We start from the raw sequence: 110703 nt of genomic DNA on the forward strand, positions 1-110703 counted from the left end.
AGATCTCTGATACCTCCTGCCCTTGCAGGACAAAGTCTGAACACCCTGGCATTATTTAAAAGACCTTTCACAATCTCCCTCAGTTTTTTTTTTAAACTGTCTCTCCTCTCTTCTCCCTTTCCAGGATGTGGCCACAATGACAGAAACTGTTCTTTCACCCAGCAAGCTTTTCCGTCCTCCTTGCATTTTTTCCTCTCCACTTAGTGATCTCCTTGAAAAGTCATTACTTCATCCATTCAGTGAGTGCCTACTAAATGTTAGGCAGCCTGCGGGCATCCGGCCCAACTCGAAGAAGTACAAAGAAACTTCTTTGATGAACTCTTGGTCCTCCCCTCATCCCAAGCTCCACCTCGCTCTAGGTTTAGCCCTATCACCCAGCTGGGTGGTTTGTTCACGTGTCCTTCCACATCCTCTCCGAAGCTGCCGAACGAGTACTCTTGGCCATTTCTTTAACACCTGCCACGTCACGAATGCACAATAAACCCAACGAGGGGTGAATGAACGGTCAATCGCCACTTTCTCATCTGAGGAACTAAAGCACGGCACAAGGGGGGGTCAAGGGGGAATATCCGGCCTGATGTTCTAATGCAGGCTTTCCCAGAGTGGCCGGGTCCGCTAGGACTCCCGGGAAGACAAGCCCCCGACCCAGACCTGGCCCCCACCCCCAGGCCCCGACACACACACACACACACACACACACACACACACGCACACCACCCCCCCCCCCGTCACTGCCAGCGTGCCCCGGAGGAATCGGGGCGCGAAAGGGGACGGCAAAAGGAGAACGGCGCTGGCACCCACGCGCCAGAGACTGTCGGTAGAGGGCCTTCCATCCAGGGATGCGGAAGGTCCCACGTGCAGGCAGCCACGCGGAGCCGGTGGGGCGGTGGTACGGCTGGAACTACAAATCCCAGGGGGTGTCTAGAGGAAGAGGCGGAAGGGATGGTCTTGGGCGGGGCCGGCCGGAGCGAGGCGGAGCGAGGCTGGAGGGGCGGGAGGATCACGCTCCAGCTGCCTGTGCTGCGCGCGAGATACCATGTCGGGCGGCAGCAGCTGCAGCCAGACCCCAAGCCAGGCCATCCCCGCCACTCGCCGGGTGGTCCTAAGCGACGGCGTGCAGCTGCCGCCCGGGGACTACAGTACCACCCCCGGCGGCACGCTCTTCAGCACCACCCCAGGAGGTAGGCATTGGCTTTGGGGCTCCGAGTGCGGGCGGTGGAAGGACAACTAGGCAGAGGAAGGGGTTCGGCAACTGCCCATTGGACGCGGCGACCAGGCGCAGGGGTGCGGTGACTGGGAAGAAGGGGTAATGGCCATCAGAAAAGCAGCGAGGGACACGACTACCGAGCTGGTGACCGCCCTGCCGTCCGGGTGCGTCCTCCAGCGCCCGGGTTGCAAACTGCCCCATTAGTTTTCTCCATCTGGGAGAGACAGCTGAATGCCCCACTACCACCCAAACAGACAACGCTTCCAGGACTGCCACATGCCGAGACATGCTGCCCCTTGTGGGTGTTGGGCAGTTCTGAGGCGTAATACGGTGGGTATGGGTGGCCCACGGATCAAGGCCTGGCCTGTGCTTTTTGAGGGGATGGGGCGGGCATTCTCTGTGGAATAAATAACTCTTGCCGAGTTCTTTTTCCTTCCCGAAGTACCCCCAGTTTGGCGTCGGTCAGGCACCCTCTGACGGAGGTTTTGGACTAAGGGTGCTCCCCTGCTCCAGCAGCGCCTCGCCGGCACCTGTGGCAGATTGCCCATTTACGCATGTGGGATCTCCGCGGATGGACCGGGGGCGGCGGGCAGAGCTATGCAGAAAAACACGTTCTTCTGTCCGGGGGGAGGGAGGACCGTGTGACCTCCCTGAAAGTGAATGAGGAAGAGGAAGCTGAGCTGGCACGGGTGGGGGTCAGCCTGGGGCTACCCTCGGGAACCAGGCATTCCCTCCCAGCCCGGGAGCCCTGGAGTACAGGCGCTGATGAAACCTGCCCGCCTGTTTGCATAATGAAATCCTCCTCGTGGCGCACCATTTCCCTCCCGTCGTCGCACTGCTCTCACCGCATTTTGCCCTTCTTCCCTCCCCGACACCCTCCACTGCTCCGGTCCAACCTACTGGAAACGGGCCGCAAATCCTGGCGCTACACTGAGACACGGGTGCGGGCGGGGCGCAGCCTCATCTCCTGCCAGCGTCGGGGGCCACGTGCTTATTTTCTTAGGCAGCTGTCTCACCCCTGGCGAGCACAGCCAGATCCGAGGACTTCGGGTATTTATTCCAAAACATACAAAGTTAGAATTATTAGGGATCCTAAATGTTCTTATCCAGCCATGCAGCCTTATCCTACAGAACGTGGTGCTGAGGCTCCAAAGCTTAAACACACGTGTCCATTGTCCAATGGCACATCGTTTTTCCAAACTGAACAAGAAATAGCAGCAAAGCATAGAGAGAACTGCCCTCTCTTCTTTTAAAAATGACCTGAGGAAAAGTTCCCAGTGACTCTTCTTGCCATTCTTGACTCAAATTCTCTTTTCTGACTGGCCTTTATGTAGTCCATGCTGTTCTGTTTTTTCTGTGTCGTGATGTGTCCACCAGGACCTTTCCTGACAATTTGGGGGTTCCTTCAAGTGAAGGTGTGAATCTCTGCTTGATCTGTTCAGAGTGGGCACTGAAAGCTCAGGAAGCCCTCATTTACACATTTCATTGCTAGATGGGGACACATCAAATTGGAAGCAATACCCAGTGAGACTATTTATTTATAGGGAACTCCACTTCTCACTTTGGACTGGGAAGGGAGTGATTTTTGGCAGACCATAGCAAATGCTCCTCTCTTTGAAGGTCTTTAATTGGGAGAAAAGGGAAGGAACTCCTGCATCAGAGTGTAACTTAGTTTCTGAGGCCACCTGGAAGAAAACTAGCAGCGCCCAGAGTCTAAAGCCAAGTCTTTCTTGTCTGGCGTGTCCAGTGGGGCACGCATAGCTCACAGTCCATAACCAGAGAATCCTGGTTTGCCTCTACCTCAGTTAGCAAACCTGGCCTGCCTTAGCCAAAGTGTGAAATCTTCCTCCAAAATCCAATTTACCGTACCCCTTTGCCAGGGCAAAATAGCTTGACCTAATGAGAAAAGGTCATTCTGGCCCCTTTTTGCTTCGTTCTAGAATGCTGTTTCACAGTCTAAAATGTGCATATGAATTACCTGGGGACCTCATTTAAATGTAGATTCTGATTCTGTAGGTTATGGCATAGAGCCTGAGATGTTACCGTTTCTAACTAGCTCCAGCGATTGGTCTAAATACCACACTTTGAGCACAGTAGTCCCCCGCTTATCTATGTATGGTTTTGTGTTCCTTGGTTTCAGTTACCTACGGTCTGAAAATATTAAATGGAAAATTCCAGAAATAAACAATTCGTAAATTTTAAATTGCACACTGTTCTGTGCTATCCTACTCTGTCCTACCTGGGCAGTGAATCATTCCTGTGTCTGGCATATCCACACCATACACCTCTTAGTCACTTAGAGTTTGATACTATCCAAGGTTTCAGGTGTCTACCGAGGGTCTTAGAATATGTCCCCTGTGGATAAGAGCGGACTCAGAATTAGTGGAATGTGACTTCCCTCACCTTTTCAGATCTTTGGGGTCTGGCAAAAAAATGATGCTTCTCTTGAAGCTAGGTTTGGCATCAGTCTTTAAACCAGGTCTAGACAGAGAGTCTGCACTGGTACCTGCACTCATGTATTTGCAGGTGTCAGAAGCTATCGAAGTAAGTATCCATCAGTCGCTCTTGCTGGGAATGGCCTTGCAGTGTTTATCTTCAGAGGAAAAAGAGCAGCAGTTGATTTGAGCCATCTCTATTTATGACTCCAGTTTACTTTCCATGGTCTTTACCTCCCCACAGACTGAGCCACTGATTTGAAGTTAGATATTTGGAGACCTTAAGAGAAATTTGCTGAAGAGTGTCATTTATTAATATTTGAATTCATAGAGTCTTGAAAATCTCTAGTGTAACCATAAACCAGCAAAACCTTTGAATGGGTCAGAAACCTTCTGCTTCACACCACTCCCACCCACCTCCATGCTAGATGTTTGACCCCAAAGCCTACAAGGCTTGTTTGGGTGGGAGTCATACCTAAGCTCTGTACCTGGATAAGGTTAATCAGAGGTAAGCAGGTAAGGCTACAGGTGTTAATGGCACCTTGTTTGGTTAGACAAACAAAGTCTGTGCCCAGGAAGCTTACCTTGGAGCAGATTCCAAGTGTTTGGTTATGGAACAGACAGTGCTGGGAAGGGGGGAGGTCACTGGGCACTGAAGCTAGAGAACAGCTAGTGTCCCGAGGCCTTAGTCACAGAGGGAAGACTACATCTTATGATTAAAAGCAGGTTAAAAGGATTTGGACATTAAGGCAGTTGAGTGAAATATAATGGGCTTCTTTTCATACTGACCTGATCTTCCTTTTAAAGCAGTTAGAACACTCCATGCTATGGAGATCCTCATTAAAGACTTTGACGGGAGCCTAGATATAGAGCACCCCGAACTTCTCCCAATGCCCCCGAGCCTCCCTGTTTTTAGACCATTCACCACATCCAGAACTGGAAGTCAGTCTAACCCCAATAGCTTGGATTGCTAGTTGAGGAAGATGAAGACACGCCTGAAATAGAATTATAAGCATCAAAGTTATATCTATAGAGTGAAGCAATTAAACAGACCTCCCCAACCCCCATAAATAGTAGAACTTGTGTGAAACAAATGAAAATTGCCAATTCTGAATAGTGACCCTAGTAGGCCTCACATTCTAACAATGCAGACATAACTGTTAGATTTTAATTGCATTCAGAGGCTTAAACATTTTTTTCAATATCCTCAAAGGCGGCAGGGCCTTATTAATTGAAAGAGAAGTTTGCTTTTTTTCCTAACAACCCAAAAGAGTTTTTCATTACCAAATTTGGTGAAAGGGAAAACAGGGTGGTACAGTATTTATCTGTGGGTAGTGAGGCATTTTCTTATATTGGACTTTATTTCATGCCATTCCACAAAAGGAGTTAGGATAGGGTAGCAATTTTGAAGAAAGGATTGCTTCTCAAGGTAAAACTTTTTAATGAAAATTGTTCATTTGTACACAGAGTCTTGTGTTCAAACAAATGAAAAACCTGTTACTTTCTGGTCTTACCTAGATCCTTGCCAGCGTTCTTCCTCCATTATGATTCATAACAAACGAATCATGTGTATCTGTTTACATGTTTGTTCCCTTGGTTAGCCAGGAAGTTCTTTCAGAGCAGTCTTACTCATCTTTATTATCATCATGCACTTGAGTGCCGTGTATGATGTTTAGAAGATGAAGCGTTGAAAAGAATCCTGGAATGAAAGCATTCACAGGGTATTCTTTTTCTCCTCCTCCTCCTCTTCCTCCTCCTCCTCCTCCTCCTCCTCCTCCTCCTCCTCCTCCAAAACGACCTTACCCACATGTCTATGGCACTGCTAGGGACACCTGGAAGGCTCAACGCTCTCTCTATCCTTTTGGTCTCATGCCATTTAGGAGTCTAACCTGAGCTTATGACACAGCAGTATTCAAGGCCTCTTAAGGCCCGAGCTCAGAAATCATATAACATCACTTTCACTATATCCTGTTGGTCAAAGCAAGACACAGAGCCAGCCCAGATTCAAAGGGGGATGGAGAATAACTGCCTTTGAATGAGAGAAGTCTCCTGTGCGAACAGGGATTGGAAGAATTCTGGGGGCCGCATTTTCAGATCATTTTCCACAAGGGCCAAGGCTCAAAGAATGGTCCTTTGAGGGAACTTAACTGGCCAGCAGAGCCAAGGCCAGATGTAGAAGCAGACCAGAATCACAAGCCTGTGAATCGGCCGTTGGTTTAAGAACAGAGGACATTTTCCTGAAAACACTGAGTCATAGATCTCATGCCCATTTTCAAGGCCTATGGCCAGCTCCACCAAGCAAATCATACAGAAGGCCATGATGCCAGGCCACCGGACAACACATTCCACTTTTTGACATGCCACCCCTTACTGACTGCCACCCAGCCTACTTTCTCTTTCCCCCTCAAGTGGCCAGACTTTGGGAACACCCTTCAGAGGAGCCCATGCTTGCCCTGCCCTCCTATTTGAACATCCTTGATTTTCTGGAGTAGTACAGTAGGATGGAGTCACGTCTTTGAGCCTAGTAGTCCAAAAGTGGTAGGAGTGAGAATATCAAGAGGTACAAGTGTGTTCAGAACTCTCTTTGGTTTCCTGGTGATGCGTATAGTGTGAAGGTTAAGAACTAGGTCTGTTGCCTTAAAGAGAGAGTGTGTGCGAAAATAGATTTCCCTCTTCAGAGTGAAAGAGGAGAGCAAGCCTATATTAATTTGTTAGAGCTGTCATAATAAAATACCACAGATGGGTGGCTTAACAGAAATTTATTTTCTCACAGTTTTTGGAGACTTGAAGTCCAAGATCAAAGTGCCAGCAGAACTGGTTTCTCCTGAGGCCCCTGTCCTTGGCTTGCAGATGGCCACCTTCTTGCTGGCTCTTCATACGACCGTGGTTGTGATTGTGGTCATGGTTTGTTCCTCTGTGATGTCTCTCTTTTAGGGACACAGGCATGTTGGATTAGGGCCCCTCCCCAATGACTTTATTTTAACTTAATGGCCTCTTTAAAGACTTATCTCCAAATACATTGGGGTAATAGGGGATGGGACTTCTAAATATGAATTTAGGGGGGATGCAATTCACACAAACAGGGCCCCTCCTACTACCCAGAGCACCATTTGTTGCTGTGTAACAGGAGGCATTTCAGAAGGGCACCACCTGTTGGTAATGAATTTCAGGGGTCACACACCCTGCTCTGCACAGGTGCATTTTGAAGTGTTTGGGGGAAATGAAGGAAGGGGAAGGAGCTTGACCAGCCCTTAGATTCATTATTTCAGCTATTTTGTTCTGAATGTCTCTGTAAAAGCCTTGTTCCTCCTGTTTGATTTTCAAGTAAACTGGCCATATTACCTTCAAGGGAATTCCCTTGAGGAGAGGGACTAGCCAGAAGGACCTTTTGCCACTCACTAATTGCCCCTATTTGGTATTCAGGGAGCTTCATAAGATTCTTGGCACCTGAGAAACATCCGGATCTTGGTTCTCTTTGCAGTGCTGGTAGGGCCAGAGGTGAAGAAAGATTTTGGACCGAGCATGCTCCGCATCTCTCACCAGGATTTTTTTCCTGACAAGTCAACTCAGCTTACTAAACAGACAACCCAACAAGAAAAGCCACCCAAGCACACATGGTTCCTGCCTGGTGTGTGTCTGTGTGTTGGGGAAGGGGGTGGGGAGGGAGGTGGACCCCTGGTAGACCCTGGCACGTCTATTTATTTGCCTCCAGGTTGATACAGCTAGTGAGAACTGATATTAAAGTTGACCAGAGTACATTGTCCACAGGCTACTGGCTTGTGTCTGAGCACAGGCATTCAAACCTCCCCCTGCTGTGAAATGCTCTCCCTTTCCCTGGAATGGAAACAGCAGTTCTAGGAATTCCGTTCTTGTACTCTTGCTGGGCCTCACGTTTCTGCCAGGGGAGGCCCAAGGGGAAGTGAGGGATGAGTTCGTCTCAACTTACAGGAGTTACATCCAGAAGCATTTTGAGCCCAAGTGTGGTTACTGTGGGGAGATGGAGAAGAAATCAAAACAGGCCTCTCTTAGGGAACATCCTGTTCTGGCCAAATACTCGGAAGGAGTAAACGTCTGAAGACCCCTGTAATTTTTCCAGTTGCCAGTGCTGGCTGAGACACAGTAGCCTGTCTGCCTTGCTAATTTTAAACAGAGGTTGGTGTTTAGGATTGCCGGCAAGACAGGGTAGGTATGGCTCTGGATGGCTGTTGGGGGACAGCCTTTCTGAGCCTCAGTTTCCTATCTGCAAGTTGAGGATAATGTATCTCCCTTCCTGAGGGGTTATAGAGGGACACTGATATCCAGCATGTCAGGCTATGAGTGTAGTGTCTGGTCCGTAGGCAGACAGTGATGACAGATGGTGTTTTCTGTAGCCATCCGACCTGAAGATCTTAGCATTCATTCAAGCAATACATGTTTGTTTGTTTGTTTCATTTAAAAAAGTTAGACATTTATATAATCCATGAGCAATGCATGTTTTTTGAGCACTTGCAGTCCAGTACTGTACTGGCTGCAGAAGGCATAAATAAATGCTCCTCGGCCTACAAGGAGCTTCCTGTTCCTGGCTAGTGACTTTTTTCTCTATTGTGTATGCTCTTCTGAGTGACTTTCTTTTAAGAACAGTTATACAGATGTCATGGTTTATTCCTGTACAAGGATACTCCTGTGAGGTGTGCATTTTATTAGTACCCTCCTCTTAGAGCTGAGGAATGAAACTGGGCCTCCGGGTCAAGGGGCTGGTGCATGGCATGCCCAGATTTGAGTTCAGACATCTGCCTCCAGGGCCAGTGCTATTTGCACCACTTTAAGCGCCTGCCAACAAGGAGATCCTAAAAATAAATGGTAGTACATCAGAGCTGGAACAGACCCAGAGAGATTACCTATAGAGCTTGGCACAGGGTTGGTGCTTTAAAAATAGATTGAATAAGCCTAGTCCACTTCCCTTGTTTACAGGTGAGGAAACCAGATCCTAGGAGAATGTGTCCCTTTATACTTTCAAGTAAACTATCCTCACCACAGAGCATGCCTTGAGAAAAACCTATCATTCTTGTATTTGAGGCACATCTGTTTCAAGTTCCAATGACACCGTTGTTTCCACCCCCTCTCTTTGCAGGACAGGGAACTCTTGCAGCCCACCAAACTTACATCTTCCCCACACGTGTTTATATGCTGATACATTTAGAAAGGCTTTCAGTTAGAGAATAGCCTCAGTTTTTCTATACAGGTAGTTCAAGACTTAAACTCTACCCCCTGTACCCAAGAGGATCCCAACTACACAGATGCTTTGAAAGGAAGAGGGGTTCCACCTCTGTTCTTCCCCAGGACAAGGTTCTGATTCCCCTGCTATGTACCTTCAGTTTCTCCAGTCTGGGTCATCCCCTGCCCACCTCCCCCACGAGTCCCCTCCTTTTGGGGCAGTGAAGAACTGGAGTAGCATGGATATTTCTCTGGCTCAGGGGTTTAGGATCAGACTGCCTGGAAGCTGGAAGACAGGGCTGGTGGGAGCTTGGTATCTCTCTCCCTTGGCACACACATGGTAGGTCTCTCCTCTGTTTCTCTGTGGTCCCCAAATATACCGCTGTTTTTAGATTTCACACACTTCACTGTAATCATTTTTTGTACGTGTCTTTCTGCAACTAAATTGTGTCTGAGATGAGGGAGCCGTTACTCTGTCTACTGTTGCTTATATCCCTAGCATCTAGCATGGTGCTGCTATAAAGAGGTTCCATGAGTGAGTACCTGAGACCAGCACACCTGCTTTCGGGGTATAGAACTGAGCAAAGGTTGGCAAATGTACAGTCGAGCATCCTCAGCCTTGAATAGCATCAGCAGGAGGTCAGGTCTAGCACGGGCAGGGCCTAGTGCACACCTGCCTGGAGAAGCACTGGAGGACTCAGTGCACTACCTCACCTCCGACCCAGCAAAGGCCCTGGACTTTTGGAGTGGCAGTAGTCTACCTAATTCTAGCTAACGCAATTTTAACTTGAATTACTAGAAAAGGAGATTCTGAGCCTGTATTCTCATTTGTTTGCTTAGTGTCCCTGTATCCATATTAGAGTTTTGTGGGGTTTTTTTAAAGCTTAGTTTAAAAGTTGTTTGTTTGTTTTTGCTTTAATCTTTATCTCTCCCTACCCACAGGTAACCAAATACAAAGTACACACAGTTCTGTGACTCTTTTTCATACATTATATTGTGGACAATGTACACTTTTCTTTTTCCAAATAGTAACCGCACAGCATTGAATTGTAGGTCTGACCCAAAATTTATTTTCTTTTTTTTAGTTTTATCTTTTTAAAAAAATTTTGATCTATAATTTATTTAACCTATCCTTTAGTTTAAAAAAAAAAGTCAGTTATATATGTGTGTGTGTATAATTATTTCATCTACTTTCATATGTGCTCGATTTTTTTCATAATGAAAATATTTTAAAGTTACTATATATAGTTTTTATATAAATAGTTAAAAATGAAAAGTACCTAAAGACGTCTAACAAAACAACAACTTCTTGCCTCTCCCACCCCCATCTGACTTTTCAGAAGCAAATAACATTTTCCAGCTCTTCCTTTGGGGATTTATCTCCATATTTCTAACTTCTTGATTTCATCTGGCGACTTGCTTTTTTGATAGATGATGACTTATTTGTATGTGTACACCCTCTTTCTTTCCTTCCATTCTTTCAATATAATTATATCAGAATTTGTTAGGACAGTTTTCTTTAAATATTTCTTTGGGAGAGTGAACAGCTAGCTAATCAATTAGAGGACTTTTTTTTTTTTTTTTTTTTTTAATACCTATCATGCCATGAATTCATAGGGAATGGGCTCCAGCAGCTCAGGCTCCTTTCCGTTGGTTCTCACACAGCGTGGTGCTTCAGTTCAACGCAGGTACCTCTCTCTTTGGCTTCCTTCTTTTTTTGATCATTTTCCTTCACACGTTTCGGGAAGCTACATCAGCTCTTAGAGTGCTTAAATATGCTCCATACCTAGAACACTATAAGCTCTTCCAGTTTTGCCGCGGTTACGTTTGTGGTAACATTCCTTTTTGAACAGTGCCAATTCCCTTGACGTCCACAATATCACCTTTCCTGTAGATTTGCATGTATGTGGCCAAAGGAACAATTCCATGTTTTCTAAAAGGCCTAGAGAACATATTGCTGGTGCCTTTTCCTCCTTCCCTTTGTGTTGGTCATTTTGGCGAATTACTACTGGAAGATGGCAGTTCTGGCCAAAAGGGCTATATCACAAGTTTTTAAAACTACATATTTATAATTTTTATTTCTATAACTCTTGATGAACCAAGTAGTTTACAGTAATAGCGTTTCCATTTTTTACAACTTTTTAAAAAATTACCCCATTTAAAAATGTGCTTAGTGTTCATTCAAGTACATCTTCCCACACTCTCCAGCACCTCTTATTAAGGCTTTACACAAAGTAGACTTCCTATCAATCCACTTTTTCCTTTTTCTTGAACTAGCACAGTTTGACTGCTCTGGACCTGCCACACAGTTGCCAACATGAGATTCCCTGAGACCTCTTGCCTTTCTCTAATTCTGGTAGAATACATCCTCCTGTAGCTTTCTGAAAATTATCTCTAGTCTACTTTTACTTGAATAGTATTTGGCTGGGTATAAAACTAAGTCAAAATGAATTTTCCCTCAGGATTGACCCATCATCTTCAGACTTACGACATTTCCCTTGAGAAATTTTGTGCCATTCTTCTTCCCAATCCTTGTGTGCACCTATTCTTCCCCCCGCCCCTTTCTGGAAGATCTTACGATTTTCTCTTTATCCTTTGTATTGTGAAATTTCGCAATGAATGTTCAGTTGGTCTTTTTAATTTAATGCACTGGATACTCAAAGGGGTAGTTCAAGACTTGTCTCTTTCAATTCAGGAAAATTGTCTTTACTATTTAAGTAAATTCCTTTTACCGATTTCTTTTCTCTCTCTTTTTTGACTTTTAATTGTCCAATATCAGATCTCTAATTTATCTTTTGCCTGTTCATCTTTCTGTCTTTCTGTCCTTTGAAGTCTTCTGCTTCCTTTATTATCCGTGTCTTCCTGTTGGTTCGTATGGATCTCTCCTTAAATGATGTAAGCTTTTCTCAGAATTTTATGGAGATATTTGGTGGTTTAGATTTTCTATAGGTCTTTATCTTTACTCTTTATTCTGAAGCAGTGGGGAGGGGAGGAGGTCTGAAGCTCATCATTCAGGAGGTCAACTCTAACTTAATTTCTCTGTCTCCATTCCCTCATGGGATGTGAGACATATAGTACCTCTCCCTGTTGTGAGGCCCCATCCCCATTTTCTATGATGCCTCTAATTCCTGAACCTTCCTGGAGTTCTCTGGGGCAGCCTTGCTTGCTTCCTGCTGTAACCTCCACACCCTCACCCCTGCATTTAGGTGTCACGTTTTCTCTCTCTGTTAGAGCCATCTCTCCATTCACTTTCTGTCTTCATATATTGTGATTTGGGGAACAGTCTGAGCCTCGCATGTATCTAAGTTGGAGTATGTGCTCCTATTTCTTGTTCTTGATGTTTTGCATGACTTTTGAGAGAAGCAGCTGGGAAAAAATGTCTTTACTCAGTCATCTTGAAGCTGCTTGGATTCTCAAGAGCTTGTCATGCTCTCATTTGTAGAAACCTAGTGGAGTTGGGTCATTTTCCCTAATGTGGAGAGAGAACGTAGGCCCTCAGCTAAAGAGTGTTGTGTGGAGACCACTCCGTATGATAGAAGACCACACCTGACTAGCACCCTCCAGCTGCTGCTACTCCATGCCTTACAGAGACCTTGGCATCCCCTTCTGGTTTCCGTTTCCTGTCCCTGTATGCAGGTCCGGTGCCCAGCTCCAGGACATCACAGCATTTTCAGCCAAAGGTTCCTATTTTTGACAATATGGGACTGCGTATGTTTTATTAAGTTTGCTTCATCTGTGGGAGACTTAGGGAATTTCCGGAAAATCACTGTTAACTGAAGCTGTGTAGTGGTGGATCACATTAATGGATGGGGAAAAAAAGGCTTAACAAGACAAAGCAGCTTCCGTAGAAAACATTCCCACTACGTTCTCTAGCTTCTGTCCTTCACTGGCCCCAACTGAGTCAGAAGTGGCTTTTGGTCCCCTCCCCACCCCCCCACAGGCTTGATGCCTTGTCATCTGACTTTCTAAACACCACCCTTTGCCCTCTGCAGCTGAAACACCCTGGTGGTGTTTCACTTGGGTGCCACTTCTGCCGTCACTTAGTTTATGAATTTTATTAGCATAAATGAGGATTTAAATTTCTCATTAAGAGCTCTAGCTGTAGGACAAAGGGCAGAGAGGCTGTTTCTTTTTCTCTTTTAAGTGTAATTAATGATTTAAAAATTGCCAGGGGCCCTTCTGTTATATACCCCAAAGAATTTAAAGCAGGGTCTCAGAGAAATATTTGCACACTCATGTTCACAGCAGCATTGTTCACAATAGCCAAAAGGTAAAAGCAACCCAGACGTCCATGGATAAACAAAATGTGGTATATCCAGTCAATGGAATATCATTCAGCCTTAAAAGTAGGAAATTCTGACAGATGGTACAACAACATAGATGAACTTTGAGGACTTTGCGCTAAGTGAAATAAACCAGTCAGAAAGAGACAAATACTGTATGATTGCACTTATACACAGTACCTAGAGCAGTCCAGTTCATAGAGACAGAAAGTAGAATGGTGGTTGCCAGGGTTTGGAGGAGGGGAAATGAGAAGTTATTCCATGGGTGCAGAGTTTCACTTTTGTAAGATGAGAAGCATTCTGGAGATTGGTTGCACAACGATGTGAATGTACTTAACACTATTGACTGTACACTTGGTATATGTTATGCTATTTGCATTTTATCACAATTTTTTAAAAAATCGCTGGGGGCTAGAGACCTTTAAAGAACCTCCCCAGAAGCTATTGAATCTCCAGCTCTTAGGTTCCACTCTGATGGGGTCAGTTCCCTACTCTGTAGTGAACAAGCCAACAAAAAAGCCAATGTGGAGGAAAGCAAGGAGATAAGAGGGAAGGTGCCAAGCCTCAAAAATGAAGAAACAGGGAAAATGGTCCCGTCTCTGAAGTCAGCACATCCCCCCTCAGGGATGTTCTCTATTTGTAACCCACTGGGCTCATAGGCACACAGCCCTTCATGTTACAAGTGAGGAAGCTGAAACCTAAGCAGGGTCACAAAGCTGGCTGGTACCAGAGCCTAAAGTGCAGCCCTGGTTCTGTGTTCTTTGCTTTAGACGCCCTTCTCCTAAGAAATGTGAGCGGTGAACTTTAACCTGCTTGGTGATGATGAGCAGGGCTGTCAGCTTCAGCTTTATTGCTTCTCAATAGGTAGCAGACTGGGTGACTGACTACTCTCAGACTGGGACAACATGGCAAGCAGATGTCTCTCAGCATTCCTCTGCTCTTTAGTATCCCAGACCCTCCTCAGCACTGGAGTCCAACCTCATGAACTTATTATATTCAGAGCTCTGAGATGCAGACTGGTTCCCCTGCAGGAGTTAACGGAGAGGCCCATGCTTAACTTTGAGAAATAAGTTCCAGCTGTTGGAATGTCACTCCTCATAGTCCTTCAGTGAGAGAGACATTTCATGGTTATTGATAAGGAAAGGCATTCCCGAAGTCCTAAAATCATGATCTCTAAATGTGGGTCATTCATACTCCAGCTGCAGTTTTTATTGTACCTTGCATTTGACTCGTACATATATTTAATATTTTTTATATCACCTTACCTTTTTAATTTCACTTTTATTATGATTTTATTTTATGTGTAATATGTATCTATCATCATATTAAATTATATCATATTATGTATTAAAAGGAAACTTGATATTACAACTATATATGGAAAACCAGATTTACTTGCCATAAATAGAAGATAACTATAAAAGGAAATACAATGACAGGACAGTTTTAAATTCTAGCTAGATTCCACTGCCTGCTTTGAGCCTGAAGCCTGCTCTTTGTCAAAAAGGGAGCAATCAGCAAATGTTAGTGAGGTGTTACTAGTATCATACTGGTGCTTCAGAGGTAATCAGGATTAAACCAGGACCACACGTGAATACCTTTCTTGCTGTTCACTGTTATTTGAGTAATCAGCTGGGTCTCTAACTAGGACCCTGAGTTAGTTAGGCCCCTGCCCTCATGGGATGGGTCCTGGGTATGGTTTTGGAATAATGAACAGTTCCACAAGACATGGTCCTCACCCTAGGGTGACACTTGTGAAAGGAGAGTGGGAAGAAAATGAATGGAATGCAGACAGTGTACCAGCCCTGAAGTGCAGTCACAATCAGTGCAATGGGTACACTGGTGCAAGGGGCGGCAAAGGGGAAGTGGGCTTAGCAGGAGACCCTTTTGTGGGGCAGGTAGAGCTAGTATGTCACTCCTCTCCACAAACGACAGGTGGGGACGTTCTCATTTTTACTAGCTGAGGAATCACTTAATTTTCTTTCTCTTCATTTATAAAATGGCATTAAGGATACTAGATATTCCATGGGGGTACTGTAAGGACGGAATAGAAAAATGAGTAAAAATCATACTTCCTCTACTATAGGATGTGATTATCACAAATAGTAAGACTGAGCACGAAGTTGGTAAGTGAGTTGGCGGGCTTTAAGGAGAGAGCACAAGTTGAGCTCTGAGGGAGGAAAGGACACGGTGTGGAGGCCAGTGGGCCCCTTCATCTGAGTGCTCCTTGTAATGGGGAGTCAGGGCAGTTTGGTGGCAGCAGAGTCCTGAGCTGTAGCAAGGCACCTGAGTAAGTCTCAGTCCTCCTTTGTCCAGCTCTTCCAGGAAAGTCTGCTGCCTCTGCCACAGCCACACCTCAGAGAAGTGAAAAAATGAGCAGGCAGGGGGTTCAACATGGCTTTACCCATGTCCCTATTCCCTCCCAGGTACCAGGATCATCTATGACCGAAAGTTCCTAATGGAGTGTCGGAACTCACCTGTGACCAAAACACCCCCACGGGACCTGCCCGTCATTCCTGGGGTCACTAGCCCTGCCAGCGATGAGCCCCCCACAGAAGCCTGCCAGAACCACCTGCGCAACAGCCCAGAAGATAAGCCTGCAGGTGGTGAGTGACAGGGGCTTGGCCAGGCTCTCTCCCCTGGGATGGGAATGTTTGCAGACCAGTCCCGTCTACTTAGGGGCATTACAGGGAGGGAATTATGGTGACCACCTCATCTTCTGTGGAGCAGCTCAGAGTCCAGAGAATAGCAGGGGGGTCAGGATGGGGGATGGGGGAGAACTTTTATCAGTACCGATTTTCTTGTGAAAGTGGCCCAAGAACCCCAGAAAAGGTGATTGGGCTTCATCAGATAATCTAATTAGTGGGGAGCTTGTTTGAAGTGAGAGGGGCTCCATGTAGCAACTTTCAGTGTACTCCTCTTTGTACCTGTCCCTGAAGTGTTACCACACATCTACAATACTTGGAAATACAATGTGCATGTGCGGGAGACAACTTATCAAAGACATGGTATACTTGTCCTCTAGTATACCATGAAACTACATGTCTGCAGGCTCATAAAGGCATCCAGGATGCCTTCTATCAGTGTGTTGGTCTACTAGTGGATTCTTGATAAAGATAGGTAGAAACAGTGCAGCCAGTTGTTTCTACAGGTTTGCCGTGGGGTACCTAGGTCCTTTCTGGTTCCTCCCATCTTATCCCTCCCCAAGTAATCAGAGCAGCCCCCTGGACAGAGGTGTGTGTGAATGCGCTCTGTGTGGCACAGTGACTGGCTCGCCAGAGTGTCTGAGCTCTCTCACCGTGGGAAGATCCAGTAAGCACTTGCCGACAAACTGAGTCAGCCTGGAACCCACTGACCCTTCACCCAGAAGGCAGTACACCAGTCCAGACAGGAAGCAGCTGGGACCTTGGGCTGGGCTGGCTCTGCTGACAGTAGTAGAATCCATTGACCAGGGGCCTACAGGACGTGTGATTCATCATTATGCTGGGAACCCCACAGTCTAAGACTCATGACAGTTGCCTTGCCTTTCAAACTTGGAAAGCAGTGGGAGGGAGAGAAATAGATTCAGACACACACAGAGAACAATAAGGATGGCACCAGGCAGCGGGGTTACCTGCTGTGTGTTAAAGGCTGGAGAAAAGGGTGACTAGATTCACATGACTGGTGGCATGGTACTTCCCACTCCCACTTTTTTCCTCAAACCAAAGACTGTAAGTTGAAGATAGAGGTACAACTCCTGAACTTAAGTTACCACTACCTGAAGACTGTCCCCCACCCCCACTTGCATACACTCTTCCCTCCCAGTTTCTAGAGCCGCTCTGGCCCATAACAAATGCTGGGTTGGCCCAGTGGTGCCCCAGGCAGGCAGCTTTACCCATAATAATGGCCTAGTCATTCAGCACCACTGTTACGGGGAGTGGTAGTGAGGGAGGGATATCAGTTTTCGTTTGGCTTAACTGGATATAGGAAGCCAAGGCCTCTGGCCTTGGACCTACATATTTGTGTAAATATAACCAGAAGAAGATCTGGGTATCTTGCTGTGGGGCCAGAGCAGGCGTCTTGCTGTACAGAACCTTGGGCAGCCATGTCTAAGAAATTGTGAGTGAGGCAATTTCATTAAAAAGCAAAACAACCCGCTGCAGCATGGTGACTTGGAAATTTTAGTGGAAAGGCAGGGCAGGGTAAGGGCAGTAAGTGGCTGAATTACCCAAATAACTGCTTTACCACAGGCTCAGGCTATTCCATGAGCAATCGGGTATATCCCATTAGGTTATAGTATCATTTTCTTAACCAAAAGTTAGGACATGCACTCAAAAAGGTTTTATGTTTAAGGAATATTTTTCCGTGAAGTTATGTTTATGACATTTCACAAGTGTCCATCCACTCATTAAAAATAATAAAAATTTTACAAAATTCAGGACTGTCCCTCTCCCATGGGAGACCTAGTCTCTGCTCTTCCTTTGGGTTTTGGCAAGAGAGCACAGCCGGACACGGCACCTTCAGGCCTGCATTTCCAGGAATACCGCCTGTTCTCCTTAGCAGCATAAACCTACCTAGCCCCTGCTCTTCTTGAAGGAACAACAGAATGAAAAGATACCTCTCCTTGCCTCTAAAATGACAGCCTTACCATTCGCCCATGCTTACCTGCTTGCCCTCTGTCCTTTTTTCCTACAGGTGAAGAGTCACAGTTTGAGATGGACATTTAAAGGACCTGCCAAAGGATCAAGCCATGCCTTTGGGCACCTCTGGCCCTCCTCAAGAGGAGTCACACCAGCCAGGCCTTATAAAAGTTATCATCAGTGCTCGCTTTGGAAGCACATATACTAAAATTGGAAAGAAAGTTATCAACTTGGGCAGGCATTGGGTATGGGGTGAGCCACCCCGGTCCTCTGCTCCTTCACTCAGGGCACCTGCTCCTCTTCCTTCGTCTTCGTGAATACCAGCAGATACCTCCACGTGCCTCCACTCATGCCGGAGCTGATGCCCCAGTGGGAGTGAATCCCAAGAGCATACCTTGCAGCCCTGTAGCCCAGGGCCAGGAAGTGGACATAAGGACCCCTTCTGAATGATCATCTGGCTCTTTCAGTACCATCCTCTGGGGGCGCACCCACCCCTTCCTTAGCTTGGTGTGCGTGAGAAAACTCCCCTCCCTCTTTTTCCCCAAGAGAGGAAATAAAAGCCACCTTCAACCCAGGGCCAGGAGTTGGCCCCTGTCTGAGCTCTTTTAAATTCCATATGGATAACTAACATAAACTGCTATCATTTGGTGTTATAAAGCACTTTCCTATACATTGTCTCATTCGATTCTCATGCTGATCCTGTGAAGTAAGTAGAGCAAGTATCATTTTCATTTTACAGCCCAGAAGACTGGCTCAGAAGTTAAAATCACACACTGGTAACTGAGAGATGGGACTGGGTTTGAGCTGTGCTGCTCTCTCTATCTCTTGTTTATCAGTGGTGGGTGTTACCTCTCTTCTGGGCTTTGTCTCCCGGAGCTGGTCTACTCCCTATGAAAGTCAAAGGGGAGAAGAGTCTGAGTCTTGGCCAACGTAGAGTCTCTTTGATTCACGTGCCCCTGACGTTTGTCGAGTGATCCCTTTGTGTGAGCTGTCATGGGGGATAAAACACGAGACAAGCTCTCTGTGTTGATGATTTTATTGAAAACGTAAGACCCATAAGAAATGGTAGTGTAAAAGATTCTATAGGAGGGGTTACCAGTGAGAGGTCCATACGAGTGGAGACTTCACGGAGGTAACACCACTCCTGGGTCCTGAGAATGAGTGGACTGAGGGAGGCAGGGGCCCGGTATTGCCGAGGTCAAGTGGTCTTGTGGAACAAGGGTGTGCAAGGACGAGAGCAAGTTGCCTGCTTTAGCCAGTGCGGGCAGTCTGTGTGGGTGGGGATGGCTTTTATAAAAGGCCTAAAAAGGGCAAAGCTATAAGGGCCTTGAATGCCAGGCAGAGGTCTTTGCTGAGAAGTAGTAGGTGTTTCTCATAAGACATGCAGGGGGTTGGATGGTGCCTTTGACCAGGAGATGGTGGCTGATGTAGACTTTATAAACTATAGGTTCATAGCACTTATCAGTCTGCTCTTTGGGGAGCAGCAGGCCTTAGTGCTCAAATCCTGTCCTTTTCTATAGCTGAGTTGGAGTCTTCTCCCCTCCTAAGGACTTGGGAAGGCGGTTGGAACCAATGTGCCTGGTGATGGTGCCAACCAGCCACGGTGGCATGTTGACTCCAGGCATACAGCACACAGCATCACCTCTTTGTGGAAAGTGAGATTATGGAGGGCCTACCACAAGAGCAAAGACAACAACTAACACTCTAATCAAATTAAAGATCGGATCAGCCTTCTCAATCCCTTAGCTTTCCAGTAAAAGAATAAAATCTTACTCTCCCCTCCTGACATCCAACCAGAAAGATGTCTTACAAGTCTGACATGATCATATCATTCCCTTTCTTGGTCCTACATCTCGGGGGCCAAGAGATGGGGGAAAAATTGGCTTCTCTGACAATAAGAAAATTGCTCACAAGTTGTGTGCCTTTCCACTGGACAAAAGTATCCTCCAAAAAACCAGGTGTTTCTTGAATGCCATTCTGGCTGGTGGAGGCAAAGATCTATGACATAGTCCTTATCCTTGAGGAGGTTAAAATCTTGTTGGGGAAGAGATAAGACACCTGTGGTCCAATTTAACACCCCAGACTACCAGTCTTCAAGCTTTTGTACTGATACTCTGGAAACCATCACAGTTTGGCGTGCCCATCCTGTGGCATCACCAAAAGCACTGTTTTTGCAGTTGGGGACCCAGTGATAACTGGGACAGAGCCAAATACGCTATGAACCAGGAAATACAAAGCAGTATTTTAAGCTATGGTGTGTATTCCCAAGGAGCTTACAATCTGATCTGGAGATGAGTTACTATGAATAGTAAAAGGACACAGAAATGTCATAAAACAATATTTACGTGATTGCCCAATGCATGGAGGCCATGTCAATGCCACAAGTTAAGAAAATCAGAATCCTTCACAGAGGAGCAAGAACTTGATAGAACCAACAGGATTTTAACTTACAGACGGCCTTCCTCGATCATGAGTGGTCTGAGGTACAGAGGCCAGGAGAGCAGTTTAGCTGGAGAAATGTTACATATGTTTTCCATACATGAATGAACAGGCTGAACCTTCAAAGCAGTGGAGATGGGAATAAGCTACACTGGGAAAGGAGGCTTGACAGCACTTGGCGCAGTAGAAGAGAAGTGGTCATGGAAGTTTCTGGTCTGAGGGACCCAGAAAAGGTTAAAGAAATGACAGTATAGAAATGGCACAGAATAAACAGTGAGAAGACCTAAAACAGAACCTTGGGGAGTGTTTCCAGTGAACATGAGTAGAGTCCAGGGACCTGAACTACCTGTGATTTTCCAACCATGCTGCTGTTGGCACAGCTGTGGGCATCCCTCCGGCTGCCAGGTGGCCAGGCTACGGTTCCAGTGGAGGCCATTGTTCTACTGCTACCTTTTAGTATGACAGTCATCGTCATTGAAATGGCTCAAGAAAAGGCCCAAAGACACATGGCCAATCAAGAAATCCTATGGTCTGAAAACCAGTACTTCAGAAAAAGCTAGGTTTTTAACAGACCCAGCAGATGGTCTTTTCCAGCCAAATCCAAACTTATTCTGATTTAACAAGCTTTTGCTAAGCCTCCTATCCACACACAACATGATGCTAGATACAAGAGAATTTCAAGACAAACACCTGAGGAAAAAATAATCCCGGGAGGCACGATTAAGTGCAAATAAGTGGAGTGAGAGTGAGAGCTCAAGGGGACTGGAGCAGTTGAAGAGAGCCAAGGATATGGAAGCTGCGGAGGAAACAGCAAAGGCTTAGTGTCTGCAATGAACATAGTGTGTGTAGAGATATTATGTGAGGATGAAGTGTTTTGGGCAGCACAAGGTAAATTTAGATAGCATTGGATTAGATCATTGAAACTAACAAAAAAAAAAAAGCATTGACTGAATGCCTTCTGTATGTCTGGAGCTTTACTACAGTCTTATTTATGGTCCCATAACTTAAAAGTAGGTATTTTTATTCCCATTTTACATATGTCCATAGCTAGTATGTGTCGGAATTGGGATTCCAGCTTCCATCCGTCCAGCTCCAAAGCCCATGCTCTTTATACCACATTGGTTGGAAATAAGGTCTGGGCTATTTAGAGTGTGAGCTGTAGGCAACTAGCATGTTAGTTGGAGGTGTAAGAGGCAGTAAGAGATTGGTGTTAAGGTAAAGGTGAAGGGAACTAGAGCCAGGGAGTCATTCAGATGAGTTACTTAGAATTAGTGGGGGTGAGGGGAGAGGCAGGGTACAAAGGCATGAAAGAAGATTGATAGGATTTTCTCATTTATGGAAAGGCTATTTATTGAGTGCCTACTGTATACCTGTGTCCAGGCACTGTTCTAGGCACTGGAGATAGAGCAGTGGGCAAAACAAAGCCAGAAGCTGACCTAGCAGATGTAACAGAACTTTGGGGTTTGAGGCCATGTGAGATTCCTGTTTTGTACATTCAGCTTTCATTGCTGAAATCAGAGACCTGGCCTGCACAAAATCAGGTTCATACTTTAGCATGAACAACCCTCCCTGCCCCCCTTAGCAGAGGCCATTTGTTCCTTGCTTTGGGAAAATTAATTTTTTGAGGAAGAGCCAGCACTCCAGTGAGAGGCAGCAGACACCTTGGTTTCTAGAAATAACTAGAACAAAGCCTCTCTCCTTATCTGCAGCAGATTAAATGAGCATGAGAAGGTAAAGAAACTACAGATTAATTGGGGGAAAGTACGACTCCTAAAGATTAGGTTTTCGTGAATGAGTGTGACTTGCATGTATCCTGCAGGGAGAGTGGGAGAGGAGGCCCCATGGCCAAAATGGAGAGGAATCTGTCCTTCCTCCAACTGTTCAGAGGCTAACGCACAGGAAGCAGATTTTTAAAGGGAGCCCTTTCATCCCTCATTTGTTCTTTACTCATAGGTTCTCAAGACAAATGAGAAGTATTTAGTTTCTATTTACAATACTCAACTTAGTGCTGCCCCCTGCTGAAAGAGTTTGTTAAAACAAGAAAGGAACCATACTCAGAAACAGTTATTCCATTTCATTCAATTAGGGAAGGGTAGGGTGCCACGTGTATTCTAGACTGAAGAACACTTCTCCACATTATTTCAAGATTATACAACTGTACCCTCATTCTCTGAGAGGAGTACAGAGGGAAAAGTTTTCCAGACAAGGTGACCAGAGGTGTACTACAGGCAGAATCAGGATAGAGAACATTCCCGCGCTGCTTCTTTGTTTGGGACCAGCTAGTTAGAACCCTGCCTCTTCCCACCAGCCAAACAGCCATGCATGCAGTCATATTAACCTCTGACCCTCAACTTACCACTTGCCAGCAGTTTCTTGGCTCTTTCTACCAAGAAACTCCATCTAACATCAAAGTTTATCCTTGCATGTAACTCAAACTTCTGCCTTTAGGTTGTACTTAAACCTTTTCCTAGTCATTCCACCCTAAAATGGGAGATGTAAAACTGCCTGTCAAAAGGACAGCCAGGACTCTGAACTGTTAAAAACTCCTTTCTTAGCATCTATAAGATAGATTCAGATTTACTTTGGAATCGTGGCTGTAAATGTAGTTGTTACTCAAGTAATCCCCCAATTCCTGGAATGATTTCAGCTTCTGAGTCCTTTAAGAACCACCTAGAAATCTATCTACAGCTGTGTTTCCTAGTTTCTGATCCCCTTAACTCAGCCAAAGGACATTTACAGTGAACTAGAAAGCTCTGATGTTCTACATAGTGGCATTGACACCCAAATATTCTGTAAGCCTGATGAACTTTGCTATGCGCTTATTCAATTCACTGACAAATTATGCTAGTGGTCCTAGTTCGATTTGGGAGGAAAGGTTGCATGACTTCATCTCCCCTTTCCTGTATACATGGCATCTAAGCCTCTTTTGCACTGCCCAGAGGTAAAGAGATTTTTGTGTATGTGGGCATCGTGCAATGTGTGTGTCCTCTACCTATTCAACCCTAGTGTTGGGTCATCTCAAACCACTGAGGAACAAGATAGCACTGCCATTCTTCTCTGTAGTCAAGATACGATTGGAAATGCCATTCGATCTTGCATACCACTGTTTCCAAGGTGTCCTATTTAACATCTCCAACCAGAACCTTTAGCCACTGCCTCCCCTCTCTCTCCTGGAGATTCCAGTTCTTTCTTCCTTAAATAAGACTCGACAACTTCATGTTCCTCCAGGGTTAAAGATGGCCCATCACAAACAGAAGGCTATTATCAGCCTATGGCAGAGCTATTGATCCTGACCTGTGAGACAGCTGGCCTGCCATGTGTAGCACTCACATAGGTACTATACCAGGGGTCCCCAAACCTCAGGCCATGGACTAGGTACCAGTCGGTGGCCTGTTAGAACTAGGTTGCACAGCAGGAATTGAATGGCAGGCCAGTGAAAGTTTATCAATATTTGCAGCCACTCCCCAGCACTAGCATCACTGCCTCAGCTCCACCTCAGATCATCAGGCATTAGATTCTCATAGGAGCACTGACCCCTGGTGCCAAAAAGGTTGGGAACAGCTGTGCTACACAAAGTATATGTGACCAGATGAGTATTTGGGCCCAGTGTAGGATGGGGAGCAGAGGACTGCAGCTTTTGGGTTTATATTGCAAAACCTTAAATATCTGAATGAGTAGCTGCATTAAAGTTTATAGATCAGTCAGAACTTTCCTTTTGTCAAGAAAGTGAAAGGCAATGACACTGTGTCCTCCCAGGAGTCCATCTATCCCTCAGTGAGGCAATCTCACTCTCAGATTTGCCCTCCTTCAAGTATCCTCTGATAACCGCTGTTCTCTTGACCTTTCCCAGATATTTAGGTTTCTTGTACTACACAGCTTCATTAATGCTGAGCTCCATCACTATACCTCGTCTGCTACAGATGATTCAAACAGAACAATCACCTACCACATCTTGGTCAGAACTTAATGTGACTGGAACAAGGGAAAAAATGTAACCTTGTCCTTTCCTGCCCATCTTTCTGCCCTCCAGCACTTCATGGGGCTGTCATCAGAGAAACCAAAGCACTGCATTTTAAAAAGTCTTCACCACAGCTCCCTGAGCTGCCTGCCAGAAGGCAGGATGTATCTCCCTACTTGGATGTATATCTCCTTAGCACTCAAAATGGGCCCTGAGCATGTGTCCCTCCTCTAGTTCATCATCCTGTTGTATCGGACAATTCTTAACTTTAGATAGCATCAGAATAACATGGGAGGCTAGGCCACACAGATGCTGGGCCAGAAACCTGAGTTTCTGTCAGTCGGTCTGGAATGGAGCCTGAGAATTTGCATTTCTAGTTATTTCCAGATGATTCTGATGTTGCTTGTCCTATAACCACACTTTGAGAACTGCTTAAGTATATATATGAGGATATCAGCTCTATTAGTCCAAGCCTATCAGAGCAAGCCCACATCTACTACAAGGGCCTAAGTAGAGAACCAGCAAGTTAGTACCACGGTGTCCTTGGGGCAGTAAAAACAACTTGTTTCCAAACTCCTAGACTTCAGAGAAGCCCCTTGCTGAGCCCTCTGTACTGCTTTTCCAAGTGGGGTTGGTGGTCCCTTTAGCCTTACAGTGGGACAAGCCTCATTCACAGGGGAGATTGCACGTCTTCATTCAACAAATATTTCTTGAGTGCTTTTTATGTACCAGATACTGTTCTAGAAATCTGGGATATGTCAGCGAGCAAAATAGACAAAAATCTTTACATACACGGAGATTACTTTTCTATTAAAAGGAAGAAAAGGACTCTTTTTTTAAATGTGTTTAGTAAGACTCAAATATTTAGTTACCAGAAATAATCAGAAGTGTTCAGTCAACTCAGTTTACAAGTGTTAGAGGTTAAGGAACAAGAGCTTAGGCAGAGACTAAATGAATGAATGCTCCATTGAGAGGAGCCATCACGATAATTATCTTCGTCTCTATGACAGCTATTATGAACACAAACACTTTGTTTTGCTTTATAGTTCATTTTTAAACAGGAGGCTTGGGATGGCGTCAGGGTGGGGGGTAGGGGAGTCCTATAAGTCTAGAGTCCTGGGCATCTGACCCACTGGTCTCTTTTAGTAAAAGGCCCGGAAGCTTTGGGCAAAAGCTGGTACAGGGATGGGACATACTTGTTTCCATATAAGTTCTCCCCCCTGGGTATCGAAAGCCTCCACTAGTGAAGAATACTCTATTTAAAGTACAAATACAATACTTTTGAAAGGCTAACACTTTAATCTTTGCCAGTGTAATGAATGTGAATCTTTGCCCACAACTCAAGCTGGCAAGGAATATAACTATATTTTTATAATCCAACATAATTTTTTATATTCTCTTTACACTTCTTTTTATATCCAACATCAAGTTCTCTTGAAATTTGTTCTGTTGGGGATGGTGTACCTTAATTTGAGGCTCCTCTCTCTTCTTGGGAGTTTGTGTTTAAGTCTTTGAGAACAAGGATTCAGGCGTCGGGGCGGGGGCAGCTGGTTCTTGATGCTATCTGTCCACTTAGGCATCTATGGAGCCTTCTCTTGTATTCAGTTGGGGTCAGTGAAGCCCTTCAGGTCCAACAGCTCCTTCTGCTACTTCTGGGCAAAAGGAGAGGACATACGAGTCATCCTGCCTTGACCGTGCCATGCCAGGGCTCTAAAATCTCTGTAAGGCTAAGTCCCAGTCTATCCAGTATTACTACACAGCTATGCCCCATCCCTTTCTCATCTCTGGGTAATCTTTTTGTGTGGAGGTAAAAGCGTTTACCCCCAAATATTTTAGTTATGTTAAGAGTCCTTTCTGTTCCTTTAAGAAATGTAGATCTTTACTCCGTCCTATTTCTTCTTGAAGCAATAAAGCAACAATGCAACTCTGGTCACATACTAGAACCTAGTGGGAAGCTTTTTTTTTTCATGTTATCAATATCTGGATCCCTCCTTTATGGAATCTGATTGTATTGGCCAAGGGGCATTGTCTTTTTATCATTATCATTATTATTATTATTAATTATTAATTATTTATTTTTTGTAAAGCTCTCTAGGTGCTTTTAATGTATAGCCAGGGTTTGGCACTACGTGGAGAGAGGGAATAGTGTGGCAAATAGACTAAAGAGGGAAAAGAATGAGGAGAAATCCATTACTATTCAGAATTATTCTGCTACATTAGCTAATAGCTAAGCAAGGATACATTAGCTAATAGCTAAGCAGTTACTGCCGGCTATACTCAAAGCCCTGTTGAAAGGGACCACATCAGAGAAGCTAGTAGGGAGGTGAAAGAGTTAAAAATACTCCTACCCTGCTTTTCAAAGTGTGATTCTCAGACTAGTGGCCTCTGCATCACCTGGGAGCTTGTTAGGAAACATAAGAATCTCAGGCCTCAGCTCAGACCTTAGGCATCTGTGAAGTACTGCTCTGGCTGCTATTTTGCTAAAGCAGGCTCCTGGAAAGAGAAGAAGGTCTGCAACTGGGTTTTTAAGTTGTAAAGCTGTCTGGAAGCATCATTCGACTTTGAGGAAACAGCAAAAAAATATACTTGCAAGAAATGAGTGTGGTTGGGGTAGAGAGACAAATGGACACAGCTTTGGGTAAGTTTTTGGAGCCAGAAATAATTGAGCAACAATTAGAATCCAGCTCATATATGTCTCCATTTTCCTTTTAAATGAAAAGAAAATCTTCAGTTCCTTAAGGATATAGAATACCTTTTCCCCTGATCAAAAGATAGAAGTAGGTTAATTTACTTCGACACTTATCCTGGGAAAATTACTTTGTGTGGCTTAGTCCATGTATGTGTAAAGCTTTTAAAAATGTGTTCGCTTTTTTTTCTGATTATATATCTAATTCATAGAAAAATCTAAAATACTACAGAAGTATATTACAGAAAGAGTAGGAAGTCTCTGTAATTAGAGATAAACACTGATAAAAGTCTAATGAGCACACTCCAGATTTCTTTTTCTTTGTGTATACTAACAAATGTATAGAAGTAGGATCATAATATACTATTGGCTTTTTACATTCCTTCTTCATTCTCAAGTCCAGAAAAATCTATCAGTCAAAATAATCGCTTCTTACATGTATTAACTTTATCCAAACTAACTAAATCCTATGGGATGAAACAATAGTCATAATGCTGTTTTGAAACTTGTTTTTTAACATTTGCCATTCAAGGCAGAGAGAATAACTCAAGCAAAGAAAATGAGACCAAAGTGCACCGAGTGTGGAGTGGGGAGCTGAACATTTTGAACGTTTTAGAAAAGTATATTATAAATAAGACATTATAATTTGTTAATGAAATGATTACCTGCATTTGACCTTATACAGCTGAGCCAAATGGGATGATGGACCCTTTGGGGCCACAATAAAATGTTCTAATTTATAGCTGAGTACTACTGAATCATATACACTGACATAAAAACTGCATGAAGCCAGGTTTCTGGAGGAAATAACTAATGTGGGTCTTGATGTAATGGATTGGGATACAAGGAGCGAGGCATAATCCAGATGGGGAAAAGCTATGAAACAGGGCCAAACCTAGAGGGCTGAGGATGAGGCAGGGAATGCTGAGAATGGAGGTTCCAACAGGACTAGGAGGTCATTTTCCGGGTGCTCTCGAACACTGAGCTGAGTCTCAGTTTCCTCTGAAAGGCAGTAAGTTGCTTCCTAAGGTAAAATGAAGTGATATGGAGGTGCCAAAGGATTGGGCAGGATGGACTGGAGTAGAAACGCCTGAAACAGGAAGATTCAGTTATAATCCTCCTGAGGAGAAAAAGCTACAAATAGTGGGCTGCTGAGAGGCAGTAGAACCTAGAAGGGACAAAATTGAGACATGGTGAAGAAAAGTGAGGAAGGAGACAAAGAACATTTTTTTAGAGCCTTTATTTACTTCTGATTTGAGCAACACATGTACACTGTCCAAAACTCGGAAAATATAGCGAAAAGAATAAGAAGCTATCTATATAAACCCACCACTCAAGAATAACAATTGTGAACATTCTGAATACTATACTTGAGGATGAGAGGAGAATGGGCTCTGTATTTTCGCCACAGCAAGGTGAATAATTTACCCTCCAGTTGGCAGTTGGATCCAATCCAGTCAACTTTCTGGCAAGCTGGGTGAATTCTCTGCTGGGGAGCTTCTAAGAATGTTTCTCCTGTTTGTCCATCCTAAATTTCCCACCCAGTGCTCTGTTAGCCATTTTAATTAACCTTATCTGGAGAAGATTTCCCATTTGTCTGGTAGATGCCTTGCTTTCCAATCCCAGAAATTAGGTCTGGTTCCACCTTAGCCACACCCTCTTTTACCCACATAGTAAATTGGCTGTGGGAAAAAGGAAGGGAATTCTCCTAAAACCTTGAAACTTATTCTCTTCTCTTACCTCGATCTCTCACCTCTGAGTTATCCAGTTTTTCTTGTCCTTTTGCTTTTTCATGTGCCGTGGTTAGTCATATGAACTGCTTTCTCACTATGATCTTTGATTATCTTTTAACCTGACCCTTCCTTTTACCTGCCTGATAAAACTGAAAACTCAGATGAATGTTTCCATTCATCATTGCTATTATACTTTTGTAGCTTAGTGCTGCTAGAGGGAAGTATGGAAGATATAAATTAGAGCCACAACAGATGTGCAGTCTAAGAGCTCAGGCAGGCCTTCGATGCTGGCCAGCAATGTTTTCCCTTGGTCTCCTGTTCCCTTTAATAATTACAAATGACTTCCTTATTCCAACCTCCTTCTTTCCCCCAGCTTCAGGAGATCAATATATTCCCTCCTTGCCATCAAGTCTGAATTCTCTATCTCTGCCAGTTGACTCAGCCCCTTGATCCACTTTCTTTAGAAAACTGCTGCATTAACCATCATCTCTCCTGTATTTTCAGGCTTTGGCTCCCGATTGATGAGTAAAACTGTTTCATCAGACTAGTCCCCAATCCTTCAATTCCCTTCCAGTTACAATCCAATTATTCTCTTTCCTTCAGAGCCAAACATTTGTTAAGGGACTGTTTCAAATACACTGAAACAGTGCAGAGAATCATGCAACAAACAAGCAAATGTAACAAATGCTGACATTTTGCCATGTTGATTCAAGTTTTTTCTTTATAGCAATAAAATGCTTCAGGAAAAAAATAGAAAGATTTGTCTATACAACTAGATCTACTTCCATCCCTCCACTCACTTCTCAATCCATTGCAATGTGAATTCTGTCCTTACCACTCTACTACTATGCTGAAACCATTCGTGATTTTCATTTAAAATGTACGTGCCACCCAGGGTTCAATTCCCAGATCACTGCCCTTTGAAAACAATGCTACAACATTGTTTTTCAAATTGCTGAGGTCATCTAATCAATTTAGTGTGTCACTACTGGTATTAAAAAAAAAGTTATACAAAGTACAGACTGTTTCATGAATCTCTTATTTCAATTGTAAATAATATAATGTGTATACTCAGTCACATTGCAAAATGTATTTCTTATGTAAGTTCTGGTCAAAACATTTGAAAGACATTGTTCTAAATCAGTGGTCTTCGAAATTTTGTTTGCATTAAATTTGTCACCGTAAGTTTAATTAGCTGCAAGGATTTCAGGTAGATTGTAAACATTAGCATTATTAAATAAAACTAAAAAAAATATTTCCACTGTAGTGATTTGATACCTGCCATCATCCATTCAAAAAATACATGAAATAGTTGGAAATTTTATATCATCTCATTTTCTCTTTAAAATTGGAATTCCATTCTTCTTCCTTCAGAAGATAAAATGTTATGTACATACCTATATAACATATAGGCAATACATATGTGTATATATATTTTTTATACTAGAAAGTCTATACTTCTCTGCAATAAAAATATGTATAGAAGCTGAAATTACATTTTTAAAAACTTCCTGTAACCATAAGGCTCTAGTTTAAAATAGTTCTTCTTGATTACACTAATTTAGTATACAATTGATAAAATAAATATACTATACATTTTGATAATTAAACAAAGATTTTAATTTTATTGAAGATGCAATTCTAACGAGACTATTTTTTTCATTAATCCCTATGTCCATAAATGAACATCCTATTTTTTATTTCTATAGATGGAAGAGCTGACAATCTTTGTTTACGCAAACAAGCAGATTCCCACCTAGGATTTATTCAATCAGTTGAGCTCAATTCTCTGAACTCTTTCAAAGTTCTATGCCAAATCACATGTTGATCTACCACCAAAATTTATTTTTTTTAACTTTAAATTTTCAATTTTAGGTTTACGGAAGACTCACAAAATAGATTAGAGTTCCCCTATATATCCTTAATCCAGCTTCCCTAATGTTAACATCTTAAGGCCTAGTACATTGATCAAAATTAAGAAATTAACATTGCCATGATATTAATTTAACTACAGACTTTATTAAGATTTCACCAGTTTTTCCTCTAATGTCTATTTCCTGTTTCAGGATCTAGTCCAGGATACCATATTATATTTTGCTGTCATGTCTCTTTGGTCTCCTCTAAGATATGAGTTTCTCAGTCTTTGTCTTTCATGATCTTGACAGTTTTGAAGCATACCAGTCAAGTATTTTATAGAAAGTCTCTCAATTTGGATTTGGCTCATGTTTCCTCTTGATTGGACTAGGGTTCTAAATTTTGGGGAAGAATTCCACAGAGAAGTAACCTTTGCATTCAGCGTGTATCAGGAGGTAAATGATATCGACAGGACTTATCACTGGTAGTGTTAACCTTGATCACTTGGTTAAGGTATGTCTGTGTTTATCCACTGTAAAAATTACTTTTTCCCTTTTCCACATTCTATTGTTTAGAAGCAAGTCACCAAGTTCAGCCCACACATTCAAGGGAGGGAGAATTCAAGCTCTACCTCCTAGAGGAAAGAGTATCAAAAATTTTGTGGCCATAAGTTAAAACCACCACTATAACAAATATTTTGGTGGAAATACTTTGAGTGTGTGCAAGTATCCCGTTTTTTCTTAAAGCTTCTCCCACTACTTTTAGTGTTTGTCACCAACAATTTTTAAAATAACCTATCAGCTGGTAACTCAATTAGGACCTCTTTCAATTTTGCAAAAAACAAATAATTGAGAACCAACTGAGAAATCAAAATATCTAAGTATTTCTAGTCGTTCTTGTGTCTAGCATATCAATCTTTGTACCCTCTGGGGCAATACTTCACAGTTAAGATTAGATTCCAGAGGTAGGCCTTTCTTTTGTAAAGTGGAAGACGGGCATGGGGCAATTTTTTAGGAAGTGAGTGGTAAACTCTGATTTCCTGAAAACTCTCCTGGCCTGAACACTTACAGAGGGTTGTATTCCCCAGTTTTATGAGTCTGAATGATTCCACTCACTGCAATGATTTCACCTAACAATGATTTCAACATTGTGGTTGACTGCTTAAATTCTTACCTTTAGTTCATATCTGTTCCTTTCTCTAAGAACCAAACTTCTTAAACTCTTAGATCCTCCAGTATCTGGTTCCCTAACTCTCGGGCTTCATTTTCCAACTCTTAAAATATTAAGCGGCTTGCAACTTCCACAACAAACAGTACTCCCTGCCTCTCCCGGCTGGATAATCCAACCACATCACCTCTCCGGCTCCCGCCTGCGGTAGCTGAGGCTCTGGACTCAGACTGTTCCATCTCTAGAGGCCATTTGGAAACGTGCTCAAAGTGACAGATCACTCGGGCAATAAAACAAACTACTTTTGTGGCGCGGTGTCAGAAGTAGGACGTTTCCCACATTTAACAGTGAGCAACTTTTGCAAAGCACACTACGGAGTTTAAGTCCGTAGGCAGCCAGTGTTCGTTCTCAAGGAGTCTCATCTGCACGGTGACTTCCAGTCTGGGCCACGAAAATGCGTAGCGTCCACGCATGGAATGAAGTCCTAGAGGAAATCTAACCAATATCAAAGCCTCTTCAGCCTATACCTTTTTTTTGCCTGTAGGGATCCGAGCCCCGAGGCCCCGCCCACTTCAGCCCGCCTGCGGGACCTTAAAGTGGGTCAGGAGCGCGCATTTATAAGGCAGGCAGTGGACCCACCACGGGCCTTTACTATTTGAAGATTACGGAGCCAGTCAGCAACTCGCGCGAGACGGAGATAGTATTCTCGCGAGGAGTCTAAGAGACGGCAGTGATGGCGGCGGCGGGAACTGGATCGGTAGCCGGAGTGGGTGCAGCATCTGGCCCGGGAGCGGCCGCCAATGCAACAGCGACGGAGGAAGTGGAGACGAAGCCGGTGGTAGCGGCAGCAGCCGCTCTAGCCGGAGAAGGGACATCTGCTGCTCCAGCAGCGGAGCCCAGTTCCGGAGAGGCCGAAAGCGGGTAAATCGTCTTGCAGCCAAAGGAGGACACGGGGAGGGAGGCCCGCCCACCTTCGAATCCCGCGGCTCCTAGGAGCCCTCCTGCCCGCCCCTTTCGAACCCGGGCCCTGCAGTCAACGGCTCGCCCTGCCCCCTACGGGGCAGTCGTCCCACCTGCTGCTCCGCCCGTCCTCTCTGAACTGTATCTCAGAACACGCCCCTTTCCACACCTTTTCTTGGTTTGTAAGAATCAAGTTTCTTGTCCTGTCTGCCGCCCTCTCACCCCTGCAGGGGGCTGGTAACTCAGTCAACTAGCTGGAAGTTCAGTCTTCTAGCAGGATTCCTTCAACTATCCCAGAGAAGAAAACACTTTGCATTGCCAGAGTGGAAGAAGTTGTGGTCCCTCTGAAACGGAGTGGGAGAGCTGGACCTGTGGGAACCTAGCCCAGAAACAATTCCATCCCATGTAGATTTGTCGTAAGGACCGATTAGGCTTCCCTGTATCCCATGGGCCTGCATCTGTCAGAGCCACATTCTTCCTAACCTTGGGCTTTGAACCTGGGGATGGGCTTAGCTGAAGAAACTGAGTGAAGATCAGAAGTACTTTAATCATTCTTTTTGGCAATAGGCGTTTTGAGGTTAGTTTCTCTTGAAGATTTTTACTTGAGTGCTTTCATTATCTTATAGGGATGCAAACTCCGTTGATGTAAGTGGTGGTTTGGAAACAGAATCCTCTAATGGAAAAGATACACTAGTAAGTATTTCTTTTTGGATATTTGTAAGGCAAAATAGAGTTTGTGTTTTAAGTTTTTAAGCGAGTCAAAAATATAATCAGGTCAACTAACTTGACTCTCTGATTGCTCCGTGGACACAGGAAGGTACTGGTGATACTTCAGAGGTGATGGATACTCAAGCGGGCTCCGTAGATGAAGAGAATGGCCGACAGTTGGGAGAAGTAGAGTTGCAGTGTGGAATATGTACAAAATGGTTCACAGCAGACACTTTTGGCATAGATACCTCGTGAGTATTTTTTGTAGTCTTTGTAAGAATGGCTTTGTAAAATAGGTCTCAACAGGTTCAACAGTTAAATAATTTGTAGGCAAATATAAATGCATAGTATTTCCCGTTTCTCCTAACCCTTGTTCAGTGAGTAGTAGCATTTGAATCAGGAATTATTTTACTATGCATGTTTTGTACCTAGTGAGAGCACAGCTCTAGTAGGTACATATGAATAAATTTGAGACAGTGTCATTTAAACTTGGTATTGGGTGTTGTGAATTTTGGGAAGAGGGTTGGTGTGCATGGTGGAGGATGCTTGGTTTCAGAAATTTGATATGACCAGTGCCTCTTCATGCCTGAGCCATCCATCTATTTTTAGCTTTTGGCTTCTAACTCACTCCCCTTATGTATCCCTGTTTTCTCTCCTCAGCAAAACCCATTTCTAACCTCTTCTAGTGAATTAAAATCACTTTCTGATTGAGAATGAAAGGTTTACTATCAACAGCTAGCAAGGGACAATTACTGACTCATTGTCTATGGAAATAATTGTACGGCTGGTTCTCTATGATTTTCCTTATGGTTCATATTATACAAGTAAATTTAGACAAGACTATCTCAAAATATGGCTATATTATTAAATTAATCCCCTTGGATGGTATTGTGATGAAATACCTTTATAATTTGTTGTGTGCTTTAGTTAAGAAGTTAAAGTGGGTTTTAGAAATGCTAATGTTGTAATTAACATGTGACCAGTGACCTAGGATAGAATGTTTACAAAAGAAAGAAAAGTACTGAAGGATCTGGAAGAAAGACTCGATTTTGATGGGAAGATCTGTAAGAAAAATGAACAAGCTAAGCAAATCTGGTCACTTAAAAAAAGACCTAAGATCTGGCCTCTTTTGCCAAGGAGAATTGATTTGGACAGACAGGATGTAGGAAAGGGAATTTACCAGAGAGATACCTTGGTGCAATCCCCGGAAGAATCAAATCACAGTTCAGAGTTTTGGTAGAGACCAGTTTGTCCCTGAATTTGACAAGTTATACCTAAAGCCCATCTGAGACAGTTTTATGACTAGATGAAGGAACTAAGGTAGCATGGTATGAAAAATGCTGCTCTAAACACTTGATTTGAATTAAAGAACTATATACCTACCTATTTCTGGTATGAGGCTTTGCTTTTGTAAGTGGGCTTGTCACAACGGGCTGTTTAACTTAAGGGGTTCTAGAGAGAAGTAAACATAAAGTCAATATTCATAAAAATGTTTCTTAATTCTTTGGTGGCAATGGACACTTTCTTGGGAACCTTCTTTTGAGGATACCTTAAGCTAGTTTCAGCAGATTCCAAGATAAACCTGCCTTTGTTTAGATTTTTTCTCTTGACACTTAAACTGGACTTTTATCTTTCTGTTACTTTCTCTTTTTCAAGATTAAGCTCTCCCTATACTTTTCTAGTCATCCTGTATAATCACCATCACACTTTCCTTCTCTAATGCATCAGTTCTTCACTCTCTGCCATATTCAATCTCTCCCAGCACTGTTTGGCTTCTTCCTCTGTCTTCAAACAAGTCTTTTCTTGCCCCTGAAATCCCCTTAGGAGATTTCATCTTTATGATATAAGCTGTCTTAGTGGTTACAACTCCTTTCACGTCCTACCCACTCCCCCACTATACATCCCTCCATCTGATCAGCCATTGGTCTTTACTAGTTTTCTTATATACTTGCTTATCCTTATCATTTTTATTAATATCACTCTAGATGAGGCCTTACTTACTTTTTGCTGGAACTGCTACAAAAGCTTCTTATATACTTTTGCTTTTTCTAATCCGTTCTCCTTTCAGATCCATCCTGTTACTAAACTTATTCTTTTAACTATGCCACTTTTCATTCAAGGAGTTCCCATTACTCAAAATCCAATTCCACCTAACATGTAAGGCCTTCTTGTACTTCCTGCCTTTTCAAGCCTTATTTTTTACCATGTCCCTGACAAATCCTCTCTCCTAGACAAATCTGTTAATACCACTTTGCCTCTCTGCCACCTAGTTTGCACTTTCTCGTCTCTACACACAGTTCACCTATAGAAAAGGAAAGTGACTTATCTCCCCAAATCCAGTTCATGACTTACGTCTTGGAAAAATCTTCCCTAACTCTTAAATCTGAAGTTACTACTTGGGTTCTTTAAACTCATAGACTAATTATCATCTACCTGTTGGATTCATTTGCTAATGCGGCAAGTAATGTTTTATGACTTCTGTGTTATCTTCTTGAATAATTATTTACATTTTTAATCTTTTTGTACATTTTGTCTACCCTTTCCAACAATGTTATTGGCACTTTAAAGAGAGTGAAAGATATTTAAATATAATTTAAATACAAATATGTAAATATAAAGATATTTAAAGAGACTACTTTGTCTTCTTCCACAACTGGCATAGCAGGCTCTTTTTAATAATCTAGCTTGGACAAAACGCCAGTGAGAACCTTTCAGGTTCTGAATTATCCGCTATGATGGATACTGTCTTTTTAAATATTTGTGATAGAAAAATGCAGGTATTGTAAAAATATAAGCCCTGTTTTGATTTTGGTGATCTTTTTAAATTATACAGTTATTTTAATAATTAACATTTTTATCTAACTTTCATTGTTGTTTTACTGCTCATAAAGAAGTGTGTGTTCAGAAGTTCACTAATTTGTACAGTTTGGCTGTTCTACAGATCTTGTCTACCTTTCATGACCAACTACAGTTTTCACTGCAATGTGTGCCATCATAGTGGGAATACCTATTTCCTCCGGAAGCAAGCAAGTAAGAACCAACTCTAGAATACTGCATAAGGATTGTCCTCTAGTTAGCTCTGAAAGAAAAGGGGTTTGGGCTTAGCAGAATCAGGAAACTTTTGCCTGAAAGCTGTAGAAGTTACATTGGGCTTTAGCTCTGAATAATTGTTATTGTCCATTTCAGATCAAATGATGACTACTTTTTGCTGCTACAGTTGTTAATTTGTAGGCTGTATATTCAAATTTTTTTTGGTAATGATATAGTATTCTAGATAACTTTTTCTTCCTTTTTGTTTTTGATAGACTTGAAGGAAATGTGCCTTAGTGCTTTGGCCAACCTAACATGGCAGTCTCGGACACAGGATGAACATCCGAAAACCATGTTCTCCAAAGATAAGGTAGAGATGGAATTCAAGTAATTGCAACTATGCTAAAGAATCAGGTGGAACTTCCATATATACTCTTCAATAATAAGTACTTTTCCCCAAATTCTTAAGAACATATCACCGTAGGTTCAGTTATTACTTCGTTCTTAATTCATGTGATTTATTAACAATTATCTTCTTATTGGAAAACACGACAAAAATCAGGATTCAAATTAGATGAGTAAATCATCCATGAGTCTTTCCTACTATGATTTATGGTAAGAAATACGAAAATTAAGTACATTTTAAAATGGAGTTTATTTTGTGACTTAGTATATACATTCATGCTTACCCACTTTCCTTTAAAACTGAAACAAAAGTTTCACCTAATAGTGCTTACCCTCTGTTTTTTGCCTTCTGCACATTGATATTTTCTATTCTAGTCAATGCTGGTTTTGATCTAAAAAATTGATTTTATAACCCAATGTTTGTGACCTGCTGTTTGAAAGACACTGGTGTTTGGTGTGTAGTGAGATCAATATATAGTTAGGATCAGACTTTGGCAAGGGACTTTTTTACTAAACAGAGACTAGTACTTAATCCTATAAACTGAAGGAGTCAGCAGAGAGGGTCCCCTCCTGACCTTTTTTTCTTTTCCTGCATTAAAAGTGCTTTAGAGGTGTGCTGTGATTGGGACGTGTTTTTTTCTCTTAGTTTACTTTTTCCCAAATTATTTTGAACTTTTTAAACATAGAAAAATTCAAATAGTACAATCAACATCTGCTTATTCTTCACCTAGTTGTAATATTTTACTACATTTGCTTTAGCTTCTCATATATATATATTTTTTCCTCTTGGATGTATAAGACTAGGTTATAACTATTATACTTTACCCGATATTCTCTCATAACCACAATATGGTGATCATAATAAAAAAATTTAATGTTGATGCAATACAATTAATATATGCAATTTGTATTTTTTAAATATGTGGTATATATTTATATTTTCTCAATATTATTATTGTCTTAATAATATCCTTCATAGCTTTTTCCTCCATCTAGGATACGATCAAAGATTCTACATTACGTTTAGTAGTGTCTCTTTTGTCTGTAATCTAGAACAGTTTCTTTTTTTGATCTGCTGTGACATTTAAAATTTTGAAGTAAAAGTTTTTAAAAAAACTGGACAGTTTGGTATGATGTTCCCAGTTTGCATTTATCTGATTGTTTCCTTGTGATTAGGTTCAGGTGAAACATTTTTTGGCAAGAATGTTTTTTAGGTATTACATGTTTTTTCATGAATCATATCAAGAGGCGTAAGATATTTGTTTATTTTATTATTAGTAATCCTAAATTTGACTACTTGGGTGAAGAGGAAGTATCCATCAGATTTCTCCATTGAAAAGATCTTCTTTCTTTGTAATTATTAAGTAATCAGTGGCATTGTACATTGAGATTATGTGACTGTCTTGTTCTAATCCTTTCAAGCAGTGGTTTTAGCAAGCTTTGATTATTCTAGCCTGCATCAGTTAATAGAGTATTGAAAATAACACATTTATTGGTTGCAAGTCTTCTGTAAAGAAGAGTTGGTTTTTTTTAATTACCACTGTGGATTTGTGGATTTTTATAGTCTACTGGATTTCAGATTCCTGGATTTCTGATGCTCAGATTTGACTAGTGTAGCTCCATCTTGGCTGACTTCTGAAACTTTTCGATATGTCCCCATAGATTTTTAGCTCTTTATTTTCTAGAACAGTAAAATATTCCAGGCTTCCTTTATACATTTCCTGATTCAATCCTGGTTTCTTTTAGTAAAGGTTTGGTTTTCATGGAACTAACTCTAGTGGAAGATGATAGTGGTAGACTAACTCTGGTGGACTATGGAAAATGGTCTAGAATGGGAAAAAGTTGACACGAGAAGATCAAGTTCAGATCTTCTGTTTTAATTATGCAAGCAAGAACTGATGAGGACCACAATCAGAGCAGTGGGGACAGAAAGGAGGCCTGATTAGTGAGAAATTTCTGAAAATTTAAAACTAATTTGGTGATCTAGTAGATGTGAAGGTTGTATGAAAAGAATCAAGGATGAGTCTACTGTGTCCAGCTTATGATTCTGAGTGATAGGTGATCCTTAGTATTAAGAACAAGAATAGAAGTCTGCAGAGAAGATACGTGAGGTAAAATACAGACTTCACTTTTAGTAACAAGAAGTTTGAGGTACTTGTGGAATGTCCAGATGGAGATGTCTAAACAGGTAGAAACAGAAACTCAGGAGAGAGAATAACTTGGGAGTCATTTTCCAGATAGCAACCAAGAGAAGAAGGTGGATCTTTTCCCTCCATCTGAATTGTAAGCTCCATATCACTAAGATTTGTATATACTTGTTTAAAATTCCCCACAATCTATACATTGTTTGCATACAAATAAATATATGTTTGTTCAATCGTTAAGACTAAAGGATTTTTTTTTCTTGATTCTGCCAAGGTCTTTGAAAACACTGCAGTTTTCTCGTGAGCATAACTTTGAAACCAACTATAAAAGTTTTAATATATTTTGTTTTAAAAATTAGGATATCATACCTTTTATTGATAAATACTGGGAGTGCATGACGACCAGACAGAGACCTGGGAAAATGACTTGGCCAAATAACATTGTTAAAACCATGGTAAGCAGACTAAAATCAACTTGACTCAGCATTTAGGCAGTGTTCTTTATAAGAATTAAATTCTCTTGAAATAATGTGATGACTAAGAAACTGAGAACAACTTAGTATTAAATCTTAGAGAGTGAATATACCTAATTCAGTTTTAATAATTTTTACACAAAATGTGTTAAGTTGCATATTGTGTCTAGCTTATGATTCTGAGCGATAGGTATTTCTGAGTTTTAAGTGAACATCACCCATGGTAATTTTATATATAACACTGAAACCTCTGTCCACTGCACTCTTGCAAGTATAATTGAAGATATTTTTTTCTTTAATTTAAAAAACGAACAACACTGTTCTAAACATTATTGTCCTTAGGATTAAAGAGTACTTGAAGAGAAATTAACAACAGTGCTTATCTCTGGAGTGAAGGGATAGGTGGGGATTATGAAGGACTCGGCTCTCGTTTTTTTAAGATCTTCTGTTGTTTGAATTTTTTGATGATCATGTATTAATTTTCTAATCAGAGAGAGAATACTGTCTTTTGGAGATTATACTTAGGAATTGGAGTTGGTGATTGATCATCCATTCAGAACTTCTAAGTATGAAAGTTCCAGGAATACTAAAGTACTGTCTCCTTTTAGAGTAAAGAAAGAGATGTATTCTTGGTAAAGGAACACCCTGATCCTGGGAGTAAGGACCCAGAAGAAGATTATCCCAAATTTGGACTTTTGGATCAGGTACATAAATATGCTCTGTATTCATTCCCCTTTTACTTTTAGGCCACTTGGGGACAGGGAATCATGTTTGTTTACATTTTTTATAGTTGCCACATGCAACACACTGTCATTACATGCCCATAACATGGTGGGCTTCAAATAAATGCTTACTGCCACATGTGGGAAGAATGAAAACTCAAACCAGGAGACTGCTATTTTAGCTCTGGCTCCTCCCCAGAATGTTATAGCTTTATACATATTATTCTTACATTTTTTTAACTTTAGTTTCCTCACTTGTAATACAAATATACCATTCCAAGTTATTCCTAATTTTTCCCATCTCAAATTTTGCTCTTAAAAACATTCATTATTGTAAAAATTTTTCGAAACTGGCATAACATGAAGAAAAAAATTTCTACTCTGTTTAATGGTTGGAGTCACAGTTGGCATCTCAGGAGGTCAAGTCTTTTAGCTGTACTTTAAAATGTTTAATTTGCCAGTATTGCAAATTCCGTATTTCACATAGAAATTCAGGTTTCAGTTTTTTCTTGTAAAATGGAAACATCTGATTACACTGGGCCTAAATTCCACCAAGGAACCGAATACTAAGTACAAGGGGCTTAAGCACTTTCAGTTGACCATTGCCACCCACCTCCCCACATTGCCATTCATCACCATTCTTAAACTACTTTGGCCCTCCTTACTTGTTACTTGCTGTTCCTGAAGCATCCAAGTTTGGAACCCGTGCAAGTTTCAGACTCTTTCGGATTGTCAATTTTAATTCCCACTCTGTTAGAATTTCTCTTGGTTTTTTGTTGTCATTGTTTTTCTTGAGCACCTGTATTAGTTTTATTATACAGCCTCCCTTCATAATTGAGTGTTTTTCCCTCTAGGATCTTAGTAACATTGGTCCTGCTTATGACAACCAAAAACAAAGCAGTGCCGTGTCTACCAGTGGGAATCTAAATGGTAAGTGTTTCAGTGTCTCATTGATGAAACACTTGTAAGCTGTTGAATCCAGATGTGCCTAGAATTGGACATTCTTTGGGTTGGCTCTTACCTGGACATTTAATAAGATGCCTTATGGTGTCAAACTCAGTTTTTAGGAGCTAGCCAAGGATTTGACAGATGGTAGTGGAGAACTTTTTGTCACTTTACATCACCATTTTGATCTTAAGTGAAACATGTAGCACAAAATGATGTACAATTTTAAGGTCAGGTTTACTGTGTTTATATTAGATTCCCCACCTATATCTTCATAACTGACACTTAATTTAGAATCAGTTGCTCTCTACTCTTTTTCCTTAATTCAGTTAATTAACAAACTTCCTATGACCATCTTCTAATTTTCTTGCCCCGAAACCAGCTTATTCACATAACAGCATTTCTGTATAGATCACCCATAGTAGCATGCTTTTTCTATCGGTAACCAACCGATCTAGTAGGAGGAATGCCCTTCATTACTAATGGCGATCTAATGAGAGTGGGGTTGCTGAGTGGTAGCTAGCTAGTTGTTCATCTGACATCATTAACTTATTTTTTGGAATGGCAGCATCTTAAATATGTAATCATTTTCTCTTATTAATATTCTAGGATTGGAAATAGCTAAGTGTATTGTTTATCTTTTTACACCATTATTTTCCTCTTTTAATTGTTAAAATTTGACAAATACATGGTACCACTTCTGTTCTTACAGGTGGAGCCTCTTTTGGAGGTGAATTCCTCCTCTGTCTTCTTTCAGCCTCTCAGACTTAAGTATTTTGTGGTTTGGAAAATGCTTTTTTGCTGAGTTGTGGTAGAAGCTAAAACTAAATTAAATTTTTAAAGCATTGTGAAAATGGTGGCAATAGCACTTAATATGAAACAGTAGTTCCAGTTTAATGTTAGTAATTAAAAGCTTGTACATTGTCATATTCTGCCTAACATGGCCAGCAGTTCCCTTAGTATTGCTTATTTTGTTTAACATGGAGCTTAAACTTTTCTCTTAAAAATAATTGAAATGCAAATGACAATAAAAACTTAATTTTTCGATTAAGAATATCAAACTAGAGCTAATTGACATTGCAGTAGTTTGACTTTAAACCTTTTATAAGAAATAGGAATAACATCTGATGTGTTCGTAAAAGGAAGTTCTGCATAAATCTGGTCCTGTATCTGCAGAATATGACCTGCCCTCAACATCTTGATACTTTTTATTACAGCAGAGCTGTTGGTAATTTTCAAGCTTGCCCTAAATTAAGATACAGTACTCTATGCAGTTGTTTACATAAAGGTGTTTTCCTGCAGTTCAGCGACATTTTCTGGAAGATAGGAAAACAAAATAATTGAGAGGAACGACAGCACTGGACAAAAATTTCAAAGTACCTGTTTCAGAAATACACAAGGTGTCATATTCCTTGTGGCCTTAGTATGTAGCTAATTTTTTAAATTATGTAAATTATTGATATTTGCTCTTAATTCTCTAAGCACGTTAGTCTAATCTGAATTGTATACATTGGCACAATCCTAATAATTGTTGTAAAAATTGTCTACCAAATTTAAAGCTGCCTTTCTTTCTTGTATCACGCACAACTACAGTAGATACCTAGCAACACTGGAGAGAAACACCTTTTCAGTACCTCTGTTTTTGTTTTCCATGTCTGATGTACTTTTGTCTTGTTGGATATTCAAGTTAAGTGCTTTTGCAGATATTGTGCCTTTATTATGTTCATGAAATATAGATCAAATGTGTTCAAGCAAGTGAACATATACTTACAATGAGGATATTCTCTCTTTATGGATGTTTGTTTATTGACTTGGGTAGACAAAAACTTAATCTTTGCAATTGTTTTTAGCTGTGGTGCTTGGAATCTGAATGAGTGAGAATGCATTTGTGTCACATCTTCAGAAAATGTACTAGTAGTTGCAGTTCATTAAGAAAGGAAGGTTGAAAATATAGCACAAGTTCATTTGAGCTTGCCACCAAAACCCAGTGTTCTGGGCTGTGAGACACTCAGCAGATTCATTGAGAACAAGGGTGATATCCAGTATGCTTTCGGGAAGGAAATCCTCCTATGGTGTTACACAAATGCACATTGGGAGTGTTAGTCCCCATGGAATTTGAGTATCCACATGGTGTTGTAACATAGCTCATTTCATTGCAAGTGATCTGCCTTCTCTTCAAAGGGGGAATTGCAGCAGGGAGCAGTGGAAAAGGAAGAGGAGCTAAGCGCAAACAGCAAGATGGAGGGACCACGGGGACCACCAAGAAGGCCCGGAGGTGGGCAGAACACTCACACCCCTTTCATAGCTAATAGGGTATTCTTTGGCACTAGCAAAGCCCATGTCAGTGGGAAAAAAAGCCAATACTCTTTAGTAGTTCCAATGTTGGAACTTTAAGAAACCTGTCCATTCTTCTCAAATCTTGAGCACTTTGAGCCATGCAATAACCCTGGGCAAATACCCTATTTTATAAGCTTAGTACTACATAAATTAGCCCCAGGGCAGCATTCTGTTGATTACCTGGGGAATAAAGTTCTAGTGAGGCATCTTGAGAAAGGCTGGGTGTGGGGGGAAGAGGGAATGAAACTAATAATGAAGTGAATCCTTTCATTTCCCTGTTTTGTCTGCGGAGGGCAGAATGATCTGGTTGAGTAATGAAAAGCATTTGTGAAGTTGCTTGTGTACCAGCTGTAACCTAATAAAGCAGAGGCCTTTCTTACAGAATTGAAGATAGTTGAGCTAGAAGGTGTTTTAGTTTCTTGATTTTATTTTTCTCTTTCTGCAGTGACCCTTTGTTTTCTGCTCAGCGCCTTCCCCCTCATGGCTACCCATTGGAACACCCTTTCAATAAAGATGGCTATCGGTATATTCTAGCTGAACCTGACCCCCACGCCCCTGACCCTGAGAAACTTGAACTTGACTGCTGGGCAGGAAAGCCTATTCCTGGAGACCTCTACAGAGCCTGCTTGTATGAACGGGTTTTGTTAGCCTTACATGATCGAGGTATGTAAGGTATTAATGTTCATGTTGGACCTAGTGTTACCCTGAGCTACTGCCATCATTTTTGATCAGTCTAGAATTAGATATGCATATCAGTCTGTAACTACTCCTACACACACAAACACACATCTGTAGACTGAGCCAGAATGTACAAGAAGTAATTTCATTCTTTGTGTCTTCCTATAAGCTCTAGCCATATCTATATATGGTTTAGTAAAGCTTTCTATTTTAAACTAATTTTAAGCTTACAGTAAAGTTGTAAAAATAATAGGTTCCATCTATCCATCAGCTTTTCCTAATGGTAACATCTTATGCAACCAGGTATAATTATCAAAATCATGAAGTTAACGTTGGTAAATTCTACTAATGAAACTGAAGACTTTATTTAAATTTCACCAATTTTCTCACCAATGCCTCTTTTCTCCTTAGTCTCTTGCAGTCTTCAGTAGTTCCTCAGTCCTTGCTTGTCTTTCATAAGCATGACACTTTTTAAGTGTATTAATCAGTTATTTTGCCAAATGTTCCTCAGTGAGGTTCTGTCTTCATGATTGGACAGAAGTTTTGCATTTTTTTGAAAAACACAGAAATGAGTCTTCATTGTATCATCTCGTGGAGTTCATGATGTCAGGGTTTTTTTTATTGGTTATATTGACCATGATCATTTGGTTAAGGTGGTTTCTGCTGGCTTTTTCTACCATCTTTCCCTTTGTAGTTAATAAATATCTTGGAGAAAGATACTTTGAGGCTATGTAGTTACATTGAGGCTATGCAGATACATTGTTTCTCATTCATCAGTGGACTTTGTCTACAACAATTATTAATGTGGTGTTTGATGATTTTTTATTCATTTCCATTTATTATTTACTTGATTATTTATATCTGTGGACTCATAGATATTATCTTATTCTGTGGGATATACTTTATTTTGTTGCTCAGATTATTCCATCTCGATCATTAGGAGCATCTTCAGTAGGCTAGTTTCTGTGTTCTTTTGATAAACCTCATCTCTTTCTCTCTCTCTCTCTCTCTCACTCTGTCACTCTCTATCACTTTCACTTCCTTACTTTCTGGTATTAAAAGATGTTCCTAGCTTGTCTGGTGTTTTCCATGCTCCAAGCCAAGTATCAGCGACTTCTCCATAAGCCCTGGCTCCTCTTTGATTTGAGAATAGTATTTCAAAATTAGACTGTTAGGTATGCTCACTGTCACTGGGTGTCGCTTCTAGACTCTGGCAGTGAGCAGAGGTAGGAAATGTACATACACATACTGACTGACATGTACACATGCGGCTATCTATACTAAGTTTACACTGATAGCATGGATTCCAATCAGACACTGCAAGTTTGTTCCAGCCTTCCACCTTTATTTGTAACTTCTTTCTCCAAAGTAAGATACCTAACTCTAAATGTCTGCAGTGTATTGTTTGTTCAGTTCTAATATGCACATAAAGTAGCTTCAGAATTGCTCTCTCCTTTGAGACATTCACTATAGATTATAGCATTTATGTACAGCTTTTTGTCTTTAGCCTTGCAGTATCCCATAACTTGGATTAGTTCTTTTGTTTCCCACCTTCTTCAGTGTTGTTGTGTTTTTCATTTTTAATAGTGTTAGGTTCATTTGTTATTATTTGTCATTTTGGTTTAGGGTTCTCCCACATCTCTGGTGTGTGAAACATTTCTATGGTTTTGAGAGTTAGAGTCGTACAGAAAGGTTTACTCGACATGTCACTACCTCCTCACCCTCCACACACACCCTCCACCCTCCCCTTTTCCCCCCTTTTTTCCACCATTTTCTCACTCATACCCTACAGGCAACCAATCTCTTTAGTTTCTAGTTTACTCTTCCTGTATTTCTTCTGCATAGATGAGCAGATACATGTATATTTCCTTTTATTTTCTTTTTTCATACATGAAGAGCAGCATACTATAGATACTCTTGCATTTTGCTTCATGCAGTTACTCCTGACCAGTTCAAAGAGATCATCCTTTTTTTTTTTTTCTGTTTTTAGCTTCATGATGCTCCATTATCTGGATGTACATAGTTTATTCGTATGGGCATTTAGAGTGTTTCCAGTATTTTGCAGTCACAAACAAAGAGGCAGTGAATAACCATGGGCATGTGTATTTTTGTATTGTCGGTGGTATATTTTCAAGGTAGACTTCTAAAAGTGGAATTGCTGGACCAAAAGGTAAGTGTATACATAGTTTCATTAGATATTGCCACATTTCCCTTCAGAAGGTTGTGCCAGTTTGCATTCCTACCAGCAGTGTAGCAAGTGTTTGTTTTCCCATATTTTTATATTTTAATTTTGACTTGTCTGATAGGTGAAAAGTAGTATCTCAGTGTTATTTTAATTTGTATTTCTTAGAGTTTGAACATTTTTTCATGTTTAAGAGTCCTGATCTCATGAATTATCTGATTATGTTTTTTTATTTCCCATTTTTCTATTGAGATTTTGGTCCTTTGTTTCCTTATATATTAGGGATATTAGCCCTTTGTCTGTGGTTTGTGTTATGAACATTTCTTCCCAGTGTGTCAGTTCTTTGACTTTATGACTTTTTCTGTCATGTGAAACTCTTTCATATGTAGTAGTTCTTTTAATGACATAATTTATTCAGTTATTAACATAACATTCATTATCCTTTAGAGTGTGAAAGTGAATTTAAATGAACTACTTTTAGAGGAATGTACTTCGTGAATTTTCGTTTTTCTAGAGTATCAGTGCAAATTCCAGATAGGTACTCTTTAACCCATAAATGCTTCAGTATTTGTCTCTAACGTGGATTTTTAAAAACATTACTACTGCCATTGTCACACCTAAGGTGAATAATAATTCCTTAATTATCTAGTAACCTTCTTATTCACATTTTTATGGTTGTTAAAAACATGCCTCTTTAGATCTCATTTTTAGCTCTTAAAAAACCAGTGTCATTTAAATTTCCAAAAATGATTAAAATTTTTTTCTTTTAAAATTAGAATTACCAATGCCTTGACCGTTGAGAAGGGTTTCTTTGAAATAGGTCCTACATTTAAACTTTTTTCCTTAAAACATGGTATTGCACATTAACTTTTACACAGTTCTGAACACTGTTAACAATATTTAGAAAGTATAAGATTTTTCAAAGTGAAAATAAAATATACCTCTTTCAGTTCATTGAATTGGATCTAAACAGATTCATATATTTATTACATTTGGAAGCCTGTTATTTCTTGGTTTAATGCTAAATACTAACACTTGTATTGATGCTTGTTGTTTGAAGTAATGTAATCCCATGGTATAAAGTCAATTATATTTGGATTTGCTTGGCTCATGTTGATGACAAGCATACTTTGAAAGTTGGGAAGGGCTAAATAAGTGACTTCTGGATTTAAGAAGTGAGACTTGTGTTTCACTATACATAATAACTGTAATTCTGGAGATGAAAAAAAAGTGAGAACACTGGCCTTTACCTTGATACATAGTATAGCAGTGGCAGCCTGCTATTTATGCCAAGCCTTATAAAAATTAATGATAAATCTATATTGTGTTCTTTAAACTTTTTATTTTGAAATAATCTCAGACTTATAAAAAGGTCGTAAGAACAGTACAAAACTTATCTGAATCATTTGAGAGTAAGTTGTCATGATGCCCTTTGACCTTTGAGAATTTTATTGTGTATCTCTTACAACCAAAGACATTCTCCTTGTGTTAATAAGCTAATGCTGTATAACAAAGTACCATAAAACTTAACAGTCTAAAACTACAAATGTTTATTATTTCCCACAGTTTCTGAGGGTCAGGAATCTGGGAGCAGCTTAGTTATGTGTTCTGGTTTAGAAAAACTCATGAGGTTGCAGTCAATCTCCTAGCTGGGGCTGCTATCTCTGGAACTATCTATGGAACTGGAGGATCTATTTCCAAAATGGCCTTAACCAAGTGATCAAAGTTTAACATCACTATTTTGACATCAGTGCTTCCTTATGTGATGCACTGAGAGCTATAGCATCACTTCTCCATTGTTCCTGACAAAAAGGCATAACCTGGACTTAAACAAGAAGAAACAGACAAACCAAAGTGAGTGATATTCTACAAACTAAAGTGACCGGTACTCTTCAAAATGTCACTGTCATGAAAGGCTTGAGGAATTGTCCCAGATTGAAAGAGACTAAGGAGCCATGACAACTAAATGAATCGTGGGATCTTGGATTAGACCAGAAAAGGGATATTATGTGGATAATTGGCTTAATTTGAAAATCATCTCTTGACTAGTTAATAGGATTGTATTAATGTTAGTTTTCTGGTTTTGATAATTACATTGTGGTTATAGATGGTGTTAACATTTGGGGAAGCTGAGTGAGGACTCTTCGAAAGTCTGAAATTGTTTCAAAAAGTTAAGTCTTAAAGGATGGTTTATTAAAATCAGGATCCAAACACATGACAACTAGTCTGTTATATTTTAGGGAGTAGCAGTATAATTAATTTTAACTTGTCCTCTTAAATATAATCACATATAATAAAAGCTAGATTACTTAACAACTTCCTTTTTCTTCCTCTCTCTTTCGTCTGTATCTTAAGTGGAAATTTTTAAACTCCTGAACTAATATTTCCAATTCCTGACCTGATATTTCATTTTGTTTTTCTGGAGTTTAAGGGACTCATGTTTTTGTGGCAGTTGTCTCCAAGTACCTCAAATAAGTTGGAGGCCTTTATTTTTTCTATCACCGCAGCTCCTCAGTTAAAAATCTCTGATGACCGGCTGACTGTGGTTGGAGAGAAGGGCTACTCTATGGTGCGGGCGTCTCATGGGGTACGAAAAGGTTCCTGGTACTTTGAAATCACGGTGGATGAGATGCCGCCAGACACTGCTGCTAGACTGGGTTGGTCCCAGCCATTAGGTAAGCTCGAGCTATAGTATGGACATTGAAGCAAGTAGAAAGGTATAGACCATCTGGCTGAGCTTTACAGCCTTTGGTCTTCCCAAACTGTGGGCATAAAATTCCATTTTTGAGGGGTTAGGTGCTTGGCAGTTCCTAGAATATTTTTGTAATTCTTTGTTTGTAAGAAATAGTTTGTTAGCAGTTTTATAAAATTGACCCTTCTAAAAAAGGGAGTAAAATCTAGCAAACCAGAATTGAGTTGAGGTCTTCTGATTTCCTGTGTATCTTTTTATTGAGACAGGCAACCTTCAGGCTCCCTTAGGTTATGATAAATTTAGCTATTCTTGGCGGAGCAAAAAAGGAACCAAATTCCACCAGTCCATTGGCAAACACTACTCTTCTGGCTATGGACAAGGAGATGTCCTGGGATTCTATATTAATCTTCCTGAAGACACAGAGACAGCCAAGTCACTGCCTGATACTTATAAAGATAAGGTGAGTTTGTCCTCCTGGATTTGAAGACCTGTGGCAGCCAGTACCTGCAGCTATGGCCTTTTGTGATGCTGACCCACCATTCATATATTTTCCAACATTTCATTATGAAAATTTTAGACATAACAAAGTTGAAAGAATTTAAAAGTCAGCATCCAAATACCCATCACCTAGATTCTACCATTTACATGTTACCCATTCATTCTTCCACCCACCCATCCATCCATCTTTTTTAAATGTACTTCAGATAATATTGCAGACCTCAGTACACTCCCTCTTAAGTTCTTCAGGATGCACATCATTAGCTAAAGTTTAACCTTTGTTTAGTTTTTTTTTTTTTGACATAAAATTTATGTAAAATTAAATGTCCAAATTTTAAGTGAGCAGTCATTGAGTTTTGAGTTTGACCCAAACCCCTATCAAGACATAGAATCTATCATCACAGCAGAAAGTCCCTCATGTCCTTTCCCACCTTCATAGAGGCAACTGTGGTTTAAAATAGTTCTTCCCATCATAATTCTGTTCTGTAGGTTTTTCTTGTTCTTGGTCTTATATAAATGGAACCATGCAGTATGTAGTCTTTGTATCTGGATTTTACTGTTTGACCCGATGTTTTTGAGGTTCGTCCATGTTGTTGCATGTACTTGTAGTTTGCTTTTTACTACAGAGTAGTATTCCATTGTATGACTATACTGTAGTTTGTTTATCCATTTTCCTTTTTTTGTCAGCTTTATTGAAATATAATTAATATATAACATACCCATTTTCCTGTTGATGGACACTTGGGCTATTTTCAAGGATGAGACTGTTAGGAATAAAGTTGTTATGAACATTCTTGAACAAATCTCTTTGTAAACATGTTTTTATTTCTTTTGGGTCAGTATCTAGAAGTAGATATACATAGAGTAGTTATGTATTTAGTTTATAAGAAATTACCAGACTTTCCATTTCTACTAACAGTGTATGAGAATTTTAGTTGTTCCAATTTTGTTGTGGTGAGAGTGTATATGTATTTATATGTATTTTTCCTCACATAAAGGCCTTTTTTGAAAATGTTTAACGGGTCATCTGGTACTCTTTAAGAAACACACAGTTCAAAATCTCACAAAGCTAACTCTGCAGAGACTTAATTTCTGTTACAGAGCACATGACTCTGCTATTTGTGTGATATAGCTGATGCTTCATTGAGTCTCTTTTTTTTCTCTCTTGGTTTTCAAGGCTTTGATAAAGTTCAAGAGTTACTTGTATTTTGAGGAGAAAGACTTTGTGGATAAAGCCGAGAAGAGTCTAAAGCAAACTCCCCATAGTGAGGTGAGTCATGGTCACAAAAACGTCAGAACTATAAGACCTTGAAGATCGAGGTCAACCGTCTAATTATAAAAGTGAGGAAAAGGAGGCCCAAAGAAGGAAGGGATTTTCTGGTAACACAGTTCTCTAGCAGCAGAGTAAGCTCATTCAAGCTCATTCTTTGCCTATTGTGTTTGTGTTCTTCATATGATAACATACTGCTGCTATTAGAGGGATGACCAGGGTTCTTTCAGGAACACTCTGTAGAGAAAAGGTGAACAGTGGTCTAATAAGGAAATCTAAGAGTGATCGAGGAAGCAAATCAGAGATATTTATTCTTTATTAGAGAAGGTATCAAGTACAGAGGGAGGAATACAGGAATAGAAGAGGAGGCTGCCAGAGCTGTAATGGCTCATTCATTGTCCTCCAGAGCTTGCCCTACTTCCCTTTCTAGTGGTTAATGGAAACATTTCTGCCCAAGGTCAAAGCATAGTCAAAGTCAAAGAAGGGCCGACACATCTGGACCAGGTGCAAGGGCCAAAAATAGGAGGGGAAGGGAAGGAAGAAAGTTCTGGGCCGCAAACATTTTTCTATAAAAATCCTGTGAAGCAACCTGGGTTAGTAATAGAAGCTAATACGGGAGGGGGAAAAAAACCAGGGTTCTAGTTGTTTTAGGAAAAAAATAGTGAAGGGAAGCAGTTAATAGACCAAAGGATGATATAGCCAGAAAATACAGCAGGTCCTCGAATAACGTCATTTGGTTATAACATTGATGAGATGCCATAGGAACTTAACTCTTGTTTATATCAGTTAGCCTGTGGTAAACTTGATTTCAATACATTTTGTTTCACCACAGTTTCAAGGACGTTTTGACGGCGTTAAGTGAGGACTTAATGTACAGCCAGGGAGAAGATAGCTCTTGCTGGGAAGAAGAGACAGTTACTTCAAGATAAGAAACCTTTTCTGAAGTCCATATGTAGTGGTTAAGAGAGAATATTGGGTAGTTTGGGGAAATAAAGGACAAAGAAAATGAGGATTCAGAGAGTGACAATATCCTAAGAGATTTTCAAAGTAGAAATGCAGAAGTGAAAACATGATGCAAAGGGAAGGGGACAAATAAGCGTAAACAGTTACAGTTCCAAGGAATCAGTAGACCAAATACTTTTTATAAATATAATATAAGGAATGATAGAAAATACAACTGTTTGGTATAAGTAGCATAGGAATGCAGAAACCTAAGGATGAACTAGAATAGTGCATATAAATATGATTATATAAGATGTTATTACACAAGCTGTACGTTATTCTTGGAATACATTATTATCAATATCCTGGCAGAATTTCTAAAATGTTCTCCAGGTGAGTTCTTTTTTAGCTTGTTCTGTTTCTAAATTCTAAAGTAAAACCATGGTTTTGTTTCAGATAATATTTTATAAAAATGGTGTCAATCAAGGTGTGGCTTACAAAGACATTTTTGAGGGAGTTTACTTTCCGGCCATCTCACTATACAAGAGCTGCACGGTATGTATCATCTGTTCATTCTGTGAACAGAACTTGAGGAAAATAAGTGAATGGCTAATGATGAAAGAGCCATTGACTAAGTTCTAAAAAGAAATCTGAATAGCTTAAGAGTAAGATAGGAATGTTTTCCAACTGTTAACTGTAACAGAAATAGTTGGGTGTTTGGGGAAGGATTTGCTTGGATAGGTTAAGATCTTGAAATTCCTGTGTCCCATACTTGTCCTTTGAATGTACTGTGTTGTAAATGTTATTGTTCAATATAAAAGATAAGAAGTATGTATGTACAAAAATCAATTTGGTGTTACAGGTTATGATAACCTACCATTAGTTTGTAACTTGATTTTTTAAAAAAATGATTAGTCAGTCAGTTAACCACCATGGAAATAAAATAAGGAAATCTTTAGGTTATAAACAGAAATCAATGTTTTTTATTAACCTAATTCTTGATGGACATTATGCACATTAAGGTGTTGGCCACTTTTAGCATTATTAATATATATTATTTGTTCCAGTTATACCCTGTTTATCACAGCTACCTTTAAAGAGAAAAATGTCCCATTAACTTTTTTACTAGATTCTTTTGTTTTTTATGTCTGCTTGAATTGAATTTATCCCAGGTTTCCATTAACTTTGGACCGTGCTTCAAGTATCCTCCAAAGGATCTCACTTACCGCCCTGTGAGTAACAATTAAAAATGTCCACATGCATCCTCAGCATCTTTGTTAATTGCTGTAGTTATTCTAATCACCTGATTTCCATGTTTCTCGTTCCTCCCATAGATGAGTGACATGGGCTGGGGCGCTGTCGTAGAACATACTCTGGCTGATGTCTTATATCACGTGGAAACAGAAGTGGATGGGAGGCGGAGTCCCCCATGGGAACCCTGACTAGGTCTCTCTCCCTTTGCAGATGTGGATTTTCTGGGGAATAGTATTGGGGGATTTTTTTTGTTTGTTTGCTTTTTTAACTCTCAAATGTTATCCCAAAGATCCTGCAGAATGCAGCCTCTGCTGTTAGCAAGTTAAAAGACTGGGCGGGACTGAGAGACACTCGCTGCCCTTCAACACTCTCCCCGCTTCTGGTGACTGCTTTTATTTTGTGTGCCATATGCCAACAACTGCTGGCCCTAGGATCCCAGAAGGTCCTTGTGAAGCTGGTGCTGTGCCATGTACCCATCCACTGGGACTTAACTGTCTTACTGTATTTTTTAAGGAGTGTATAATCTTGTCCAAGTAGCTAACTTATTTGAAGAGTTTTTTTGTGTGTGTGGGCATTGACTCCATCCAGCCTGATTTCCAAGGAAGTGGTGGGCCTGTTTCTGAGAACAATTGAAAGCAATGGCTGTACATTCCAAACCAATCTAAGAGCTCTTTCCTTTTAGTGTGTGATTGTTTTTATTATTAATTTTGAAATATACTTTGGAACACTGGGATCTCTGAAACTACTAGGGCTCTAGAACTATATAATTGTGAAAGGAACTCGCTTGCAGCTTTAACAATTAGAAATTCTTCCCAAATAAAACTTGTGTTTAAGTGTGTGTGGCACTTTGCTTCCCTTTCAGGTTGGGTTCCTCTTGATGACAGTGTCAGGAATGTGGGCAGTGTCAAGAATGGGAGCCAGCACTGAAGGAAAGAGACAGGTTTCTGATTCATATCTCAGCCTCTCTCCTACTGCTTCCCTTCTCTCCACCCAACACTACAACAATCTTTATCTTGTGAAAATGAGACTCTCGGGGAGGTGAACAAGAGTTAAAAGGTTAATGACTCCCTCCAGTTCCTCTCTTTGAACACGCATGTTAATATGTGCAGATTGTTTTCCTGCCTTGCTTATTATCTTCCTTTGTAATAGCTGATAGTTAAAGGGCAGTTTTCAGATTGCTAAAAACTAAAATATAAGAATGAGCCTTTCTTGGGGGTTCCTTTATGGCTTTTCTGTGTCCCTCTTTTTTTTTTTTTTTAATATGTCAGTGGCAATGCAGCCCTCCCAGGATAGTCCCAAAGACTCTCCCACATATAACTTTCTACCTAGGTTAATAAGTGGAGTGGTTCACTGCAAAGTAGGTAATATGTTGCCAAGAATGACCATGTATTATACCCGTTTAAGAAATTTCCCAAATTTCAAGTAACTATTGGTGTCTTCACACAGTAGCTTAGACTAACATATTTGTTTCCTAACAAATCACCGAGGCTCTTTGTTTTGGCTCTTCCACATCTCTTAACAGGAAACCTAACACCAAATCAGTATGATCGTAGGCTGGAGTCTCAGCATGTCACACCTGGACACCTATTCATTCATAGCTGGTCTTAAAGGGCAGACTTGGTTACAAAGCTTCTGGATCATCAGGGTTTTAAAAACTGAAAGTAGACGAGGATGGTATAATTTAGAGGAAAATGGAGGTAAATTCTTTATGATATGAAAGACCACAAGTATAGTTATATAAAATAAGTTACAAAATGTAAAAATATAATTACCCCATCTATATTTATTTTTTGTACATTTGATTTTCATAAGTCAGAGGTTACAGAGAGAATTTTGCCTCTTTATACTTCATATTTAAAATGTGTGTGTGTATTTGATAAGTTTTATTGGAAGGGCTCCAAAAATACCCACTCATCATATAGTTCTTTATAAAATGGTTTCTGTAAGTAGATCATCACAACTTATTCCAAAGTAAAATTAAACAGATGAGAGAATATTTCCAAGTCATGTCAAAGACACCATTGCATAGTTTAGAGACAGCAAATTATAAGCAAGCTCAAAACCATGGTGTGTGTTGAAAGCCCATTTCTTTACTACCAGCCCATTCTCTTGAAGCCAGAATGTATATTGCTTTACACATCTTTAATCAAGTAACCATTTTCTCTTAGCTGGGCATAGATGATAATTCTATTCTAGATATACTTCTACAAATATCCTCTCCCACTCTGAGGCTCTTGGGTAGGTAAGCAATGATTTTATTTATGCCAAAAATAGTCTATTCTAAAAAGCTATCAGAATAAATAATAATAAATAACTTTTATCGGCTGCAAAATTTCAATATCAAATAACAGCATTCCTGCTACTGCTAATTTAATAAATAAGAGCTTTATTTTTAAATGGTAAAAATCATCAGTGCTATTAGCACTAGACTGGAAAAGCTTCAAGTGGTAATGGTTGGTTTTTCATCCTATATATACATTTTAGCAAAATAATCCCATCTCAATTTACGTTTTTAACTTTATCTTACTAATATTCATTCACTCATATTTGGCATTATCCTTCCTATTAGGTAAATAAAAATCCTCAGTCATAATCTTCATCTTCTAGTGCCCATTAATCAGCTACTAGTTATCAAGTTAAGAACTGATTTAGGCTTGTACTTATCGTGGAAATTAAAATTTAATGAGAGATTCTGGTAACAGATTCTAAATAATTGAATAACATAAGTCCCTAGTAGTTTTTTTTCTTTTAATGAGCTAAGGGGTTTAGTTTAATTAAAATTTTAGTCCAGGATTCCTTTAGTATGAAGTTGCAATTTACTTGAATAGACTTTTTAAGAGTAGGATTTTAAAACAGGTACAGACTGAAGTTTCTGTATTAGTTATGGTTCTTTATTCTGGTGCTCATGGAAGAAGTATGGGAACCGGTCTAAAAGTTTTGTGTGTTTTCATCAAGAACACTTGGACTAGGTTTCTGGAAGGTACCTGTTATGTGGAGTTGGCTGGTACAGCTCCCTGCTTACTTAGACAGAGGGTTGGCTGGAGCCTTTCTTGTAAGACCCTACCATGTCCCTCACACACTGCCTGTGGAGAACGGAGCTCTTGAACTCATAAAGCACGAGGCCCCAATCCGTGTATTTAGTACCCTTTGTACCCTCTCACTCAGCTAGTAGCATTTAAAGATGTTTTTAAGTAGACAAGTAAGGACCCAGAGAAAATTTTGAAGCCCATAACCTTCATTTCACAGCTAATCAGTGAATGAAGTTAGAAGGCCCTCCTTCTTTATCTAAGAGCCTCATCCTTATTTTCTTGGTTCTAAAATTTTACCAGTGAGTCCTAGTATACTGTAAATACACTGCCATCCCCATCCCACTGTTCCCAGATGAAGCTCTCAGACTTGCAGGCTTTTGGAAGAGATTTTCCTGATGAGCGTGCAAGCAAATGCAGCTAGAACACTTGGGAGCTGTAGGCTGGTCTTTAACACCTGGCTTCAGGAGTGGAGCTGGACTCCAAGTGCTTACGCAGATGGTTGGCAAAGTCCACCTGGGTCTGTGATAGGACCTGGTTGATGATTGTCTTTGGCAGCCATCCCTAAGGTAGAAGATAGTAGAATTTGGTCATCTTGTGGTTAATGTATCATTCTAGAGACCTGCACCCTATCACAAACCTTATGGGCTGGCGTGTGCTTGATCCTCTCACTGTATTTACACGTGCAACCTTGTGGTTGACCAGGGTCAAGGGCTGGAGGACTGCATTGCTGCCCTGCTTTCACAACAGTGTCAGAAATAGGATTTGTAGCGAAGACCAATTTCAGTTGTGTTTTCCCATCTGTGTGACCCTGAACTAGTTAGCATACCTCTGGGTCTCAGTATGCTTCTTTCTAAAACAACTAGAGTTGAGATTTGACATGAGAGTTAAGAGGGGAGCCATTGCAGGCTTTTGAGAAGGAATATCAGTTAAGCCATTACTCAGGTCTCTTTCATCTTCAATTGTCTGATTCTCAAAATGGAAGAGGATGTTTCCTGTTCCATGTGGGATAACATGGGAGGGGTAGGAATCTATTTTTCTCTCCCCACTTTCCTACTGAGCTATTTCCTGTGCCTCTCACCTTGAGGTCAATGCTGAGCAGCCAAGTGAGTTTGGTCTTTGAGGGACTTCCAGCCAGCGGATGGAGCACCATGCAAGTGGGACCATGCTCAGCTCTGGCAAATGAAAAGTCAAGTCAGGAGGACAATTCAGAGTTTTCTAATGCTGTGAGTTATTCTAGCCACATTTCCTGAGTGCCCTGTCTTTCCAAATCTCATCAGAGAATTAACCTATGCCACGAGTGATACTTAACAGTTGGCATGGTTACCAGCTCATCAGAACAAATGCTGATTAGAGCTGGAGCTCAAACCTAGAGGCCTCCATATAGTGCCTTTTAGTTGCTGGATGATAGGGACATCGGGGAAAGCATTTGGGATGGTGGCTGGGGCCCCTGGAGAATTCAGCTGCTGAATTCTAAGTGGTATAGATTATATTTTAATTACCAGTACAGTCGTACCTGACTATACCAGCTAAACCTCAGCCCTTCCCCTTGCTTTAGAAAATTATTAAGGTTCTTAAACTTTCTGGAAGGGTCCAGACAAACCGGCTATATAAGTAGAGCCAATCTTGTCTTCTTTCTCTGCTGTGGAAAATGAGAATCTTCCTTTGCAAAAGGAAGTTGAGGGACCAAGAATTAGTTTCTTGGAGCCAGGAATTTATTGCACACTAGGGCCCAAAGGCCTGTGTTAGGAAGAGGAGCTATTGAGCCTGCTGCCAGTATTACCTGATGACACCTTTCTGTTCAGGCATTTCCCCGAAGTGTGTGGCCATGCCAGCCAGCACACAGGTGGAGCCTCGGCGCTTAGCACAGCGTACACTCACGAAGTCACGGGGCCCCACGAGGCTTCCTGCTGAATCTGCAGCCAACTCATGGGTGATCATTGTGTCTTTTCCAATCTTCTGCAGGACCTACCAGACCACAGGAAACCAGAATTACTATTTAGCCAGTTCCGGGGGCAAGGTACCACCCACAGTTTTAGCCCACCTCTCAGACTGGGCTCTTGTGGGTCTCTGCCACCCATACCAGACTCTCTTCACCTTGATCTCCTTGACATTTGGGTTCCACTCTCCCATTGCCTCCATACGTTCCACAAGCTCTTCATAAAGCCTCTCCATGGGCTGATCCACCACCACCTCCAGCCGGAATACCTTGCCCACTTCTGGAACCACTTTACTCAGTACTTTGTCCCCATTGGTCTGTCAGGGAGAGAAAGGAGCCCTAGCGTAAAGGTTAGAGAAAAATATTCCTAGCCTAGGGCACATGGATAATGCCAGGCAAGTCAGTAAGGGGAATAGCAAAAAGAACTCTAAGTATTAGGAAACCCGGAACTATTTCCGATTAAGATAGAGTAGTTTATCTTTCCTGCCACAAACCTCATACTGCCGAAGATTTGCAAGGCCACCTGACTGCTCCCAGGTACCTTTTTTCTTGTCAGTAAATGTTGAGTGTGGGCAGGCCCAACTGAAAACCTTACTTTAGAAGCTGAGATCCTGAGAGAGGCAAATCTGAGATTGGGAAAAGTCTAGTCTATAACCAACTAATTACATATGATGTTCGAGATCTTTAAAGAATTTTTTAGTTCACTACCTCATTTCACCTAAGAAAGATGTAGGTCCAGAGAAGGTAATTGACATGCCCCAGAGACACTTTGCTAAGAGCAGTACTCAGCCTCAATCCCAGATTCATTGACTCTCAAACTAGTAGTCTGTTAACTCTGGGAGTTTGGAGATGAAGCTGTATTACCTGAACCTTGGGTAGTGGGTAGTATGTAAGCTTTTGGTGAAGATAAAACCATCAAAATCTCGATAGAGTCACTTGCTTTTAATATGTGCCTCATTACTGGCTCCCAGCAAAAGGGCAATACTCACAAGCAGCCCAGAAGGCTTTGGGCCATCTGCGTTGATGCAGGTGAGCCCAGATCACCCCTGCAAGCTCAGCCATAAGGCAGGCTGCACAGCACAGACACTGTACCTTGGCATGAGAACTGGCCCAGTGTGATGAGACCTCTAGTGCATGCAGAACCCCTATTGCATGGTCTCTGCTTAATAGGTATAAAATGTACTTGGAGGTAGCTAAGGATACGGGAATAATGTTTCTCAAATGTTAGTCTCTAAAATATATTTCATGGGGGAAGGGAGTATCTGAGGATGTATTCTTAGGAAAGGAGAGTGCTAAACTTAAAACTGTTGCCCAGTGACTACTACACAAGATAGGAATTCTGAGAAGAGCAGACCCCCACAACTGGCCGTGAGGATGGCAATGGAATAGTAAAGAATTGTGTGTTCCTCTCCTCCCCTCCCCTCCCTCTCACCTGCTGGTTCTCCTCCTTCCAGCCCTCCTGGCTGCTGAGGATGCCCAGGGCTTTCTGCATGGCCTCCTCTCCCTGCTGGATATAGGCCAGCTCCTGGTCACTGTAGAGAGTGTCTTCCAGTCGAGTGCCTGGATACACAGCCAAGGAGAGACCAAGGTTCCTACTGGTCCCCTAGCCTCCCACTAGCTTTTTATCCATTTTGATCTCTAGATCTGATCTTTCTTCTGAATAGCCAAGACCAAAGCCATAGTATTCAGCCTGCAGGTCGAGTTAGACATAGCAGCTGCAGGTGACAGGATGGGGATCTGGCTGTAAGAAACTCCATTCCCATCCTGTCGAAGTAAGAAAGGCCAGGGGTGTGGGGGAGACCAGAGCCACATGTACAGTGTTTGCTCCCTGTGAGGCTCCTGCCACTGGCAGAAGCCCAGAAGCCTTAGCACTTACCAAGAAAAGCACTCCCACGCCGGACCTGGTTAATCCATGCACTTGGGGGTATGACCCCCAGCGCCCTCCGGTTCAGCTCCTGTCCAATGGCCAACACAGCTTGGTGCCTCAGCCCTGGAGGGAGGGAAAGAAACTTGCCTAGAAGCAGGAAGTCTCCTTTCACCCCTTCCCCTTGTCACTGGCTTGGAGAGGAAGGTGACTTGATCAGGAACACATAGATTCCTAGTAGAGACCTGAACCAGGGGCTGGTCAACTCCCAGTCCAGGGCTCGTTACACTGCACCAGCCTGCCTCCAGGGCCCAGAAGTCTGCCTTCCATCTGGGCTGGCTGGACCTGGTCCTGCCTGGAGACAGGGGCCACACCAGTGTTTCCTTCTTGAAGGGGAGAGAAGCTTTATTCAAACAACCAGAAAAATTCTGCTGCAGAAGGAGAATTAAAGATACCCATCCCCTAAGATCTGTGTAGCTGTCAGCAGCTAGGGTCTTTTCTGCTGTCTTACTCCCCCTTTTTTTTCTTCTCCCCCTCTCTTCCCTGCTCGTGTTTCACGTTTGCCAACACTGCTGGTTAGAGTCAAGGCTTACTCCTATCTCTATCATGGTAGCTAGGACTTTTGTGGTACTCTTGGTACTGATCCTAGAGGAAGGCTGAGTTAAGAAGAGTTCAAGGAAAATTAGAGCCCTGGAGAAGTGACCAGAAATTACAGAATCTGGAAAGGATATAGGCATCTTGGTATCCAGCCCAATTGTTCAGGTGGAAAAATTGAGGTCCAGAAGGGATAAGACTTGCACAGACTCACCCCATCAGAGGCAAAAGTGGGATCAGAATCTGAGTGGTTTGCCCCTAGTCCACTACTTCCCCCCACTATACCACATGCCTGAGAGCTCCCGGTCACCACCCTGAACACCCTTTCCCCCAGGGAACTCACCCTTCATGTTGTGCATATGTCTATAGGAGCTTCCAGCACACAGCTTAAACGTTGCCAGGAGCATTGTTCCCTGGCAGCTGGTAGCAGTGCTGTTGCTGCTGCTGCTGCTGCTAGTGCCTCTGCTCTCAAGGGTGGCTTCTGTCCTTCCTGAGCCTGTCAAGGTCTGCCTTTGTCTTGCAGCTGTGTCTGGGACCTGGCTGCTGCGTCTTAAATACCTCCAGCTGAAGGCCATACTTCACCACCAAGAGATAAAGCCATCACTCACTGTGCAAAAGGAAGGGATCAAGGATAGAGGGATTGCCTCACATTGCTGTTTTAGCTATTTGTGTGTTGGGGGTGGGGCAGTGCACAGAAAGGAGTAGAGAGGTTGGTGTCAGACTCAGTGGATGGAGAGGAGAGAAGAAAAAGTAGCTGAGGTCAAGACAATTTAGAAGAAAGCATACACCATCTGACTGTGGTTCTCAAATTGCATGTGGGATAGATACTATTTAAAACAGATTTCTAAAACACAGAAACTCCAGATTTAATAGGTCTAGAATTGAGGCTCTCGAAGCTGCATTAAAAGAAAGCATCCTAGGTGATTGCTGAGCAGTAATTACGTGAACCGTACACTATGCTTTGGAAAACGCTGCCTAGGAGAGTGCCCAGGGTGTCTGTTAAAAGAAGCTAGTGGGTCAGAGCTGGTAGAGGTCATGCAGCTTCTGAATGAGGAACCTGAAGTCCAGAGAGTGTAAATGGGAGCTCCAGTAGCGCAATCGGTTAGCGTGCGGTACTTATATGACAGAGAGTGGAAATAACTTGTTCAAGGTCAAACGGCTGGTCAGTGACAGGGCTGGGACAACAACATAAGCCCCCTCCGCTTCAGTCCATCTTTACAGGGTCCCTCTGACAGACCACCCCCACCGCCAGACACTTCCTGTGTTGAACTTTTCAATTATTTACTCAGCCATTTACATAAACAACTTTATCAAAAGGGTATTCAGAGTTAGTTCCCTTAGGGGTTAGTGCTGGGGCAAGGATACCTCAAGACTGAATCCCGTAAGCTCACAAAGCAGAGGGTAGAACTGGCCAGACACACCAGGAAGAGGGGACCTGGTTCTGGCTGTGCCCCACACCCTTCCTCGCATTTTCCCAGAGTACCCAGGCTGGAGTGGCTGTGCCATAGGGCTTGGCATGAGCTGAAATGTTGGAAAGACAGGGTACTTGGGTGCTCATCCCAGTCTTTGCACTTAGGGGGCCCTGTGCTCTGAACAGGGACTCACGAGACCCCTGAGTCTCTGCTGCAGTTCCCACACACCATCCCCTAGGCCCAGGGAGGGAGATCTCCTCCCACTCTGCATGCTGGTTTCTGATGAAATCTTTTTCCTTTAAGATTGCCCCTGAGGTTGCTTTTAAACCAGATTCATCTGACAATAATATTGGGGGTCAAGAGAATCACACTGATTTGCCACAGGCCCAGGGCCTGCCTCCTGTGTGAGAGAGTTCTGTGTTCTGTCGCTACTGCCTGGAGGCAGAGGGAAAACCTAAAAAGTGGGGAGCAGGAACAGGTCTCCCGTGGCTCTCACTATCTCCCTTACTCCATAAAGGACAAAAGGGACAGGATCTGCTCAGAGCCAGGCCTGGTGCCTAAAGCCCACATGGAACAGGATGAGTCTCATAGCCCCCCGCCCCCCGCCTCCCAATTTCAGCCCCAGTGAAGCAGTGAGAAATCCAGCAACTCAAAGAGGCCTGGGCTCCTATCCAACCAGTGGCTACCTGGAGGCCCCTGGCCCATTCCTTAAGGCCTCCTGCAGCCCCTCCTCTGTGAAGCCTTCCTTGACCACCTCAACCTTTGGAATGGCTTGTTCCTTTGACTCATACCCTTATGTCAATACTATTAGAGGGGCACGATTTCCGGTTCTGATTTGTGTACTGGTTTGTGTGTGATTGCTTGTCTCTTCTGTGGGACTGTCTGTCCCTGAGACAGGTGACTTGTCCACACATTCTGCCTTCTCAGCACTCAGCTCCAAGAAGGGCACAGAGTGGGTTCCTGCTCCTTCTCTATTAGGTGATCAATTGGGGAAGCAGCTGTGGGTGCAAATATGTCTATATGTCTTTTTTTTTTTTTTTTTTTTTTTTAGGCAAGGCAACCCTTGGTTGATCTCACGGATTACAAGGACCTTGCCAGCTTATGATCCCTTATTTTTTATTTTTTTATGCCTACAGCACCTTAGTACTCCCGTCTGAGTTCTAATCAGGCCCAATCCTGCTTAGCTTCCAATATCAGACAGGATTGGTTGTGTTCAGGGTTGCATGGCCTTGGACGCAAGTATGTCTTTTGAATTAGGAAACCTGGCTGTCAGTTTTGCTTCCAGCCCTCAAAGAGCTCTGAAGGGAGAGGCCTTGGCCACTGTTGCTCATTGTGTGAAAGGGGGTGGGGCTGTGCAGTCATAGACTTGGGAAAGAGAATGTGCAGTGTGCCTGGATGGCTCCTCTTTCCTTCTTGGTACACGTGCACCTTCATGCACATGTATGCCCCAGTGGAGGTGGTGGGGAGAGGGGAGGGGGTTGTTATCGGACAAACCATGCAGATAATGTTCAAGGCCCTGCTGTTGCCGTTGTGTGGAAAATTATGGCCGTCATGAAAGGGGAGGAGGTAGTTGTGGGGAGACTGGAGGACTGAGGCATAAGGCTGTTGCTGATGTCAGAGGCTGCCACTGACTCAGGAAGGGGGTGCTGGTGACCTCTCCCAGGGCCAAGGCTTTCTTCTCTTCATCACCCTTTTGGACTGAATGACTAATTAACTCTTGCTGTCCCTCTGAGCAGTAAGATGGGGAGAGAGGTCTGGGAATTTCCTCTGGTACTAGATATCCTCTCTAACTGGCTTTGCTTTTTGATGAGGGCAGAACCCCCCAGGGTGGAGAACAGATGGGCACAGGAAGGAAGGATAGTCAGAAATCTGGCACGGGCTGTGTAGAGTGTTGGAGAGGAAGGCCCCAGGGCCAAGGGAAGGAGGCAGGGTGGGCTATGGAGCAGAAAAAAGGACTTCATTCATTCATTCAATCAACAGTCCTTTATTGAGTGTCCTCTACAGTTATGCGGAAAATGAACCATATTACCCAGTATAGAGAGTTGCAGAGCTGATGACTTTTGGAAGTACAAGAATATGGAACACTTAATTACACAGAGAAAGGAAGAAGTGTTATGGAAGGCTTCTGGGAGGAAGTGACATTAGAGCTGTGTGTGGTAAGTACAATTAGGAGTTAGCCAGTTTTGAGATGAGAAGATGAGGTGCAGGTGTTGCAGGTAGAGCAAATGGCCAACATCATGGAGAAAGGAGCTGAGAGTTGAGAGCTGGCTGCCTTGGGGAACTTTTGTTGTTCAGCTATGCAGGGTTTGTAGGGTGTGGTGGGAAGATTCCTCTGCAGATTCCTAGGAAGCAGAGGCTGAAACTGGAGGAGAGGGCCCTTGAACTTATCTGGGCCCCAGTTCAGAGGAGGCAAGCACTGGGTAACACCATCTAACTTTGGGTTTACTGGACTGGTAGTAAGGATGCTGTGAACTGAAGTGGAAGAAGCACAGGTTGTGTTCAAAGAGACTTTCAGTCCTGGTTTCACCACTCTATGATTGTGAGCCACTCACTTCTTTAGTCTTAACATCCTTATCTATAAAATGGGGATATGTTATTCTTTTTCTTTTTGTAATCCTTTCAGGTGATTATAAAACTTAAATAATAATACATCAAGAGCCCATAAGATGAAGTCCAGACTTCTCAGTCCAATCTCTGGGCCCTCCAAATCCTCACCTTGGCTCTCTTCTCCAGCAATGCTCAGCACCATCCTGAGGTGCCTGCCCGCATCTGCCACATGCATACCTTCTCCACATTCAAAGGAGCTCATAGCATTATCTTTCCTCAAAAGCTTCCTTGTGGACTCCACTTTGCCCTACTTTTTAATTAGAATTTAATACTTTTCCCTTTGTGCCCCACTGATGTTTGTTACAGTATCGATAAAACTATTGCCTGTTCCCTACCCACACACACCTTTTAAAAGATTTTATTTTTTTTAGAGCAAAATTGAAAGGTACAGAAATTTCCTGTGTAGTTCCCCCTTTTTTACATATCTGTAAACTCCACAAGGCCTTGGATGTTCCCCAAGTTTTTGAATCCCTGGCACTTAGTACAGTGCTAGATAATTAATATACTGAATAAATGTTTAATAAATAGTTGGAAAGCATAGAACTTGGCACTTTGTAGATTCTCAGTAAATATTTACTTCCATCTCTTAAGGGTGGCCAGCTTGGGGGTGAGGGCAAACGTTGGCCTGCTTGTAGGGTATATTCTTATTTAATATTGAAAGAATGGAGTGTTTTCTTTCAAAGAGGCCATTGTGAGAAGGCAGCAGAAAGTCAAGGTAAATTTGATTCATTGGGTTGGAGGTCATTATGGATTACCTTCTTTAGAGTACATTTTATATAATCTAGCACTTCCATTCCTTAATCTGAGTTGGTCATCATTATTTCACAGATATCATTCCTATTTATACAAAGGCAACTCTAAGTTCATCGAGGGTATGGAATCTGTCCCAGGAATCTGGCACAACATTAGGGATTTAGCAGATTATAATAGTTTACATTGAGAACTCCTGTACCAGACACTGTTCTAAACTCTTTACAGACATTAACTCACTTAACTTTCACAAGTACCACCCAAGCAGTTAGTGCAATTATTACCCCTATTTTATAAATAAGGAACTTGAGGCACTGGAAGGTAAGCAGCTTGACTAAGCTCAGAGAGCTATTAAGAACCAGGATGCAAAATTAGGCAGTCTTTTAAAATCCCATTTCTCCATTAAAAAAAAAAAAATTGGGGCCAATAGTTGCTTCTCATAGCATATACCTGGCATATAGTAGTTTCTCAATAAGTTTTAGGGTGATGAATTGACAACTCGACTATTAATTTTACCTCGTTCCATTGTTTGCCCTTTACCCTCCATTTCCAGCAGGTGAGCCAGGCTTTAGGTTTCTCTGCCCAGGCATTTTGGCAGGGAATGTAGTTTCCTGTCTTTTATAATAGTCTAAATCAGAAGAGCAAACTGAAGGCAGGTTGGCTGAATTTAACTTTCCAGATACTTTATTTAACCTGCATGCTATTTTAAGAAAAAATTGGATTAGTTGCCAAGGTACAGAAAACATATCAGTGGTGGCCAGGGGCTCACGAATGAGGAAGAATTAAATACAAAGGGGCAGGGGTGATGGTACCTAACTATATGCAGTTGTTAAAACTCATAGAACTGTACAGTGAAAAGAGTGCATTTTACTGGATGTAAATTACACATCAGTAAAATTGTGTCTTGGAGATGGATTCCCAGGCAATCTGGGGTCCTGACCTTGAAATACGTTCAGCATTGAGCACTCTCTCTTCCTATAAGTCCTAGCCACTGGTTAGCTGGTGCCCCAACACCATACAAGTCTCTATATTTCTGGAGCAGCAGTACTGGAGGTCATTTTTTGCCCCCAGGTCTGGCCAAGTAGCAACAGCTACTGAGTGGCTTGAATTAGAGATTTTTTTCTTTTCTTTTCAAGAGAATGGGTAGAAAATAGAATGACAGGGGGAGAAAAGAGGCAAAACAGTAAAGTGAGACAAGAGAAAAGAAAGACCTGATTTTATTCTCTGCTTCCAAGTCCCCTGGCAGAACCTGAAGAGTAGACAAGTAAGAGAGAGTCCTAACCAAGGCAGACTAACCCAGAGTTTGAGACAGGTGAGCAGCAGATATGCTCCATTTCCTAGGGTAGGTTTTCTAATTCTTTTAACCTTAAAGATCTTAAGGAGGGATAAGAAAATTATTTTTGATTTTGGGTCACTCATCTGGATACAAATCCCTGTAAAAGCAAATACCTATGAGGCAGTCTCTTGCTCTCCTTTTCCAGGGAACCCCTTGAGGCAGTGATATCAAAATGGAGGGGCGGGCACTACAGTCCAGTTTTGCTTGGAGTACAGTTGGGAGGAAAACAGGCTCTAGAGCATCTGTTTACCTCCAGCAGCCCTGACAAGTCCTCCCCAACCCCTGATCCCATGTTCCCCTGGGATGCTCTTCCAGACATTTTTACACCAAGTAGGTCCAAATTCTTTACACCTGGAGGGCTGTGGTCTACAGTGAAGGCTGACCCGACAGGAGGACATCTCCGTATTTAGTGTAAGGATCTCTCCTAATTACCCAACTCCTGGTTGCTCAATGGGTCCATCTTTTGAGACCTAATACATGCCAGGCATCATTCTCGATGTAGGAATACAGGTGTGAACATAACAAAAACCCTGTCCTTAATATTTTACATTCTTGTGGCAGAGCAGAGCAGACAGTAAGTAAAATTTATGTCAGATTGTGATACTTGCTATGGTGAAAAATAAAACTGGAAAGGAAGGAAATAAGGGAAGGGAGAAAGGTTCTATTTAAAAGAATTACAGGTGAAATTTGAGCAGGGTTCTGAAGATTGTGAAGGAAGGACACTGCAGCTATCTGAGGCAACTGTGCACTAAGCACAGAGGACGGTAAATTCTAGTCCCATCCAGGGCACAGGTGATTTTCAGGGGGCTGAGATGAAAAATTGGGAATGGATATATTTTTTTCTTTCCTAGTTACAATAAGCATATGCAAATTTACTACAAACTAAGGCAGTTTTATCCAGTGTTTCCAGCAGCTAACCACATAATATATATTGTCAATATTCATATACATGCATATAACAAGTGTTACACATAATCTAATTTTATCACATATAATGCACTCTATTTTCTATTCTATTCCAACTTTTTAAAAAATGCTGGTTATAATCCACTAAATTCATATCAAGAGCTAGTAGGTTGCAACCTAGGTTTAAACTAAGTTGATCAACATTAAGTCTCTGTGGCAAAAAACTTTACCTCTCCTGGACTTAACATCATCCTAACAGATCCATCAGGAGTCTTTGCATTGGTAGAGCACATGTGCATACGAGCGTCATAGATGACATTCCTGCTCAGCTCACATTAGCTCCAAGGCAACAGTTCAGACTAGACTCTCCTGCTAATCTTTCCTTGATTATGAGCAGGGTTGGTTTTAGTGTCAATCTGGAAGCTTGGGTCAGCATTAAAGCATCAGTCTGTAACATCTAAAACCAAAATGCCTTTTTCATACCTCATTGGGAATGCTGGCTTCTAATGGGAAAGGAAGTTGGATGGAGTTCATTTTGTAGCATGACTTCCGAAAGCTGAGAAAATGCCCCACAGATATATACATACACGTACATACATACACGTATGTATAATTGGAGGGGTAGTCAAGGGGTGAATAACTGTTCATTAACAGCCTCTCCTTCAGTATTTTCTTGCCAGGTACAATTGCTGGGGTCCACTTCTTGAGCTGTGCAATGCTGCCATGAATGTCACATCTGGATCTGAGACTAGAGGTTGGGAACTGCCTACAGTAATTTAATTGCCTAGTGAGCCTGCTTTGCTTGCTGGCTGGCCTACAGCCTATGCTGTCTGCACGGCCCTCTACCTAAGCCTGCCAGCAAGCACCCATGTGAGTAAAATGAGACCAGTTTTCAATGTTCACCTCTGTGTAATACCTCTAGGGTTCACATTGACATGGCCTCCCTGAGAAACCCTTCATAGTGGATAATATAAGGGTGTATGGCTGCTTAAGTATCCAGGGCCTGTTGGCAGTTTATTAGTCAGGGAGGGAAGAGACCGTGGTTTAAACTTAGCTAAGAGCATGCAATGTAAAGTCAGAGGCCAAGGAAAGGGAAAAAGTCCAGCTGTTAAGAGTAAGAGATATACTGCTGTACTCAACTATATCAGAATAAAGAAGGCCGGTAGAGGGGCTTTGGTAGGTCTTATGTCTCCCCTGGAAACAGTCTCATGGGAATGCCTACTGGAAGAAACTATTAAAGATAAAAGAAATGTATGAATAGAGGTTGATTCTGAAGTCTTAATAGTACAAGAGAGTACTAACAGTGGTCTAGAAAAAAGCATGATTTCAGTATCTGCAAAAATCCTTGGCTGGGCAGAGCTGAAGGCAAGCCATTTTTCTGAGCATCCTGGAGACTAAGAAAAGCAGCATGTAGTCTAATTTCATATTTTAGGTCTAATTGTTAGCTGCTGCCTGTGTGACAAAGGTCTAAAAGCAATGATCAAAGCCTTACTGTGGCTGGAAAACTCTTGACTTGTGAAAATTGTCCCTATTTCTCTTTTAAGAATAAACCATAACTCATTGAATTTGGGGATGTCTGAAGAAGGTTGAAAAAAAAAAAAAAAACAGTGAGTCCAAATTCCTTGAAAGTGGCAGACATTCTAAAACAGTGGTGCTCAGAAAAACAAATAATGTCATCCTGCTGACTCTGAAAGAGTATCATGTACTTAGATATGCTTTTCAAAAATTGGTGATTAGTTTTTTCCCTTTGTGTGAGATGTTAATACTAAATTCTGGTTGTTAAATGGTAAGATTAGAGGCAAAACATGCTTGATAAATTGTTAATTGTTTCTTCACAAATTATCTGGTTTAAACCAACCCAATGATGAATAGCTCAGCAGTCAAATGGTTTATAGGCATTAAGGGTAGTTTTAAAAACACCTGAGCTCATAAAATGTTAAGTATATTAAATACTATAAAATAATTCAGACATAGGAATTGTATGAAAATCTTATGAAAAGTATATATTTGTTCAACAGACTATAAAAGGAAATATCAGGAATTCTGTAATTTAAAAAACTGAAAATATGAGAGGACAACTGACTTGCTCAAGTTAAAGTGCTATAAAGAACAAAGTCAGAATTTTAACCTATGTCTCCTAACTCCTAGTTCAGTATACGGTCCACTAAACCACAGTGTACCCTTCAAGTACAGGTTATTCACACTTGCTATGCAATCAGCAGCATATCAGAAAAGTGGCATCGCCATGGGCTGTCAGCCAAGAATAACCTAGATGTATCAGTCACTGATACGCCATTTTATTTGTGCTCCTTTTTGATATAGCATCGGAGGCTCAAGATTCAATCAAAAGGCCTAGAAAACCAAACTAAACATAAGATTTAGAGAAAGTTCCCTTAGTAAAAAGTCATAGGAACATAGTTTGGAATAGATATTGGTGAAGTAAGAACAGCAAGTTCAGTAGTGATGTCATTTCTCAAACCTGAAACTGTTGTTATAACCTGTAACTGAAAACCTCACTGAAAGCTCCTTCTGCAAGCCTGAAAATGCTTTTATCAGCTAAAAACATGAAAAGGGGAGAGGAGAGGATCTACAAGATACTTATTATGAAAATATTCTTTTGAAAGTAGCAGTTTAGATGTTTGACAGAAGGGGAAATCCCAGTGTTTGGGACTTTATAACTTTCAGACCAGAAACTTAATTTTATCTTTCACTGGAGTCAATTCAAACTGGGGAGATAACATGACAATTTTGAGATTTATATTTTATTTACAAGCAAATAAAGAACGTCCCTTGTAAACTCTAATTTGAGATGACAAGAGCAATATAAAGAAGTAGTTGCTGGCTCCAGAGTGATTGGTGAAAGGAGACCATCCCACTGTTCTTTTAAATAATGACTTTGTTATTAAATAGGAAAAAACCCCTCATGATTTCTTCATGTTGTATATTTGTGAAAGAATTCAAAAGAAAAATGTCTTTTCAAAATTCTCCAGTCTCTAGTTAAATGTGTGAAGTGGCTAGAATACCACATTCATTCAGTGATAGCCCCTGCTCCCCAAAAGAAGTAGCCTCTGAGCAAAAGACTTAATACTCATCAAGAGTGTCTGCTCGAGGAATGGAGAGACCTCGATCTTTAAGAGCCTGAACCTTCAGCTTCTCGGCTTCCAGCTTGGTCTGCTGTTCTACCCTTTGTTCTTCTAGGATTTCTTCAATAGACACTTGCTGGAGAGGTGTGTCACTTTCCTTTTCCAAGTCCTACAAAACAAGCAGGTTTGAAAAACTTCAACTGATGACCAAGAATAGAAAACATTACAGATCTAAAGACAATGGATTCCTATGTGAGGCTTCCGTTATTTTCAAAATTGTGACATGGCTGAAAAGGCCTTCTTCTAGGGACAGATAAGTTTTACAAAGAAATGGCTGGCAACAATACTACAGAATACATACTTATAGGAATGTGGTAACAGAAATCAATAAATGTGTATAACAAAGCTTAAGGTGGTCTGAAGTCCTACATTAGCCAAGGACTACTATCTCTCCAACTCCAGAGACTCCAAAGAGAAGTTCCTGAGGCTAAGATGGCTTTAGATAAGTTTTGTATTTTTACATTATCAAAGTCAGCTTAATGCCTAGGGGTTGTTGCTCAATAAGCAGCACTCCTCTCCCAAAGGCAAAAAAACTGTTCCTCCATTGCATTAACTAGGAGTCTTTAAATTATAACACAAGACTCCTTTCCCCTCTTTTAGAGAAAACCTCAGCAGACTGGTTAGATTACTAAGCACATCTGGTCCCAATATATTTCTCTATTTTAATTAAATATTTTTTCCTTACTAAAAAAATTATTTTCCCCTCCTTTCAAAAATACATGCTCACTGTATGAAATTTAGAAAACAATTAGAAAAAAGATTTTTAAAAAATTACCCATAATTCCAGGATGGAGGGATAACATTTTGGTGACTATCCTTCCAATTTTTCCATGTATATACTTTCAAAAAACCCACAATGAAAATATTGACTGTAATTTTTTTCACTGAATATGGCACCATATACCATAATATGCTTAATATTTTTATTTTTTAACATCTCATCATCATTTGATAACCAATCTTGTAATGCAGAATCTTGCTATAAAAGTATCTCACTATCACAGATTTATTCAGTTCATTCTCTTTAAAATGAACTATATAAGTATTATTCTGTGTTTTTGAAACTGGAAAGCCTATACAAACAGGGTATTCTTATTTCTTATCTTCTCTTTCAGTGATAAAATTCTGGGAAGCATTAACACATACACAAACTCTTCCGAAATTCCAATCTATCACTAGATATTTATCTTCATATGTTACCAAAGCCTCAGAACTCACAGGCTGCGACATTATCAAATGTAGGACTCTCACCAGAGAGGTTAGAATGAAAGCCACACAGATCACATAAATAAACTCTGCCTTGGGTCAAACGTTAACTGCACCCAGCAAAATCTTTGTTATCAAGTGTAACCTGTCCTCACAACCCACAGGTAGCAGCTGAAGGGAAGATCATGTTCTTAGCTCAGTGTTCTGCCTCTTGACTTTTCAATATATTACTTATGGAGCTATTCATGTAGTTATGATGCTGCTTCCCAACAATCAGTCTTGTTACTTAAGACTGTGTTCATCACCATCCTTGAGGCTGAATCCAGGGACTTCTTAAGCAATAGAATGTTTACACAATCCAGATGGTTTCTGGGAATGAGTTTCCCTATGGTTGGCACTTAATTTCTTCCAACTGACTATTGATTCATATAACTATGTAAACATTGCTGAACCATATTTCTTTAGTGGAACCACTGTAAAATTCTGCAGCATCCAAACCATAATATAGAAATAAAAGTACTTTTCTCTATAAAAGGGCTCCAGGAAACAATGAATTTTAAAGAACAAATGCAAGTTCACTTCTCCTCACACACACATCTACACATCTGTGCCACTATAATTGGCACATCTGTGCCACTATAATTGGCACAGAAAGCATTTCTATGATGTTCACTACTATAAAACTGAAGCAGAGTATGTATAAATAATTTAACTTAAATCTTTACCCTTAGTAACAAAATAATGTTTCCTCTTTAAAAACTAAATTCAGAAAAGTATAAAAAAAGGAAAAAATAATCACCCATAATCCTGCTGTCCAGAGGTCAGTTAGCTCCTCTTAATATACTGGCAAACCAGTTCACGGTCATTACGACCCCTTCCTCACTAGCCCTAAGTAGTATAATGCTTTATTTCAACCTTGACATAATATAAGGCGATAACGATTTCTGCTTCATAAACATGCAAGAAATGATACACTGAACCAAAAAGATTGACCACTAAAATATTTTAAAAATTAGAAAAAGGTAGTTCATAGTTTCATAGCAGCGCTTGGGCAGTATTGATTAGTCATGCCTAACTGTTTCAACAGAAGGTCTCTACAACAATCTGATCCTGCAGAATTACCTCTTTACTTTCTCAAATGGCTTATTAAAAATAGCTATGGGGTGGCTCCACAGTGTAGTGGTTAGCATGTCTGCTTTACATGCAGAAGGTCCTGGGATCGCACCCCAGGTGGAGCCACGGACCATACCTTGGGTGTGCCAGGCCCCGGGGGGTGCGCCGCTAATGTGTGGGAGGAGACACCTTGCCTTCAGAGATCCAGTTCTTAAGGGGAGTTGGCAACATCCATAGGTCAAGGGTGGAAGTGGGGTGGGGAATTAAAGAGGGGGAAAAAATTAAAAAAAAAAAAACGAAACTTTTCTTTTTAAGTAATGTTTCATGTAAAACATGAAATCAAATTTATTTTCTTTTAAAAGGTCTGAGTTTTCCTAATAGTTATATATATATATAGTTTTCTAACACTTTTGTATGTATATATGCAAATTTATGTGTATGTATACGTACATACATACACCACTACAGTAACAGCACTTTATAACATTTAACTTCTCAACTGCCAGCTGTCTTCCTGGCACAGATACACAGGGGCCTCCTTCTTGGCTGTGAGCCAAGGATTCAAGTGAAACTGGGCTCTACCGTCAGGATAGTTCATAGAAAGGTTTCTCTGACAGCTATTCTTTGCTCTTCCCCACTTTAAAAATGTAGATATCACGTTGTATATGCAATGTGTCTCCCCCTCCCAAACATGGCTAATTAACTTTTTGTCATGAAAAACGACTTTAAATTTAGATGACTGCAAAATATTCCAATGTATATAAATCTTACTTTATTCAATTATTCTTCTCAAGGTTTTTAATTTTCTGATATTGAGATAGCAGAAATAATATACTAATGAACACATTTGTATAGGATGGTATTTATTTTTTAAGATATCAGGTAAAATCAATGATATTTTGCTGCTAATAGGATCCAATCTTTAAAATGCCAAGAGGCACTGAAACAAAATTAATTATTCTCTGTAACTTCCCTAAACTAATTTGGTGGTTTTCTATGAAAAGCTCGGTGAAATGTGGAAAGTATATTTTTTCCTCTTAAAAAGACAAAGAGAAACTTAACTAGCATGATTACCAAGATTCATAGCAACTCAATAGTTTTCACTTACTATTTCTCCTAGTAGGACCACATTTTCGCCTCTGACAACAAAAATCCCTCGAGGAATATCACCGTATTTTTTGCCCACATGAATACGCTCCACAGTCTGATGTAGCACTAAATTAGCTATAAGTGTATAGGGAAGAAATGAAGATATTTAGTTCAAAATTAGTGGGTAAAGGTCCATAACTCAATCGGTTATTTTGAGTAGAAAAGATTTAGCTGAATATGATTTGCAAACTTTTTAATTCTAGGAAAAGCTAAAATTTCAAACAAGCTTCTCTTATTTCATTAAGAAATACCACTTAGGAGACTTAGAACAACTGTAAACTGAGAGTATCTGGGATTATGTTGCACTAATACATGAATGATGGTGGGAAAAAGTTAAGAAAGTTAAATTTGTTTACCATTAACTGCTAATATCAACATGGCTCTAAGAAAATATAAATGAGTAGGGCACTTGGAAAACTCTAAACTGCAAAGATTAAAACTCTGGTTATTCAGAAAAAGGAAACAGTTTTTCTATGTTGTGTGGATACATGTGATGATTTACCAAAGACTTAACTTTGTTTCAGTACTTAGGATTCATTTAACCTAATAAAGGTGTCCATGAATTATCATACAGCAAAAACCTATTTTTTCACTTTGTCAGTAATCTGAGAGTAAAGCCAGTATATATTACTTTTCCCTCAAAGTAGTTTGATGAATTTGACATAAGATTTAGAAACCCAATTTGTTAAGAATAATTATTTTTCTCCTTTCAATTGGTACCATTTGTCTTCCTTGAAGAAAAGCAGAGATCTATGCTCTTATCTTTTATAACCTCTTACAAGTGTTTCAGTTATGTTGTTTTTCCTCATGCTTAAATCCACTGACCTAGCAGATGTCCAACATATGTCTATATGAACTGAGAAGTTTCTTGAAACAGATGCAAATATAAATCTCTAGAAAAAATGCAGGATGCAAAGACAGAATCTTGTGTCTAATGTATTCCTAAGTGTAAATATTGAGCTAATGTTGGGGTCCCTAAAAAGCTGCAGGAAATACCTTCTATCCAATCTTCATTGGACAGGGAGGGATTACCTTCAGTGCAAGAATTGCTCTGAAGAGTAGTCACACTCAAGCCAATGTACAAATGACCAGGTTTTTCACGGGACTGAGTTTATTTCTATCATTTGGCTCCCTCTAATGGAGAAAATAAAAAAGTAGTCCAAAACATTGTTATATGTTCTAGTGAAAACCAGTTTTAGAAATACCGCTTGTAAACTTGAGTTTTTGAACCTTCTAATCATAACTTAGGAAACGATGATATAATGACTTAAAACAGTATTCTCTTATGCCACACCCATGAAAAAGTTGCAGACAAATTTCAATATGAAAATACAATGAATAGTTCTTATTATCCAAAGTATAAGAAAAGTCCATAACTATTACATACCAAATTGATCAATGCTTCTCAAAAAGCCTATAAGCGTCCTTCCATCTCGAAGCAGGACCAAGTGCTTTTCTGGAAACAGGAAAAAAAAAATCTTTAAAAAATGAAAACTGTTAGCTTCAGTGAGTTTACAGGGTAACAACAAAAATAAAGTTAATATCAGTTTAAGCTCTACTATTTCTTCCAATGTATTCAAGGTGGCGTTCACTGTGAAATTAGAAGGACCATGGTAGCCTGGGGTTTAGAAAGTTAATGGTGAAAAAATCAGAGTAGTGTGGCAGAGTGGAAAAAGGAGTGGGTGAATAGTTAGGAAGGTTGTCTGGCTCTAGATGCGGATGTCTGACAATTAAACCCCCTGAGTGTCATCATGTCAGTTACTATACCTGCAAATTGAGAAATTTAGTCTGGATTATCTTTATGATCTTAGGTCTAGAATTACTTTCCTCACAACTTTGATGAGCTTCTATTTCACACTTTGGAATCAGGGGAAGTTTTAAATATAAATATCTCAGACATGTAAAATGAGGATGATAATAGGCTAGAGCAAAGATTCAATAATACTTATTGAAAGCTATTTACTGTTCTAGGGCCTAGATATAGTACAGAATAAGACTCAGAAAGTCACCAGCCTTGTGAACTTATATTCCTGGTGAAGGAAAGCAAACAAACACAAAAAATGACCTATTGTGATTAGTACAAAGGAATAATAAGATAGTAGGATAGTATAATGAAGAGGGGAAGTAGCTACAGAAAGAGGTGGCTAGGGAAAACCACTCTGAAGAGGTGACTCTGAGCTGATTCTGAATAAGCCAGTCACTGGAATAACTAGCAAAATTCATTCATTTGTTTCTTTAATGTCACACATAAAATACTTTCTAGATGCAGAACAGAGGGACAAGATTCTCCCCTGAAAAAAATTATAATTTTCCTTGGGCTATATTAAGTACCCTAAGAAAGCACATCTTAATGACATGAGACTGAGAGAAATGCTATCTAGCTGGAGGATGTATGTGAGCTGGCCCATGAAAGATAGATAATTTTTGGTCATGGTAAGAAGTGATGAGGAACGGTAGGGGCAGGAGAATCTGTAATTTAGGCAGGAGGAAAAAAAGGGCTATGTATCCATATGTTTGGTGAAAAGTTGAGAGTGTGAGAGAAATAACAGGAAATGAAGTCAGAAAAGAACTGGGAGCAGACTGAGTAGACAACAAAAAACAAATTTCAGGTGGTCTACGGCAGGTGGTCAGGAAGAGTCGAAATGGAAATGACTCAAGAGATTTGGGGGTAAAGATATGAAAAATGGGATGGGGAAACAACTGAAAAAAATTTGAGATGGATAGAGAAGAACATACATGAAAGGAAGGATTCAGGGGGAAAAAGAAGAGATAAAAAAAAAAAAAGGATATTAATGGAAGAAGGTTCCAGAAGCAGTGGAAAGAAAGTAATAAAAGACAAGCTGAAAGAGAAGAATACTTCCTACTCAATGAGACGATGGGTGAAAATACAACAAGAATAAGGAAAGAGGAGGAAAAGTATGTGTGGACAGGCAGTAAAGGGTGCATACGAAATTGTTTTTCACCTTTCAATAAAGGAAGGGGCTTGGAATCTATAATAAAAAGGTTAGAAGGCTTGAGAACAAAAATCATTTTTAATATAATGAAAGGATGTGTTAGGGACTCAAATAATTCAGATTTATAACAAGAGGCAAGGGCAAAAAAGGGTATCCTCTGACAACTGAAACTGAAGATTTCATTACACATTACAAATAGGCGTGTACAGTGGTTATTTACATGAATCTGATCCGATTTACACTACATTTCCCTTCAATAGCAAAATCACTAATTTAGATTTAAAAATGCCGTCAGACGATAAAAAGAGTGTTTAATTATACACTCACTCTTTAATTTGCATATACCAGAATTGTAGAGATTATTGTAACTTGTTTGGAACTGTGTGTAAACCACTTTACAACAATCACAAGTTAATGAGACATCACGCGATTAAAACGATTACAAAAATGTTGCTTGAGGAATAATTCACGGATGAGAGGTTAGGAAAAGGAAAGACAAAACAACTCTAAGTGTCTCCTCTTTTGTACAGAACTGAGCTCTTCAGGACAATGATTAGGAGGTAAGGGAGACCTTTTTAATAAAAGCAAAAGAAAACTGTCTAAGGGAGAAAAAAGCGTGAAGTGACTCATTCTTTCCAGAAAAGTCAATACCTTGTCCGGCAGTGAACTTTATTTACTACCATAATCTGGAAATGCTAAAGACCCTCACGGTAAAAGAATACTGCAAATGAACACACAGCATAAAACCTATGTTTACTGCCAATTAAATCCTAAAGCTGCTGTCTTAACATTTCCATTTCTTGATGAACCCTTTAAGCAGTCTCATCCATCCACCAGTCACAACGTGGTACTTCACCTGCGTCCCTAGGAGGCAGGAGAGAATTCTATAGCTTGTGGCTGACACGCCTGTGAACTGGTATTGTCTGCGAGGGGCAGGATAGCAAACTAGGAGGTGGGCAAACGGTATGTCCCGTGGCTCCTCCATCCCGTGGAAGATGTTAACGCCAAATGAGCAGAACTGTGCTAAAAACACACCGCCCCCTGCCCCGGGCCCCCTCGAAAGAGGCATCCCTCGCGAGGAAGGGTCTCTACCCGGACTTCACCCGAAGGAGATGAACTACTTACTGTCAATGTCCTCGATGAGACTGGCGGTGCCAGGCATATAGTTCATTTTGAGCTGAGCTAAGGCTGCAATGTGTGGCGGCGGTGGGCCAGCGCGTCCAACACTTCCTCCCTCCTAATGTATTCACCGCCTCCTCGGGACCGAGACAGGAACCCGAGGAAGGACCAGGACTCCTGCCCCGGCTTTCAGCCGCCGGGGCCTGCCGGAAACTCCTCCATATTATCTCCACCCACTTCCGGTATCACGTGCCCGGCCTCGGGAAGGGGCGGGCCGTGGTGCAATCGCGGGCACACTTTCTCCATTCCTGAAAAGAGGAGAAAAGAAATCTAGATTGCATAGGTGGTGGGAAAATGTACTCTTTCTTTTAAGCAACACCGTGTCGCTCCTGGTCTTCCTGCTTCTTAGACCTCAGCGTTACTGACCTCCGTTGCTCAACTCTCAGGCTCGACAGCCGAACGGGCGGGACCGGGCCTGGGATTGGCTGTTGTCGGCCGACCCCCTTCATTGTTGTCCATTCCCTCTCGCTGGCATGAGCCTGCGCAATGGGCCGGCCGTGGGGGGCGGGAAGTGCTTCGGAGCGGGGAAGCCCATGTCGGCCTTAAGGCGCTCGGGCTACGGCCCCAGTGATGGTCCGTCTTATGGCCGCTACTACGGGCCTGGGGGTGGAGATGTGCCTGTGCACACACCTCCACCTCTATATCCTCCTCGCCCTGAACCTCCTCACCCTCCCATTTCCTGGCGGGTGCGTGGCCCGGCTGAGACCACCTGGCCGGGAGAAGGTGGAGGAGGTGATGGCTATTATCACTCTGGAGGCACCTGGACAGAGCCGGGTCGAGCTGGAGGAGGCCACCAGGTAAGCCTTGCGCCATCTGCCCCGGGGAAGGGGGGGGGGTCTGATAGGTGGTTCTTTGGGGGTGAGAGCCATTGGGATTGATATACCTCTGGAGTTCGTAATGGATCGGGTTTCATATTTGTTTTCCTTTTGGGTGGTGGGGGGGGGTTGTAGAGATACGACTGGGATCGTGGGTGGGAGGATATGCTTGCGTTCTCTTTGCCTTCCTTTTCTGCTTCGACTATATAAATGTTTATTACCATCGGAAAGGAAAAAAAGATTCTGCGCTGACTTGCTAAGCTCATTAGAGCACTCGGAATCTCTCGCCTGGGAAGGATTTGGGGCTGAAGTGACCCGGCTCTGATTTTTGAGCTCTAACAATTTATCCTGCGTGGTTTGTCAGGCCGGCTCTTCTCCGAGGAGGGAGGTTGGCTGCAGCCCCCGCCGTCACTCAGCAACCCTCCCAGCGGGGAAGGAACGTAAAAGAAGGGGGAAGCGATCTGGGTATTTAGCCATTTGCCTCTAATGCTTTGCCCAGGATTGAATCACGAATAATCAGTGTTTTAAAGCACTTTTACATGGATCGTTTTATTTAATCTTCACGGTGATTAACATAAATAAATGTTTTTACGGCGTCCCTATTTTACGATTAAAGAACCGTTAGCTCTGAGAGGATAACTTACTTGATCAATATACTCGGACCTACATTTTATTTCTTGAATTCCTGCCAGAAATATGCAGTGCTACTTTTTTTTTACTAATGCAGTATTCATCTTAGAGAATTATCATTACAGGGTGAGGGGCACATCTCTACTTTCCTTCAGGAATTATAACATCCTCATTGTTTGAAAATGTAGCGAAATTCCCATACATTGCTGGTGGGGATGTAAAATGGTTCAGTGCTTTGGAAAATAGTTTGGCAGTTCCTCAACACGGTAAGCTTAGAGTTAGCATATTACTCAGCAAGTTGGCTCTTAGATATTTTCCCAAGGGAACTGAAAATATGTTCACATATAAACTGTACATGCATATTCATAGCAGTGTTATTTATAATAGCCAAAAGGTGGAAATAACCCAAATGTCCATCAACTGATGAATAGGTAAAGTATGGTATATTCATACAATGAAATTATTTAGCCATAGAAAGGAATTAAGTATTGATATGTACATTCTAGCACGTGAATGAACCTTGAAAACATCACACTACATGAACAAAACCAGTGAAAAAGACCACATAGCATATGATTTCATTTACATGAAGTGTCTAGAATATGCAAATCTGTAGAGACAAAAAGGTTAGTGGTTGCCAGGGGCTGGGGGACTGAGGAAATTAGGGGCGATAGATAAAGGGTATGAAGTTTCTTTTTGGGATGATGAAAATATTCTAGAATTGGAAATGATTTCATGACTTTGAATTTACTAAAAACTATTGAATTGTACACTTTAAAAGGGTGGGTTTATGGTGTGTTATGTCTTTAAAAAATGTATGCGAAAATCATGTAGTGAAAGGTGCATATTTTCTGTCTAAATCTGGAGTAAGTAGCCTGTGGGACTTTAAACCCATGGTAGAGTGATGAAATGCTTGGCCTATAAGTAGGCAAACTAGACTGAAGATAATTGAAGGGAAAGAGGAGAGGACCACTAAACTGATGACTTCTACTTGGGCTTGCCGTATTACCCAAACAAAGGTGTGTTTTCAGGGTAAGGTTAGAGAAGTTAAGATTTTAGTAACATGTAGTTGTATGGTTGGAGCATAGGTGTGCACATAGGGTGAGTGGTGGTACTGGAGTAGTTGGAGATAAAGCTGGAATGTATAATAGGCATTTGTAAAGCATATCATGGTTTATTTTTCAGATTGATGTTTCTGAAAGTTGAAAAGTATAGGATTATAATTTATGCAGTGATAGAAGGTTAATACAAAAGATATGCATGTTGTCACAGATGTTACAACTGTTTTTTCCAAATTCATTGTTTTGTCTTTTAACTTTATTGTGGTTTGGACATACAAGTTTTACATTTTTATATAATCAAATGTGTCAAACAAAAAAAGTATAAAACCTTACTACTCAACAAGTGTGGTCCTTTGACCAGAGCTTCGTTGTTGCTTGGAGGTTGTTAGAAAGAAATACAGACTCTCCTGCTCCAGACTTACTGCTGCAGTTTAATAAGAACTCCCCAGGTGATTCGTATGCACGTTTATGTTTGGAAAGCACTGCTTTATAGAATTTTGAGATGATGTTGCACTGAATGACTACAAAGACTTGACTCTATTTTTACATATTTAAATATGACAGGGAAAAAAATAGAAATCTACCTCTCCCTGCTTTTTTTTTCTTTACCTTGTTAACTATACTTATAGCACTATAGTTTGATCCCTGAACTAGCAGCATCTGCATTACCTGCAAGCTTGTTGGAAATGCAGTATCTTGGGCCTTGCCCCAGACTTAGCAAATCAGAACGTGCATTTTACCAATATCCCTAGATAATTTACATGTTCTACCAGATCAAATCATAGATAGATAGATAGGGCACAGATGCTCTGAGGTGGAAACTGGAAGGCACAGATTAGATTATATCGTAATCTTGGAAATTATATACTCTCGTATTGGTCATAGAAAGCAACCCTGGTACAGTGTCTGAGGCAAGTTCACAAGGGTGTGAATACCAGGAGGCAGAGATTATTGGGAGTCATCTTGGAGGGGTATTACAATGGCAAGGAGTGGGGAGACTGACAGCTCAGGCCCCAGAGTAGTTCAGAAAAGAAGTAAAAAGGCATGCGTTTAAACAATGTCTGAATGTAGACAGGTTTTTATTCAACATTTTCAAACATGCAGAAAAGTTGAAAGAATTGTGCAGTGAATGAATACCCATATATCCCCACCTAGGTTCTGTAATTAGTATTTATTTTATTTACTTTATCATATATCTTACTTTTTGGATGTATTTCAAAAACAAGTTACATAGAGTTAAAAGATATTTTCAAAGGTATGTGTCAATTGGAAGCAAGACATGAAGGAGATACAGAAGGTGATTGAGGTTTTAGTATTTGATAGGAATAAAAAGGAAGAGGAACAGGTTTTTAATGGTTTAGTTTGTTACCAAAAGAACTAGTGATTTGTTAATAGAAGAACTTTAAAAAAATATGAAGTACAAAGAGTTGGCAAGGGTTTATGTACTGCCTTTATTTCATTTCTGTTGGAAGCCAGTTAGTCACAGTGGTTAGTCATGTGCCAAGCTCTGCATGCAATGTATGCGATTGATTAAAAAGAAGTTTGTGATTTTCCTGTTGTTGTTGTTGTTTTTAATGTCAAATTTTAGAGTCTTTGTGGTATCTAGAAGTTGTTGTCTGTGGCAACAAAACAATAGATGTGGGGGGCTCAGAGGGGAGATGCGGGCTGGAGATAATGAATTAGAGTCATCAGATATCAGCATAGATGAGTTACCAAACTGGGTACCTTTTCCTGGTGAGGTCTTTGGGAGTCTGGTATAGGCAACAGCGTAAAAAGATCCAAAAGATGACAATGAGAGAATTCTCAGAAAGATAGTAGGAAAGTCGCACAATGCAGACTAAGCAAGGACACAATTATTTTGCAGGTAAGTGATAGGAGAATTGAAAAGAAGCTGTTGCATTTGGCAATTAAAAATGTATTGTTGATTTTCATGGTGGGAGTTTAAAATAGTGTTAAAGTAATGAGTGGGAGGTTTGGATGAGAAGGTAGTGTAGACTGTACTTCCAGAAGTTAATAAATGAGAAAAGTGGTCACTTGACTGAGAACCAGGATTGAGGGAAGAATTTTTAAGATTAGGTGACTTGAGTATGTTTAGAAGCAGAGGAGAGTAACCTGGTAGATTGAGGAAAAAAATGTAAACAAAAGATTGGAATATGGCTTGGGGAGAGGACGATTAAGAAGTGAGGAAGAATTGGGACACCTTCTCAAGCTAAAGGGGCATAGAGTAAATTGAGTTCAAGGGGAGGGACACTGAGGAGTTTAAAGCTCTTAGTGTCCTTTCTTGGTGAAGTAGGAGGCTAGGTCACTTGAGAGTAAAGGAAGCGAGATGCAGTAAGCTGGGAACTTGATATGGTAGATGTTTGAATCAGGTGCTGGGGAAAGGAGGAAATTGGAAATTATTGAGAAGCATGGAAGACATTTAAATGAGATTTAAAATAAATTTGTGATGATGGTCACAACAGATGCTTTCGATGGCCATAAAATGTTTTTTAGTGATTTTGGAACATATACCTATAAGAGTAATTTATACTGTACTTTTATAATAATTTTTGTCTAATTCTTGTGAAAAATATACATCAATTTGTAAATCGAACTTAGGTAGTAGCAGCAGTAATCAGATTCCTCTGCTGATAGATTTGTTTAGGCTGAAGTAATTTTTTTAGAGGCATGTTGCTATGTCACTTTATAAATTTAACCATATATCCACTTTTTACAAAACTTGTTAGTTCTAAGATAAATATGAAAGGAGTTGACTCCAGCTTTCATCTGAGATTTAGGTATTTCTTCTTCTCAGAAGAAAGTAAATAAATTTATTATCTTCTTGCATAATTTTAATCAAATTTCCTTTACCACAAAACTTTGTTTCACATTATTACCACGTGTGAAAACCATTTATCATCTCTAATTTACTTAATCATTTATCACCTTTGTCTAGTTTCAGAAAACAAAAAATTTGGAAAGAGTTCGGCATGTGATAAAATTGTCAACTTGGTTTATAGAACAGAGATTAGCTTCAGCCGCTTCCTAGGAAACCAGATGCTATTTCATAGAATTATTGTCATGTTAGGAGGTGCCATGAGCTGCAGACTTTCATTGTTACTGAAGATATTTTTAGATTTGTTCCCTTATGTCTAAAAGGGGAGAAAAAAAGTGAAGACAATCTTTTTTATTAAGACTTAAAGAAATTAATAATCTTTACCACTTCATTGAGGACTTTTTTTTGTTTGTTTAAAATTATGATATATTTATATACTATAAGGTTTACTTTTTTAAAGGTATGGTTCTGTGAGTTTGACAGATGCATACAGTCATGTAACCACTACCACAGTTGAAGTATAGATGTTGATCTGTCTTTTAAAAAAAAAAAAATTCCTAGGATTAGATGGATATTTAATTTTCATTCATCTCTAAACTCCATTAAAATTATAGAAAATGAACCGTTTTTTATTTGTTTTTCAAAGTATCATTATGAGCTCATTCGCATAACATGTATGTATATATTCAATATTTTGAATGTATTTCAGTTGTAATTCTTTTCATTGCTTAAATGATCCCATAGTATGCCAATGAGAACCTCTTTTTGGCTTCTAAGTCCTTTTGACATGACCCATTGATTTTTGACAGCTTCTTTAATTACTGGTACAAGCTGTGTCAGGCTCATTTTGTTTATATTCTGTCCTAGACATATAATTAGCCATTCGTTTAAGAAATCCTGATTAAAACAAAACAAAACAGAGAATTATATTTAGAAGCTGTTTATGTCAGAATCAGGTAGGAAAACAGAACCTACACTAGTTTTTTTAAAAGATAGAACTCGATTGAAGAAATTAAACAGGTATTGGAAATCTGAAAAGACAAAAAGAGAAAATGGAAGTAACATGGAGGATAGTAACTGCAGGAAACATCTACAACTCATAAGGCTAGGAAATAAAGAGATGAGGTTAGGGTTATTGGAACCTTGGACAAATTTGGTTCCTAAAAATATTAAGATAATTACAAATACTTGGAATAATCATCCTCCAACAATATGTAAAATAAGTTCAGAGTAATGTCAGGTTCCTATTCTGGCATGACAGTGTAAAGAACTTTGTGGACCCAGTCCCCAGTGAAACGAGTGAAAATTATTTTTAAAAAGCAAAGTCTCTGGAAATGGTTCTAGGAGCTATAGCAAATGAAGAAGCATTTATTTTAGAAAATTTACTCAGTCTCAGTAAGAACAGTGAGAATCTGCTGTTTGAACCAAAACCTGTTCTATCCCTTCCTCTCTTAGCTCAGTGAGACAGAAACTCCATTATGGATTGGTACCATAAGAAAACAGGGCTCCTTCTCCCAGATCCCAGTTAGATGGTTATCATCCTGGGAGGGGTAGCACATCAGCATTTCTCATCTTGTCCCCAGCTACTGTTACTTAGGTCAGGTTCTTGCAAGTGTGGCCTGGTAATGGTGGTTCCCTTCCTCTGTCCCAGCCCTGCTTGTGGCATGGAGGCTTTACTTTGGGCAGGGCACTGCTGAAAATACTGGGGCTGTCATTACCCTTACCCTGGATTGTAAGGCAAGCTGAGAAGGCCTGAGGCTACTACCTTTCCTTGCCTACCCCAGTGCTCAGCTCTGAAAGTAGGGCTGTCTTTTCGAGAACTACACCATTGTCCCCACCCTTGCTGCAGAGTGTGGCTCAGATATTTATTTGGAAGCAGAAGCAGGCTGTGAAATATGTAGCTCCTATTTTTTTTCCCAAAGGAACTGACTTTATTTGCAACAGAGTGTAGAAAAGCTGAAGCCTAATGATGTTCTCAAAAACTGTGGAAGTGGTTGTGAAAGGTAACTGGGAAAAAATTGGTAGATTCTTTGGAGAAATAGACTAAACTGTAGGCCAGCTAGTTTGTTGCAGAGAACTAGGGAGAGAGATAACAGGGAAGAACGCTTGGGGGTTAGAACAAATCTCAAACACTGACTTTGAGAAGTGCCTCTTCCAAGAAGCCCAAATTTGGCTGGATAGTTTGTGGAACAATTTATGTCCCAGGGTTTTGTTGAAAACAGTAGAGAAGTCAGGTGGAAATTGTGGAGCTTTAACAGCTAGGTGTGGTCAAGGAAAGATCCACACATGCGCGCGCACATAAACTCATTAAATAAATTAAGATGCTACATTAGAAAATATTCACTTAATGCAAAAGAAAGTAGTAAAGGAAGGCTAGAAAGAACAAAAACAGACATGAGATATAGAAAACAAAAAAGTAAAATGGCAGATATAAATCCAATTATATCAATAATAGCATTAAGTGTGAATGGATTAAACAAAGATTATCAGAATGAATTTAAAAAGATCAAACTATATATTACTGTGAGATAATAGAATACATACATTAGTCTCTGCTTTAGGTTCTTGGCATAGAGCTCCTGAAATCCTTGTAAATTCCTAAGTGATAAGAGTACTAGGAACAGTTTTTGTTCTAATATTTGGTCTGTGACCCCAGTTCCTGACATAGGGCTCCTGAATCCCTTAGAATTTCCTGGGTGATAGGAGTCTTTTGTTCTAATGTGATTCTGGGTGGTCTTGTGGATGGTTCCTGGTTGGGGCTGGTCACTAGAAAGACCAAGCCATGATAAGAAGCTTAGAATTTTCATCCCTGCGCCTCATTCTCTACAGAGGGAAGAGGGGAGAGGGGCTGGAAATGAAGTTAATAATTGATAATGCCTTTTGAGGAAGCCTAAATAAAAATCCCAATAGTATGGGGTTCAGAGAGCTTCTAGGTTAGTAGCAAATCCACATACTGGGAGGGTAACAAACCTCAACTCTGGCAACAGAAGCCTCTGCTTGGACCCTCCCAGACCTTGACCAACCTATCCGTCTCTTCTTCTGGCTGTTCATCTGTATCCTTTATCATATCTTTTAATAAACTAGTAAATGTAAGAATTTCCCAAATTCTGTGAGCTCTACTAGCAAATAATCAGATCCGGGGGGCACAGGGGGTGGAGGTCATGGGTACCTCTGATTTGTAGCTATGTGGACAGAAGTTGTGGGTAACTTGGGGACCTATTATTTGTGATTAGCATCTTAAATGGAGGACAGTCTCATGTGACTGAGCTGGTAATTTGTGGGATCTGGCATTATCTCCAGGTAAATAGTGTCAGAATTGAGTTAAATTGTAGGACACCCAGCTGGTGTTTCAGAATTGGTTGTTATAGGCATAAAACCCCACACATCTGGTATTAGAAGCATTATGAGTGTGGTAGTAGTCTGAGAGTAAAGGAGAAACATAGGAGTCGGAGGTTTTTTTTTTTCAGCTGTCTCTAGGAAAGACACTTCGGATTTAAAGATACAGAAATGGCTTGAAAGTAAAAGAATGGAAAAAGAATTATAGAAACAGTAACTAGAAGACATGATAAAAAGGTCAATCCATCAGGAAATAAAACAATTATAAATATATACGCACCTAATAACAAAATACCAAAATATGCAAAGGAAAAACTTACAGGAAGAAATGGAGAAATAGACAATTCAATAATAATAGACTTCAGTCCACCACTTTTAATAATGATTAGAACAACTAGACATTAGATCAACAAGGAAGATCTGAACAACACTATAAACCAGCTAGACCTAATAGACATTTATAGAACACTGCACCCAACAACATAATAACGTTCTTTTCAAGTGCACATGAAACATTCTTTGGGATAAACCATATGCTAGCCATAAAACAAATCTTAATAAATATAAAAGGATAGAAATAATACAAAGTATGTTTTCTAGCACTGATGTAATGGAATTAGAAATTAGTAGCAGGAAAAACTTCGGGAAACTCGCAAATATGTGGAAATTAAATAAAACCTCCTAAATAACCAGCGGGTTGATGAAGAAAACAAAAGAGTTAAATACTTTGAGGTGAATGAAAATGAAGACACAACATTCCAAAACAGGAGATGCAGTTGAAGTAGTAGTGCATCGCAGGAAATTTATAGCTGTAAATGCCTGTATTAAGAAACAATGACCTCAAGTCAGGAACCTAACCTTCCATCTCAAGGTACTGGAAGAAAAAGAAGAAACTAAACTGAAAGCAAGCAGAAGGTAGGAATAATAAATATAGAGTAGAACTTAATAGAGAATAGGAAAACAATAGAGAAAATCAATGCAACTGAAGACTGGTTCTTTGACAAGATCAACAAAATTGATGAACCTTTAGCTAGATTGTCCTTGGAAAAAAGAGAAGACTCAGATTATTGAATCAGAAATGAAAGAGGGGACATTATTACTGATCTCACAGAAATCAAAAGGGTTATAATGGAATACAGTGTATACTATTATATGCTAATAAATTAGGTAACTTAGATGAAATGGAGAAATTCCCAGAAAGATACAAACTACCAAAACAAACTCAAGAAGTAGAAAACCTGAATGGACCTGTAACAAATAAAGGAATTGAATTGGTAATTTAAATAAAACTATAAAGAAAAGCCCAAGCCCAAGTGGACTAGTGAATTCACTAGTGCATTCTACCAAATAGATACCAAGTTTTTATAAACTCTTTTTAAAATTATGAGAGCACACTTCTAAACTCATTTTATAAACCCATTATTACCTTGATACCAAAATCAAAGATACCACAAAAAAATACAAGCCAATTTCTCTTATGAATACAATGCAAAAATCCTCAAAAAACAAAACAAAACAAAAAACAAAAACAAAAACCCCAGCAAACTGAATTCAGCAGCATATAAAAAGAATTATATGCTATGACTAACTGGGATTTATCTCAAATGCAAGGTTGATTTATCATGTGAAAATCAATTAATATAATTCACCATATCAATTGAATAAAAACCAAAACTCCAATGATTATCTCAGTAGATATAGAGAAAACATTTGATGAAACCTAATGCTTTTTCATGACAAAAATGCTTCAGGAAAATGAAATTTTTAAAAATCCGATAAAGGGCATCTATAAAAAAACCCATAGCCAACCTTATACTTAATGATGAAATAGCGGATGCTTTCCCATAAAGTCAGGAACAAGTGTATCTGCTCTTGCTATCTATTCAACATTGTACTGGAGGTTCTAGTCAGGACAATTGGACAATAAAAAGAAAGAAAAAGGCATATATAACCTGTATGTCTGTATGGAATAGAATTGACAGTCTAGAAATAAATCCATGTGTCTGTGGTCATCTGAATTTTGACAAGGATGCTAAGACCGTTCAGTGAATGGAAAGAATAGTCTGCGGCCCAACATATGGTGGTGCCATGACAAGTGCATAGCCGACCTTTTGTAGTTCGAAGGACATTATCAAGGAAGTGAAAAGAAAATGTTTGCAAATCATATATTTGAAAAAGCACTTATACCTAAAACATATAAAGAAGCTTAAAACTGAACAATAGAAATAGAAACAACCCAATTTAAAAATGACAAAACATCTGAATAGACAGTTCTCTAAAGAAGGTATACAAATGGCCAATGAGCCCATGAAAAAATGCTCAACATCATTACTTATTAGGGAACTGCTAATAAAAGCTACAAAGGAACCGTTCAGTTATGTTCAGGAAAATATGATACTATATTTACATCGAAATTGCACATTCATGTTGGACTGAGACTTTGAAAATAACTTTTACAAAGTTTTGTTTAACCCCCTTTGAAATGTATAAAATGTTCATTTATAGTTCTAAATGTGATGTTTTTCAGCATTCCACCTATAGGAGGGTATAGGACACTGTTTAAGCAATATGTTTGGGTCGTATGATCACTGTCACAAGTAGAGTGAAGGATAAGAGGGTGGGAGGGTTAAGAGTCATTTTTGACAAGTCGTGTCAAAGGAGACTTTACCTTTCGTTTTTTAAAAAAATCGAAGTTTTTAATGGTCTTATATAGATTTTCCTGTAAATAAGCATTTTAAGACTGACCAAAAAACCCAACAACAGTGAGATACCAGTTCACATCCAGTAGGATGGTGATAAAAACAAACAACACTACAGAAAAAATATGTATTGGTGAGGATGTGAACAATTAGAACCCTGATATAATGCTGATGGGAATGTAAAATGCTGCAGCTGCTTTGGAAAATAGTTTACCAGTTCCTCAAATTATTAAACAGAGTTACCATGTGACTCAGCAATTCTACTTCTAGATATATACTCAAGAGAACTGAAAACATGTGTCCACATAATATTTATAGCAGTATTATTCAAAGTAGCCAGGAAATGGCAACAATCCAAATGCCTATCAACAGAGAAACAAAATGTGGTATTTGTATACAATAGAATGTTATTTGGCTACACAAAGGAATGAAGTACTGACACATGCTAAACACAGTTGAACCTCAAAAACATTATGCTAAATGAAAGAAGCCAATCACAAGATAGCACATGTTCTGTGATTCCATTTATATGAAACATCCAGAATCCAGAGAGACAGAGAAGGTAGGTAAGTGGTGCGTAGGGCTGTGGGGGTGGGGAGTTAGGAGGGTATAGGTAAAGGGTACAGTATTTCCTCCTGAAGTTTTGAAGATGTTCTAAAATTGATTTGTGGTGATGATTGCACATACCTATGTTGTACTAAAAACCACAGAATTGTGTGATTTAAATAAGTGAATTGTATGGTAGTGAACTCTAGAATTCTTATCTCGCTAAAGCTGTTAAAAATAATAATGACAATATTATGACTAACAGTTAACTGATGGATGCAGTTTCGGCTTTGCAGTTCAATTTGTCCTTAGAATATATTCCACTGAGGATGTACGGTCAAAATAATGTGATTTAAAAGTCATTTGAAATAGTTTTTTTCTGTGTGGTTAGTTTGCAGTGTCTCTTCTCCAGACTTCGGTAGGGTTCAGGTTTGCACATGTGTCTTCTCGTTCTGGGACTCAAGCTGAAATCATAGTTTCTGTGTGGTATATACTAATCTCATGGTGGAGGGTAGGTGTGCAAAAGGGTTGTTAGGATTTGTATCGTCTTCCAAATCCTTTGGAACTGGCACACTTTACTTTTACCCATATTTGTTTGTTTAACACAAAGAGTTTAAAGTACGTTTTTTAAAAATGTGAGTTTATACTTGTACCTTCAGTTCACATCCACCATACATGGTTCCTCCTCTTCTTTCTCCATTCAATATGTTATCTTCCTTTCCTATGTGAAATTACTAGTTCCCAATAACCTTGCTATTGTTTATTTCCTCTATTCTACAATACACACAAAATAGTTTAGCAATTAAAACACTAATATCACTAATAACATTCTCTGTAAAGTTTAATATTTCTTTGAATTTCTTTTGCCTTAAGAATATATACCACTAAGGATATCCATTCAGAAAACTGTTCAAGAGTTACTTGGGTTAATTATTTCTTGTGTGTGGTTATCAACTTGTTAGTCTTTTTTGAAAGACAAAGTACAGTTTGAATTCATAGTGATATTTCAATTCAAATTAAGAGTTTTAAATTTAAAATTTAATTATTCTTATGTCTCTTATCTCCCACTCTGAGAATGCTGATTGCCAACCACACCAACATAATTATTCATTTTCAACAATACCCACACAATAGTGTCAAAATAACAATACTAATAATATTGGTAATTATTAATGTGATTAAAAAAAATTCAAGTTTTTTGTTTTTTGTTCTTGGTACTCTAGAGTACATATATCTCAGTAGGAATGTTGGTCAAATTACTGTATTTTGTATTGAAATAGTTTTACTTTGTGAGGTGGTTCTTTCAATTTAATATTCAGTGTTTTTTTTTTTGGTTCGTTTTGCTTTCTTTTAGGGATTTAAAAAGATTTTATCTTTTATAATTATGTAAAATATTTACAATTGTTCTAAAGTACAATGTACAAAACAGTATATTTAAGAGAAGTCTACTTTCAATCCCTGTCCACAGTTTCGTTTTATGATTTTTATTATAGAAACATTCTAATATGTAAAATGAAGAGAATGGTAAAATAAAACTCTCAAATATTCATCACTCATCTTCAGCAATTATCAGGTTATTGTTAATCTTGTTTATTTATATACCCAATCACTTGCTAGACTATAGTTGATGGTAATTTAAAAATTTGTTACATTATTTTTTAGGATAGTCTTGAGGACAGGTTTGTATTCTAATGAAGGTAATCAGCTCTCCTAGGAGAAAAAGATAATTAATGGAAGAGTAGAGATAACTTCAGGAGAAAAGTTTTGGGAGGTAAGAGGCTATGTGGTTCAGAGCTATGTGGAAGGACTGGCCTTTTGTAGGGCCAAAGAAACTTCTTTAATGCTTTTTGGGTATGGAACATTAGTAGATTTAGTAAGTAGAAAGATGAAGGAGTGTCTGCTTGTCTGCTACAGCTGCTGCTGCTGCTACTTCTGTTTTTAAAAAAGTGAAATTTGAGATAAAGTCAGTTGAAGAAAATGAGGGGTGGAAATAAGAGGATATTAGAGACTTGAGGGGACAAGAAGAATAGAATAATTATTCTGGAAAGTGTGATGAAGTGTAATATAGTTGCTAGGTAGTGTCTACTTGAGATTTGTGGTGATGAATTTATAGTAAAACCAGAGAGATTGTGTTTTTCTCCACCAATATTTATTATATTTAATTAATTTATTTTATTTGGTGACATTGGTTAATGAAATCTTATGTTACAGGTGTACACTTTAACAGTAAGGCATATATATATTTACACTCTGTGTTCATCTCCCATAGTTAGATTTCTTTCTGTCATCATATATTTGACCCCTTTTACCCTGTCTACCTCTCCCCTCCTCCCCACCCCCTACCCTCTGATAACCACTAGTCCATTGTCCATGTCCACGAGTCTCTGTTTGTTTGTCCTGTTCATTTGTTGCTTTTAGGTTTATATACCACATACAAGTGATATCATGTGATTTTCAACTTTTTCTGTCTGGCTTATTTCGCTTAGCATGATTATCTCAAGGACCATCCAGGTTGTCCCAAATGGCAGTATTTCATCTCTTTTTACGGCTGAGTAATATTCCATTGTATATATGTACCACAGCTTCTTTAGCCAATCATCCATCGTAGGACACTTCGGTTGCTTCCATATCCCGGCCACTGTGAATAATGCTGCTATGAACATCGGTGTGCAAATATCTTTTCGGATATAGGTTTTCCCGTCTTTGGGGTAAGTACGTAGTAGAGAGATTGCTGGGTCATATGTAGATCAACTCTCAGTTTTTTGAAGAACCTCTGTAACTGTTTTCCATAGTGGCTGTACCAATTTGCAGTCCCACCAGCCCTGTATGAGAGTTCCTTCTTCTCCGCATCCTCTCCAATATTTGTTATTACTTGTGCTGTTGATTATAGCCATTGTACCAGGTGTGAGATGGTATCTCATTGTGGTTTTGATTTGCATTTTCCTAACAGCTAGCGATGTTGAGCATCTTTTCATATATTTGTTGACCGTTTGTATATCCTCTAAGGAGAAGTGTCTGTTCGGATCCTCAGCCCATTTTTTGATTGGATGGTTTGTTTGTTTTTTTGTTGTTATCGAGTCGTATGAGTTCTTTGTATATTGTGGATATTAGGCCCTTATCGGAAGCGTTGCTTACAAATATGTTTTCCCATTCAGATTGTTGTCTCTACCCTGTTGATGGTTTCTTTTGCTGAGCAGCTTTTTAGTTTGATGTAGTCCCCCATTCATTTATTTTTGCTTTTACTTCCCTTGCCTTTGAGGTCAAATTCATCAAATCCTCTTTAAGTCCAAGGTCCCAGAGTTTAGTTCCTATGTTTTCTTCTATGCATTTCATTGTTTCATGTCTTATATTCAGGTCCTTAATCCATTTTGAGTTAATTTTGGTGTGTGGTGATAGACAACAGTCTAGTTTCATTCTTTTGCAGGTGGCCTTCCAATTTTCCCAGCACCATTTATGGAACAGGCTTTCCTTTCTCCACTGTATGTTTTTGGCTTCTTTGTCGAAAATTATTTGCCCATATAAACGTGGGTTTACTTCTGGACTCTCCATTCTGTTCCACTGGTCCGTGTGTCTGGTTTGTTTACTGTTGCTATATAGTACAATTTGAAGTCAGGCAGAGTGATGCCTCCAGCCTCATTCTTCTTTCTCAGGATGGCTTTGGCAGTTCGGGGTCTTTTGTGCTTCCATACAAATCTGATGACTTTTTTGTTCTAGTTCTTTAAAAAATGCCGATGGGATTTTGATGGGGATTGCATTAAATCTGTATAGCGCTTTAGGTAATACGGTCATTTTAACTATGTTGATTGTTCCAATCCAAGAACACATAATGTCTTTCCATTTCTTTGTATCTTCTTCAATTTCTTTTAATAGGGTCTTGTAGTTTTCATTATATAGGCCCTTCACATGTTTTGTTAAATTTATTCATAGGTATTTTATTCTTTTTGTTGCAATTGCAAAAGGAGTTATTTTTTCACTTCTTTTTCTGATGCTTCATTATTAGAGTATAGGAACACTATGGATTTTTGAACGCTGATTTTGTATCCAGAAACTTTACTGTATTTGCTTATTGTTTCTAGCTGTGCTCTTGTGGAGTCTTCAGGGTTTTCTATATAGAGAATCATGTCATCTGCAAATAGTGATAGTTTGACGTCTTCATTTCTTATTTGGATGCCTTTTATATCTTTCTTTTGTCTGATTGCACTTGCTAGGACCTCCACTGTCTGACTGCAAGTGCAATCAGACAAAAGAAAGATATAAAAGATATAAAAGAAAGAATAACAGTGGCGATAGTGGACAGCCTTGCCTCGTTCCTGATCTTAGAGGAAGGGTTTTTAGTTTTCCACCATTAAGTATGATGTTGGCTCAGGGTTTGTCATATATAGCCTTTATTATTCTCCACCAATATTTAGATGAAGTACTGATGAGGAGTCAGTGGTTAATTGGGTTTAAACTGGGTTAGGTTTTTTAGGGTAAGTATATCTGAGGGAAAGTGTGGCAAGGGATTAAGGGTTGGGAAGCTGAGCAAGGAAGGGAGGACATAGGCTTGTTGAGAGATTGAAGAGTGGAGAGGTGGGAACAGTGTGGGGTACCTCAGAGAATCAGTACAAAAGAATGGAAACCAGTGTAGTTCTGGAGATTAGGTATTATTAGTTCACTACCACTGGAGTCAGTCAGCTTCATCTCTTGTCTTTTCATCTCTTTGCTCAAGATTCAAATTCTTGGTAGAGAGAAGTAACTTAAGTGGACAAATTATCACCCCTTAACCAGGAGAAGGAAGGGAGAGCCTTAATCAGGGGGATTTGTCTGATTGAGAAATTTAGTAGTTAGGATCTGAAGTTTGTCCACAATATATATATATTTTTAAATCTTGCTATTCTCTACTTTTTATGTTATGTAAATGAGATGTTATTTGTCCAGCTTGTATAATGTCATATGGAATAATTAGATACTTTGGAAACAGTATTATGAAACTGATAAGTAGTACAGTTAAACTAAGATGGTGATAAACTCTCAATGATTACAACTGCCAGTGAAATTTCTTTTGAAACTATTCAAAGTTTTGTGAAAAAATTCAAAGATCCCATTTACAATTATACTTAAACTACAAAGTTCCAAGCAAAATAACTCAGTTTATAGCATAACAACTATATATATTAAACTAGACTCTGAAAAGTTTTGAGTTGATCTAGTCTGTTATTAGAATTTATTGGCTTATTGCAAATAATTGCATTACCTTTTTGAATTGGAGTGAAAAGCTGTAAAAATTAATGTCATAGCTAGATTTTCTCCTTGGAGAAAATTACCAGATTGCTTTATATCAATTCTTGATGTGGAGTTAGTTTTAGGTTGCCAGCCGACCATAGCAGAGTAGAGGAATATGAAAAAACCAGAGTGTGGCCAGGAAAAGAAGTTGAGTATTGAAGATGAATGTATTTGAAGTAAAATTTAGTGAAGTAAAAGTTTAGTAAATTAAATTTGAGATAAATTTTAGTAGTAACATTTTCAAGTCCCAAAGTTGTTGAGGTAAAGCAAATACTACCCTTCTTAATAACAGCAAAGAACTATAATTATGCTGCACTAATTAAGTTAGCAGTGATGGGGTTAGTGATTAGAGAGGGATAAAGGAATCTAATGTCTCTGGTTTTGTTAATCATCTCGACAGTATAATTCCTGTGTATATCATTTGGTCTGGTAGCACTGGCATAATGTATAAACACAGGCTTTTATTAGACAATCAGTAATTGCTTTGTTCTAGGGCGTGTGATTTACCACATAATATATCTGTATAAATTTAATAATGGGTGATTTTATAGTGGGGTTCTGTTGCTTTTGTTGCTTTTTTTTTTCTTTTTTGAAACTTATATCTGCCTCTAACTTTTCAGAATGATGTAAGAATGTTAGTAAAGGTGAATTTTTTCTTTTTCTTTCTTTCTTTTTTTTTTTTTTTTTTTTTTTTTTTTAGGAGCAGTCACCATATCCTAGCTACAATTCTAACTTCTGGAATTCTCCCGCTCGACCTAGGGCTCCTTACCCAAGTACATATCCTGTAAGACCGGAAATGCAAGGCCAGGTATGGTCTAAAATTGACAGACTCCCTAAATTTTTTCTTAATGAATTATTTTCAGAACCTATGGAGATTTCATAGTAGTGATTTGTGGATTTTTATTGTTTAATGGACTTTATTGTAATCATCTTAGTGTTTTTAGCTCAGAGATAAGGAAATATCTAGGCAAATATTACCTATAGCAAAGGTAGCTTGAGGCATAATAGCTTATTTCTCAGGACCTGGAAACAACAAATATAAAATGTACTTTTTAAATTTTGATTTTTTTTGAAATATAATTGACACATAACTATATTAGTTTGAAGTATACAACGTAATGATTTAATATTGGTATACATTGTAAAATAATTACCACAATAAATAGTTAACTTCTGTCATCACACAGTTACAAATTTTTTTCTTCGTGATGAGACCATTTAAGATTTATTTATTCTTAGCAACTTTCAGTTATACAGAAGAGTATTGTTAACTATAGCCACCATGCTGTGCATTACCCCCAGGACTTATTTATTTTATAACTGGAAGTTTGTACCTTTTGACCACCTTCATCTATTCCTGCCACACCGCACCACTCCCCTGCTCCCCTATCTCCCCACCCTGTACCAATCTGTTCTCTGTATCTGAAAGTTGGGTTATTAGTTTTTTTTTATTTTTGTTTAGATTCCACATATAAATGAGATCTATGGTATTTGTCTTTCTTTGTCTGAGAAAGACAAATGATTTCACTTAGCATAATGCCCTCATGGTCCATCTATGTTGTTCCATATGGCAAGATTTTCTTCTGTTTTTATGGCTGAATAATACTCCATTGTGTATATATACCACATTTTCTTTATCCATTGCTTCATTGATGGACACACTGGTTATTCCCATATCTTGGCTATTGTAAATAATGCTTTCAGTGAAAATGTTTTCATTTTCTTTAGATATATTCCCAGAAGTGGCATTGCTGGATAATATGGCAGTTTTATTTTTAATTTTTTGAGTAACCTTTATACTGTTTTCCATAGTGGCTGTACACATTTACATCCCCACAAGCAGTGCAAAAGGGGTTGGTTCCCTTTTCTCCACCTCCTTGCCAATACTTGCTTTTTTTTGGATCTTTTTTGATAAGAGCTATTCTCATAGGTGTGGGATGATATCTCATTGTAATTTTGATTTACATTTCCCTGATGATTAGTGACATTAAGCATCTTTGCGTGTACTTGCTAGCCATCTATATGTCTTTGGAAAAATGTCTGGTCAGATCTTTTGCCCAATTTTTAATCTGATTTTTTTTTTCTTTTTGCTATTGAGTCATATGAATTCTTTATATATTTTGGATAGTAACCCCTTATCAGAAATATGTTTGCAAAAATTTTCTCCTATTCATTTTGTTGATGATTTCCTTTGCTATGCAGAACCTTTTTAGTTTGATGTTGTCCTGCTTTATTATTTTTGCTGCTTTTGCTTTTGGCCTAAGAAAATTTAACTTCATATGACAAATATTTCATTTTAAATATTTCGAGCATACTGAGAGTACAAAAACTATGTTCTTTTTACCTAGCACTTAGCTTTGTCAGTTTTTAAGTTTACCACATTTGTTTCAGATGTAAGAAGTAAAACGAATACATTTGAAGTCCCATAAACACTTCTTTCCATTTTCTGATGTTACATTTATATGTTTTCGTGCTTTTACTACTTGTATATGCATTTATATAGTATTATTTAACATGTTTCTAAGCTTGATATGAATTGTTTCATATTAGCATTTTCTTGGAGCATACTTTTTTACTCCACATTGTTTTTCACTTTTCTGTTGTATAACATATAAAATAAGAATTCCCCTAGGATATGGAATTGTTGGGGTTTCGTGTGTATGTCTTTATTAAATATAGCCAAATTACTTTTCACAATGGTTGTACCAATGAAAAAAATGTTTAAAAAATTAGTTACTCATCTGGACACCCTAATAAAGTAATCGTACATTTGCACACTGCTTTTTTTTTTCTGTCTAGAAACCATACTTCTGTATGCAAATAATTTTTTAAAAACATAATTGCAATATATACACAGTTTTAAAGTGGCTGCATTTAAGCAACTTTCAAAGAATTTGAATTTTAGATCCAGGACAGAATTCTCTGTAAGCTCATTTTCTCTGCAGAATTATATTTTCAGATCACTATAAACTTTATCAATTCTTCTGATAGATTTCAAATAGTCAAATACTATATTCAGTTCTGTTCTGGATTATTAGTGATATGGAGGTTGAGATAATGGCAATAAGTTTCCTTATGGGGCTGAATAATTAATTCAGTAAAAAAACATTTTTCTCATTAATTTGGAAATATAATCTTTTAAGATTGATTTGAGCCAGAAGAATTTATTAAAGTTAGAGCAAGGTTTGCTTATTTACTTAAGGATAATATAAAAGCAACTGATTTTTTAAAAATAAGGATCATGTATATGTGAACTTTGGGATAAGGTTGATCAGAGGTAGTGGAATGCAAAATTTAAAAAAATAATGTTACTACAAAAAAAAAATAATGTTATTTAAAAAAAAATAATGTTATCACAAACTTCCATTTTACTAATTGTGTAATCTCATTCCTATTACTGAAATTAAGAAGCAGGCAGTGTTATTGCTTAGTGCTGCATGCTTGTAGTTTGGCCCATGTACTATAAAATTCACCCTTTAAATTGTACAACTCAGTTGTTTTTAGTATATTCGCAAGGTTGTGCAACTGTAATCACTACTAAATTCCAGAACATTTTCATCACCCCAAATAGAAACTATATACCTTTCACTTTATTCCTTCCCATTGTCCCGTACCCCCCCCAACCCCAATCTACTTTTTATCTTTATGGATTTGTCTATTCTGGACATGAAAATGTAAATAGAATCATGTCATATATAATATCTTTTGACTGCCTTCTTTCACTTAGCATAGTGTTCTTCCATGTTGTGGCATATATCAATATTTCATTTCTTTTCTTTGGCCAAATAATAGCCCTTTCTATGAACATACTACATTTATTTTATCCATTTATCAGTGGATAGAAATTTAAGTTTATTTTTTTCACTTTTGACTTTTGAATAATGATGCTATAAACATTCATGCACTAATTTTTGTGTGGACATGTTTTCTGTTTTGGGTATATACCTAGTAGTGGAAATGCTGGGTCCTTTGGTAACTCTGTGTTTAACAATTTGAGGAACTGACAAACTATTTTCCAAAGTAACTGCATCAATTTACATTCTCGCCAATAAATACTTACCATTTCCTTCTTCTTCTTCTTCTTCTTTTTTTTTTTTTTGTGACTAGACATCTAGTATGTGTGAAGTGGTAGTTCATTGTGGTTTTTGATTTGCACATCCCTGATGTTGAGCTAATGATGTTGAGCATCTTTTCATATGTGTATTAGCCATTCGTATATCTTATTTGGAGACATATCTGTTCAGACCCTTTCTCATTTTTATTTTCCCCCCTCTTTAATTAATTCCCCACCCCCACTTCCACCCCTGACCTATGGATGTTGCTGTTTCCCCTTAAGAACTGGATCTCTGAAGTCGGGGCCTCTCTCCCTACATGTATCACCTAAAGCATTATACAGATTTAATGCAATCCTCATCAAAATCCCATCGGCATTTTTTAAAGAACTAGAACAAAAAAGTCATCAGATTTGTATGGAAGCACAAAAGACCCCGAACTGCCAAAGCCATCCTGAGAAAGAAGAATGAGGCTGGAGGCATCACTCTGCCTGACTTCAAATTGTACTATATAGCAACAGTAAACAAACCAGACACACGGACCAGTGGAACAGAATGGAGAGTCCAGAAGTAAACCCACGTTTATATGGGCAAATAATTTTCGACAAAGAAGCCAAAAACATACAGTGGAGAAAGGAAAGCCTGTTCCATAAATGGTGCTGGGAAAATTGGAAGGCCACCTGCAAAAGAATGAAACTAGACTGTTGTCTATCACCACACACCAAAATTAACTCAAAATGGATTAAGGACCTGAATATAAGACATGAAACAATGAAATGCATAGAAGAAAACATAGGAACTAAACTCTGGGACCTTGGACTTAAAGAGGATTTGATGAATTTGACCTCAAAGGCAAGGGAAGTAAAAGCAAAAATAAATGAATGGGGGACTACATCAAACTAAAAAGCTGCTCAGCAAAAGAAACCATCAACAGGGTAGAGACAACAATCTGAATGGGAAAACATATTTGTAAGCAACGCTTCCGATAAGGGCCTAATATCCACAATATACAAAGAACTCATACGACTCGATAACAACAAAAAAACAAACAAACCATCCAATCAAAAAATGGGCTGAGGATCCGAACAGACACTTCTCCTTAGAGGATATACAAACGGTCAACAAATATATGAAAAGATGCTCAACATCGCTAGCTGTTAGGAAAATGCAAATCAAAACCACAATGAGATACCATCTCACACCTGGTACAATGGCTATAATCAACAGCACAAGTAATAACAAATATTGGAGAGGATGCGGAGAAGAAGGAACTCTCATACAGGGCTGGTGGGACTGCAAATTGGTACAGCCACTATGGAAAACAGTTACAGAGGTTCTTCAAAAAACTGAGAGTTGATCTACATATGACCCAGCAATCTCTCTACTACGTACTTACCCCAAAGACGGGAAAACCTATATCCGAAAAGATATTTGCACACCGATGTTCATAGCAGCATTATTCACAGTGGCCGGGATATGGAAGCAACCGAAGTGTCCTACGATGGATGATTGGCTAAAGAAGCTGTGGTACATATATACAATGGAATATTACTCAGCCGTAAAAAGAGATGAAATACTGCCATTTGGGACAACCTGGATGGACCTTGAGATAATCATGCTAAGCGAAATAAGCCAGACAGAAAAAGTTGAAAATCACATGATATCACTTGTATGTGGTATATAAACCTAAAAGCAACAAATGAACAGGACAAACAAACAGAGACTCGTGGACATGGACAATGGACTAGTGGTTACCAGAGGGTAGGGGGTGGGGAGGAAGGGAGAGGTAGACAGGGTAAAGGGGGTCAATGGAGCGGAGTAGGGGGAGGGTGAAGTGGGTAAAGAGGATCAAATATATGGTAGCTGAAGGAAATTGGACTTTGGGTGGTAATCATACAATAGAATATATAGACGTCAAATTATAATGTATGCCTGAAAATTATACAATTGTATTAACTAATGTTACCCCAATAAACTTAATTTTAAAAAAAGATATTCTTTCTTCTGAGAGATTACACCATAGAACACTGAGTGCCTAGGAATAGATTTATGTAACAGAGAAAATTGAAATCCTTTTGTAACATTCTGAATGGAGAAATGATACAAAAAGATATTGGTCAGAACCTGTAACACTTTTTCTTTTAATTGAAGGGAAACTGGGTTGTAAAGTGTAGCTTATTATGTACTGTGGTCAGGAGCTCCTGTGAGACAACAATCGGAATAGTTCTCTTAGTAGATGTATTGCAGGAAGAAGCAGCTGGTGGATGGTAATAGATCTGGCAGTTCCAAAAATGAATATTAGTAGAAATCAAGTTGATGTTACTGCCGATAATTATAAAATCTTGCAGTATTTTGTGGTGGAGCCTTTCATATTTTCCAATATAAGCACAATTGGAGGACTCGTGGTGTTGCTAGAGGAATTTCTTTAATATCATCAAATATCTGGTAAGTTTTAACAGTGAATTTTTAAGACAGAATAAAATTTCCTCAATGAATAGCCCATAATCTACTTAATCATTTCATTATTAATGTTATTGACAATTTTATGTGATTATAAGTACTGTTGTGATGAACAAATTTATGCCTATAACTTTTTTTTAGTTGAATCATTTTCTTAGGAAGGATTTCTAGAAGTTTAATAACAGTACTGAAAGTCACATATTTTATCAAGTCTCCACCTGTGTAGGTTGTATTAAGGGATTCTTTGTTTAGTTATAGTAACCCATAGGCAGAAGACCTTAATAGCCTCCTTAACAATAGTGGCCTTAACAAAGGGGTGGTTCATTGTCCTACTTGGCGAATGTCTTGCTGGATCTTCACTGGAACCCCGTGTAGGCCCTGTAGTGATACAGCCTCTTTTTTATTCTCTTGCCATATAAAGGACGGCTGAGAATTTAAATCATTTTCTATAGTATTATGACCTCCCACTTCAATCTGTCCCACTTTTTGATGTGTTAGCTTAGTAATCAAATTTGAATTTTATTTTCTTCAGTCATTAACAGCTATACAGGATTATCAGGATTCTTTTTTTTATTGAGGTAAGACTGAAATATTAGTTTGAGGTATAGAACATAATAATGATTTGATATTTGTATACATTGCAAAATGACTACCACAATAAGTCTAGATAACATCACAGGATTCTTCTATCTAAGGTGGGAAAAATTATGTCTTAATCTTAATCTTAGTCTTAGAAAGATGAGTACTGGAAAACTTGATTCTATGTTTTAACCATTTTTAAAAGGTAAAGTGGAAATTATTTGAAAACTAATTTAAATGTAGAGTTTAGATTTAATTTTGTTTGGATTAGTAAACAGGATTTTGGGTGTCAATAATAGTCTAGATAGGTGACTTAAAACTACAATAAGCAATATATCTTGTCAGCTGTTATTGGGAAGCAGGAATAATACAAAGAACATGAGCTTTGGAGTCAGATCTGGGTTCATTTCTTGGCCTTGCCACAATGATACCAACAACAATATTAAAAATAATTTCATTTTATAGACTACACTATGTACCAGACACCATGCTAAGCATTTTATATATGAAATCTCATTTAATTTTCATAATAACCCTGCAAGATAAGTATATGATCTCTATTCTCATAGAGAAACTAATGCTCACAGGAGTTATATTTAAAGCATCTGGCCTAGCTAGGTCTGTCTGTGTAGTCTTTTTTTCTTTCTATTGAATGATGATTATTTCCTTCTTTCTCTAGCCACTCTCCTAGCTTTCCCAGAATTCCCTCCCCAATTTGTGGGTATGAGTTCTCTACTGTTCAGTATGTTAGGTATACTTGTAGAAATATTTGGAATGTAGGCACTGCTCTACGGTGTACCATCACAATATGCTTTCCTGTTTTTATGACACAGACTCTAGTGAAAATCTGAGTTTAATATATGGCATGTGATTATAATACATAAGAGAAAGAATGCTTCAAAGGTTGCTTACTAGTTCATGTTTTCATTAGTTACTCATCTCTTCCCAGAGTTTTCAAAGTTGAGCATTAAGTCAGGACATTTCAACTCTTCTATTTATCTTTTTTTGTCTCAACTTTGCTTTTTTACAGAGTTTGAATTCTTATATGAATGGTGCATATGGCTCACCATACTCCACTGGCCCTGGGGCAAATACTGCCTCATACACTGGGGCTTATTACACACCTGGATATACTCAGACCAATTACTCCACAGAGGTTCCAGGCACTTACCGCTCACCTGGCAACAGCCCAACTCCAGTCTCTGCTTGGATGTATCCTCAGCAGGACTGCCAGACTGAAGCACCTCCTCTTAGGGGGCAGGTTTCAGGATATCCTACTTCACAGGTGAGCATTTTTCTGTTAGGTTTACATTGTTTAATATTCTGTGAATGATACCATGTTTATTTCTCTGTTCATTTGTGCTTTCTTATAGCATATGGATCTGCTTATTTAGAGTATCTTATGCTGTGCTTCAGCCATTGAATTTTAGGTCCTATTCCTTCGGAGTTTGATCATCATCAAATCTGCACCTGGTATCTTTAGAACCAAGCTTTTTTAGGCTTGGAGAAATTGCTGTAACTGGTCAGAGATGCTACAGTTCAGCCCAGTAGAAGCTAAAGTACTCTGTTAAGCAGAGAGGAAGCATCTCTGCATCTGTTTATACTAGAATCTTTTTATTACTTCTTTAAGGATTTTTTTTTTTTTTTTTAGTAATGACTGGCATATTTCCTTCCTCTCAACCTAGAACCCTGGAACAACCCTGCCCCATTATTCTTATGGGGATGGTAATCGTAGTATTCCACAACCAGGACCATCTGTACGACCACAAGAGGATTCATGGGCTTCTCCTGGTGCTTATGGAATGGGAACCCGTTATCCCTGGCCTTCAGCTGCGCCCTCAGCACCACCTGGGAATCTCTACCTGAGTGAAAGTACTTCATCATGGCCTACTAGTGGCTCTCCTCAGCCACCTTCTTCACCACCAACCCAGCAGCCCAAGGTAGGAGACCTTCTAAATGTTCTTTTTATGTTTGGATAATTGAGAGTATAACATATTTTTCTGGACTGGTCTATGTTCAATAGGGACTAATTGCAAAATGTTGGTGACTACTACCTTTAGCCTTACATAGCCCAGTTTACTTTTTCTTTTATTTAAAAAAAAAAAAAAGACTATTTTTTAGAGCAGTTTCAGGTTTACATTCATTTTTTAAAAGACAAAAAATGTTATTTTATTGTTTGTCAAAATATTATCTGAATGCTGAACAAAATCAGAAATTTTGTATTTATTACCTCAATCTATAGACAGAAGACAAAACCAATGTGAAATTGTATGGTTTAAACCAAAGACTTGAACATCCTTTGCTTGTGGCTAGGTTACTTTTCATGATCTGTCTTAAGGTTTTAACTCTTCATAGGAAAAACTATCTAATTCCTATTTATTAAGTCACTGAATGGATTGTGAGGTGGTAAGGATAGATTATGAGGTGTTCATGATGATGACCTGCCTCAGGGTAGGTTCCAACCATTATACTCAGGAATTCTCTGCCTTTTACTTGTCAGGACACTCCCTTTTATCTTTTAAGGCTGTGTTTTTCTAAAATCATTAAAGAGGGAGGTCCAGTTTTATTGGTGGGGAATCTTTTCATGTACCTTCCTGCTCAGGTGAAAGATGTGGGCTAATAAATTTGATGTTGTTGGATTCCTATTAAAACAGCTTTTTCCCTCTCTGCTTTCCATTCCAAGGATTCCTCATACCCCTATAGCCAATCAGATCAAGGCATGAACCGGCACAACTTTCCTTGCAATGTCCATCAGTATGAGTCCTCGGGAACAATGAACACTGATAATTCAGATCTTTTGGATTCTCAAGTCCAGTATAGTGCTGAGCCTCAGCTTTATGGTAATGCCACCAATGAACATGCCAGCAATCAAGAGCAAAGTAATAATCTTCCTGAAGAGTGTTTATCTTCAGATGAAGGTACTCCCCCAAGTATTAAAAAAATCATACATGTGCTGGAGAAGGTTCAGTATCTTGAGCAAGAAGTAGAAGAGTTCGTAGGAAAAAAGACAGACAAAGCATACTGGCTTCTGGAAGAGATGCTAACCAAGGAACTTTTGGAACTGGATTCAGTTGAAACTGGGGGCCAAGACTCTGTCCGGCAGGCCAGAAAAGAGGCTGTTTGTAAAATCCAGGCCATACTAGAAAAATTGGAAAAAAAAGGATTATGAAAGGATTTAGAACAAAGGGAAGCCTGCTACTAACTTGACCAAAGGACTCTTGATTTTGGTTAATTACCCTCTCTTTGAAATGCCTGTTGATGACAAGAAGCAATACATTCCAACTCTCCTGTGATTTAAAACTTGAAAAACTGGTAGAGGACTTGGAAAAACATTTTCATTATGAGTTGTTTTCAGCTTTCAGACCAATGAATGTAATAGGAAACTATGGAACTATCAATATTGCCAAGTAGACTCATTCCTTACGAAATTTATGGTTATCTGCAAGCTGCTTCTTATCAGCAGGAGGGAAATACACTTTATGTAACAGGCTTATCAGAAACCTACCAGATGAGACTGGATATAATCTGAAACAAACAGGCTCTGTTTTTTAAAACACCTGGATTATTTGTCACATTTTTGTACATTGTAACTGCTTTCAGCATACACTTCCTGTGTAATTACAGCTTGGACTTAGCCTTGTTGGAACTCTGTTTTGTTTTGTTATTTGCAGTTCACAAATATAGTATTATTCTCTACTTCTTGGTACATTTTGTAGTAATATGTTTAATATAATTATTCAAGAGGCTATATTGACAGCCAGATAGTATGGCATTTCTGAATGAATTTATATCTTTTCACCACTTGAATATATTGCAGTGTGTAGTGAGTTCCTGAGGTAAATTGCCTCCTTTTCTGTATAGTTCATTAGGTTAGTGTTTTACCACTTCTACTTTTCGTGTTAATAGTGGAAGGCGAATTTGGAAATGGAATGGGCATAAGAATGAAAATGTTTGTGGCCATTTTTCTTTTTTGCTCTTTTATTGTATTTGGATAAAGATCCACTTAAAAAATTTTTTTTCCCATTAATTTTCATTAGTGCTGCTTCCACATGGAGCATTGTGAAAGATAACAGATGAAAAATTAAATGCCACAGTGAATAGAAATAATAATTGTAAAAGTAATACGAGTATTTGGAAATGCTATTCTGTATCCAAAATATTAGTTTTCAGTGTCAAAACCCCTATGAGCAGATTGCAGCTCAGTTTATAGTCCAGACAATGAGGATAAAAGTGAATTCATGCTCAGGGAATATATCAGCCATAGCTAGAGCAGGAAATTATTTTTTTCTTTTAAACATAGATTTCATGTTTATTTCCCTAGAATAAATTGCATAGAAAGTATTGTGTCTTTTATAAAAAGATGTTTATTATCATTAATAGTCATTTTAGAGCCAAATTTAAGGAAGGGTTATTGAAAGGGTCTTAGCTGGGCTTACTTGGGTAGCTCTATGCTATTGTATAGAAGAGAGTTATGTAAATAACTTACTTTTTACACCTGAAGTGAGTTGTAGTATACAGTATCTGTTACTGGGAAAATAGCTGTTGCTTAATAAGATAGCCAAGTGATAAATGTTTTTTTTTGTTGACTGCCAGGTCTATTAATAATAATAAATCAATCAGTCATCTTCTCTCCTTATTACAAAACAAAACCAATACAAACATGATGAGACGAAATAGAGGAAAAATATTGGCTGGGTCTTATGGTTGAGATTAGTGATTTTATGAGATAATATGGTAATAATGTTATTCTAGGATTTTAATTTTTGGACTAATATAGGAATGTTAAAAAAAAGACTTTTTTATGAAAATTAGAAAATTGTACTTGATACTAAAAATTTAGAAGGGGGATACCCTTAAAATTAAGTTAACATAAACCAGTGAGACAATTACTAATTGTCAGGAGAGAACACTGCTATTTAACTGAGTGCCCAAGATACCAGTTTCCATTGTCTTGATTTATATATATACAACAGACATTATAAATATATATACATATATGTGTGTTTTCTTAAGTTTTTTTAAAAACTTGAGATAATTTTAGACCACCTAAAGAGCTGTAAAAATAGTTTCTGTATACTTTTCTTTCAAATTCCCCTTCTGTTAACATCTTACATAACCATAGAACATTTATCAAATTAAGAAATTAGCCTTGATATACAATACTATTAACTAAAGTAGAGAATTTAAAAAGTAGAAATTTTCTTAGTCTTTTCACTAATGTCCTTTTACTTACTGTTCCAGGATCCAGTGCAGGATCCCACCTTGCATCTAGTTGTTATGTCTCTCTAGTGTCCTCCAATCTGTGATAGTATGTTATAACACCTGATGTTGTAATGTATTTCTGGTGTTGTTAATCTTAATCACTACCTACGGTGGTGTCTGCTAGGATTCTCTACTGAAAATTACTGTTTCCTTTGTGATGGCTGAATATTTGCTAGAGATACTTTGAGACTATGCAAATGTCCCGTTTCTGCTTAAACTCATTTCGTATTTATTGGCAGATCTTGCTGTGTCAGTTACTACTTGGTGTTCTAATGGTGATTTTCTATTTCTCTCATTCCTTCTACATTAATTGAGTTCTTCTGTAAGGAAAGGTTATCGCTTCTGGATTTATATTTTTTTAATTATAATAAGATACTTGGGTTAAGTAGAACTTAAAGCTGTAAGCTATATTAAAATGATTCCAAATACCAATATCAAAGGAAGGAAAACTAAATTGGTAACCTGTTTCAGAAAATATAATGAATTTATGAAGGAAACTAGTATTTATGATTTATGGATTTGGTTCAGTTTTTAATAAATATTGACTGCAGACTGAATTCAAAATTTTCTTGAAGCTTCACATCTGGCCTTTTTAAGTGCCTAAATTTATATTACTTTGGGTTAATTTTTGTCAAAATCTTGAATAAAGTTACCCAGACCTGGCATGTTAAACACAACTATGTCTTTTTTATAATAAGCCACTATTGTTCCAAATATAAATGCAATATGAATATTTAGACAAATAATGAACTATCTGGGGGATGGGGTTATGCTTGTCTTTACATTGTTGATGTGTTTTGGAATTCTTTGAAATGCTTTTAAATAGGGCTTCAAAAACAGTTCTTTAGTTAATATAATACATTCAAGATATGCAGATTTTTAAAAAGTTTAAGAATATGGATTGCATTGGCATTTAAAAAATATTTTTGGGGCATAGTTGATGAGTTTTTCTTTTTGCATCTTTTAAAAAAAGTTATGAGTTTAAAGAATCAACTAATTTTATGGAAGTTATGAATTTAAAGAGTTAATTCATTCTAAGAAAAGGATCATTCTGCTCCCACTCCCATTTTTAAATCTGCAAAAGCAACCACTTTCATTTGAGTTTTTAAAAAAATTATCCCCATATTTTTCAATAACACAATTATATTGCTGCTTCTTGATGTATCAATTTTAGGTCATTTCTACTGATTTTCTATTGTAGAGGATGAAGGTTTAGGTTTATTTCTTTGCCCCTACACATCTCAGTCCTTATCCCCGCAGCTTCTCAATCTACTTGTGTGGTAATTTCGTTAACTAAGTACTAACCAGAATGCAGTCATGTATAAGTAAACTGTAATTAACCTTCCTGAGCAAATTGTTTTCCCTGGAATTAATCATTTGTCTTACTTATTTTGTTTGCTTATGTACTTATGACTAATTCGACCCCAAACCGTTTATCATTGTTTAAATCTTAAGATACTCAGCATATTTCATCAATTTCAAACTGAAGAAGTCTATTCTAGAGCCTTCTGACTGGAGAACTGGTATTTCCTGTGTATGCTTTCATTCTGGGATCTACTTATCCTGTTGATTTCCTGTTTTCTGTAGCCTGTCTTTCTTCGTTTAGTTTTTCATTTTGGTAGTGCCTATTCTTCCAGTAGTTTCCTGTGAAAGGGTGCCTGGGACATAATTTTTTTACTTCTTGCATATTTGAAAATGTGTTTTCATGATCTTTTGTATACAACCCTATTTTTTTCTCTGGAAGCTTGTAGGATTTTTTTGTTTCCTCTGTTCTGAAATTTTCTAACAGCATAGCTTTGCTGTGGGTCTGTTTTATCTACTTGCTGGGCACATTGTGTTCTGGAAACTCATGCCCGTTAAGTCCCATGAAATTCTCTTGATTTTTTTGCCTGGTGATTTTCTCCCTCCACCACCCTAACTCTTTCTAGAATTCCTGCTGTTTGTGTTATAAATCTCAGGTTTTTTATTTACTCATGTTTTATGTGTTCTTCAATTTTTGCCTTTTTGCTGTACTTGTTGGAAATTTACTCACCTTCATCTTCCAGCTCTTGAGTCTTATATTTCTTCTTTCATATTTTTAATTTCTAAGAATTTTTTTCTGTGTTCCTTTATGGCATTCTGCTTTTATTTGTAGTCATAGCATCTTATACCTCTGAGAATATTAATGAAAATTTCTTAATGTTTTCTTTTTGAATCATGGATTTCCTGCAAAGTTACTTTTTCCTTTCTTTTTTGATCTCCATTTTTATCATGTTAGATTCCTCAGATATCTATTAGTTATTGCTTGTGTTTTTTATAGTAGTAGTATACTGGAGACCCAAAATTGTTTCTAGAAAATTCTGTTTAATTTTTTCATAATTTTTCTGAGAGAGGGATAGCTATTTTAAATCTGAAATCTGAAAGGTAATATTATCTGGTTACTTTTCACACATATAGTGTGAAAACTATATGTTCTATGTGGCTTTTCTCACCAGGAACACTGGGCAATAGTACATTTGTTGTAATGAAATGTGTCAGAGGAGGTCCTAGTTGCTAAGAGTGAGGATTGAGGGGTTTTTGGTTTAGGGCATATTTTTTCTCCACCAATCCTTAAATGTTCTTTTATTTTGCAATATATACTGTCTTGGTAAGCTAATGCCAAGAGTAGTAGTGCCATGTAAAACATAGGACTCACATTATATTTGAATTTCAGATAAACAAATAATCTTTATTATAAGAATGTTCTCAATATTGCATGGGACATACTGATACTAAAAATGATTGTTTTTCTGAAATTCAGATTTAACTGGGAGTACAGAAGTCCTCCTTTATCAGAGGGAGATAGGTTCCAAGACTCCCAGTGGGATACCCGAAACTGCAGATAGTACTGAACCCTATATATACTATGTTTCTCCTATGTATACATACCTATGTAAAGTTTAATTTATAAATTAGGCACAGTAAGAGATTAACAACTAATAATAAAATAGAACAATTATAACAATGCATTGTGATAAATGTTATGTGGATGTGATGTCTCAAAATATTTTATTGTAGTGTACTTACAGTGTGGATGCACTGGACAAGGGATGAGTCACACGCTGGGCGGTGGAGTGGGATGGTGCAAGATTTCATCATGCTGCATAGAATGGCGCACAGTTGGAAACTTATGAATTGTTTATTCCTGAAATTTTCTATTTAATATTTTAGGACCA

At 39.4% G+C, this 110703-nt stretch overlaps 5 protein-coding genes across 9 annotated transcripts; 3 read left to right on the top strand and 2 right to left on the bottom strand.

The window, feature by feature from the left end:
• The first annotated feature begins 982 nt into the window (after window positions 1–982).
• Window positions 983–18407, top strand: EIF4EBP1 (eukaryotic translation initiation factor 4E binding protein 1). Its single transcript, XM_016155290.2, has 3 exons — window positions 983–1181; window positions 15545–15724; window positions 17793–18407. Exons 1-3 carry the CDS (start codon window positions 1037–1039, stop codon window positions 17822–17824), a joined length of 357 nt encoding a protein of 118 aa, XP_016010776.1. The 5' UTR covers window positions 983–1036; the 3' UTR covers window positions 17825–18407.
• Window positions 18408–32265: 13858 nt separating this feature from the next.
• Window positions 32266–59340, top strand: ASH2L (ASH2 like, histone lysine methyltransferase complex subunit). Of its 3 annotated transcripts, XM_036228723.1 has the most exons (17): window positions 32266–32495; window positions 33161–33227; window positions 33348–33493; window positions 36184–36272; window positions 36548–36642; window positions 39181–39276; window positions 39903–39998; window positions 40871–40946; window positions 43143–43236; window positions 43744–43961; window positions 48666–48833; window positions 49117–49310; window positions 50526–50618; window positions 52017–52115; window positions 52733–52792; window positions 52895–53006; window positions 53677–59340. In XM_036228723.1, exons 1-16 carry the CDS (start codon window positions 32308–32310, stop codon window positions 53000–53002), a joined length of 1887 nt encoding a protein of 628 aa, XP_036084616.1. In that variant the 5' UTR covers window positions 32266–32307; the 3' UTR covers window positions 53003–53006; window positions 53677–59340. The 3 variants fall into 3 exon arrangements, with proteins under 3 accessions (XP_036084616.1, XP_016010729.1, XP_036084617.1); XM_016155243.2 differs by lacking the exon at window positions 53677–59340 and having other exon boundaries at window positions 52895–53652; XM_036228724.1 differs by lacking the exons at window positions 52017–52115; window positions 52733–52792; window positions 52895–53006; window positions 53677–59340 and adding an exon at window positions 51451–51953.
• STAR (steroidogenic acute regulatory protein) lies at window positions 54578–60916 on the bottom strand. 2 transcript variants are annotated; one of them, XM_016155246.2, is made up of 7 exons: window positions 60581–60771; window positions 59656–59769; window positions 59212–59339; window positions 57938–58096; window positions 57624–57808; window positions 56922–57015; window positions 54578–56404 (listed from the first exon to the last, which is right to left on the bottom strand). In XM_016155246.2, the coding sequence occupies exons 1-7, from the start codon at window positions 60642–60644 to the stop codon at window positions 56291–56293; spliced, it is 858 nt and encodes a 285-aa protein (XP_016010732.2). In that variant the 5' UTR covers window positions 60645–60771; the 3' UTR covers window positions 54578–56290. The 2 variants fall into 2 exon arrangements, with proteins under 2 accessions (XP_016010732.2, XP_036084618.1); XM_036228725.1 differs by lacking the exon at window positions 54578–56404 and having other exon boundaries at window positions 56796–57015; window positions 60581–60916.
• A 9072-nt stretch (window positions 60917–69988) lies between these two features.
• LSM1 (LSM1 homolog, mRNA degradation associated) lies at window positions 69989–78171 on the bottom strand. The gene is made up of 4 exons (XM_016155289.2): window positions 77939–78171; window positions 75247–75315; window positions 73819–73934; window positions 69989–70500 (listed from the first exon to the last, which is right to left on the bottom strand). Exons 1-4 carry the CDS (start codon window positions 77982–77984, stop codon window positions 70330–70332), a joined length of 402 nt encoding a protein of 133 aa, XP_016010775.1. The 5' UTR covers window positions 77985–78171; the 3' UTR covers window positions 69989–70329.
• A 34-nt stretch (window positions 78172–78205) lies between these two features.
• BAG4 (BAG cochaperone 4) lies at window positions 78206–108181 on the top strand. 2 transcript variants are annotated; one of them, XM_016155279.2, is made up of 5 exons: window positions 78207–78789; window positions 95857–95964; window positions 103278–103532; window positions 103933–104187; window positions 104931–108181. In XM_016155279.2, exons 1-5 carry the CDS (start codon window positions 78466–78468, stop codon window positions 105414–105416), a joined length of 1428 nt encoding a protein of 475 aa, XP_016010765.1. In that variant the 5' UTR covers window positions 78207–78465; the 3' UTR covers window positions 105417–108181. The 2 variants fall into 2 exon arrangements, with proteins under 2 accessions (XP_016010766.1, XP_016010765.1); XM_016155280.2 differs by lacking the exon at window positions 95857–95964 and having other exon boundaries at window positions 78206–78789.
• The last annotated feature ends 2522 nt before the right edge of the window (window positions 108182–110703 follow it).

The sequence above is a fragment of the Rousettus aegyptiacus genome, unplaced genomic scaffold (genome assembly GCF_014176215.1).
Source record: "Rousettus aegyptiacus isolate mRouAeg1 unplaced genomic scaffold, mRouAeg1.p scaffold_m13_p_11, whole genome shotgun sequence".
NCBI classification, from domain to species: domain Eukaryota; kingdom Metazoa; phylum Chordata; class Mammalia; order Chiroptera; family Pteropodidae; genus Rousettus; species Rousettus aegyptiacus.

Coding starts and splice junctions, on each gene's coding strand:
- STAR (XM_036228725.1), bottom strand. CDS start 60,812: ATGGCCTTCAGCTGGAGGTATTTAAGACGCAGCAGCCAGGTCCCAGAC. Junction 57,809..57,937: donor CAAATGTCAAGGAGATCAAG/GTGAAGAGAGTC, acceptor GTGGTCTGGTAG/GTCCTGCAGAAGATTGGAAA. Junction 57,016..57,623: donor GAACAGAAAGGTGTCATCAG/GTAATACTGGCA, acceptor TTCATTTGCCAG/AGCTGAGCATGGTCCCACTT.
- LSM1 (XM_016155289.2), bottom strand. CDS start 77,984: ATGAACTATATGCCTGGCACCGCCAGTCTCATCGAGGACATTGACA. Junction 73,935..75,246: donor GAGAAGCATTGATCAATTTG/GTATGTAATAGT, acceptor ATACACTTATAG/CTAATTTAGTGCTACATCAG. Junction 70,501..73,818: donor TGGTCCTACTAGGAGAAATA/GTAAGTGAAAAC, acceptor CTTGTTTTGTAG/GACTTGGAAAAGGAAAGTGA.
- EIF4EBP1 (XM_016155290.2), top strand. CDS start 1,037: ATGTCGGGCGGCAGCAGCTGCAGCCAGACCCCAAGCCAGGCCATCCCC. Junction 1,182..15,544: donor CTTCAGCACCACCCCAGGAG/GTAGGCATTGGC, acceptor ATTCCCTCCCAG/GTACCAGGATCATCTATGAC. Junction 15,725..17,792: donor AGAAGATAAGCCTGCAGGTG/GTGAGTGACAGG, acceptor TTTTTCCTACAG/GTGAAGAGTCACAGTTTGAG.
- ASH2L (XM_036228723.1), top strand. CDS start 32,308: ATGGCGGCGGCGGGAACTGGATCGGTAGCCGGAGTGGGTGCAGCATCT. Junction 43,962..48,665: donor GTTAGCCTTACATGATCGAG/GTATGTAAGGTA, acceptor CTATCACCGCAG/CTCCTCAGTTAAAAATCTCT. Junction 49,311..50,525: donor CTGATACTTATAAAGATAAG/GTGAGTTTGTCC, acceptor TTGGTTTTCAAG/GCTTTGATAAAGTTCAAGAG.
- BAG4 (XM_016155279.2), top strand. CDS start 78,466: ATGAGCCTGCGCAATGGGCCGGCCGTGGGGGGCGGGAAGTGCTTCGGA. Junction 95,965..103,277: donor GACCGGAAATGCAAGGCCAG/GTATGGTCTAAA, acceptor GCTTTTTTACAG/AGTTTGAATTCTTATATGAA. Junction 103,533..103,932: donor CAGGATATCCTACTTCACAG/GTGAGCATTTTT, acceptor CTCTCAACCTAG/AACCCTGGAACAACCCTGCC.